This window comes from Corapipo altera, unplaced genomic scaffold, assembly GCF_003945725.1.
Source record: "Corapipo altera isolate COAL_440 unplaced genomic scaffold, ASM394572v1 113, whole genome shotgun sequence".
NCBI lineage: Eukaryota > Metazoa > Chordata > Aves > Passeriformes > Pipridae > Corapipo > Corapipo altera.
In genome coordinates, this window is record NW_020884895.1 from 1026458 (window position 1) to 1170636 (window position 144179).

A 144179-nucleotide genomic window follows, 5' to 3' on the forward strand; every position below is an offset into this window, starting at 1 on the left:
ATCCTTGAAGAAGAATTGAGATGGAGAGGGAAATGGCTTTGCTATGGGAGAGGGGGAGAGGATGCATAGAGTGATGCACAAAGCCTTTGGTGCAGTTAAATAAAGAGGTTAACCCCCCACCCAAGCTCCAAGGGAGATGATGGAGATGGCTGTGGAAGGCTATTTCCCAAGCACAGAGGTAAAACAGGGCAGCACTGACCCTACTTGCTTAAAGCACATGCTCTCTGCCCCCAGACAGGGCACACAGCAGTCACAGCTCCACTGACTTTGAGCAGGATGTGGAACACAGGGCACTACCTGGTGCACTGCTCAGAAACAGAATAAAGAAACTCGATGAAAGGGTAAAAAAGAGTCATGCAAAAGGCAGAACACAGTTCAGCAAGAGGCTTACAGGGCTGACCCGTTCCATCTGTGTGTGATGGCACCTTATAACACACCCTCGTGACATGGATGCTGTGGGGATGAGAAAACTGCACCCATGGGCAAATGTGACACTAAGCCTCAGCTGCTCAGAGGAGGACACAGCAGCAAACGCTCCTGCTCATTTCCAAAAAGGCGCACATGCAAAAAAAGAAGTTGTTTGGCAATTCAATGTCATTTTCAGTTTGGCTTTTATTTTCAGTTACTTCAACAACAAGGTGTTCCAAAACACATAATGATCTCGGTGCAGACAAGACTGTCATTGCTACAAGCATTGGCAGATTCTCAGCTCATAATGCTTCGAGGCATCAAAACAACAACAACAAAATCACAGCTCTACAGGGGAGGGTAAAAGCTACAGTAGTTCAAACTCACTTGTAGATTCCAGATATACCCAAGTGGGCTCCATATCCCATGGAAATAAGGTTTTCACAGCATATATTTTTATTGTTCATGATGCATCAGAAAAGCTCCATCTCACTGCTGAGTTGAAAAGTAGACACTGAAGTTCTTGTACCCAGACTCTGGGCACAGCACTAACTGCATTAACCTTTATAGTAAGAAGCTTCCTAGTTCCTACAAATTATTTGGGTCTTTAGCGTCAATATTAGTACAATACTGTAACAGCTTAGAAAGATGCAAAACCTTGGACGTGAGAAGGGCACAGCCTAATTCACCTCCAAGAATTTGTGAAGTATCCGCGCCAACACTTTCCCTGCACTATCACTGCCCCATTGAATTAATTATTGTATCAAGAGCAGAATGACTTTCTCCCTTTGTACCATATAGAAAAAAAATTAATAGACACAGTAAGTTCTCACACTGAGCATGTTAAATACTTTGAAATCTAGGACACTGCTCTTTGAAGTGTTACAAAATAAAATGATAAAACAGGCTTTCAGTACCTGCCCCCTCCCTCCTCAACTGCAAAGTAACAGGAATCTCAGTATGAAAAATACAAATATATTCTTCCAGTCACTAGTTATTTGTTACAAGGTATAGTGTAAGCGTTCTGCATAAAAATAATAATTAAAAAAAACCCCAGAAAAACAAACAACATTTTATTGTGGTTCTGTGTGACCCAGTAGCCCAAGAAGAAATAAAAATTCCCGTGTTCTGCTGTAGGAAAACAAAAATTACACATACAAAAAACATTTATATACACATTTTACAGTAACCATCTGGCATTACCATTTATAGCTAACCCAGCTTGCACAGTTACCAAAAGGCAGTTTTTGAACACAACGCAGACCCGGTACAGCAGACAGATGGAGGGTGCTAACCATACTGGACTTAAATGAAATACATGGCACACAGCAGGGCCCAGGAAACAGCCACTGCATTGAAACGAGATTGTTCAGCTGTAGCAAGGTAGGATGACAAGTCATTTAAGCTGCTTTTTTCATCTTTCCCCAGCCAAAAAAGGTCAGACTTACTGTTAAAAAGAGCAAGCCAACTTCAAAGCAGCTGTGCTGAGCCTTGCTCCTCAGCTTACGTATATTTTGTATTCACCTTGGCCTATAAAAATGTAAAAACACACTGCTCAGTTACTTGTCCACAGGACCACTGGCAGTCAGAGGAAATGCCTCAGAGCACCTATGAAGCACATCTGTTGTAGAGTACATAAAGAAAAAAACAGAGATAAATCAAGTTCTCATGTAAACATTACTTATTGTAGTAACAACACCCATATTACCAGGTCCTTGATTTAAGGCAGTTGGCAGTTATTTCTTTTTTTATTATCCACTTCTAGCTGCTTGTCACTTAGCCTATAGTTAATAGCAACAAAATACAACAGGCTATGGCCTATCAGAGATATATCTAAAGACAGTTCTACTTTACATGGGAGGAAACCAATCTAGCCTGGTCTAAATAAAAGATTGTCTGAGTTTAAGATGGCTGAAGCCCTACAGATCAGTGTGCAGCTCTTGGTCCTCCATTCAACTGGAGGTTAGGTGGGTAAATCCCTACGCTAAACTAGCCAGGCTGCATATTTGGCAAAGCCTAATTCTCTAGCTTAAATGTCAGTAGTCATACATCACGGTTAAAGGCTGGCTAGGGGCAGAATTCGAGTGATGTGGCTTTATTTACACTTATAGCCTGAAAGAAGCAAACCAGGACATACATATGAACGTAAATCCAAAACAAGAAGAGACAGCAGGTTTGGTTTTCCCCAGAAGGTGAGGGAAGAGGGAAAAGGGAGAAGTAGGATGCAGGTGCCGTAAGTGCTGGCCTGCCCAGCAAAGTGCATGTGCTGTCTCCGCTGGAGAATATCATACATGAACAGAGCACTCAGCTCCATGGGAAGAGGCTGTTTAAGAGCAACATTTAAGAGTAAGATGGTCAGTTCAGGGTTTGGTTGCTTTAGGTTTTTTGCATTTGCTGTTGGCGTGGGTTTGGTTGTTTGGTTTTGGTTTTAGGGTTTTTTTTGCCTTTAAAAAAATTTTATTTTAACCTTTCTGCTTTTCAAAGTGGGATCACTGGATGACAGAAACAAGTTTGCATGTCAGGACGCCCACAATGTGTGTGAGGATTCAAAAGTCAAGAAAAGAAGCCCTCTCCCCAAAGGAAAACATGAAACAAGAACACCACCTTCTCAAGAAGGTCAACGGTTTTCAAGGAAACACCACCCGCCTTCCCCCTTCGCTCAGCTCTTCCCCTTGCAAGAGCTGGGGTGGAGGTCACAGTCCAGGAGTATGACCTAGACAGCATCAAGGGCATAACCGGGCACGAGTGAGCAAGAAGGTTCCCTCTGCCCTTCGTCCAGGGGTGCAGTACCAAGCAGAAGGAAGACAAATGAAGGGCTGAGCAGTTTGTGGCCGAGGCGGGGTGGGGGGGCGTCCGGGGGTCTCACTCCCCTTCCTCCTTGATGCGTTGCTGTTTGTTGCGCCGGGCATCCATGTCGAAGTTGAAGTCGTTCCACTCGTCGCGGGGCGGGAAGGAGATGGTCTGCCGGAGCGTGAAGCGCACGGCGTCGATGACGCGCTCCCCCCGCGTCTCACTGGAGCCCACGCTGACGGTGGAGGCGCCGCTGGGGGTGCGCAGGAGGTGGGGAGGGGAGGAGAAGTCATGGAGCTGCCGGTGGTCCAGGATGCCCTTCCAGATGGCATGGCGGAACTGCTCCGGGATCTTGAGGCTCACCAGATCCTGCAAGGCAAGGCACAGGGCTTAGCAGGGCAATCAATCCCTGGGCAAGACAGGCTCCAGGAGCAAAAGCAGCCACTGGGCCACCCTGCAAATGCCTATGAAGCACCAAAGCTGCTAAAATCCAGGTGGCCACAATACACTGCAGAAGACAAACCACTGACCATGAAAGTGGTGGTTCATTTCTGAACAGGCATGTGGGGCCATAAAGCAGTAAATGGTCTGGTTTTAAGGCACGAGGTCTATTTTTAAGTTACACAAAACACATGTTCATGCAGAAGACATGGTGACCTAAAGCTACATGCTTAACTGGACTGCAAGGCCTCCAAGGCAACCTCAGGGATCTGCTGCTTGTCAGTGGTGGGGTATGCTGGGCTGCTGAAGGTCAATGGCTTTGAAAACTTCCATGTTTATTTCAAAGGCTGCAAAAGGATTTTAGAATCCAAGTCTAAGCTCCAGTATTCAAAGTTCTGGGTCTGACTCTATAGGAACTGTCTTATTTACTCGAACATAACTAAAACTTAATAACAGACACAATCTTTGAAAACTTGTACTTTGAGGCACCATCATTTCTGGTGCAAAACCTGAGGGTTGCATTACCTAAACTCTGGGATACAGGGTATCAGCTTCTGAAAAAATTAGCAACCAACTTTGGTTAATTTGGGTCAGCTTTTCTAATTAGAGCAGCAACAGAAGGAAGGCAGCCCACGCTAGGGAGCAAAAGCACCACAGCCTTCCAAAGTCTCGGAAAAAAAATGGGACAGCCAACTCAGAGGAGAGCAACGGCTCAGGAGAGGAAGCAGCAACCCTGCAGCAAATGCCATGCAAGAGAAAAAAAACCAAGAAACAGGGCTGAGATACCAGTGGCAAGGGAAGATGATTAAGGTAAGGCCAGAAAACAGAAGCAGGGAGGGAAAAATGCAGACCACTTCTGGACAGCCTACTTGTCTGCAGGCGAGCGAGGTGTAAACTGAAACCAAGCCTTGCAGAACTAACAGGCGTGTGGGCTGGGGCCACTTCGGGGGCTAAAACAGAGAGTGGTGGGAAAGGGGAGACACACTTTCTCTGTGCCAGGCAAGGCAGTTACAATGCTGGCCCTGAGTCCAGCCTCTCTTCACCTCACAACATGTCTTCTCTGTGTGCTACAGCCTTAAATCAAACTAATCATGTAAAAATAAAAGTATACTAAGTCTAGATTTCTGACCTCTTTCTAAAGCAGGGCCAAGAGTGCAAACAAAGGAAATGGTGAGGAGTTACTTACATCCATGGAGTAATGCTCAATCTGATAGATGGTGGTCAGCCCCTGGGTCGTGAAATAATCCACACAGGATGAGCAGCCCAACCTCGCTAAGAAGCTGCAGAGGAGGAAGGAAGGAAGGAGAGAGAAAATAGGATCACCCTGGCTGCAACAGCCCAAACCACAGAAAAACCAAACACTCAGCCAATCTGCAGCAATAGGAAACAAAGCTTTCACCCTTGGCTTGACCAAGACATCCCAGGTCAGCAAGCCACATCACTGCTACATCAAACGAGGGAGTCCTTCAGCTCAGCGCCTACCAGACAGCCCTCATGGCAGCACCTTGCCTTAGTCAAGAGCTCGTGCTGCACAGCCTGGGTCTTGGGGCAGGAAGGCTCACACAGACCCTCCTGCCAGGTCCTGTCACCTAGAAGGTGGTTGAGCCCATGGCAGCCTGCTGCATGCACAGAGGGCTTCAGCAAGGCATGGGGTCTGAGGCTCAGACACACCATGCTCTTCTAATCAGCATATTCCTCTCTAAGTTTAAGGGATTCCTCCTTTATGGGCAGCATCTTTCAACTTGTCTGACCTCTTGAAGGACAGAGGGGCTTCTGACCCCAGCCATAGTTTGTCAAGTGTCCAAAGGGGAAAAAAGAAAAATAAGAAATATTTGCAAGACTGCCTGGCACCCTCAAGCTCCACCAGTCCAACAGATGCTGCATCCCTCAGCTTTCCTGCAGTCCTAACATCCCTGTTTCTCTCAGCTGCTCAGAGGTGGGAATTTGAAGCTCGGTACCCAGAGGGTGCCAGCCACACAACTGCCAAGGGCCCAGGGGGATCCAGTGCTCCAGTAGAATGAGACATGTAACCCGGCAGGACCCTTCAGGCTCCTGACACAAGGCCTGTGCTCACTGTGGGTGGGAAACATGCGCCGGGCAGCCTGCTCCCGCTCACCTGACGATGCTGCAGTCTGAGGGGTATGGAGGAGGGGGGGTGCAGTGGGACGTTGAAGGCATGGAGAGGGGAGGAGGCAGCGCCTGCGTGGGGCTGAGGCCATTCATGTCACCGGTCATGGCCATGTGGGTGCCCATCATGGGAACTGGAGGAGAGAAGGAGGAGCACATTGTTACCCAGGCATCCCCAGACCCCTGCTTCGCCCCCAGCATGGCACAGAAGGACAGCACCCACAGCCCAAGCAGCCTTAATTCCCCTGCAATGCCCTGCACGGGGCGAGCTCACGAGAAGCTTCAGGCAGGGACAAGGACCAGATGACAGACAGTCCTTCAGGAGCCCTCTCCTCACAGGAGCAACTGTCAGCAGTGCCTCCGTCGTGTCACCTTCCCTCACAGATAGGCTTGATAGAAACCTAAGCAAGAAACCTCGTCTTGGCTTGCCCTGCCATGGGAGAGGAGCAGGACAGAGCCAGCAGAGTAACCCAATACAGAAGCCAAACAGCTTTGTTTTCCAAGACAGCAAGAACACCCAAAGGGGATCAGCAACAGGTGTGGGCAAGAGTCCAGTGCTTTCGAAATAAACAAATAAATAAATAAATGAAAAACAACCAAAAGAAAACCCAACAAAACTCAGCCCCCAGAACCATGTCTGTCATCCTGGATTTACAGGCCTGCTGGGCACTCTTCAGCAGCCAGGAGGAACAGAGTTGTGAGATGCAGATATTTCCTCTTAAATTAAGAAGTGTCTTAATTGAACTGAGGGAAAAAAGTCTTGCTAACATTTGCATCTCCTGTGCTGGGAAAAGATGAAGAAACAAATCTTGAAAGCCAGAGGACAGTGCAGCCAGCTAGATCTGCAGCAAGAAGCAGCTCTGTTCACCCCTGTGAGGCTCTGAGCAGGATGCTGAAGCCTTGCCCCATGGCACATCAGTGAGCAATATTTATTTGGCTCTGCAGGTTCACAGCAAATGACTCCAGGCTCTCCAGCTTAACACTAGCCACTTGGAGATGCCAAGTCTCCTTGCCCAGACTAGCAGGGAGCACGCAGGGAACAGGAGAAGAAAGAATAAGTGTTTCTTACTGTTGGTTCCCATGCTGTCGGGGATGGTGGTTGGGGTCAGGGCATTGCGCTGCTGGGGGTTGATGAGCTGGCTGACTGAGGGCAGCTTGTTCATGCTGTTCATTTTGCTGAGTGGTGGAGAGTTAGAGCCATAGGATGATTGCGACTGCATGGAGGTCCTGCAAACCAAGGAGAAGTTAGGACAGGAATCACAATGGTTGGTTGTTAAGAATGTGCATCCAAGGGGCTACATGACCTACTGTAGTGAAATCACTGATACCATGGGATCATCGCAGATAAAGATCACTGGGGAGTGAGTCAACAGGACAAGAAGTTTCCCAGGTATTCTTGTCACTTATTTAAAAAAAAAAAAAAAGTGAAATACCAAAAAGGGAAAGTTTTTACTTAAATAAAAAGTTCGGACTAAAAGTAGAGTGCCTATGGAAGTTTTTCAGTTGAAAAGAATATATGCAAAGCCAGCAACCAGCTACCAAAATTCAAAGTGTATTTTTAAGTTAAGTTCTCCTTGTGGTCAAAAACTTTTTTCATAAGAAAAAGAACTGAGGAAGCCATCTCAAACCATTCAAACTACCCCTGACACCTGACTGCAGAAGCAATTCTCAGATCAGGTGGCACTTATCACCTTGGTTTCTCCAAAATTCAGTTATTCATATGATTGGGTTGTTATCAGGTGCATATTTAACAGCCAGAAGCTCTTTGCTCAATACAGATTCCATACACTTTAGGGCCCACTGCCGAGATGGACAGAGCTGCCTGGGATGCCAACAAACAGCTTTTGCTGGTGTTAAGGAAAACTTGGTATCCAAACCCTGCAGGCTGCTTACAAAGAGTATCAGGTTCCTACTACCACTCAACAACAGCATTACCCTCCCTCAAGTCCATCCAGCCCCAAACTCCATCCAGCATACTCATGAACTGGGCCAGAGAGGCTTGCTGGCAAGCTCCCACTGCCCAGCCCTGAGGGTCCCAGCTGCAATCCTGCTGTGTAAGTGATCCAGACTGTGAAGACCAGACTGCTTCTGAACAGCAGCCCAGTTCCCAGATCGAGTTACGGCTGTGGCATCCCATTTCGAGTGGGGTCTTATGTGGGATATGCAGAAAATTATCATTAAAGCCGGTCCAACAGCAGAATTGGCAGAGCACTGCCATGCCACAAGGGAGCAGGTTTTTTTCTCTCTCACCAGGGGCATTTGCAGGACTGGGCAAAGGTTTGGGAAATGTTCCTGCTTCCCAAGCACAAGCACCCTCACAAGCTGTGGTGTTCCTGCAGAGCAGAGGTTGCCCAGCTCACCGCAGAGCCCGGCACTCATATCACAGTGACCCCATGGTGAATGGGGAAGGGCACATTCCCATCTTATTTCCCATTGGGAAACTTGTTCATCTGGGTATAACTGGTTACACCAATTCCTGGGAACTGGCTTTTCTTCTATGCAAATAGAATAGTTATTACTTCAAATAAGCAAAGTGTAAAAGGAAAGAAAAGGCTTATTCCTAGATAATTTATTAAAACCTTCAGCACTCAAGGTCAAGTTCCATACAATTACATTGTCTCCAGCTTCTGTACTTTCAAGACTTGCAGTGTTGGGTGGAGAAAACATCTATGCTAACAGGCTAGAGTATCTAAGGCCCTGAAGAAATGTTACCTAATTACACAATTACAGGAGGTACAGAAGGGTGTGAACTGTCCTTTGGCAGTGAAGATGCAGGACAAGATCCAGCAAACTTCATAGACTCAAGGAAGTGGAAAGCACAAGAAGCTTCACAAATTAATATTAACAATGGCAGCAACTCCCAAGGGGAAGTGAAACTGAGCCATGAAGTTCAGACCCAACTTTTCAGAGTGAAGGGAATGATTCAGATCTGAGGTTTCAATTCCCTAATTATGAAGTTGAGGCCAGCCATGAAATTCAAGTCAGGATGACACCACCCTTAGCCTAAAAGGCTTCTGGATTTAGGACCAGTGAGTATTTCCACTTTACAGGTTCAGGCACCCATCTTAACTGAGCTTCAGCTGACATTAATACACATCTGAAAAGTCTCTTACGGCAAAATCTGCATGATATGCAAGTGAGGAGGTCACCACGTACACAGTGAAATTCCAAAGCAAATCAACAAAGAATTTCACACAGAGATTGGGTTGCATTGTTTGAGGTCAGTAGTGGCCCTATATATCTGCCCTCTCCACCACCAACAGTAATCTCAGCAAAGCTAGTTAGGAGGCTACAAAATACTCTGGGGATAAAAGAAAAAAGAAAAGCAAGCCAACCCAAAGCTTTAGAAAACAAATGCATACTTCAACATATAGCTTAGGGACTCCATTCTTATCTCATTCATACCCATAAGAGTCAAGTTGAAGACAATCAAGCTCAAGTGAATAAAATACAGGAAACAAAAGCATTTTTCTTTGTACCCATACTAGTTTCAACTAAGCTATTCCATCACATAAGCAGATATTTAAAAGGCCTAGAGAAAGCCATCTAACCAAAGAAAAGTTGCAAGATAAACCAAGATGCAAAATTTTATTGAAAATTAATGTCACACATCAATATAGCAACAGCCTTAGAAACACAAGAAAATGTTTTTGGTATTAAGCACAAGGACTACATGGTGTTTGAGGATTCATTTAAAATATATTGCTTTTTTTCTCATTTTCTTTTTGAAACAGATATAAGAATGTCATGCACAGTGATTTTCATTAAAATTGTACTTACTATGTCTCAAGAAAGATTAGAAGTAGAAGCATTAACATTTCTTTGATATCAATGCCAACGAAATGCATTTTAATATCAAGGTATAAGGACTTCAATTAAGAGGCTATTATACTTCTTGGAACGGTCTGATACAAAAGGCACTGAGTCACATTCTGCAACTGATTTTTCTCTCTTCAAGAGGCTATGTAATTATTTAGCAAATAACATTTGTAGTTATGCAAGCTCATATGAGGGCAATTGTCTCTCATGCTTCAAGGCATATACTGATCATCTCAAAAGGTCAGGAAGGAACTTCCTTCTTCTCCCATATATGAACTAAGTTCAGTTCACAGGTTACCTTGTATAACTCTACACTTTCCCAACTCACTGGATACCAGCCCTTCACCAGAGGTAGTTAACTGTTTGGGTAGACCAATTACCTGACTGAGTAGGTGAGTCCCAGAGTCCTCACTGACTAGAGAAGCACACAGCCCTGTAAGCAGCCTTAATGCAAATAACATCAAAGGTTCATTAGCTACAAGAATAAGGCAGTTCAAGCTTAGAGTTTAAGATTTCACCCCATCCCCTATGCCTACAGTTTGCTGCCCCTGAAGACCCAGAGCCAGTCACAATGCAGAAGAACACAAGTAGAATCAAATCTGTCCAGGTCTGTGTCTGCCTTCCCTTACAGGAGCCACAGCAAGGTCACATCCCAAGTTCACATAAGGTCAACGTGCCCATTGGCAATGTTTTTTAAAAGCAAGTTTTCCCACTGGGCTGCATAACACGGGGGTGTCACTGATGTAGTCTAGTAACAGCACACAAGTGACACAGATGATGCTCAGATGCACTCATCTGCTTTGAAAGCCCATGAAGCAGGACACTAAAAAGTAGAGAGATGCCCTTGCTCCCCACATTCCAAAGAGCAAGGAACAGTGCATCTTTTTAACCACACCAGTGTTTTGTAGGCTTGGTAACTAACTGGAAGCATGGAAAGGAGGAGCTCCTGCAGGCAGACAGCACCTAAAGGGACAGGGGGTGGTGATAATAACTCCCCTTGGATTTCAGGTATGGGAATTTCCCAAGGCAGGCAGTGGATGCAATCTGCTCTCCAGGGAATGGAGCTGTAATACAGGGAGTGGATATACATCAACTAGTTGACACAGACCGATATGACCTGACTGACTGATAAGGCCCATTTAGTCCACTTAGTTATTCCTTGAAAGGAAAAAGCTTACTTTCCTGAAGCCCCAGAGATGGTAAAGAAGCAATGAAAAGACAACTGGGAAAAAGTTTTCATTTTATCTGCAGAGGACAGACTACAAAGCAACTAAAATTGCTTTCAGCTCCAGGTATTTCATTAAAAAAAAAAAAAATAGCACCTTCTAAGCACCTTGTAGCTGGAGAGCAAATCAAGTCACCATTAAGATTAGTTTCACAATCATCATCCTCTTATAGCTAAAGTAGGACAAACTGGAAAGCCTTTACAGAGAACAACAGGATCCAAATAATTTACATTCTTGTTTACTGGAAGTCCAAGATGCTGTATTGCCCATCATGGTACAAGAGATTTCCTAGAGGTCAGACCAAATGATGAACTGGAGCCCAAACTGGAATTTCCCAGGGTAGGCTGTGGATGCCTTGTATCTTCTGGTGGGTTGCCTCCTCAAACTTGCTGGTGGACAGGCCTTGGAGCAGAGCTCTAGATACAGATTAGTGTTTCCCTATCACAGTGTTTTCATATTGCCATCCACAAGCAGACAAGACCAAGATCCAGGAATAAACCTTCATTGGAAGGACAGACAACAGTGCCAAGCATGACTGTACAACTGGGCTGCATTTAGAGTTCAGATCCCATCTCTCATAGGGAAAGGAATCACTGCCCTTCTTCTCCCATATAAAAAGGCACAGAACAATAGTTACCTGCTTTGTGATCTTAAAGAATTTCCTGGAATTTACAGGCAAAGTAAAGAGGCACTTGATTTTGATTATCTTTACACAAGGAATGATGGTAGAGCTGCAATTATATCAAATAGTCACTGCTGGGGTTTAATTAGTTATTATTTATATATTAATTGCAATTTTGGGGGCTTTTTTCTGTCAGCCCTCCTCCACACTCCTATGGTAGAACAAGTCTTGCTAAGACAATGAAGGAGATATCCAGAGATGGGATATGGCTCTCAAAGGAGATGTTAGTACAAGTCATCACCTGCTCAGATCACAGCTCTGCTGCCTGGAAGCAGATGATATGATGTTCAGAGATAAGAGTCTTCTCCCAGTGTATCAGGCTTTCTTTCATTAGTGGGTGGGCCAGGAGGCCCGCTCTGCATTTGGGAGGCACCTTCTCTTCAGGCTGTGCTGACAAGTTTGTCAGTGCTGGGTATGCACCTGCCCCAAATAAATCCAGCACAGACAGCACTGCAGGGCACACAGGTCCCCACCAGTATTGATACAGCCTCCTGTGTTTCTCAGGAGCTGTTCATCACTGGCATTTGCAACTGAGCTCTGCTCCCCAGCCACTGCTGATCTGGTGAGACAGCACCCTCAGGAACTTCTTCACATTTCTGTTTCTTGCTGCTGTGAACACTGGAGGGTTCCTCAGAAGCAATGCCACTGCCTGAGAGTGTGGTTTGATGGACACTTTCTTACCAGCATTAGGGGCTGTTCTTCATGTAAAGATATCTGAGCACCTCTCAGAGGGAAGAGCCACAGCAGGCAAAATGCTCACTCTCAAATAGCTCCTCCCTCATTGCCAGTATTCACACCTGGTGCCATGCTCAGCATCGACAAGTTAATTCCATGACACATTACTTGCCTGTTGATTGTTCCTCTATTGTGATAATCTGGGCTTGATACTTAGAAATTTCCAAATGACTCAAAACCCTCCTTCTCAAGCCCTGTACAACTGGCTTTCAGAGATAAGAGTTTGACAGAAGCAGTGAGAATTTACAAGTCCTTGCTGAGAAACAGTCCTCTGTGCAGGAATTGCTAAACCCAGATGCACTTCAGGGACACAATTTGCAAAATCCTCTGGCTGTAGGATTAATGGACAAGGTGGGCATGGCCTGAGGCCACTTGGCTGAGTCAAACAGCAACATATGCTGGCACTGCTTTCCTTTGAACTATGAGATTTTGAGAGAAAGGGTAAAAGATAGCAGGGTTGATGAAAACACTATGGTGACATCTAATAACTGCTGAACATCTGTAAGGAAAGGGGCTAAACTCTGACCCCTTTTCAAAGGTAGGGCAATGAGCAGTTTTGGACACTGCCCTTTACACCCTCAGTTGCAAAGAGACAGGGACATTGACCATACATGGATGTCATTACACTTCAACCTCATTCAACTTGTGCAGCTCAGTCCACCACTTGGATCGAGCCCACAGACTCAGAAGTAAGTTCAGTAAAGCTGGATCAATGCCAGCAGGGCTGGTGCAAAGTCAAAGTCACCCAGTCCTCCTTACAATTTCGATGTATTTTAGATCAGACCCTTTTTAAGGTTGAAAATAAGGGGAAAAATTCATGATGCTAAATCAGTGGAAAAAAAAGTGATTTCTTAGCAGTGCTAATTCATATAATTATTACCTCTCCCTGTCCAGCAGTACAAATACGTCAGCTGCTTGCACCATTAGTGCATGACCAGCATTAAACAGGCCAAATTGACTATCACAGACCATTTAAACACACATCCCCCACTTCTGTCCCCCCAGTCCATGAACACGTTTTTTAACTTAAACAAGACAAAAGGCTTTTTAAAATTGAGACCTGCTCAGAGAAACCCTGCTGAGTTTCACAAATACAGAAGTAAGAAGAAAGAGTATCGACACATTACAAAAACAGGAAAAAAGTTACACCAAGACAGACAACATGGTTCCTGACCTCCCAATGCTATGGGCTACAGCTAAGAGGTCTGTAGAAGTGTCTGTTGTTTTTGCAAAGTTTGAGTCCCTTCAGAAGATTATTCTCACTATTCACTCTGCTGCTATCAGGCTGTGTATTTGCCCCCACTGTTCCTAGTCCCACCAGCTGGGCAAAGTGACTCTGCCAGCTTGGTTTATGGATATACTGATGGGTTTGGGGGGCTGGAATGTTTTAGGATGGCATCAGTCTGTTTGGGAGGGTCTCTCCTTGAGTCCGTGAGTTCATTCCTGAAGCAGGCCGAAAGGAGACTGTAAAGAAGGAATCAGAGAAAAGAAAAAGATGAATGTACAGGACCCTTCACCAGCCACCAAGAGAGAAACAGTCACTTTCCACCTTCATGATCACAGTATGGGCTTTGAAGGAGGGGAAAAGCACCTACAGTGAGGGTATGTGACAGGGAGATTTAGGAAGCTGGAAAGCCACAGGCACAAGTGAGGGCTTGGCAAGGAAGGGAAAACAACTAGTTGATATGGAAATCCGATTGTGTGTCCTAGTCTCATGGATACAAATAATGCCCTTATAATGTTCCCACTGACAAAAGAGGAACAAAAGCATTCAGCCAAAGGGGAAAAGGAGTAGCAGCTTCCATTGAGTCCACATTTAACTACAAATCACTTCAAAACCAGAGGCTGGTGCTAGGGAGAGAGGATGGTGCATATTGCCCATATGGATTACAGCTCGACTACCCCCCTGGGGCCATGAGCTGATGCAGAGGGCACTGTATCTTTGGAGTCCACAAAGCACTTTTACTTGGCTATTTTCATCTTGGCAATTCTCTAGTTAGAACACTATCCAAGTGCCTGGAGTTCACATGCAAGCACAGCACTACAAAATCAAAACAAAACATGCAAAAATCCATTATTAGGTTTCACTCCAAAAATGAGATTAACCAGGTGGAGGTATGAGAATACCTTCCTCACCAGCCCCCTCCCCAAGACATCAAGCACTGGGATCTTTGCAGCTCCCAGCTCAGGTGGAGCACTCCAGGCACTGGATAACGAAGCTCTGTCACACCTCACTTATGAGGTTAATTCCTTCTCATTTCCATAATGAGCTGTGCTGCTCACTAAGGCAGCCAGTGGGCTGGTAGCTGCAGCCCTGTTGATATGAAAGAAATGTTTGCTGGGATACAAGATCCCACTTGGACATAAGAGCCCTCTTCTCAGTAGCCATTGGAAGACTTTGTGAAAACTCTTCAATCACGGGAGTTGGACTCAGTGATCCTTATGGACCTTATGGGTCCCTTCCAACTTGAGACATTCTATGATTCTATACTGCAGTAAATGGAAATACAGACTGTTCTGAAAACAGTGCTCAGAGTGGAACCCAGCACAGGAAATTTTGCTGAATATGGAAAAGTGTTTTCCAGCGAAACCCTTAAAGACTGTGCAGGTAACTCCCTGGTAAATGTATTTCACATCAGGGTATCAAAGAAGCATTCTCTCTCCAACAAAGCACTCACCACCTCTGATATCTCTTGCAGTAGTGATTATCTGGCAAATCTGTGTTTTACACAAATGGTGGCAGACCATGAAAAGGACATCTTCTAAATAAGTATGTGTGCTGTGGTTCAAACATGGGCCCCAGGATTAGACAGTAAAAAAGGAAGAATAGAAACTGCAGGAAAAAAAGCCCAACAACTTCCCATCAATGATCATGAAGGTATTTGGCATAACAGTAAATAAGAGAAAACCATGCACAAAGGAGCAAGCAGAGAGAGGAGATGAGACAGAGAAACATTGTGGTCCAGCACAACGTGGAACATCGCAGTATTTTGGTCATCCTGTGGGACACGTGATTTCTGATTGTCACCAGATTTGTCCTTTTTATTCCAGAACATTCCAGTTACATCTGCTGGCCTGTCAAATACAATACTGGTCTGTATGTGTATGAGGGCAATTATACAGTTGTTTTCCAAAATGACAGATTTATAAATTTAAAACTACCTTTCACCATTATAACCTCACGCTTGCTTTTCCTACTTGTCAAAAAAGATGACGTTTTCTATGTTGTAGGAATGAAAGGGACAACTCTTCCCACACACCTCGATAGCTTCTCTATGTTAATCATTGCCCTGAAAAATAAACTGAAAAAAAAATCAAGCAATTCCTCCATCAAGGCTTGACTGTAGAGCAGTCAAGGCAACTTGCAAACATTCCAGTCCCACAGAGCCCTGCTGGGACCTAGAGCTTCCAACACACTCAAACTTGGTCATGGCATATGCACTTTCCTAGCTTCCACTTTTCACATAGGCATTGAACTAAGGTGAACCAAGCCTGAATTTTGGAAGTACATCCCTACTTACAAAATGAAAGGCCAGAACAGACTCACCAAGGAGTCTCTGTGCTGCTGAGTTTGGCCAGCCTGACAAAGAAGCAGTGGCAAGACATCTCCCAGAAACCTGCTCACTTGGTAGGCTGCTCTTATCCAAACCATTCCTTACAAAGTGTCTGCTCTGCCCATTTTCACATCAAGACCTGAAGCTCCTTTATGATTATTTTTTGGGGTGTAATTGCATCGAGTCTTTTCAGCCTAAAAATCCCTTTGCCCTGAACAAATTCCTTCAGATATTAAGCCATACCCTGGATCATTGAGGAAAAAGCATCAAAACCCAAGTGCACCTAAGAAACTATTGCCTGAATATGCATTTCAGCACAGAAGACTCTGCTTGATGGCAGGCTATTGGCAGAGACAACTGCAGCAGCTCTGGACAAGCAGTGAAAGTTATTTTTCTCCCCACTCCTGGCATCCTTAAAAGCTCTTAATCTTTCTCCCTTGTATCTGAGTACACTCAGTAACTGAGAAAAATGAGTTTATAATGGGACAAGTGCCAGGAGACACGCTGAAAGATATCTCATTAAATTAAATGACTGGACTTCTACATGCTGGTCTTAAAGGTAACACAAATACCAACCTCCATTGCCAGGAACCCATCCTCCTGATATAGGAAGAATGAAAACAGTAATTATGGCAAAGCCAACTGTCAGCACCAAGCAAAAGCTGTCATCTGCTGCTGTCCATTTCTGCTTACAAAACCATTTCTCAGATGAAATGGCTGTGGTTCAGGTGGAGCTTTGAAAACAAGCAGCAGAACACACGAAGGCCGCAATGCCTAGAAGCTAGTAAATACAAGTTACAGTATATACAAACAGTGTAGATGACTGATAAAAGTAAGTAATAATAATGAGATTTTTAAGTGCCCCCCCAAATCCCCTCCCCAAAAAAAAAAAGGAGTCCAGAGGCCCTGGATGCTCCAGCCATTTTGGCACAAGGCTTTTTTCACACCTCCGCAAGACTCCAGCTGACACTAAAAACACACAGGCCGAAATGCGAACACACGCGGAGATCTGGCTGAAAGCTGCGGTATTGCAGAAGTCCTGAGACAAGGCCAAGGCACCGAAATAAATCCCTACAGGCTCAAGTGGGACTTATGTGGTGCCTTGGCCTCGTGCTAACCTCTGCAGGGGAATGAGTTATACCCACAGCCTCTTGATGTGAGAGCTCTCCGGCAGGAACGCGTGAGTTCCGAAGCACTACCGCTGGCAGCCACCTACAGCCTGGGCAGCTATTTTGTGTCACCTGAGACAGCAGATGAAGCAATGCCCATGAACTACACTGCTGGGAAGTCTCGAAGTCATTCTCTGACCTGGCCTCTGTAACTGCAAAGCTCTGGGAACTGAGAGGAATATGGAAACCAGACACTTATTTGGCCCTTCTTCTCCCCGACCTCTTGGCACTTACACCACCCAAAGCAACGCCAGTGCAGCCCCGTCAGCTGAGTTCAGAAAGGGCCTACACCTGCCCAGATGGGAAATTTCTCATGAGCAACATGGAGAGTCAGTTGACAAAGTATAGTTTTTGACAACACTTTAAAAGTGCACATGTAGAGTCTTTCTCTGAAGTGCCTACAGGTCACAAAGGAAATCTTACATGTTTCAACCTCATTCTCGACTTTCAGCTTCCTGTTTTATAGCTGAGCAACCTAAAGTATTGCTGTCCCACTGAGACATCAGCCCTCCAACACACCAGAGATGCATAGCAGTGGGGTCCAAGCACTCAGCTGAGCCAGTGCTCACAGTCCCAGCTCTACACACTGTGGCAAGATGCTCAGTGGAGATGCTGGATTTGGATCAGTGGATGCTTCCCTGGAGAAGAAAGGGAGATGGCTCCATGTTTGTTGCCATTCCCCTGGAGCAGATGAGAGAGCAGTGCACCCAGTCTGTGCTCCCCAGCTGGGGCAGGCACATGCAGCAGGTTTCTCACCCCAGGCCGTCAATGGTTCTGCCTCTCTGTGCTGCCCCTCGGGCTCTGGCTGGAAGTCAGAAACAAGGAACTAAGTCTGTCCTCTTTCACCCTGTGAGGCCAAAAGGTGAAATGTGTGGGACAAGAGACTAAAGAGGGACCTTTCAAGCAGTCAGGGCATGTGCTTGGGGAAGGAGGACTGCTTTGCCCCATTGCTTGGCCCTCATTTGAGCACCATGTCCCTAAGAACAGCTGTGCAGAAGCCTTCTGTGTCTCTCTCCTCTCTCCCCCTCCTCACTGTCCCCACTGCACTGACCACTGCAAACACTCTCATACTCACTGCTTCTGGAGCAAGTGCTGGTGCTGCTGTTGCTGCTGCTGCCGGTAGGTCTCAATCGTGTGCTGGGGAAGGTACTGCATCAGCTCCAGGGACTCTTTGATCTTTAGCAGCATTTCATACGTCTCCCGTCCCCTCACCTGCATCATGGGAAAAGGAAAGGTGGTGGGGGAAGAAAAGCTTTAAAAGACTGCATCTGTACTCCTTAATGACAGCCCTTGGGATATTCTCATGTCTCACACAAGCCACTCTTAGTTATCAGTTAAAGGGATTTTTAATATTTTTTTATTTGTAATATGTACTTAAAATAGGTAGCTCTTGGGATTAAAAAAACCCAGAAACTCTTCTTCCACATCCCAGTCCCATCATCAGTTCTCTCTGAAGTCTAGCTGAGCCTCAAGTCACCAAGAAAGATATTAAACATAGGGTAAATGCAAAGACAGAGATAACTCACTGGCAAGTATAAGAGCTCATCATCTGGAGAACGTCTCTTTTTGATAGATGTCATCTGTATGCCATGAGTTCCTTGTCGAAACGCTGGAAGAGAAACCCCAAAATCATCCCATTAAGAAAAAAAAAAAAAAAAAGAGGAGAGGAAGGAGGGTATGACGAAGAAGGCAAAAAGAGACACAAAAGAGACATGGAGTGCATGGCCAGCTCAGATCTGTAGTGTTCTGAAAGGATCTCTGCCTGAGCCAGTCCAGAATTGTGCTTGCAAGCTCTCCTGGATCCATAAGGCAGATGTTGGCTGACCATACCATTTGAAGAAACACATCAGCCAGAGAGTGCTGGACATATGACAAAACCCCAGCAAGCCATGTTTAGAACTTTCCTGTAAAGGCTGTGAGTTTTGGTATTACAGTGCTCACGAGCTGTTGGTGAATCACTGATCCACAAAGGCAAGATAACAGACAGGGAACATTCAATATTCACTGAGAAAAGGAAACCATACTCCAATACGCCTTAAAATGTGCTGCCTTGCTGTTCAGCCCTGTGCCATCACTGAGTGTACATGGGAAACCAAAGCTGGATTTCCATGTCCTGCATGTCCGATGAGTACTTTGCACTCTTTAGAGCACAGAGAGAGGCTGCTCGCCCAAGCACCTCTGATGCACAGCAGGGTTTATGTGCAGCCTTAATCTAGATCCCTGTGGCTGGAAGGCATGCCACAGCACAAGCCTCTGGCTGGATGAAGCAGAGAATAACAGCACAGCCCCAAACAAGAAGTAAAGGTTCAAAAAGCTGTTTGAGTTCTAGGCATGAAATTGGAAGGCGGCAAATAAACAGCTTCGCAGCCACCACTGGCAGTGCTGTAAGAGAGCCCACAAACCCAGCTTGTCAAACATTGTATTGCAAACACCAGCTCCTTTTTTAGGCTGATTCACCCCAGGAGAACAGACATTTAATGTCCTCCTGCCCCCAAGCCCATGCACAGCACCACCCTGTCCCTGCAGCACAAGCACTGGGGACGCACAGCACCCAGTGACAGCACAATTTGCAATCTGCCCAGCTCTGCCAGCTACTTACGGCGCTTCGTACCATCACCATTCTTTGTGCTGTCAGAGACTTGCTGCTTGCGGATGCTGTCCTCGTCTGCTTTGCGGTCTCTGCCTGGGCAAGCGCAAATACGGGCTTCGAAACACCGGCGGCCCAAGACTTGCCCGCTGGGAAGAGAGGTGAGAAGAAACATCAGCTGGTATCTTGGATGCAGGCCAGCAGCACCCCTCAGCTTCATACCAGACTACGCAGATGGACCCAAACCTCCCATTTCCCAGTCAGGATTTCCAAGGAGTTGGGCAACTACCACCTGCAAAAATCTAAAAAAATATCCCCCAGCCCCTTGAATCAAACTGTTCCTAAGGATATGGAATGTTGCCCTGAGTGGAAGAGGAGCCAGAAGGCCACCTGTCCAGCAAAGGTTTACGCACAGGATACACTACTTACTCTCTTGTTTCCAGGGTCACAATGATAAGGATTGGGCGACGGTTCATCCCTCCAACGCAGCTACTGTTACACATGAAGTTGTACAAGACTGTGGTGAACTCAGTACCAACCTGGATGAGACAAAGGGGATGAGCACAAGAGATGGTGGATGGAAAGCTCTGCTTTTTCCAAGCTGTCCTCTTTTATTTCCCAAGTTGCAATCGGACTAGCACGAAAAAGGTCCCCACTACAAGGTTTCCTTAAAGGAAATGAAGAACTCCTGCCCTCAAGGGATAAAGAGGGTGTTTAATAGCTCATTTCTGACAAAGAGGAAGAAGGGATTCATTGTAATGAAGATGGGGAAAGCACAAGATCCCAACTCCTGTGACTAGAGTTACAATCCCCACCCCTTCGTGTGCCAGGACACCCCCACCCTGAGCTCACAACGTACCTGGGGCGGCTCGTAGGGGACGAGCACACTCTGCCTGCCGGTGATGGGGTCTTCTACATACTGGGCATGGCTGTTCCCTTCCACCCTGATCAGGTGGCTGGGAGGTGCAATCTGCCCTGCAAGGGTAAGGAGGAAAAAAAAAAAGAGACACTGTTCAGTGAAGCAAGGTCATGTGCAGGGAGTTCCCTAAAGGGAACTCCTGGCCCCAGAGGTCTATCAGAGCACGCACGCGCCTCCCAGTCCTTAAAGCATCCCTTCCCAAGATCCCTTATGCCAGACATCAGAGGCAACACAGACTTTCTCAAGCTTACTCTGGGCACCTGTGACTAAACTTGAACAAGTGCCTCCTAAGATCCCAGACTAAGCAAGCCCAAATGTCAACAGCAGCTCTTCCAGCACAGAATTTGTATGGATTTTCACATCAGCTGAAAGCCTTTCTCTTCCTCCCTCTAATGCATAACACAAAGCAAAATCCTTCAAGTTTCAATTTCTACTCTTTTCCCCATCAATTGCTAGCCCTCTTCTGCTCCCTCTCATCAGTCATGATCCTAAGGAGCTAAAAAGGATTCAAGCAGCAAGAGAAATATGCATTTAATTAACAGTCAGCTTGAAAAATCTTGCTTGCCTACAGCAGCAGAAGGCAACATGATCTTCTTGGTTCCTAGGCCGCTTTCCAGTAATTAAAAGTTTCCTTTCTAGAAGTTTTCTTCAGTGTTTCTACAACAGACAACTAAATTCTGAGGAAAGAAGCCCACTATGGGTTCATCTCAAGAATTTGTTTTGTGTATTAACTATTTGTTTCTTACTTAAAATACAGCCTATTTCTAGACAATAACTATTTCAGAATAAGAATTTATAGTTTTAATATTTTCTTTCTTAAAACTCCATTATTGAAAGGTATCAACACTCAAAAAATCCAGTTCTGTCAGAAAAGCACTTTCTAATATGAAAAACTGTCTTGAAGAACTGTCTCACTGATTTTACACTCACAAGTCCTTGTTTATTTTTGGGGTTTGTCTAGTTGGCTGCTCTGTAACCAGCAACGGGATCCAGGCTCCTAAGACATCCTGATAACTGACACCAACTGGGTTTTTTTACAGTAGGAGATAAATTATGCACGTAGAATAAAACAGATGCTCATCTGAACTTATGTGAACTTGAAGTGGTCAAGGCAAAATGGAACCCTGCCCATGAGTTTGCAGAAAACCCCAGGGCATTTTAAAAGCAGCTGTTACTTCACTAACATGAGGAGAAGCAACTAAAAGATTATAACATTAATACTGACCCAATAGTGGTGAGTGTACAGGAAGGTTACCTACAGTTGATGCTGGCACTTTGTGTTGTCCTGCTAGAGATAAACAGCCCCTCTGTCTTTGAGGCATGGATTAAGGACTAGAGATGATATTGCATCCTGTTACTAGATCCCTGTCCCAGCGACATGGAAACTCATTCCTGAGCACAAGAACAGCTGCTTCTCATTGCAGGGGCAAAAGCAGAGCAGGGAAAGGCTGCCAGAGGGACACTGCCTGCCATGGGGACAGACATCCATCCAACCTGGGCAGGCGTGGGGTTTATTTCAGTACTTTCTTCCCAAGGACATGCTTGCACAGGGACAGCTAAAGTATTGTATGACGCTTCCTGCTAAGCATGGGAAATAAAAAGCTGCACAAGAGGGACAGAGGTCTGCTTCCAGAAGGTTTGCTCTGAAGCTGCTGTCAAATCTCTGCCCTGGTCACTCATCAGCCAGCAAAGCACTGCCCTCCTTACCCTCGTTGAACTCCCGGCTCAGCTCGTGGTTTGGGCAGCGTTTGACCACTTCAGTGACATGTTCAGCTTTCTTGTAGACTGGCATAGCCCTGATGACAGCTCCCTGAGGTGGTGGGGTCATCACTTTGATCTGGATGGGACATGTCTTGGCAATCTGGCAGTACAGCTTTTTCAGTTCGGTGGAATACTGAAAGGTGAAAAGACCAAGAGAGTCAGGAAGGTCAGCTAGAGATGGAGGCACACCAGAAGGATGGAGATGGGTTTGCACATGTAACTGAAAGCACCAATGCATTGCATTGCATTTGTTTGCACAACAGTCACACTTCCAGACAAGTGACAAAACCCCTAGACCTCTACCTGTTTTAAAGCAGCAGAGCATAAATCTATATCCTGGTTTTCCCAAAGGCAAAAGCTTCAGATAAAGAGCACTTCCTTTACACAAACGCATACAGTCTTTATTTCTCTTGGGCACACCTCTTCTCTTCCAAGGGACATCCATTACCCACCTAACAAAACAGATGCTACTCTTTTTACAGCACCCTGTAATCTTGGAAACACTGGAAACCACACACAAAGTGTTTCATCCTGTTTTCTAAGAAACGCTCCTACTTTTGCAGAGAGATGAAATAAAAACATGAATCTTGGGACTGAAGAGTGCTTGAAAGCAAGACCGACCAATTTGAGAGTTGTATCAAATCTGACATTTCAGTTATCTTTTAAAAGCATTTCATACATCTACTGAGCACCTCTGTAGCAATCACCTCACTTCTAAATTCAAAGCACTATATTCACAAAAGAGGGTTGTTTTTTTTTTTTTCAAATATTCAAAGACCAGAAGAGTTGAACAACCCAGAAACCAGGTCAATGGTGAGACCTAGAGCAAAACTCTGCAGCTGGTTCCAAAAGGGAGGCTGTGTCCATGCAATGAACACCTGAAACATTGTTCACTGTGCTCTTTTGGAGCATATTAGGTTTCTCTTAAGATGTTCTCCAGTAAAACAGTAACACCAATGCAGCATTTTCCTGAAGTGTGTTCACATCTGGAAACCTTTACTCACCAACACATCAAGGCTGAGGTTGTTGGTTTCTTTTCAAAACCCCTCAATGAAATAAAGGCACATGCTTTACCAGGGAGGATTGCAAGGGAACTCTTAATTGGTTCAGTACTGCATAACCTGAACCCATTTTCCTGGATGTCTCCCATGAAGGAGACACTCTGGTCTTCCCTGCTGTACAAGGTTGTTCCAAAATATGGCATTTTTTTTCAGTACCCCACTCCAGAGGTATTCCATTTTCTCCTGGTGCTCAGACATTGACCAGTGCAGAGCTCTCCCAATAACTAACAACATAACTCACAGGAATTGCTGGCATTTCTCCATTTCCATGTCTTCAATTCTTGCAGAGAAAGAAAAGTGAAAGCCCCAGGGTGTTTTTGGGTTTTTCTCCACAAAAAAACGTGTCTAGTAGCCATGGGCCAATACAGCCCCTCTCCCAACTGTCCAAACAGAGCAGCAACAGGTTCATACTGGTCAAGAGCACGACTGGGCCATCCACCCCACTGGGATGGGAAGAGCCAGCATGTGCATGGGTGGGTGGCGGATGACGTGGCAGCAAAAGGATTAGTTAGCTATATTCAGGGATTATTTGCATTTCAAAGTGGTGTACACACGGCTAACACAGGAAAAACCAAACTTGGGAGAGACACTGGGTAGGAGAGGGGGATTAAATATAAGCCAGTCTCTTCCCTCCTCACTCAACACCATCCTGCCATGTGGCAGAGAAGATGCTACATGTATTTAAGCTACGAAAAAAGATTTCTTTAAAATGCAAAGGCCAAATTGTGCAATGTATTATATGTGCCTGCAGGCTAGAGATTAAACCCACAAAGGATTTACCCAGCCCGCGGAAACAGGGAACATGCCAAACAATTACAAAAAAAAGGTTGCGAAACAGATCTAGATGGTGATTTATATCATACATCTTTTAAACCTGAAATTCCTTATTGTTTTTTAATTAAAAAGCAATTCCTTACTGAAGGTAAGAGTGAGCTCACCATCTTGTCTTTTCATCTCAAGAGGTAGAAGACGAATCACTTATATGTGAAAGAGGAAGAAAATATGTAGAGAATTGTTTCCTTCAATACATCAGTTTGCTCATAGCATTGTGAAGGCTTCAAGGACAGAAAGCCTCAAAAATCTCAAAGGCAACTAATCACTTGGATGCCTTAACATCGTTGAAGTGTAAAGAAATTGGGCACCCAAAGGTGATGGGCTGAAATGAAAGCACAAATATGGAAAAGCAATCGTGCACAGAGGGCACAGCACACACCAGGAGCCAACGTGTCCAGTGTCTGCAGGCATCCAGAGAATTGAACAAATGGAAGGAGATACACACCCCTCGGCCACCAGGCAGGACTAGTGGTGTTGACTGTAATTTTATGTATAATATCTTCAAAGACAGAAAGCTGGGGTTACAAGAAAAGGGGGGGGGGGAGGAAATCACTGCTTTCAGAAGGACAGTGAGGTACCCCACACCAGCACAAATACTGAAGTTCCTGATCAAACAGCATGGCCCCTCTGCCAGTAGAGGCTCCTCATCTACCCCTTGGCACCCCTACTGTCAGGCCTCTTTGGCTACAACCACCAAGGGAGGCATTGGACCTGCAGTTTAATTTCACAGAAAGCAAACAGGCAAGAGCTAATGAACAAGCCTGTCGAACAAAGAAATATATATACATATATATATGTTCCCAAAACACAGGGTAAACTAAAGAGCTGCAGGTTCTGGCCAACACCTTGAATTTGGCATGTCAGAAAAGGAGGCTAAGCAGGAGCCTCACCTCTGCTTCAAGACATGGTCAGGCCATGGGGATGCAAGCAGCAGCGCCCAGCAGAGGCAAACAAGACAGTAGGAGGGTTGAGCCACGTTTTTCACCCGACTGCAGGGAGTTCAAGCCTCACAGGCACTGCACAGGGCTTGAAGACATGGCATAGAGCCATGATTTCACAACTATCCCAGGCACAGCCACCTGCAAGTGTGTAATCACTGAACGGACGGTCATTTAACACTGGTGTAAATCTGTCCACGGGGTACCTGCTGTCAGACAGTAAGGGGCTCGAGTTTCCCACCCTGCCAACTTTGCTGCAACCATGGGTAACCTGAGGCACAGCCACTTACTGGCACAAATAGATGCAAACAACTAGGTCATGATGACTTCGTACTGGATCAGTGATAATCGCTATATCCCCAGAGCAAGACAGGATATTGTAGATAGATTTCAAAGCAAATGCGCTTCAGAAAAAAATCCCAAGGCAGAAGCTGTCTGTGCATTCAGATAGTGCCTGCAAGCAAGGATCAGCCCCTCTTGCTGCTCCTCAGTGGTCCCAAACCACCCCACCTTGCAGGAGGTGTCCCCCTACCACTGTTTTGATGTGTGAACTGACAGGCACTGGCTGTATGAGGGTTAAGATCATGAGACAAGTAATTCCCAGAAATCCAAAGCATGATTATTAATGAACACACTTAAGTAGGAAAACTAAATTAATTCGGAGCGCAAATATAAAAAATAAGCTCGATCCAACAAACACGCCTATCAGTTAACAAGACAACAATAGTCATTATCTAGCAGCAGGAACAGAAGTTGTGCCAACAGCCTAAGGAGTGCAAACACCACTTCCACCAGACAGAGACCTGAAAGTCCTTTAAAACAAAAGAGTTGACTCTGGCAACGTGTCCTCTGTTCAAGAGGGAGAGGAAAGAGCTTTTAGCTCAGACTTTTCTTTGGGGTTCAAGTGCTGCCTGTTGTGAATTTAGCTTTTTGCTTAATAATATGTTTTAAAAGGAAAGATGAAAACATTCCAGCGCCTGCAGCTCTGCTCTCCCCACCTGCCTGTGCAGACATACTGTATTACCCACTTTTGGCACCCTGGCTGGTAATTCAGTATCACAATATACACAAGCCAGCTACCATCAGGCAACACCTGTCTGATTTCTCAGTAAGCCCCTTCTCCGGAAGGTGTGTCAACAGAGGGTTTAAAGGAGAAAACAAAACACTTTTCGACTCTCAAATGGAAAATATTTGCTAGAAAGGACTGAATGCTCAGTGCAATACAAGCAATGGTTTTTCACTGAGCATTCAATTCCCCTGCAAAACTCTGATGCAGTGAAATCCCCCAAACACTCATTTCAAAATCTACCTCTAATATCTGCTTTACCATCTGATCTAGCCGGGGGATTACGGTTCCTAAATCTTTAAAAGGAGCAGGGTTCAGTCAGCACTACAAATGCTGATGGATGTCAACTTGAAGGTGATCCCAGAGGTTGGCTTATGGCATTACAGCTCTCTGAGTCCCTTCTGCTCAGATCAACAGGTCTTTAAAATCTTTTTCAAACTTCTTTCAAGTAGTCATGTTTTAGTTCAACTCAGTTAACTAGATTTGTTTTACTTGATGTTTTCAAAGGTATATCAGTCAGTTATGCCTTCTCCCCTATCAAACTAACTCCAAGAAGGGAAAAATAAATGAAAAGAATAGACTGGAAGAATGGGAAAGCAACAGTTACCTCCACCAAAGTATTCACCGGTGAAAACAAGGAGAGTCACAAAAAATAGAAAATAATCTGCATATGTTTTAATTATTTAGGAGAAAAGAGGCAATGGAAAGAACGGAAGCTACACTTTTAAGAACCAACTTGTACCCAGAGGACACTCAGTGAAGAAGAGCTCTAACAGGAGCACTGCAGACATGGATGTCTCCTTCCAGATTTAACCTTCAGCTCAGCATAACCTTAACCCCACCACTTGCTAGTTGACTTGTAGCTTCAGTTTAAAGTCGTCTATCTCACTAGGCTTCAGAGAAAAGTGGACAGCTTGTTGCTACTGGACATAGTAGATATTCAAACCATGGGCACAGCTGACAGGTCCGGCAATCATCAGCCCCTCGGGTGCCTACTGATCCACCATGTGTGGCAACAACCCCCAGCCTCACAGTCCATTGTACCAGTGAGCATCCCCCATCTGCAAGGGAAGCCATCCTGCGATGACCGGGAGGATGGCAGCCGGAGAGGATGCTGATGCAGCCCCTCTAGTGCTTTGCAGACATTTACCAAATTTCTCCACCCCGGGGCAAAGGAAAAACCATGTCACACTGTCTTTCCTCTTGAGGAAGGGCAGTGAATCACCCAAGGGCGTCCGCCTTTGCAAAGACTTAAACTTCATTTCCCCCTCAGGCTCCTCTGCCCCCTCCCCGTCCCCGCCGCCTTTGCCAGGCGCGCACGAACGGTGCTGACGAGCTATTAAAATCCTTCCTCCGAGCGCTTTTCCTCGGGAGCCGCAGCCAAAGGCCGCCTGTTGCCACCTGTCAGTCGCGGGGATTAATTACCTGCGCCGGGCGGGGAGCGGCACATTCCTGCCGGCCTCGCCCGCCGGGATGTTGACATCAGGCAGGTGGGCCCCGCGTCCCCCCGGCCGCCCGCCCGCGCCCAGGGGGGACGCGACCCACGGGTGCGTGGGGACCGGCAGCGCCGCGGAAACCGCAAGAGGAGCGGGAGACGCGGGGAGGGAGGAGCGTGTCGGGGCTGCCCCGGGGCTGGCGGCACTCCCAGCGCCGGCAGCTGCTGCTGCGCCTTGGAAACCCTAGCGCAAAAAAATAAATATATATGTGCGTGTGTGTGTGTTGACCTGCTTAGGTAAACGGGGAAGGGGAGGGGTGGCAGGGAGGAGAGCGGAGAAACATAGCCTGCGGACAGGGATTCAGGGGCCGCTGCCCGCTGCGCCCCGCCCGCTCCCCCGGGGCTCCACTGTGCCACCGCAGGGTGCAAAAAGGGGGAGAAAAGCAGCTCTTCCCCTCCGACACAGGCACTACCACCCCCCTCGCCCTGGCAGACGGAGACAGCTCTGCGTTCCCCCTCCACGCACGATGCTCCCGCCCAGTCCCCTTCCACCGCACCGCAAACACCCCGACTCAGAAGGCAGGCTGAGATGCGGATATTCACAAATGGTCATGCTACCCCCTGAAATTACCCAAAATATCGAATTCAGAGCGTCTGCTAGCGTCTCCCATCTTCAGGATAATGAGATCACTCCTTCATATGACAATACTTAGTGTCTTGCTGGAGGCTTCCTAGGAGTTTTAATTCAAAACTACCTTGATCAGGATGTATCATCTGCTTTAGGAATATCTCTACAGAACATTGCCAGCAAAGCCACAATGATAGCAGAAATGACACTGATAATTTCCCATATTGCTTTTGCACTGTGAAACAGTTGTAAATTTGAAAACTTTACATTTCAGTTTCATATCTACAGACTTGCTTCATCAACAATTGAAGACCTCTTCAAGTTCAGCTTGAAAACACTTTAAGAATTAACAACAACAAAGAATAATTAACTGAAAAGTATCCTGTTTCAAGAGGAAAAAGCCTCCGATGGAAAACTTCAGAGGCAAGCTTTACACATATTTTTGATACAAACTGATGGGTGTAAAGGAAGGCTTTATGATTTTATTTTGTGAGTTTGCTAGTCTATCATTTGAAACCTTTTTGAAATTAATTTCTTTAAAAACCAAAATCATACGACTCTTGCAGTCAAATGGCCTTAGCTTGTGCAGCCAGCTCACATGCTGCTTGTGTATTGTGTCCAGTTTCTCTGCTATTTTCTAAACTGAAACTGCAGCAGTACCGAACAAGTTTCAGATGCTAACAATGTCTAGTAATTTGCATTTCTGATAGATTACTTTGACTAGAAATGTTGTGAGGTGAAGGTATGAAATGAGAATGAACCTGCTGAAAGGCAAAGCTGACCCAATGCTGAACAACATCTTCCCTGATATCTCGGTCTCCCAGCAGCTTCTGTATTACAAATGCACAATAAACAAGCAACCTGTTTGCCTGCCACAGGAGATATAACATTAAGAAATACATACTGTAGGAAGTCCACTCTCATGCTATCCAAACTCACCTAAAGGCTATGACGTGTTAAATTTCAGCAGAATAATGAGGAGTGATTAAAGTTAGGCTTAAAGTCACTTAAAATTGGATTTCAAAAACATCCACTTCAATAATTGAGCATTAATTAGTAAACCAGCAAAGTTCAAGGGCAAAACTTTTAACCATTAAAATGAATGCAGAAGCAGCTCTGTGAATAACTCCACCGAATTTCTTCTCTCCGTGATTCTCAATGACACATGGCTACTTCACATCTTCCTAGCAAGAGTGTAACCCACTGCAAACAAAGGGCTATACTGAAGCTACAAGTATTTGCATCTATATAAAAATACACACACCTGCTTGCAGGTAATGTGAGTGGACAGTACACATATGACTACATGTGTTTGCTTACATGAAACCAATTTGACTGTGCAACCTCAAGCATCAAACCAACTAGACACTGCGACAATGACATAACCAGCAACAGTCCTTCTGGGCAATTCTACTCATTACACCAAACTGTATACACCAAAGCTGCAGGTAGAAACCTCCAGGACTTGATTTAGCAAAAAAATCTTCAGCATTAAGCTTAACTTTTGGCAGCACTGTTAATCACACCTGCTTAAGTCAGTATGCCTCTGCAGAAGGGCTTTCGTGAAGCCAACCCTGAACTTAAGAAAGATCTGATTCAACTTGTATTTTAAAGGGAATCAGATTTTTGTTACAAAGGACTCCAGAAATGAACTAAAAAGAACACATTCAGGCTCCCATTAGTAAACCCTCCCCACCACATACTGCTGCTGACTCATGTGCCTTGGCCTCTGATACTGAGCACCAGAACCTGTTCCGCTCATGGACTGCTTTAAGTAAAGCCCAGGCTGGCCATTTCAAACCTCCTCCTAGATTAGCATGGGGGATTAAACTTTCTTACAGTCATCTGTCTCAGGTTCAGCCTAAGAGGAAAGCTGCTGTGTGTTTCCTATTAGCTTCCCTTATATCTCACTTGTTTCAAAGTCCACATGTTATGGCATGCTCCATCCTACCAGCCAAACTCCAAACACTCTAATCAGCTAGAGGAAACATTGTCTGGAATAATCACACACTAATTTTCAGTGCATCTCCCTGTCACTTTTGTCCCCTGCTGAAAGTCAAAGGGTGATGAACTCACCTGTAAGGAGGGAAGCAGCACAGTAGTACATGAAGGTTGCTCAACTAAGATAAACTAAACAGCGAAGCAAAAATCCTAAAGCTCTCCAAAATATGTCTGCTCCCACCAAATCTAACCTGGTTTCAAAAAAGTGAGTCAGCTGTAAAAGTCCCAGATAAGCAGGTCAAGATCTTGCAGCCCCCTCCCGGAGTAGATAGAGGCTTTGGGTCCTCAGAAACTTGGAATATAGCCATAGGTTCAGATAGCTCCACACCAGCTAACAATCAAGGGGAAGGAGCAGGGTACAAGAAAATGCCCAATTAAAGGCTCAAGTCCAAAATTCTTTTTAGTTCCCGCATCTGCAAATAAGGGGATTTCATTAATAACTCAGAGGAAAGTGAATGAGTCACTAGTACAGTATCTGTTACAGCAGAGGGAAGCCAAGCTGGATGATCGAACACATTCAAAAAAAAAAAACAAACCACAACAAGGTTGGTCTGGCAACATAGTCTTTTCCATCAGAAACATCCCAAGCCTGCAACTCAGGGGCAGAGTCAGACTCAGAGGTATCAGGCACTCTGCCACAGACTGGACAAGCCACTCAACACCCTGGAAAGAGGACACTTTGCTAGATGGTGACAGATTTCCACCCAAATTCTGGCTCATGCCAAAGGACTGTCCTACTTGGAAAATGCCACAGGGTCAGCACGTTGCAAGGGTAACAGTATGTGTGTCAAATACTGGCCCATCTTCCTAGCTGGGTCACTGACAGGAGATGCAAACCAGTTGTCTTTGCGTGCTCATTCAGACACAGAAGAGAAAATTAAAGTGATTCAAAACTAAACCCAGATTTAATGTCTTCTGACCTCTCATGCTAAATACCTTTGCCCAGATACATTTTCTATCCTGTTTGTTCTTTCTTGACTTAGGACTCTACAAAAAGGCCAAATAATCCCTGAAGAAGTTAACGTACAGATCATTTGTATTTTTTTCCTCGCCTTCCTACAGTGCTACATCTCTTATGCTGTCACCAAGTGCAGGACTGCTCCCTGACTGTTTCTGGAGTGGGGAACTGGTCAATGCACCCCATGGAGCAGGGCCAGCAGCTAACTGGGCCAGTGGGCTCAGCTGTGAACTGGAATGCTCCGATAAAACAAGGGGCCACCAGCCAAGTCAGTCAGTGAGCGCTACTTTGTATGGGCACTCTCGAGAAAGACCAAATGGCTCAAACGGAAAAAGGTGATCCCCTTTCTCTCCTACTCACTTTGCTTTCCCTCATTTATTCCCCCCGAAGGAAAGTACAGATACCTCTCCACTTCATCCTTCTAATAGAATATTAATCACACCTATGGGAGGTGATGGAAGGAAAGACAGAAAGCATTAAATCTGACAGTCTCTCAAAGTGGCAGTGCCAGTGAAATGCATCATTAAGGTGAGTAATTTTCCTGTTTACTTCATGAGCTCCAAGCCCCCCCCTTCCTCCCTGCCTAGATGTGGGCAGGACCCATCAAGGCAAAGCTTTGGAAGCAAGCAGCAGCGTCCCCAATTTCTACATAAATGCTGCAGGCCAAAGAGCAAAGGCAAGTTCCAACTGAGCCCTTGACAGTAATCAAGCACTGCGGCGCCTCTGGTCTTGTCTTGTGCATACCTTGCAAGTAGCATCATGTCTTCCCGGTGAGATTTCACTGGCAGCGCACACAAGCGCCTTGTTCCTTGGCTTCTGTCTCAGAAAAAGAAAGTCCTGAAAGCAGACACACACACACGCCCCTGCTTTTCTGCTCCAAGGGAGACCATTTCCCTCTAAATCTTAAGTGTACTGTTAGCAGTCCTTTCAGAACAGATTTATGAATTTGCCAGAAATCTCTTTTGTTCCTGTGCAGAAAGGTTAGCACCAGCCCCTTGCCAAAATGGCATTGAGTCTTCTCTGTTAACGGCCAGGAAACTATACTGAGTCAGATCTTATTACATTTGAAACAAGGTGCAGGTACCAGCAAGTCTCTTCCATGATAACAGCCAGGGCCTGTCCCATTTCCTGATCACATTACACTCAATTTCCAGAATTACATCTATGCAAATATTGTTCTCCTGCTTGCAGAGCATTTCATTGACAATTAAAGTGAAAAGCCAACAAAGCTTTTCTGGCCAGGATGGTGAGCGAGGCAACAAACTAACGTGCAGACACCAACCAGGGACAGATGTTCTTCCTCTGTATGAAGACCATCAGATAAGGGCTCTCTCCTCCTCCTCCTAGAAGATAGAGGATCCAAACTGAACCAAATCATTGCTGCAAACATCCCTGTTTTCTGCAATTACCGACCCAATGAGGCCATACTCTAGTTCTGAGTCACAGAGAAAACTTAAGGATTAGTAAGGCAAGACAAAAATGATACCTAACTAAGCAAGTCATAGTTTTACTGAGAACATAAAGATGCAGTAACTCAGATCTAAGATAGATCAATAAAGCATGACAGCAGCTCCAGCATACTTAGGATGAATGGTGACTAAGTCAAACCTTTAAACCTTTTATTCATACAATTAAGCTTTGGGGATGAATGTCAAGAAAGTCAAACGAGAACACAGTCACTAGGTATTACCAGCATTTGCAGGGTTCTGAGATCTGTATTTTATCCAGATCCTCCCCTTTCTCAGCCCTCTCCTTCCATCCTCAATGACCTAGCTAAGCACAGTCCTCAAGTCAACTCATGTGGTTTCTCTTGAGCCTACTTTAAAAGTCAAGACATGATTCAGCAAGGTGTTTAAGCAGATGCCTACCTTCAAGGTTGGGAGCAGCCTTGCTGACTCCAACAGAACCCAATAGATTTCACTGGGAATATTCACGTGCTAGAGGTTATGCACTCACTCAAGTGCCTTACTGAACTGAGACCTTGATTTTCCTACATACCGTGGGAAACAATTCATACAGTTCCATGCTGAGGAGTGTAGCAGTGTGGCTGCTGCAGCCATCAGGCTATGGAGACATCCCCTCCAAAACACAGCATCTCACCCCCAGGCAGCTAGTGAGGTCAATGCTGTGGCATCTTCTTGGCTAGGAAGAGCAAAAAGCCTATCCCAGGCTTGGGGTCTTCTCCCTTTTTGTCATGCTCTCCAGCAGCCCTGAAGCTATGCAACTGCAGCAGCTAAGGGAAGAAAGCTGTTCTGTAGAGCAGCATTGAGAAAGGGATTGTAATGAGTTTGTTATTTCTGTGAGGGATAGAAAGGACTGCTGCTAACATTTTCCAATCTTCAGCTTTGCATTTCCTGCCCTCTAAGACTAAAAGAAAAACCACATCCCAGTGGACATGCAAGCCAAAGGAAATTGTGCAGTAAAATATCCCATAAGAAATGGAAGGCTTGAATGCAGCACAGTCCATATCTCTGATTTTTAGTTTGCTTTGAAACTTCAGCAAGAAACACAAGTGTATAAAGCAAGCTTGCATGGACCTGGATGCACTTTACAGGCCTGCTAGGTAAACTCATCAGGAATGATTACCAAAATACTTCATGACATACTAACAGATCTATAAATTATTGCAAATAGATTACATCAAGACTCTCAATACTTAGTAATAGATTTATTTGACTCGGTAACAAAGATAATTATGTCCTCTGGATGATCTAACTGGAAACATAACAGGAATGAATGTGGATTTAGATGCAAATCCTTGCAACCACAACCTGAAGATGGCTTTCCAAGGAAAACACCAAATAGCTCTTTGTCCCTGCAGACTTTACTACCTCTACACTGCTTCATTTGCAAACTGCAAGCTCTGAAGACCCCAAGCAACAGATGCTTTGTGAGAAGACCTAGCCCATTCAAAGTAAGACTGCTTTCCCAAACAAAAAGCAGTCTTTGTTACTGGATAACAATGAGAACAGGAATAGTTCCCTGGGAAACATAATTTTAAAGTCAGATTTCCCAACTAACCACACCCAATTAGTAAGTAATGCCATATTTTTGAGTGATTATGGAATCCCAGCAGATTTTTCACCAGTTTCAATTTTGTGATTTTCTCCATCTTCCCAACAAAAAAAAAAAGAAACAAAACTCCCTCGTGATCTTATATGGGTGGCAGGTAACGAAAGGTAAGCCCCTTCCTCCCTAAAAAAAAAATAAAAATAAAACAAAGTGGAACAAAACAAGACAGTTGCAACATCAGAAGTTATTGGTTCACACTGTCTGGCACTCCCATTTTCCTTACAGCTCATACGTGATGCATTAGAGAAAGGTGCAAAGTCTCCATGGACAGAACATGCTGTTGCCTTGCATGATGCTGTACAGATGCCCTTGCAGAAAGCGAGGTTTGTTCTGAGATAGCTACCATGAAGCTCATGAGACTCACCACTGCAAGTGCTATCAAGGGTAACACTTAAAAACATCCCCTTAGCAGCTCTGAATTTAACGCTATCCAACTGAAAAGGCAGGAGAAGGGCTGGGACTAACACTGGCAAGCCATTGGCAAGTATAGATCACTGAAGACAATCAATTGACATCAAAGAAAGCAAGGACTTTGAACCTACAGAAGCCAACTACATCTCCAGACTTTTAATCAGCCACCACTAAGAGGAAGACACCAGTAAACAACTAACATAACCCAAAAGGCTCTTTCCATCCACCAGCTTCAAAACTGAACAACAGAAAAGAGTCCAAGAGAAATATTTAGCTCTCCAGTTGCAGATAACAAAGCACCAGGATGCAGAAAAACCCTAAATAGGATCAGAGATATTACAAAAACCACCACAAGGATGTGACCATGCTACTACTGTGATGGGCAGCAGATCATTATTGCGCAAGGTAGAATAGAAGGCACCTCTGCACAAAGCACTGGGTTAGGAAAAAAAAAAAAAAAAAGCCCATTTTACAAAGCATGGAGTCAACAGATTGAAACAATCCAAGGGGAGACACCTGGGAAGAAGGAAGCTGGTAAGGGAAAAGAAGCTCCAGCCACAGCACACCAGCTACCTGACCCTGGAGGACAGCAAACAACAGAGGCCCAGCTAGACTGTAACTGTTGCCACATATTTCTTATTTAAATGCAATTTGTTTAATCTCAAGTCGGATTCAACCATCAAAGGCTCTCTTCTGTAGCACTCTGACAGTTCGCTCTAAATCTCTGCACCTTTAATCCTTTAATTAGCCAAGAAAAATGTGATCTCAACTCTTCCACCAACCTAAGCTAATTTTCTGCATGGAGCTTCCAACTCCTGTAGGTTACAGGTTTTAGCTCCTTGTGTAGCCAAGGGGAAATAAACAAAACAAAACACACACCCCCACCACCCCATTCCCACACAGGCTGATGTGTGCTTCTCCATGTGCTGACTTTCCAAAGAGCAAGCTCCTTGAAAAGTCCTTGCAAAAGCAAGAGGAACCCATTTTCACATAGCAGTAGTGGGCTGGGAGGCATAATTATATAACCCAACTCAGAGAAAGAGCAAAGAGAGGTTTTGGGGGACAGGACAATGTTTGCACAGATGAGGGATAAAACTGGAGCATTAAGCCAATGCTTGAGTAAGAAGGTATCATTAGTGGCTTCAGCCACCTTCCTCAGTGATTTTGGGATGGAAGCTCCTAAGCAAGGAAACAAAACCCCAGTCAGTCAACCATTTTGGAAACTCTCCCCAAAAGAAAAGTTCTCCAGAGATGAGCTCTGCTATTTCTCAGAAGTGTCATGGCAACCCAGATCTGAAGGAAGAAGACTGCATGAGACACCAGTGCATCAGGACAGAGACCCATTTTGGCAGCTTGAAATACACATCAGGCTCTTCATGCAGTCCAGCAAAACAAACTTAAGGAAGGACAAGAGAGCCATCTAAATTCCTTGTCTGAAGCCCTAAGAATGGGGAAGTGAGGTATAATCTGCATCTGAACACAGCCCTGACTGCCTCTCCAGGTCAGGATACTTCTTGCAGAGCAAGGCAAAAGCAAACAGTGCTCCTGCTCAAGGCATGGCCATAGTGCAGCTACAGGGAGTGCTGGCTGGCCACGTGCTAACCCAGTGTCTGACAGGCAGGAAAAAGGAGTTCAGGCATGGCCAAGCCATTTCTCCACAGCTCCAAAACCATCACATTCCAGCCGCAATATGCCAGAGACAATGAGCCCTGCCCATTGCTGCAGCACCACACAGACACAGCAGATCTCTTTCTAGGCACAGGCTGCGAGTCCACACAACATTGCACAGAGCCTAAGGCCATCCCTAGCATGTGTGTCTACCTGCCAAGTGTGGACAAGCCGTAGGAGGCCTTCCTGGTAGCCAGCCAGGGAACACAGGTGAACAGCAGCACCAGGAGTCACCAGGGACTTGACAAAGACGTGAAGACACAGCAGTAAGAAGAACATCCCTCTGATGAGCAAATGTAGAGTGGAAGAGCCCTGTCTACATCAAAGGCAGAGGACAGGCATTTGTGCATCTTGCAGTTCTTTAATTTGCTTCCCTGTTGAGGACTTGATGAAGATCAGCACATGACCAGGACTGCCTCGCTTGCAAAAGCACTTTTGGCAAAGTCACAGCAGGATTTGGTTTGAGAAAAGGGGAGGAACAAAAAAAGCAGTCTGCTGGTTTTAAGCACTACCCAGGTAGTATTACTACCCCATCTCTACACAGGACAGAGCATTTGGAATACATGCCCCTTTCCTCTGGCAGGATTTTAGAGCTACTGTGTTCACACTGTCCACCTTACTCAACCCAAATCAGTTCCCCTCAGCTCCCCAGGAAGGAATCCAGCCCACAAGACAATGAAAAAGATCCAAGTAACAGTTGCTACACTCCAATGACAACAGATCCCAGTCATAAACAGTCTGCACCTTCAAAATTCACATTAGTTACACATGCAAACCAATAATACAGCTGCATGTGCATCTCAGGGGTCGTCTTACAAAAAAACTAAAGCCACAGAGGTCAGTATAAGAAACATCAGTGGGATAATATGAGAACCTCAGCAGGATAACCTCTACTGCCAGCCTCACCACTTCAGCTGCTCCTGAGTCATGTAACTGTTCTGTGCTGCCACAGGCCTTGAGAAAGAGGCATTTCAAGTGTGCAATTAAAGGCAGGCGAAGGAGCTCTGCAAGCTGCAGTTGCAAGATGTTCATGCTACCTTCAGTTCCTGCAGAAAAACGAGGATGGGAGTAGCTGGCAAGGGGCATTTGACTGGGAAGCTGCATTCTGGGGTCCAGGTAGCCAGCCTGGTAACTGAGTCTCTGCACTGTCTTTGATCAATGAATTACAGAACATCCTTCCACCGGCAGTCCTCAGGGAGGGTACAAAGAAGTAGCAAACAGCAGATTTGCTCCAGGCCAGAAAGCAAGCTCATCTCACAGCACCAAGATGAGTAGAGTTTTTTCTGTTTTAAGAAAGAAAAAGAAATGTAATAAAAAAACCCTACAGTTCTCTGAAAGCAGCTAATCAAATTATTAAAGTGCTTAAAAGTTTAATGAAGAAATCAAAGCTATTAAGCAAACATTCAGCTTGATGTCTCTTTCCCTTCTTACCCACCCTTCCTCAATGCATTCAAAACCTCTTTTTTGCTGTGCTATAACATGTTTGAACAGGTACTGAGATACAAACAAGTCTTGGCCCCATCTCATACAGAATGGATTGGTTGCAGATGTTCTCCTGCAAGCTACATCTTGCCTCCTGCAAGAGCATTCATCTCCAAAACACATCATTTCACCTACTTTGCCTGAAGCCAAAACTCAAAGGTTATTTAATTTTTAATATTTTTTCTTTATTAACTCTAACATACCTACAGCTGTGCAAGCAAAACCCCGTCTGGTTTTTCAAGGCATAAAGAGGGAAGCGACTAAGTTTAGATAAAAGTAACCAAGCTAGGGCAGTCATCTTTCTGTTCACCTCTGCAGGAGCCAACAGCAATGTCAGGGATGCAATAAAACTAAAAACTGCTATATTTCAGAGAAGCCTGACATATTTCACTATCTTCCTAGGACAAGTCAGACATGAGCTCATACAGTGGCAGGTGAGTCAGTGACGAGTCAGACAAGAGTTCCTTAATTAAGCTTTAGGGGCAGATGATCCCTCGAAGGTGTAATCAGATTGGTATGGCCAGTGGAAAAAGGAAAAAAACCCAAACAACAAAATAACAAGCCAACATTAAAAAAAGCCAAGTGAACTGCTACACTCTTGCTCGGCCACGACAGGCAGGCTGGAGGCAGCAAGCTGCCCAGAGCCAGAGGGCTCTGAGCAGCACACAGAAATGCCTGGCCATCCTGCACCACCCCACTCTGGCAGTCAGCACCTGCCTGCATGCTCAGCTCTGCTCCTCCCAGGAGCGGAGAAATGCTGACTTCCCCAGCGAGCAGGTTACACTGGGGTCACACTGCAGACACAGTGTGACCTGGGGGGTCCAGAGTAAGGTGCACCCCAGGAGATGGACTTTCAGAGGCAAGGGGGTGGTTGGCAACAGCTCAGACCTGTGTGGTGAAGAGGGAAGCGGTCGCAAGTGAGTCATTCCCAACCACTAACCAACAGAGTCAATCCTGGACAGGTGATTTATCAACACTTAAAATGCTACCAAGCCATCTCACTTCAGAGGAAGACCTCATAAGTTTATGTTTTGGAAGCTTCCCTGAAATAAGCTGCAAAACACGCATCAGAATATCAGTGCATTGAAACAAAACAGCCTCATTAAACAGACTGGGATCAGCAGAGTGACTAACAGCATCAGAGAGGTTTTGTGCTCTCGACATCAAGACGTGCAGCATGGAAATGGTTTTCTTCCAGCACGTGTCCCTGCAAAATCATCCTGGAACTCATCTTGCCCATGTAGCTGTTCCTCCTGTTGGCCAGGGACCATGTTGCAGTGCTCCTTCTGAATGCCAGCAGCACCAGAGCAACCCAGTTCTCCCCATCTTTATCTTGCACAGATCAGTCTGCTGAAAAACAAGCCCAGAAAGACAGACTCCAACCTCTGCAGCCCTTTTGAGAGGCATGGCAAAGGAAATGGGCAAAAATGACTCATCAGAGAAGTCAACACACAAAGGGAATGCCAAATAAAGGTCAAATTTATGAATTCCTTACAGAAGCTGATTGCAAAGCAATCAGTCCACATGCTTTGTCTTTGTCAAACCTTACAGAACTAATGGTAACTCTTCTGAAGATGTTCCTAGGGGCCTCATCACTTCCTTTTAAGTGCCAATACTGTAAGAGGTTTTAGTACAATATCTAGAAATGCACAGGCTCTTTTCTGTTAAAGTCCACTTTGCTCATACATCTACAAGAACTCACCAAGGATGGGTCAAAAAAAAAAAAATGACTAAGAATGAGTTGTACGAGAGGTTTGCAGAAGAGATGGGAGACAAGGAAATCATTGCAAAACCAGCCACCACCCTGCTGATTAATGAAGAGGGATCATTCAGTGCTCAGACACTGGACAAACATCTCATGGGAAGACTTTTTCTCTCCCACCCATGGCAATGCTGATGCTCAAATGCAGACAGAGCGGGTGCTCTGCCTGCCCCGCTGCCGGCTCTGCAAACACCCTTCAAGGCTGGGCACCAAGCCCAGTGGCACTGTTCCCATCCCTTCCTCATGGGAATCTCTTCTAGCCCTGCATTTTAAGGGGGGGGGTCCAAGGAGCTCTGGGTGCAGGTTTAATAGCAAGCCTGGGCTCACTCTGCTCCCATTGCAAGGTCAGGAGCCAGTCAGGTCCCTGCCACAGATCACACACTTGAGCTAATAAGACCCGACAAGTGGCAGGGTGAGTTCGTCAAGGCTTGGCACCACAGCTAATACAGCAGCTGGTACAGCACTGTGCTCTGCCTATGTAACAGGAAGAGGCTTTCCTTATTCCCACAGCCCCCAGACGGCTGCTGGGTCAGTAATTTTCACACCTGGTAGGACCAACGCTAGTAAAGCTCGAGATCTCAAACAGGGGAAGCAATAACCCAGGAGGCACTTGGGCTTCAAGTTTTAGCCTAGAGATACATTTTGGTTGCCTCAAAAGTTAGTTTGTAGAAAGACTCTAATGTCCTGTAACTAATTCAAAATAAGAGGCCTGAAAGCCAAGGCTACTGATAGGGTACACACAGCAAGCACCAGTGTCCAGACGTCCCCCCCAGGCATTTCACATCAGGGGTCCAAGCATTTTACAACACAGGATCATCGTGACACAGTCCCAGATTTGAGGGTAAGTATGTAGAAAGGGGGAAAAGAGGGAGCAGAGGCAGAGGGAATAACTTGCACAATGTTACTCAGATTACATCTAAATCACAGTGCAGCAGCAGCTCTGAGGCTGGGCTGGGAGCCAAATCTGCTGCTCCTGAGCAGGGCATCTCCTGGCAGGGTGGCTTCTCTTCCCAGGAGGAGAGTGTGGTGCACCCCAGGGCACAAAACATGCAGGGAGGAAAGCCTCAAGGCAGCATAGCCATCATGGCTAATGGGGAAAACAAGAGAGCCACAAAATTTAGACCCAAGTCCTGTCTCATGCGTTTAGGAAAGCCAGGTCAGCCTTTGAGTGCTGTTTTCCTGTGTTTCCTGTAGCACATTTTTCAACTTTCCATAAAGCTGAATTTAGATGAATTTCAGCAGCTTACGTGTATCAGCAGATCATAAAACACTCCTTCTTATCAAACAAGTAATATTTTGCTCTCCTCAAAAAAACCCCACTCTCATAGAATACATCTAAAAAAACTCCCCCAAAATGAGGAAGAAGTAGTACTCTCCTTCTGTGGCTCCACCAACTTTTGTTCCAATGTTTAAGTGTTATCTTTAACAACTGGAAACGGTAAAGTTTGTATCAATACTCAGGTCTATTTGCAAGAGGATCTAAGCTCTTACTAGGGTAGCTATCCTGCTGTGTTTACAATAACAAATCTGACACACCTGCACACAGCAAAACCTCATGAAGAGACTTCCATTGCATAATAAAGTTCATGCTCTTTCTATACAGAAGGCATCCCTACCCAGGACACTTTTTTTTAAAACAAAGTAGGAATTTCTTCACAGTACATGGTCTGCCAAGCACTGGAGCTAAGCCCTCAGCACACGGAGCACCACCAATGCAACACACAGAATTATGCTGCCTCAGCACACTGCCAAAGCACTGTGTGCTCTGTATCGAGTTGGCAGGGACATAATATCTATGACAAATGTGATATTTCAGCTGACCTAAAGAAAGGAACGATCATCTCCAAGGGCAGTCTTTGTCTACAAAGTGAGCAATAGTTCTTGCACCAGCCCACCTGAAATAATTTATCCAAAAATAACATATTAAAACAGCCACTCAAATAGTTTTAGCACGACCTTTTTTTGTTGTAGGGTTGAAATAGCTTGTAACAGTGCTCAGTTGATGCATTTTAACTTAAACAGATCAATGCTACGGGGGAAATCGCAGCTATTAGGAAACCCTTCTTGCCCTGGAGCCGCTGCCTCCCTTCTGGGATAGTGTGCCGTGACCTTTGGAAAGGTAAGGAGGCAACTCTGCTGGTGCCTCTTTGAGCTCTGAGGATTGCTTTACATGCTTTAGCACTTGTGAAATCCAGGAGAGCTCAGCAGCTTTTACAAGCCAGCCCAGAGGCAGTCCCCATGCTGAATGCTACAAAAAAACTGAAGCATCAAAAAAAAAAAAAAAAAAAAAAAAAAAAAAAATAAGGGGGGGAAAAATCCACTCCAAAAAACTACTGTTTCAGAAACTTTGGCACTTCGGGCGCTTTGGTTTCCCTTCTCCAAAATGGCGACTCCACTCCTGATTTGCCTACCAAGCAAAGGTGTTTGCTGATTAGGGAAGTAATGTTTGTGCAGCACTTTGAAGATTTAAAGTACTACATTAATCCTACATGCTGTTCTTAGTAGAAGCCAATTTTTAGCTAAGAGGAGGGAAAAAAAAAAAAAAGCTGATTTAAATAGTGACCCTCCCCTACTTAAAGATGTTCACTCATCTCCCAACATCAGCTATTCTTATCTGTAAATGTTTTTTTAACCCTTCCTTCTCATAGTTCTCAGAAACCACAAGTCTCATTCAACTTTTATTTGAAAAATGGCTTCTTTCCAGGCTGTGGCTGTTTCTTGTAAAGTTAATTCCTTTGGTAATACTGCTGGAGGCACATTGGTATGTTTGGTGTGTGTATGTACACATATATATTTTCCCCCTTTTCACACGGTGTTGTTTTTATATATGTGTAGTGAAAGATACCTAATCCAGGATTATGATTCTCTTTATTCCTTTCTCATGAAAGTAGGTGGGGCTTTTTTTGTGCAAGTTGCATTGATGAAAATTATGTTTAATTAACACTTTTTCCTCTCCATATAGGCAAGAACAAAAAAAAGTTTCTTGCACTTACTTTTTTCCCTCTGAATTTTCCTTTAAAACCAGCTAAAACCTTATAATAAATTTTCTGGAAAAAAATTTGTGATGCCAATACACCTAGAAACTGCTTGTACAAATCAGCAGAGGGATTTTCTGCCCGTGGGGGACACAAACCCCTCCCCATCGTTTCTCCATCCTCCTATGTTCTAATGTCTCATGGTTTTTCACTTTCAGATCCAGGGACTCTTGTAATGAGCTCTAACTCATCTCCTGTTACAGTGGGAGAGAATCAGCCACAAACATTACAACTAAGAGGCTAAATCCTAGCTGAGAGAAAAGGACATTCATGACATCTGATGCCTCCTTTCTCTCAGCAGGTCAGGCACGCTGGGTGCCCCACACTGACTGTGCTGTTTGAGAGAACATACTCAAAGTAGGAAACCCAAATTTTCAGTTCCCAGTGCTGCTAGATACCAATTCATAGAGTAATAAAATAACTTCCCTTCTCATCCTTCCTGGGCATCACCAGATGTGTGGGGTACAGACTGTCCCTCACAGAGCAGTCTTGCACCACAGTGCAGCTCTGTCATCACGGAGGGCACTGGTCTATTAGAGAGCATATTACAAAACTCCAGTTCATACAGGCAGGCAATACTGCCTTGGTAGGACTTACAAAACAATCAGGGCCACAAAAACGAAAAAAAAGAAAAGCAAGACAGCTCACATCACAAGACATTTTCCAGAAACTACTACACAGATCTGTACAGCTGCTTGTAAGGAGTAACAGAAGAAGGTAACTAGTAATAACACCAAAATATACATGACAAAGATATTACGGGGAAAAAGCACAATTACATTCTAAAGGGAACCTAATGCACTCAGATCTCATTTCACTCAAGCATAAAAACCCAAACAGAAGCCAGCAGGCCCCTCCTGGCTGGTTCTCACAGCTGAACTGGTTCTTCTCAGCTTTGTGAGCTTGAAAACACCTCCCTGCCGTGAGAAAGGCACCTCCTTCAAAGACAACAAGCCCGGCTCCTCTCTTTCCAGGTAGATGACCTAGGACAAGTTACATATGCCTCAACAGCCTTGCTGTAAGGCCCTGTAATGTCACACTGAGGGAAACGCACCTCAGAAGCTCTTCAAGCAGGAAAACAGGATCACCACCTCTTCCTGCACAAGAGCGACGGTGGCAATTGAGACCTGCCCTGCGCCAAGAGCCCACACACACTGGAAACAGCCTCTTCAGACAGGCACAGCTGCTGAGAGCTAAAGGAAGCCAAATCTGAACCACTTCTCACCCGAGACAAATGCCCAAATACGGCAGCGCTCCTGCTCCTGATTTGCCGGGATGGGTGAGGAGCCAAGCCCTCAGCTCACACCATTGCATCAGCTCTCACAGCCTGCAGTGCCTGCGTCCAAAGGCTGCAACCCCATCTCCTCCTCCACTGCCTTCTCCTTGAAGATTGCCTCTCTCCCTTTGGATTACAGCATCTTTTCCCTTTCTCACTCCTGCTGTAACAAGTGGGGGGTTATCACCAGTGAAATTAACTTCGCTGGACAACCAGCTGGGCTGAAGAGAAAGCCTACATTTCTTATCAGAGTGGCCAGCAGGTGACCAATTTGAGTGCTCATGGAGGTCTGTAAACCCACTGTACAAATGAGCTTCTTACAAAGACCCTTCTCACCTGGCCTGTACAAACAGCCAAATCCTATATTTTTGCTGACTAAGAGCCCCTGAGGACAAGAAAATCCAAAAGCCTATAACAAGGCCACTTCCACTCCCTTTTCTCCTGACAGCTTTAAATGCAATGTTAAAGGGTGAAACTGAAAAGCTCAAATTGCACTGACCAACACAGCACAAAGGTTAAGATTTCGCAGGAACACTTGGCACAGCCCCACTTCTGTGTTCATCAGGAGAGTCACCAGCCTTCAGAAAAAGTCTTCATGTGAGATACTGAGAGATTATCAGTAGTCAGGACATATTGGACATTACCAGTGTTACTGAAATGATGCACTATTTGAACTGATTATTTAAGAGAACACTCAACACATAATTAGGAACTGCTGAGTCAAGGCAATGTACACATCTAATTGCCCCTTCACCGCTTCACTGTGCTTGTGCACAGTCCTCTAATTCATTTTATAGAGACTGGCAAAAAATTTCCCAATTTTACTAGGTGGATAAGGATACACAATGTATTTAAAATAAAAATGGAATGAGCCAACCTGAAATAAAAATACTGAGATAGACCAGCCAAGGAATCTGTTCTCTCAACCACAGAAACCTGTTATTGCTCGTGTGGACTAATTTAAGTGCATTCCTTTCAGCTTCCTTAAAATGCAGCTTTTCCAAATCCACCAAGCCCAATTGGCACAATCCATTTACTTGCTTTCATGCATGCTGTAGAGATTATTATCCAGCTTTGCTAGTAAAGAAAAGTCTGGAATCTGAGCATTTTCTGATGGTTGTAGGTACAGCTGAGTTCACAGAGAACAGGAAAACCAGTGAGCCTGCCTGGAACAGGGATTGCAGCTTTGGAGAGCTCCGTGTTTCATAATAAACCCTGCAAGGACCAATCCAGCTCAGCTCCAACCTACTGCAGGCCATGAGAATAAACTGCTAAACTCAGGTATTGCCAACACCTGAATTATGCAAGTCTTGCAGGTTTGGGTGTCTTTCTTCAGCTGAATAAAAAATTTGCAAATAAATTTCAGTTTTCATTTAAAAACTTAAAGCAATTTCTGCCTTCTCGTGACTACCAAGAAAAGTTTTAAAATATTTAGTAGATGCACCCTAAAGGCTCGGAAACCTTGGGAAGAGTTAGAAGAACCTGTTTGTCTTTTAAAAAGAGTCTCATGACTTATAAGGTGGTATCTTGCTTTTGGGGATGGGCGGATCAGATTAATTTTTTGATAGCTTGCATTTGGCAGTAATGTTAACTTTTACTTACCCTGACATACAATTTTAATTTTTACTTTCCTACTGCAATCATGTTTTTCCCCATGTAGCAGGTTCTGCTAGTGACAGGTGATTGCCAAATATTTTTTTAGAGGGAAAAGGGAGTGCAGTTGTTTATTTATTTATTTGTGCTCAGAGTGGGTGGGGAAGGTCTGCACACGACTTCCACAAACAAGAAAATGGGAGATGGCAAACTTTTGAAACACCTTGTTTTCTTCTGCTGCAGAAACAGGAGGAGACCCTGCAATGCATGGGCATATGGGAATTCTCCCACAATAAATGACATACTATTCTGCTTAAGTTCTTACTTAACCCAGTTCAGAGGGCTTCTCACTCAACCTCAACAACCTGCTCTTCATCTCAGCATTACAAACAATAACTGCTTTTTCCTTTGCAGCATGGTTTTCAAAAAGGTTTTACTGTATGAGTATGCACAAGAGAAACTCTGTCCTATTTAGACTATAAAGGCTTTTGTTTTTAAACACTTCAGTAGAGTTCCAATTGTTAAAGATTTTCCTTCTGAAAAGACTGATTAACTTGCTTATATTCTTACATGCATTCTGAGGTCATTAATTAAAAAAAATAATCAAGGATGCTTATAAAGTCCTCTGCAATCCAATCTCAATTTGTCATCATTAATTAGATCAACATTGCATACAAATGAAGAGCTAACCTGATTAGACAGCACGTTTTACTGGAATTCCTACTTAAGGTCATGAAGGGCTTCAGAGAAAAAAATTGTAATATTTTCAAAGTGAACTGCTTGTACATACGGAATCACCTTCTCACCTAGCATCAGCCAGTGCTTCTCTTTGTAATTTTGGTCTCTTTTTTTCCCCCCTTTAATTAGGCACCCATCACAAACCTGAGCAGAGAAGCTGTTACACTCATCTCCCTTCCAGCCTACACTGTACAAATACTGCTGATTTTGTAACAGGTGTCCAATGTCTATGGACAATAAACCTCCCTCACAGAAAGAGTTCGCAGAATTTAGAAGGGAAAAACAAAACAAACAAGTCTTAGGAGAAAAAGTTATTCCAGGCCAGGAATATTTTCAGACACATGGCATTTAGGTACGCAGCAAGTACTCTCTCTCCTTTCCCCCACCTCCAAGAAAAGTAACCTTGGGATCCACACGTGATTCCAGATTATTGCCTCCAAAACACACAGACTGGGATCTAAATGCACCAAGTGGCTTAGAAATCTGAAGCATCTTCACAAGTCTCTAATCATTCCATGAAAGCAGCTCTTGCTTTTTGGAGAACTAACCCATTCCTCTTACCAAAAGGCCACAACTTTCATTCCCATGACCTGATCTGACATGACTCAGCCCAGAAGCTCAGAGGAGCCCTGGTGAAGTGAGCTGTCACACAGGACAGCAGATCCCCTGCCAGTTACACTGAGCCTTCCCAGCAGGGCAAGGTGGGTCAGTCCGGCTCATCCACTCCCAAACAGGGGAAAGTGTGGTACAGTGGATTTCCTTACAATACTGTTACCCTGGGGAACTGCAAGAGGGGAGTAAAAAAAAAAAACCAGAACTCAGAAACGAGGCTTTCAAGTTTTGGACTCTTAGTAAGGGTGGGGCCATCAAGTAATTAAACTTTTAATAGGTCACTTCAGTGGAAGAAACTCTTCCAGTTGGGTAAGTTCCTAATCCATCATTAAAAAAAAGATGACAGGCATTAATCAAAGTGTATGAAGTCACATGGAGGGGGGGATGAGCAACTCCAAGAACTTGCTCCTGTTGGGAGGATGGGGCAATCACTCCTCCTTTCATCAACATTTCATGCGTGTTTCCACACTTCTCAGGACGACAGTGGGAAGGAGAGCCTTCACGTCCTTCCCCACCCACCCCACTGATAAAGCTGTCGAACACATATTACCAACTGCTCAAGAGCTCATGTGAAACGAGTTGGTGGATTAATTAGCAGAAGGGCAGAGCTCTGAAGATGGAAAGATGCTCTGCTGTGAAAGGCATATTGATTGAAGGTCCCCAGCCACCACCAAAGGACTGTCATAATTCACTGCCAACATACAGCACAGTGCCAGCTCCTGCACAAGCAGCTAAATCTGGGTCACTTGGCTCAGAGCAGGGACACCTGGACCACACTCACTCCCTCCTGATCAGAGAGCTGTTCAGGAGCCCATTCCTTTAGTAAAATACATAGATTTATACCCAGACAGACTGCAACATATATAGGAAACACACCTTCATCTGTTGGCAGTGTGGTCCACATCAAGGCAAAGGTAAAGGAGGAGAGGCTAAACGTGCCCTGCCTCAGGCTGCACACATTTGATGACTGTAGTCACCAAATACTAATTTTATTTATTTTTAAAGTCAGCATGTAATCTGATCTTTGACCACTACCCACATCCACACTAAAACTCAGCCTTCACTTCTATCCCAGAAATCCACTACTACTAAGGTGAAATATCTCAAGCACTTAACTCTAAGCTTGCTAGTAGCTCTCTCTCCTTCATCTCTGCTGGAACAGCCTACTACATACGTTCAAGTCTCATTTCAAAAGACTGCTTTTCGTAGTTGAAAGGGCAGCATCAAACACTCTGGTTCCTTGTAGCTGCATTAGATAATTCTTTGTACCATATGTATCAAAAGAGAATGTCTTTTCATAGCTCCTTCAAAGGACCCTCTCCAGAGCAGCTTGCAAAAATCCAAGCCAGCACTTTTTTGCCCTGAGAAATGCAAAACAGAACTGACCCACAGTTTCCTCACCTAAAGGGAAGTGAAAATAAATATTGTGTATAGTGCCATAGGAGAAACATGGATGCAGTAGGGCATCACTCCTCATGCAGATGAGTAAAAAATACAATTTCAACCTCAACCTTAAAAATACCTCACCATTTATACATAAACAAATGAAAAATTCAGTTGTGACTAGACCTATCATATTTTAACCTAATTTAACACAATTTTCTGAACTAAGTTCTTAATATCAGTTCTAGACAAATTTTACCAGAAAAGGCTTTTAAAACATATAGGATGCAAACTTACAGTGATCTATTGTTATGTGGCATCTTTTTCCAGAGTGGAGTGCAAGGGCTCTGCTGCATTGTTGGCAGCAGTGGCTGGGGGTTTCTTTTTTAGTTGCATTTGCAGCTAGACTGTATTTAAATCTAAGATGAAAGTAGTTCCTCCAATTAAAAGGAAAATAGAAAAAAAAAAAGCACATGCTATTTTAATGCTCTTAGCTTTTGGTAAAAAGTTGATCTTTTTGCTTAAAAAAAATAAAATCAAGTCCTTGCTTTTATTTGGGTAGCATGGGGTAGGACATTATTTGCTGCACCTACTCCAAGTGCCTGCAGGAGACGAAGGCAAATATTGAACATCTTGAAGGCAGCAATACTCTCCACTGTAAACATCTCTGCTCTTAGAGCCCTAAACCACAACAGCTGGACTTACAGCTCCTGCAGTGCTGTGTCCTGGGCTACGAAGTCTCTACAGCTTGAACAATCAAGCCAGCACCCCCAAAAATCAAGAGCTGGGCTTCAGATTTCAAGCTTCCACATTTTTTTTATAAGAAAGGTAATATTCTGACAGCAAGATCAAAGTGTTGAATAAAACAAACCAAAACAACAAACCAACAACAAAAACCCCACAATAAAACAACCCCTCCCTCTTAAAAGAAACCCGACATAGGGCTAACCCAAGCTGGTGACAGTGGGGTTCCCACACCAGCTGCAAGAGGAAGACACAGAAAAAGAGAAAGCCTCACACTGCATGGGTCTGAGCAAGGAGCACCACTTCCATCCTGCTGGCATGGCCCCAAATGCTGAACCTCACACAAACCCATGGATGCTGAAGAAAGCCAAGGGAAGTACTGAAGCAATGCTAATGCCCATCCCAGGTTTTACTCCAGCATACCTGCTAGACCCAAAAGGTCTTTAGGTAACCAAGTTTTTTGCAAGGCATTTTATTCACCTGGGATCTAATGATATTATTGAGGGTTAAATTCCCACCACGCCCTCCCAGAGCAACCAAGATAAATCTCTCCCTTCTGTGTGACACATCATACTCTGTAGAGGACTTGGGTCACTTTGTTCTTGCATAAGCCTTGATATGTATCGTATGAATAGTGTCACTAAGGGCATGGGGACTGAAGCCAGTGAGGAGCAAAGTGCTGCTGTGTCCTTACCGTCCATGTTGCTGACTTTGCTGTGCTGGACTGTTGAAATGATACATCAAAGCTGTGAGGTCCTGGGTAGTCTGTGTTGGAAGGGATGGCTGGGGAGGGCGAGAGAGCGTCAAAAGTCGAGCTGGGCTGGGCATAAGGCGAGGGGGCCGTGACGCTGTTCTGTGCATGCTCCGTGTTGTAAGGGCTGGTGGAGGAAGAGCCATTCTGGATCTGCTGGTCCATGCTGTTCAGGAGCCCCAGGTTCGTGTACTGCGGCTGGAGGCAAAGAGAGGCACAGGAGTGTTAGAGAAGCAGCATTAGGACAGGCTGGCTAGACAAGGCATTGCCTTCACAAGACAGGGTACACAGCATAATCTCAGCACCACCATACATGTGTCACACTAGGACAAAGACTTGCAAGGGATATCCCCCTCTTTACATCGGTGACTGAAACAGAAAGAAGTAAAGCTGCTCACAGTCACACAGTGGATCAACAGCAGAGCTGGGAAAAGAGCCTGCACACAACCAGAAGGTGACTCGCACGGCAGCCATCACGCAAGCCATCACAAGGAGACAGGCTTACTACGTCTAGCAACACCTAGACAGATCTTTTCCGAGGTACTGCTACAACCTGATAAAAATCAGCAGCTTCATTACAGTGGAACTGGCTCTAACTTGTACAAGGCTACATCGTCCCCAACAGTCTCGTGTTCTACATAAACACTATTCCTCCTCCTGTGGATCTGATTCCGCTACACAGTGACAATGGGGAGAAAGGTGGAACTCAGTATGACAGAAGGGGATAAATTCCTAGGCGACGTGGAAAAAAGCAAATGCAAAATTTTCATGTTCATTTAGTAGAGGAGTTGAGAAACATGCAAACATCTGGAGCAAAACTTTGGTTTAAACACACAGAGAGCGATTCTTCACAAAGTCCACAAATAAACATGGAATTTTTTGCCACAAAATGTTGCAATACTAAAAGACTACCGGTGTTCAAAAAAGCAGGAGACAAGTTCTGCTGGAGAAAAATCCATCAATACAAGTGTATCTACACTACAGAATTCTAAAATTCTGAACTACAAACAGTTGGAAGCTGGAAAAGTATCACAGAGAAAGTTACACAACTACCACGCATTTTTAATCCTCCAGAGGACATGGCATTGGCCACAGTGAAAGGGCAGCAGGTAAGCAGTACATGGGGTTCAGTCAGGTACACAGTCTCATCTTTGTTGTGTCCCAAGGGCACTAACTGCACCCAGCTTAGGGCAAGCAGCATCCAAAAGGTTTGTGGTACTCATTCCCAACAGCTCTGGGCTCAACCAGGAACACGCAGCAATAAAGGCACCTGGTTCTGTTAGCTGCTGACACAGCAGAAGGGACCCAGGCTCCTCTGCTTGTCCAAGGGTCCAAACAGCTCATGTCCCTCAACATCTTATAGCTTCAATCCCACCCAGAACCATCAAGCTCACCTATTTTCGAGTATTTCAGCCAGTCTGCTCATGACTTCCCTATCTTTCCAACAGTTGCTCCTTTTCCAGACAACTTCTTATCAGCCAAAAAGCAAAGGCTCACTGAATCAGCACCAATCACAAGGCCCATAACAAAAAGCTTTCCCAATACTAGGAATCCCAGCAGCCCTACTGAAGCTTTGAGCAGCACACCACTCCTCTAAGGACCTGAAGGGGAATGGCACAAGCTGTATGCTGAGCTCTCCTAGGACTTTAGACAAGTCATTTAACATCCAGCTTTACCAGTCATTTCAGCCACAGAGGAAAACAGGGTGGTCCCTTTGCAGGGATGAAGGGTCCTCCCTACACCTAAAGACTCTACACTCTCAGCTGTTCTTCCAGAAGGGGAGGAATTACAGAAATTTAAACCTCCCATTGTAGCTCTTCCTTAGGTTTCTGTTTCACTGGAAGAGGCTGGTATTTTCTGGGGTTTTCATTAAACACTGAAGGTGAGGCTGATTGTCTGGGATCTTCAGTGAGGCACTTCAGACCTTCCAGAGATGGATCAGTTTGCAACTAAGAGCTGGGCTGTGAAGGGGAAGGTCTGGTGGGGAACAGCACGGGGGACTTTATTTTGGAAGTTGGGATGGGCTGCAGAGAGAAGGGAGGGCTGGCTCCCTCCCTTGCTCTGTCAGCAACACACTGTGTCCTTGGGCAAGGCACCTCACCTCCCCCTCCACCCTCAGCCTACTGCAGGCAGCAAGGTCTGCAGGGCAAGGATTGCTCCTCACCATGTAAAAGCACTGCACTTAATGGGCCTCTGCTTTGTCTGAGGCCTGTAGGCAGCAGAGTAATAAAAGCAATTACACATTGAGTCCTAATCCTGGGTGAACCAGTGACTCTCTGTGTTGCCTCAGGTTACTCATTTGCCCTCCCTGCCTCAGTTTCTCACTCTGTGTCAGTGTGGATGTTATAGAGGCACAGCACCCCTGTCAGATGGGAAAGCTAATATCTGCGATTGGACTCATTGCATGCTAGAGAGTTGACAAGGGAATGAGTGATCCAGACTTGTTCTCCTTCTCCAAAAGGAGATTGCAGCTTTGGCAACACAGATGACAGTTATGTCTCATCTCCTGCAGGCTATTCAGTCAACCAAGACCTATTTAACGGACTTTTGGTACATGTTTTCCCTTGAGGTTGTACAGAAAGAGCCAAAATGCTGATGTACTGTACCAGGAACAGTTTTTTACCTGCTCAGTAATTCTGCATTAAATCAAAAACCAACCCTCTCTGCCCTCCTACCCCAGAATACCTCAGTAAGACCTGAAGACTTCTCAAAAATGCAGAAGCATCACTCAGTTGTTTCATTTCTCATGGAGATTACCATCAGACACACTCCCTAACCAGCAAATGATGAAAAGACAGCTGTGATGAAAACAGTCTCCTAAACCAGCTCAGACATACAGACAGCAAAACAATAGTGTTTCAGCTTTCACTTAAAAACTATTCCCTCTAATCCGGGCAACTTAAGTTGATGGAGAAAGATGACCAAACAGGCAGTCAGCATTGACAAGACAGCACAGTCTGGAAATGCTGAAGGTGCTGCCTGGACATCAATTAAACAAAAATAATAAAATAAGTGCTTCATTAAAATGTAAGATATCCTTACGAGAATCAAAGATCCTTTTCATTCCTTTCAGTCCAGAGACCATCTGTCTAAATGTTATCAGCAGAGCAGCCATTCCACTGCATTTATACACTGACATGCCACAGCCGAATGCCGTGTCCCCATTTGCTCTTTAAATAACTATTAATCTCCTTGCACTTATCCTCACGCTGACACAAGCAGCTGTTGGACTCCCCTTCTCTTGCTTTGTGTCCTACCAGCCTTTCACCTTCTCTAGCCCCTTGTTCCCCTCCCCAGGCAGGTGCTCCATCCCGGTGACAAAGCCAGCCGCTGGTCTGCACACACACAGCACTAAACCCTGTCTGGCAGCTATGCCCCAAGGCAGGTGGGAGAGTTGTTTGTGCTCAAGGGGTCAACATCTCAACTGCTTGCAAGGTTTTGGAGGAATCAGATAAGACTTTGGGAGGCACACGCCTTCTGACAACAGGACAATTAGAGGGGCAAAAGGCCCGGGAAAGGCACACGAAGGAATTCACCCACCAACACAATGAGGCCCCTTGGCCCCAGCAATGCTGGGGATGGCAAGAACAAAAAGAGGCTGCAGATTCAGTCTGAAAGGTATTGCCCCCCTAAGAGGGGTCTGCAGGGCGTGTGTTTGCACACACATAGCTTCCTTTCACCATTTACAAAAAGAAACACAACAGCATTTAATCCAGAAATTAATTCATGGCAATTTTGTAGCCCAGAATTTAACACAAGCTCATGTTTTGCTGTGGGGTTGTTTTAAACAACTGCAGAATGTAGCCCCATCACCAAATTCTGATAGAAAGAGAAAGCTATTTGGTGGAAAGAAGAGAATTGCATGCAAAGATGAAAGAACAGTTTATCTAATTTTCAGTGCCTTTTTCACTATTTTGTTCCCTCCATTCAAGTTTCTGAAACTATTAATACCACTAAAGCATTACAAAAACCTTCAGGCAAGTTTAACTGCAAATAATTAGACCATGCATTTCTGAACATCATTTCAATAATGTATCTTGAACTATCAGTTTCACTTCCTATATCCCATCAGCTTCACTTTTAGGTTTTTGTGCTAACTCATGGTTCTAGATTAGGAGAAATGCGGTTGCACTGGAGAGGCTGCTGAATGAAAACCCAGACTGAAAACTGCAGAGCTGTTTAAGCACAGTTCTGCTGCTGGGAGGCTGGGTCTCCCCAGGGAACACAGTGGTCAAGGTAGAGCAGAGCCTCTCCTCTGACCCCAGCAGCTCCGGGGCGCTTGCCACCAGAGGGCAATGCAAATGCTCCATCACACGGCAGAGCTGGTGTGTGCGAGGGAAGATGCCCCAACCCACCCAAACTGGGGCCCTTCTCATACTGCCTTGCAGCAAGAACCCACCCTCGGTTCTCTGGCCACAGCCTGCTTTAAGCCTATTGTGTTAATTAATAAGGTTATGAGATAGATGTGCAAAGAGACCTCCGTATGAAGGCATGAGGGAAGCAACAAATGCAAGTTAAGAAAAGTTCTCAAGGGGACTTCCACAGCAAAAATCCCCTAAAATATACAGCATCAGCTATTAACTACCCAGTTACCAACATTTCAGAGAGAGTTCTGAAAGTTTCTCCGCTTGACAAAAGAAAGGAAAAGTTCTCATCTTCAGGTGTAGAACACCTGGACGCCTCCACCCCATCAAAACCCTTCTCCCTAACACCAAAAGAACAAGCATCTATATTGTGCACACCTACCAATTGCATTTTAAATTTTCACCACTGGATCTGTGCAGCTCAAGAACAGTGCCCAGCTACTCAGAAAGCCTTGCAAAACACGCTTATTCTCCAAAGATATGAGATGATGAAACTAATAAACTACCACGGTTATTAGCAACAAAAAGATTTGCACAGGACTTTGCAAATTTGGTGCTCTGTCCTTAACTGCACCACAGTGATGCACTAGGGCTAACAACTGCAGGACTCAGTAGGAAGCAACTTACAGCAACATTTCAGTGCTGGACCAGGGAAATATTCAGAATCCTGTTGGAGAACAGTTATCTTAAAAGTGGCAGAATAAATGTTTTCCAGAGTGCTTAATGCCTATCCAAATCAGATGACACACACCTCAAATATACCCAGAAAGAGAAATCCACCTAGGTTTTCAAACCTTCCTGGCAAAGGATTTTAGTAGGTGGAAATAAGTCACTTAAGCTAAACCGAAGCGTGATAGAAGTGCTTCTATCACAGTTATTAACCAACGTACTGCTGACTCTCAGTTGCTCAGAAGGCAGCTGATACAATACCCAATGTAGGTGCTCTGCTTGTGCCACTATAGAGCAGTGCCAAGAAATAAAGGGCTCCACCCATGGCCCTCAGCTAAGATCAGGGCTGAAGCCAAGACAGCTCACTCATCACAATGAAAGCTGTGATTTCATTTTCCTTGCTTACCCTGTTTTCTCATTAAAAAAAAAAAAAAAAAAAAAAAAAAAAAGAGAGAGAGAGAGAAGGACTAAAATATTTCTTTATGAGGAACAATCTCAGTTTGGACGCTGCTCTGGTCCCCTGCAAGCCACGAGGGGAAGATGTGTACAGTCATTTCAATACCAGCTTGGCGGCACTCCCTCCAGCTCCACTTCTAAAATGAACACAAATCCTGTGGGTCTATTTTGAAGAGGTTTTTCCCCAGAGCTACTGTTCATCTGAATACACCAAGGACTCGGAAACCCTCAGATAAAATGATAATGTGCACCATATACTGAATGTGAAGAGTGAGGGAGCAGATAACTTTGGTTGAATTGAAGATATCAACAGTTACCAAGACAGGTTCCCAGGCACTATAACAGAACAAAATCTGATTTGAATAATCCTACTGTTGGGACATTACATTTTCCAGGAAGAGAGGAGGCTATTTCCCATCCTAGTGGTGTAACAGGTTCCCAGTGTTATGGAGCGCATGGAAGGCCCTGGAGTCAGTCACTCCCATCATGGTTATGAGACCTGCTGCAGCATAACCAAACAGCATCTCCTCAGCTCAGTCCCATCCTGAAGCAGGGAGAACAAATATTTCTGCATACCACCTCCTGTATTATTTAGAAGGGAATCTATTTGAAATCTACAGGGCCGTGCAATATGTACAACCACAGTAATTTTAAGAAACTCAATTCGAGACTAATAAAGAAAAAAACATACTTCTTCCAAGAGGAATAAAAACCAAAACCCCATGAGTGACACACACAATTTTCCTGCATAGGTATTTCATGTTAAGTAGTAAGATAACCTCAGCAGTTGCCTGGACAGCTTCCAACATCACCCAAACACATAAGGAAAGCCTAAGAAAAACAGTCCTTCATTTCAACCATCTGGGGAGGAGAAAAAAACCAAAACAAAACCAACCCCAACAACTACCCTCTCCCCACCAAAAAGCCCTCAACATTAAGTGACCAACTGAAATCACACCACTATGTTTAAAGTTCAGATGCACAGGCTTAAAAACTTCACTGCTCTACCCACTTAAAGAGCACCTTTTCCCTCGCAGCAGTCACCAAACAGCCCTATGGCCAACACACTACATACATCAAACAGGAGAGATCAGTGCACATCAGTAATTTGCAAACACGTGCCATCACACTTGAAAAACAGTATGGCTTGTATACTAGGGGGAGGAAGAAAAGCCTGTGTGCTTTCCACTGGGATGAGCCATTCCAGTATGCACGTCACGCCACATCTACACCCTTTAGGTTTACAAAAGCAGCAGAGTTTTAAGAGTCATACCCACTAAGACACAGTTCTGCTGAACTCAGCTAAACTTCATGTTCAACTTTAATCCTACAAATACCTACCTGCATACGTGGAGTTTGAGAATGAGACAAATTAATGAAAAGCAGTGCAAGGGCAAGTTTCTGTCCACCCATAAGGGCGGTAAGCTTTGGAGTCATCTTGTTCCCCCCATCTGTAATTGTTTTCCTTTTTAGCTAAACTCTGAGTTTTGCCCCTTGGTTAATTCATTTAACTCAGTAAGAAGTATTTTTCAGCCAGAAGCAGAGTGCCTTTTAAAACAAGCACAGCCCAAAGCAGGAATGCCTGTAATTCCTGACTTCTACCACCTGCCACAGGTTCAAGTAAAAGACCTTGTCTAATTCAAGGATTATCAGAATGACAGTGCATCCCACTTTACACAAATATTAAGGCTGGACATCCTTATTGTGTACATACTTCTAAATATTTTCTAATATATATCTGAAAATAATATCACTGACTTCCCTAGAGCAGCATTTTCAAGCTCTTAAAAAAAAAAAACCAAACAACACATTCTGAATTAGGCTTTAAAAAAAAGTTCTACTTGCATAGAAAACAACTTGGTTTCTGAAAGTCGGATCATTTTACGGTATTTAGACCATAAGGTCTTCCTAAAACATAAAAAACCCCTCTTTTACGAACATAAACCACTTTCATTAGAGTATCTAGGCTATGCTTACTTATTTTGAAAATTCAGACAGTTTAGAACAGGAAAAGTCCAAGATCCACCCCCCCTGCAACGCAGTCATTTCTTGATCCTGAGCTTGTGCTCAGCAATTTAATAGGAAAACACAAACAAGAAAGAGAGGAGGAAAGAAAACCAAGAAAATCATATTATATAATCTCTATGAAATGCATGAAATCATGAGACATTAGAACTCCATGATCTTAAAGCAAATTGATAACCCAAACAACTGAGCTTCCTAAAAAAGTGAAAGAGAGGCCAAGAGTTTCCTACATTCTCCTATGACCAGCTGGGCAACACAATGCCAACAAAGATCTGAAGAGCTATAAACTACAGATGAACTGCAAAAGCACCCCATCATGCTCCCAAGAGATGTAAACATAATGAAGACAAAGACCAGCATCAGAAAAACTAGAAAAAGACTGCAAGATCTCAGCAAGGTTTTTTCTGCCTGATTTCAGTGGCAGAGAACAACTGTAGGGACACAGCTCGGCCAGGTACCCAGAAATCCTGAGTTCTGAGTTTGTACAACAATGTTGAAAAGTTGGATAAAAAAAATAAAACTTTAAACATTAGAGGAACCAATTAAAATACAAATGGGGAAGTGGGGAGGAGAAGCAGGGGCTGGAGAGGAAAACTCCAGTAGTTGATTAAAGCTGCCTTGTTTCTTGAACTCTTTACTGGATGGTAACCATTGATGTTATCAGTCATTTCAGACATGCAGCATTTTATTGTGTTGAGAGGGCAGTGTTAGGCTGGACAGGATATCTATGTGTCATCCACAGTGAAAGGCTGCAGACACAGTAACCACCAAAGTATGGCCAAAGGGCACAAGGACAATGAATAACCAGGGTCAGAATAACACCAGGAGTTGAAGTTAGCTCCCAAATTCATCACTATGCTCAATAAAATCAGAATGTATGATCTTTCAGACACCAAGCTAAAATACTCCAGCTAGGTAGCATTTTAGTCAGAACAAGAAATTAAGATCATCTGCAATTTAAATAAGTCAAGCAGTTAAACACATACCAAAAAGAAAAAAAAAAAAGAAAAGAAGAAGCCACACACATAAACCCCCCACGCCCACTCTTTGAAGCATGGTGCAACTACGGAATATAAGAATTCATAAGAAGAGTTACAGGAGGGCAAAGGGCAAATTAAAACATGTTAGAGCAAGTAAAGGAAAAGGGTTACACAGCACCATCAGTCCTTATAGACTAAAAGAAAGATCTACTGGATTTTCTATTGTATTTGGCCATTTCGACTGTCCAAATCAGGCAAGAAAACTTCTGGATGATACTCTCAAAAGCCTGCAACACTAAACAGCAGACTGAAAAGCTTTCAAGATTGAGTGGGGGAGTCAAGAGGACTGGATGCCAAATTCTGATTATATCCCAATTGCAGAGAACAAAAGGAGGCAAGGCTTTGCCTTCCAACACTACTTTTTATATTAAAGCAGCTCCTGACCCGCACCAAGCTGGCATTGCCTGCACCCAAGGGATCTGCTGGGGTTCAGTACAGCAGCACACACACACAGGCAGGAGACTCCTCTAACCACCCAGCCTCTGTGGTATATGTCAGAAACAGCTTCATATCACTGCTGCAACCCACTCAGAGGTGAGCAGGAGTTTTATATAGTATTTTCCAAAGATGCCAGGCTGTGCATACAAGAAACCCAAAAAGCTGGTCTTTGAGAGGAGGTGTGTGTGAGAGTATACAGACACAACGTGCATGCAAAGGCTGGGCTTCTTTCACAGCAACTTTACTGCATCAGCTTTACAAACTTCAAGAATATTTTCCCCAATTTAAATATTGAGGAATATTTAATATTTATTTTTACATTTTTATTTAAATATAAATGAAATATTTTTTATTTTAATATTTAATATCCAATATTTTCAACATTTAAATCACTTCGCCACATATTCTGCACACACAGGATTTCCAATAGGCTCTCTGGTATGAGACCTAACGTCTTAACAGTGCAACTAAACCCAGTTTTCAGTACTTCCCTCCTGTCCTGTACTACTGATTTCAGCAAACACCGGGACACATGGTGCTATGGTCACTTATACAAGGCACAGCTTCAGAGATTAACATCTGAGGTACTCCGCTGGACAGACCTTTCCCTATGCAAAGTGAGAAGTTGACAGGTTCATTGTTCATTATGGAATCACTCACATTGACAGAAAGACAGAAACATACTCTGCTAAAACAGACCTGCCATAATTTTATCGGTTGCTTCTTGCAATAAGCAAGTTAGCTAAGCTAACTGCAAGGAATTTCTCATTATTCCTCTCCCCCAGTTACCCTGATTCATGTGATTTCAATGGCCAAAAGACAGAAAGGGGTTCTTCCAGATTTTTTGAGTAGCAACATACCTACTAATTTCCATTCAATACCACATTAAACTCCCTACCCCTCCAACTTGAACATTCATGGTTCCTTTCAGACACACAACACAGCAGACTGACCAAGAGTCCTCTCAACAGCTTTCCCACCCTACTATTCAAGTAGTAGTTTCCTGTTTGCAAAGTATGAGATCACACCTAGCCAATGTATGTTCTCGTTTCCTTTTTAAGAACTTCTTGCACACTTTTCTGCTGCTAAAAGAGGGTGGAGAGAAATTCACTCATCTATTTCCTTACAGTCACCACCAGTGCTCCTCATGTAACCAATTCCTAGGATATGGATGAAATGCACAGTAAAACTGCAGCAATGAGAAATCACAGTAGAGGCTTGCAGAGGTTACTGAGTCTCCAAGACAAACCTGCAGAATCCAAGTTTTACAGAGCAATCAGTCAGAATTTTATTATGTTCTTTGAGCAATTACACCCCAAAAAGAGACTTTTGTGACGCCCAAAGACATCATGACATTACCTAAAAAACCCAAAACAACTAAGCAAAATGATTAAACACTCTGAAGCCATTTCCCATACAGCAGAGATCCACTCGCTGACTCAACACTTTTTTTTGGCATCCACCTATTCCTATTGTTCTGTTCACCTCTGCTCCTGAGGCACTGTGCTCCAGCTCTGTGCATCATCCCCTTATGCAGCTGGACTGCAGCTCTGCAGCACAGGGATTTCTGCCTCAGCAGTACAGCTGAAAAGCCCAGCACTGCACCTCCTCCCTCTCCCCATTCCCAGAAGTCAGCAAGATTCTTTGTATTTACTTCCTAGATGTGGATTAAAACTGAAAGATTCATATCTGCCGAGACACAATCCATCTCTTTCATTCCCAGACACTACCCCACCATAAAATATTTCCCCTTCCCTCCCTAAACTGGGCGTTTCCTCCCACTCTCTTGCCCTTGGTAAAAACACTCATCTTCTTGCCATCTTGAGGAAGTTGGACTCATCTCAAATTTCACCAGGTCCCCTTGTATACCACTTCCCAAAGTCCTTGGGGGGAAGTTTAATCCGGATCCAAACTCTGGAATCGATCCCAAGAGGCTGCTGGGCTCCAATCAATGCATTAATTTTCAAACATGCTCAGCCTTGCCACTTGGGTCCACTTCCAAACAGAGCGGACAACTGAGCACAAGCCCAGAAATATATCTATCACACCTCGAGCCATCTATTCTAGATACTGACATGCACATCCTGGCTAAAACACTACTCCTTTAGCTGTACCATTAAGACTCCAGGTGAAACAGCAGTGACAGGGGATTTGCAGAAATACAAGATATCATTACGCGTTCTTGGATCAACTCCACAATCGCTCAAACCTAGTACAAATCAAAAAATAAAATCCAAAAGGAACAACAACAAAAAAGAAACCACCAAACCCCCCCCATCTCCCACATTCTGCTGATAACAATGGTCAGTAATGTTAAATACAATCAAGTTTAGATTAAAGTTCCCAAAGAGGATACAAGTTTACTTTGCCAAGGCCAAGGAACTGACGCTTTCATGTGTCTTATCCACAACTTCCTGAAAAGTAATTTCTCACTGAGTTTGCTCCTTATATTAGAAGCCTTACAGAAGTAAAAGCTCAATCACCTTAAATGTCATCCTGCTTTATCTGCTCCTTGCTCAAGGTAGCTGCAAGCAGCTAAGCTAACCCTGGAAAGCCTCTAATAGGGCTCTTCTTCAGAAGAGAGCTGGGATTCGCCCCTAGGAGCCAGTGTGTTTATAAGAAATAGCGCAGAGAAATGTAGGGGTGAGCCTTTCTTCTCAGCAGCTCACAGCTAAATCATCACTTGCAAAGTCTTGTTCTGGGCTGCTCTACCGAGGCTTTATGCCATGGTCTGCTCCTACTGGGAAGCGGCTCTTAAATCCATCTGAAAGTTACAGGTTCTCCTCCCAGCACAGCAAAGCTCTGATGGGAAGCTCTGTTTGGGAGACTAAAGACTGGAATATTTTCTTCAGAAATCACTTACTACTATAAGTGAAGAAATCAAAACAAAACAGGAAGTTTTTGAAGAACAGCAAGTTTATTCACCTGGAGAGACCCACCCACATGCCTAACCATGGCTGGGCTCACGTAACACTCTAAAGATCAGGGCCTTGGACAGTTGACAAGGGACTGCAAGGCGATCATGGCACTGAGATACAAAGAATCTAGAAAACACATCCAGGGGAAAAAAAGTTGAACCTTAACACCCTTGGAAAGAAATTATTTTCCTCTTAATTCCACTTGATACCAAAAGTGACTTAACACTAATCCCGGCCAAGTGGCACAAGGAGCTTGAGCTCACTTCCCTGCTGGAAAGGATGGAGTGAGTGTTGCTGTTAGTGTACAAGAAGCTCCTTTCCTTTCTGTTGATTTATGCAACCTTGCTTTAAAAGAGTTGCATTCATTTTATTGCCTACTCTGCACATTCTCAAGACGCGTTGGAGGCAGTGCCAGAAAAATAACAGGGTTTAACAATGTCTAGCACAAATCCATCAGTGCAAGAGCTCCTTTCTGAAGCGTTTCCAGATTTTTTTTTTTCAGTGGGAACATTTTGTAAATAGAATTTAAAATTTGCCTTGAGCCAGGCAACACCCACTTTTATTCAGCCCTTCACGATAATGAAATAAGTAGTTTCTCCACTAGTTATAACCGTCTTCCAGAGGAAAGAAAGTGCAAAGCAAATGGTTTACACCCTCTCACAGCCCACATCCACAGCTTTCCTGTTGCAGAAGCCATGTCTTCTTCATAGAACTAGTGATGCTTCTGTCTCACGGTAAAGAGAGCCACAACTGGGAATAAACTCTTCCACTAAGCATAACTGGACAAGCACAAGTCAAAAGGTTGCCACCAGATGGGCTGAAACACACAAGGGAGAAAAAGTTCCTTTCTGTTGTTTCTCTGCGCCCGGGGGGGGGAAGGCAAAATTTCACTCCACTTAAGTCCATTAGTTAATTATCAAAAAAGACATGGAAAAAGAAAAGAAAAACAGCTCCTGAGAAGGTAGGCAATAACATAACTGGGCTCATGTTGGAAGAAATCAGAAATTTAGTGTTGGCGACATTGTCAAAGACTCAAACCATCAGACTGATAAAAATAATCGGTCAAAACAACAGCTCTATTCCCCAAGGAAAAATCATGAACAAAATATGGAGATATATATATGGATACTTTCATCCTGTATCAACCAAGGCCAACTTACAGAAAACAAGTTGGATCATCAGTTGCAACCAGTTCAAGATGTAAAATGTCCTGACCGCACTGCAATGGCAGCTCTTTTTCATCTCTCACACTGAATAACTTTTCATTCTAGAAAATACCTAGTATTAGTTTCTTACCAAATGAAGCAAGAAACTGAGATCAGCTGTCCCTAATTTCATGCTGCTTACTAATGCTTCTTTTGAGCATGGAAAATTGTAAAATGGAGATGCAATTTCCAATCTGATGTCTAGCGTAATTGCACGACTGTGCAAACCCCAAAGCATGACTGTTACTGAGCAGTATCAACACTTGACACACAGTCAAACTATCCTGATTTCTGCACAGGTACTGCATGTCATACACAGTTAAAGCTGTGCAGATGGTCGAATGTCATCAGGTTTCATTTTTGTGTAATAAAGCACACATTTCATTCTTTCCACCCACATGCAGGTTACAGTCACTTACTTCTGGGCAATATCCACAGCCTTAGACTGCTAAGGTCCCATCCCTCCACCTTAGAAGCAAGGAGAGGATTTCTCCAGGTAAAATCCTCAATTCACTGCTCAATATGGGGGTCACATTACCTCTACTATCACAAAAATTTTTTGGTACCCTGTGATAGAACAAAAAGTCATCTATTGCATGACAAACCAGTGAGGAGTTGGACCTTTATTGGAAACATACTCAACTCTTACTCTTCCCTGTGCTTCTCCCCCAGTGTGATCCCCTCGTTCCAGCTGAGAGGGAGATGGGAGCACATGGCAAGAGGCAGGTCTTGGTTTCCTATTACCCATCTCTCTAGACTACTTCACCTTCTTCATTGGCAAATGCAGCATTAGCATCCACTTAGTCTCTCCAAACAAAAGATACATGCATATCTGACCTTAGCCTTTTCTACCTCAGGTCAAACCTTTGCAACGGAATGAAGTTTTAAAACCTCTCACAGGAAAAGGAACCTGGTTATACAGGGCCTGTACATCCTTGCAGAAGACCTTTGCAGCCCAAGGATAAGACACATGCCTCACGAGCCTGCACAGATGCCATCACATGACAAAAACTTGAATCCTGTAAGTGTAATTACAGCAAAACCAAAGGATGAACACAAAAGAAGTGTAGTTGGAATTCCAGTTGGACACCATCAGGGAACACCATCTCCAATACATCTCCCTATTCCTTGCTCCTAATGAAAGACTGCGCCCAAATATGTGGGGTATTGATAATATTTAAATAAAGAGAGGCCACTGGAAGTCATGGCACTCGTACCTGAATCCTGCACAGCTCAGGGAGAGGTTTTCTCTCACAGGAACTCGGAGTTGTCTGCCTGCTTAGAGCCAGCAGAACTCAGAGACATCACCACAAATAGGAGGTGGAAGGACCAGGAGAGAAGGTCAGGTTTAGCCAAGACCTTCTTCCTTGAGAAACACATTAGGCTTTATATAGCATCTATCCAAGTGCTTTCACCAAGATGTGGGGTACAGAGGGTACTGCACAGATAAGCCTTTCTTTCTGGTACCTCCAGACTGCAGGAAGGGAGCAGGTGGGTTGCTCTCCTGGGTAGTGACCAGGCAACATCTCTCAGAGATTGCTTCCTTTACCCAGGTCTGGCCAAGGGCCACAGAGAAGGGGCAGCAGGAGGGAAGAGTCTTTGCCAAATGCAGTTGGGGTGACTACTGCCACGTGGCAAAAACAGCCAAGGAAAGCCATAGCTTTATCCTTTGGCAGTTCTCAGCCAATCCAGGCTGACAGCAAGGATAAGACCCAGTCATACTTCTACTGCGCACCAATGAAGCTGATGCTCAAAAACCCCCCTACATCTCAATCCGCAGATTCTTTAACCTTAAGCTAATGTTTGCTACACTAATATCCCAGGACAGGTGCAAGAAACATTTTTCTCACTGAGGAGGTCCAACTCCCATAGGACATCCTTCCAGGCTACCATCTAGCCCCACATGCCTGCTTCCGCTAAAAGAAAGGACTCAAATCCAGGGCACTACAGCCCAAACACAGGCATCTGAATTAGTATTTTAAAAGCTAAGATGGAAAGGAAGAACAAAATCAAAAATGCGCCCTTCTGAACAGGCCATCCTAACCTTCAAACTTATTTGCAGCCATCTGTATTTAGTTTTTCTTAATTTCCAGTGTGAAGCAATGCTGCCAAAAAGCCATAAAGCAGTGCACAAGTTCTCTTAGTATAAAAGTAGTTTCCCCCCTCCTCTCCCAAAACTACGATAAAAATCTTAACGGAAAGAGATTCTTTAATTTGTCTCCCACAAAGAGCAAGAAGATCTTCGGGAAAGATGACGGATATAATCAAAAGTCATGGCACATATTTCTTATCAGTGTTTGAACAAGATGTGTTTATTCTTTTGGCAGTGATTTAATTTGATTTTAGCAAACACTCCAAACTCTGCGTCATCATCTCAGCCAAACTGCAGAAGAATCCAGAATTCCTAAAGAGAATCTCTGTTGCTCTCATCCTCCCCTCCCAGCACCCAGGAAACCTGGACAAGACCGGACAAACTTGCAGATACTTTCCTTCACACCCAATTCTGTGCATGCTTCCCCACAAATGTTCGTATACAACACAAAATTCCAGATGTGGAGATGAGACAGGAAGACACAATGAGATTCAAAGGGTTCCTGTTCATCAGCACCTCATCACCCTATTATAAACACCCCAGTGTCTCTCTTCTTTTCACATAAACACGCAAGAAGAGATCTCCAGGGTCATCAAGTCCAGTGCACTGCCAGCAAAGAGCTTCAGTGTTCTTATAGTTGACCCAGATCAAATGCTGAGTTAGATTAAGCTGGAAAAGTGGTTGAGGCAGGTTCCACCTCCTGCCTCTCAGGGCTGTGATTCACTTCAACACCCTTGTTCCCTCTCTCAGCTTTTCTCAGGGAGATTTTACCCATTTGGGAGGAACACCTCATCTCACCGTGGCATTCAGCACCACGCTTGCGGGCACGGGCGCCGAAGGGCTGTGGGCGATGGTGTGAGCTCACCATCCTGACCACGCAGCCCGAGCCAGGGCTTGTGCAAGGGCCGGTTCCCAGGCTGCAAGGCGGAATGCACCGCACAGCCCGTAGGTGAGGAGGGCACAGCTCAGCATCTGCAAGCAAGCAGCAAGCAACCTGGGGCGGCTGGGCAGAGCACCCTAAAAAAAGGGGCTTCAGGTGAGAGGAGACTCCCTGCTCTCCATTGTAAAACTTAGTTTTAGCAGGGGGGAAAAAAAGAAAAAAATTTAGATAAGTTTTTGTCCATTTTTAAACCCAAAATATAGTCTATACTAAGTTTTTCATGAGTTGGTATGGCTGCCTTGTGACCGACCCAGCAACAGCTCTAAAATCTGAACTACAGCAAGCACCAATGACAAAGTGCTGCTTCTATTTGCACAGTGAGAGCTTTTTATTTTTACTTTTTTAAGGAAACCATGCCAAAGCCTACTTCTTGTTTGCAAGCTTAGGATGGGCGAGGTTCATCATCACCAATATATTTTTTAATTGAGCATTAACAAGTCTCCCTCTCTTTTGAGACGAGTCATTAGCAAGGCTGCTCTTCTTCAGAAATGAAGCCAAGTCAATGCTAATCGAGTTTTCCCTCCCCAGCGTACAACGCTTCGCTGGATGAACAAAGTCGGTGCACCTTGCTCAAATACAAGGAGGGAAAAGCGAGGGTGGGAGGAAAAAAAAGAAAAAAAAATCCAGAGCTAAAGCCTTTTAAAAACTTCCCCTGACAGCAACAGTGATGAGCGGCATTTAAGCGGAGCGAGAACGCTCCTGAGCGCATCGCTTCTGACAGATGAGCCCAGCAAGTCAACCATAGGGACTCCACAGCCCCACCGCTGCTATTCAGCGAAAGTTGATCAGATAGCAGCAGACAAATAACACCAAGCAAACACTCCAAGAAGTGCTCTCTCCACATTCAAGAGTTTATAATTAACCTAGGAAGAGAGAAAAAAAGAGTCGCCCCGTTTGGGTCTCCTGCAAGCGGCAGCAGCAGCACCCACGCGCACTCCCTGCGGAAGGGGACAGGGAGAGTACACTGGTCTCAGTTTGCCCCTTGCTCTCCCCGAGTCACAAACCCGCCATCCCAGGCGTGCAAGCCCCAAGTGTGTACTTCTAACACGCTTTCCCTCGCTAGCTGTCGCATCTCCTAGCCATGCTCTCGGCCTTTCAATTTCTATTTTGTTTCCTCTTCCAAGAGGCTGAGCTCCTGTCTGCTTCGGGGCTTGTACCCCATGCCCTGCACTTGAAGCCTTTTCACCAGGAATACGCGGGCGCACACTCGCACACACACAGAGGAGCTGTGGCTGCTTTGCCATTCTGGCAAGTGTCAACACAGCTGCTGTCTCCGCTGGAATGTAAACCAATATTGTCGTTAGATCTCCCTCAACCCCTGGTAACTTCCTGAAAGATTTGCACAGCGTGTGGCAATTCTCCCCACTGCCACCTTACAAAGCATCGACCCAGCTGGTTAAAAGCCACTAAATAAATAATTAAAAAAAATTAAATCAAAGCTGCATCTGAAGTTTGCGTTCCACTCACACCCATGAGGTGGAAAGGGCTGTAGAAAGCAAAATGCACCCACTGTACACACGTTCATCCTCATATAATATGCTTATACAAACACCCTGTAGAAAATACCTTGCTGCTGCAAGTTACAAGGCAAGGTATTAATAGCACTGAGTAAAAGAGTTACTGGTGTGGACGCTAACGCAGCATTTGCAGCACAAAACCTTTCTCTGCATATTATTTTACTTAAAAAAGTAATCTAAGAAGGGATTTATAACACATTTTTGTATTTCCTAGATACCATCCACTTTTAACCACAAGCAGCAATTTTGGCAATAAAAGACTCGTAAAAGAGTTATAATGCAGTCAACACACATAGTGTTCAGACTGCTACAGGAATCCAATCTGTGTGCATTGCCCACCATAAACGACTGCCTTGCCTTGCTTCTCCAATGAAAGAAAATTATGTCTGGCTGATCAAGGTTCCCAAAACAAATTTGCTGTCCCAAATATAAAGGCTGGAAGTTCACTCTCATTCAGATATTTAGCCCAAACTCTTCCCATTGTAAAATGCAAAAGTTTCAAAAGACAAGTGTATATTCTACACCTAACTTCAGGGGTGAAGAAATTGCACACATTCACTAAAAATAAAAATAATTAGCGACATCATAGCTCAAACCTAGAATCCTTACCTCGCTATACTGGGACTGGGCATTGTTTTCCAGGTACAACATGTTAGCAGTCAAATTGATCAATGCTGCTGTTCTTTCTTCTGGCTCCAGGATTTTGACAAACACCTCCCACCCCCTAGAAGACCCTAAAAATATGTGATGCTACTTGGAAGATAACAGGACTCAGAGTGTGCCTCTCTGCATAATTGAAGTTTCCCTTATATACCTAACCATAGGCAAGGAGGAGGAGGTGGGGCTCTCCTGCCTTACCTGTCCAATCTGTCAAAGTGCCACCTGGAGTCCTCCACTCCAATGGAGAGAGGCCTCTCCCAGCTCATTAAGTAGTTAGAATTCCTTATCACCAATCTCTAAAAAGCAAAGGGAAGGGAAGGGGGGGAAATGGACAAAAAAAAAGAGAAAAAGAAAAAAAAGATAAAGACAGACAAGGAAAAGAAAGGAAACAATAACTTTCCCCTGTCACTTTTCTACAAGTTTGGGAACTCAAAAAATAGCCATGAAGTTGCTCCAAAGGAGCCCCTCTGAGAAACTTCCCCTATTTATTTATTTTCTGAGAAGACTCCAGGATTGTTTTTTTCAGGTGCAGGCTTTGCTGCTACCAAAGCCCAAAACGTTAGGGAAGGGATTGGGATGCAATGCTCGACACCGGCGGTGCAGTAACACAGCCAAGTACCTGGCTGCTGCAGTGTGCAGGTTTGGGATAAAAATCCCAAGGAGCTGAGAATCAATCACTGGCTTCATGCACCATAATCCAGCTACATTCTCCATCATCTGTGTGTTCTCATACATGCTTACAGCCAACAGGTACTGTGTTCACAGGGCATCACTCCAGCTACGTTTTTTCCCCTCCTTTGCAGTTGCTTCTAACTCTCGCCAAGGAAATGTTACAAAAAAGTAAAAAAAGCAATTCATCCAAAGGGACTCACGATTTTGAATTAATATATGGGAAAAGTTTTTAGGTACTGCTCAGTAAAAACCAGCTGGATACTATGCCCACAGCAAACTTTTGAAAAGTAAGAGCACTTAGCTGAGACTCAATCTGTGCGAGAGCAGAGCGCGCAGACGGGCAGATCGCAACGGCCCCATTGTGATTTTACTCTGAACAAGCAGACAAAATCCCCCATCCTGTCCTAGTGTCCCAAGCGGAGGCATCCGGAGCGTGCCGGCGGTGCGAGGTCCGCGCTGTGATGCCGGCAGCTCCGGCCGCCCGCCCGGAGCGGGGCTGGATCACCCCGATCCACTCCAGAACACCCCCGTGCGAGGGTTCGCCGAGCGAGCGGGATGCACGGCGAGAACAAAAGGCAGCTACTCTCAAAGAGCAGGGCAAGCAAGGAGAAACAAAACACCTTTTTAAAGAGGTGGGGAGGGGGGGGAAGAGAGGAAACCAAACATCCAGATCAGAGCGCGGCCGCCTGCCCGCCCAGCCTAATGACAGCGCTCCCTGGTTTTATTTGAGGACCTGTCGTCAAGCAGACCCGTGCCGGACTGCCGAGCACGGACTGCGAGCGCTCGCAGAAAACACCAAACCTCCCACCGCGAGTGCTGAGCGACCGACCCACAGGTGCTTTGCAGGGAGGGAGAGGGGACCCTGGCAGGGCTGAAACACACACACGGCCTCAACACCTCCCTGAAGCTCAGCTTCTGCCCAGGAGCTGCTGCTGCTCCCTGCCACGCCTCGCCTCTGGGCATCACTTAACCCCAGCTCTCTGAGCACACAGGGAGGGGACTCGGGCTCACAGGGAGATGGAAGCAGGCGGGCTGTGCTTCTCACAGGGCCAACAGCTTTCTGGGCTGCCTTCTTCACCACACGGCAGCCTCTGTGAATTAAAGGACACTGCAAGCTCACACGAGCCTCTCTCCAGGCTAGAGACAGGCAGCACATTCGTAAGACTGCCACTAATAAAATGGAGCAAAAGCATCTTCAGGCAGAAAGCAAAACAAGAACAAACACAGAGCAGAAGATCGCAGTGCCTTCATTCCTCCATAGCAGCTTCATGCCACAAGAAGCAGGACAGGGGTCTGATTTAGCTCCCACCCTGTGAGCACAGTTCAACAGGGGGTTGCTGGGCACAAGAGCAAAAGGTTTCAAGTGTTTCCAGTGCACTTTACCAATTCCTCCTCACCAAGCACAATGCAAGGAGGCACTTCCAAGAACAGGCTGCAGAGAGGAGCACTGAGCCCTCTCCAGAGAAGGCAGAGCCCTGCCTATCACCACCAGCAACATCCCAGCTCAGGTTGGGGCCATGCACACCTTCAGTGCTCCTGAGCTACCAGGTAGCAAGAGCCTGCTGAGCACACAGATTTCCTACATCACAGGAAGAACTCAACGAGCACTGCCATAGCCCCTTTCCCTCCTCTCCACCTTGCCCAGCACCATTTAACACCAGGGGCTACGCTTGATGTACTTACCTGACCTCATCCAAGATGGGCACAAGCCAAAAAGCCACACAAGTGCTAATCTGGAGATATAGGCAAGGTTTCCAGGGAGCAGCCACAGCACCCTTACCAACTAGATCTTTGTAGCAGCACTGCAAAGCTTATGCAGAGCTGGACATCAAAACAGAAGTCACCTCCGGATTTCTGTTGTCCAATAGTGAGGAAAAGCTATGCTGTGCTCAGAGGACTAGGATCCCTAAATACTGTCAAGTTTTTGATATTGCCCCACGAGTTCAAAATCTATGGACAGGACGGAGAGAGGATGAGAAGATACACAGATAAATCTCCCACCCTCAGCAAGTCATTGCAAAAACCTCTTTCATAGCTATGCTATCAGAAGATCCTCCTTTTCCATGTCATTAATGCAGCATTGTTGTGCTATGTATCTGCCATCTTCTGTCCCACAGGTGGCTGGAGGTGGCTGTGGGTGAAGCAACACCCAGATAGAGAGAGATATGTGGAAGTTTATCCAAAGAGATCTGCATGTCAAACACGAGGAGAAGTGTATATAGCATGAATAAATTGACATGTCAGCACAAATCCCTTCCCTCTGTACACACTGCCCTGACCTGGCTCAGTATTTCAGAGGCATTAGCCTGTGTGGTCACCTTGAAGTGGATGCTGGACAAGTGGCTTTTTGCAAATCAGTCATCCACAAGGGACACCAGGAAGGCCACCACCACTCCAACAGGGGTGGCAGGAGGTAACAGAGCATACGCCAGACACTGAACCCACCAGCGCTGCTGCAGCCCAGGCACAAGCATACCCCTCTCATCAGTCCAGGGATCCAAACTTTGTTTCACTGGCTCCAGACCTAAAGATGTTCATAAGATGCTTTCCCCTGTCCCATGGGCTGGTGTCATGCCTTGAATATTTGTACCGGCACTAATGGACAAGGGAAAAGCAAAGGCTTGAGCTTTTCTACCTTACCACCAGAAAGAAAAGCTCTCGGGCTCTCATTCTCTCCTTTTGTAGATGCAAAAAATTTCACATAGATGAGCCTCCAACAACCTAACAGCAGCCAGGCAGCCTATCTTAGACGTTCTCGGAGGAAAACTTGACTCCCTGAAATACCGTATGTTTAAGTGGCTGAGTCATAAAAGCAGAATGACATCCCCCACCTCCTCAGACTGCACACTCACTTTTCAGCCATGGGACAGTGATAGTTACAATTTGTTTGAGCCTTCTGGACAGGTCTCCAAGGGAAACACCAACTGTAATGGTCTGAAGTCATGGCAAGACAATCCTTGTAAATAGGTATGTATGCCTCATCACACCAATCAGAAAAAGCAAACAGATTCAGGCAAAGGCCCTCCTTTCACATGTTAAAAAGAATTACTTCATATCGAGGCCAGATGAACAGGGTTTAACTCTATTCTTCTAGTCCAATAAACTCTCTTCCACACTGAACATAAAAAGAACAAAGTAGAAAACAAAGAAATCAAGCCAAAGCAGCAAGAGAAAAGCCTGGCACTTCATGCTTTGGATATTTAGCTGGATTGAATTTTTTTTAAAAAAAAGTAGTTTAGCCTCAGGAAAGGAAGTCTCCTTAAAGCAATTTACCTCCAATACTGTAGGAAACTAAAAATAATAATTGCTAGTTAGATTTGAAAGTTTCAGCTGCAACTCTCCCAGGTCTGACTCAGATATTCTAGAAAGCTTCTGGCAATGCTTTGTGGCTCCTGCTGGTATGTTGAAGAACAAAGTAATACGCAAACAAGACCCCTAAGTTTCCAAAATGAGCTGTCGGCCAAGCCAAACTGCTGATTCAGGCTCTTTGTTTGAATGGTCTTTCTCTGTGCTGTTATATGGTTCATCCCAGTCTCTCGCACCAGTACCATGTGCAAGTTCTCAACCTTCCTGGTCGCAAGGTAAGTGCGCAAAATCATGACGATTAAAAATGTCATTACCACAATTGCAGTGTTAATTGGAGATCGCGTAATTTCTCGTGGGGGGGGTGTGTGTGCACGCACACCTGCCTGTATGTTAGGCGGTTCACGCAGAATTTTCTGCAGATCAAAGAAAAAAAAAAGTCTGCTCAGACCTCTCTGCTCCTACAAAAATAGCATCTGGATCAACCGCGTCACCACAGACTGTGACATTCACTTAACTCAGAAATGTTTACAAATTAGGACTGAGATAACAGAAGGAGGAGGGGAAAAATAGAACAGTTTTTTGGTGCTGTTTTGTTGTGGGGTTTTTTTGTTACATCTGAATAACTGCTGAATGCTCAAAAAGTAAGCCTCCACCAACTGGCTTTGAGAGTCTTTCCAGTGAAGACTTCACAGGGACAGACATGATACTCCGCAACAGCAGACAGCCAAGTCAAAGAGCTAAAGGAAAATACTTTCAAGAAAATGTAAAAGTCAACCTGCCCTCTTGAAAACTCATGCAGAGAACTTCACTGCTAAAACCACAGAGAAGGGAGGGAAAAACATCCCAGTTCCTGAAACAGGGACTTTCCTTTTTTTGTGTGTGTTTTTAATCCAACCATCTATGGCAAGATAGAACAAATAAAAAAAGAGAATGCATAAAAGATGCATAAAAGGCATCATCCTGCCTGCTGCTGACTGGCTACAGCCCTGTGTGCATCCTGGGCAGGCTGCTCTGGAGCACTGCATGGAGCTGCAGCTCGTCCCTGTGCAAAAGAGAGACAAGGTAGCCCCTGCTCTCAGAGCTAACCTCCCTGCTGCACCCGGGAGTGCAAATTCGATTCCCTCCTGGCTTCCTTACCACTGACCCAGGGACAGGTCAGAAGCCCAGAAATTCCTTTGGAATGTGCTCAAATGTATGAGTCTTCAAGCTACAAACATGTCCTGTCTGCAAGTGTTTAGTAGTGAGTATCAATCCTTTCTTCCAAGGACTCCAACTTGCATTTTTTCCCCCCATTTTGAAAGTGCAGGGTAAATAGGTAGAGTTGCCAAAGACAGGAGTAGAGCCCAGCTCCAGCTTTGCCCCCGGTGCAGGTCCCTTTCTCCTTCCCCAAGGAACAGGCCCTCCCCAAGGCAATCGCCTGTCACAACAGCCCTGCCCTCCGACCCTGGGTAAACATCTGCACACGCTGCTTATTTGAGCTCCTACAGTCTCGTTATCTCCTCCAGAACACCCCTAGGGCTAATTAGAGAGTTAATGGCATCATGTCAGGAGATAACACTACATGGAGGGGAGCAGGGAGAGGGAAGGTGGAAAGGAATTGTGAAACAAAACCAGTTCCCTTCACAACCACTGTGCAATATTGGTTTAGGAAGGGCTCACACAGCCCTCGGGCACTCTGCCCTCCGGCTGCTGAGCTCCATTTAATGAGAAAGCAAAACACTCCTCCAGAGAGATTCAGCTCTCCAGCCAAGGTGATGCAAGGCCCCCACACCTGCCCTATGTCTGCACAACCGAAAACCCTCCAATACCATCAAGGGTCATTCCCATCGAAGTGCCAGCAAGGACTCACAGTTGGTATATGACATAGGTTGGTCACAAAGCATACAGATGATTTATTTAAAAAGTGTTTCTGCTTATTCCTAGTGCTCCTTTTATCTAATTTTCTAACTTTTTCTGTACCCTACTGATTCTCTTTAAAGAACAGTTGCTTTCACTAAAAAAGCCGAGAGATAACACTGTATGAACACAGAGCTCTTGGCAAGGCAACACATAAGCCCGCAAAACCACTGGCCAGCAGACACTTGAGCAGGCACTTTTGCACTGATGAACACAAAACGCGGGTCAGCAGACACTCGTGCATGGAAATATGACCAGGGGATTTCAGGGGTTCAAGCCTCTGCAGCTCTTTTGTTGGAGTAACAAGCCTCAACACTCAAACAGCATTTTTGCCTCATGAGGATCTTTGGATGCTCAAAACAGCATGATTGACCCTCTCCTTCCCTGCCCCCTCCCATATCTGTGAAATATTTTTTGAAAGTTAATAGAGGGTTACACAAGAAAATTCATGAAAATTGCTCCTGATTGGCATAAACAGTCCCATCCCTCCAGTTGGAAGTGGGACAGGCTCATGGCACAAACCTGCGTCCCAGAGACCAAGCACTCTGACCAGGGAGAGGGAAAAGGAGATAGCGACAGATTACAGAGCCTTTGTTTTCAGTTAGAGAGAGGAGCAACTGTTGATAGACCAGGGCTGCTCTTGCACAAGCAGCAGAGGGGAAAGTGTTGTTCTTCCCTTATCTTGTATAAACTACAGATTGCTCTCATGAAATGCACAACTGTTTATAAACGCACAATCATAGCAGCTCTTTCCAACCAGACTCTGTTACACTGCCAACTCCCTCCCACCCAAACCCTTTTAAAATAATCCAGTATTGAAGAGAAAGTTACCACTTTGCAGTAATTCGAGAATAGTCTTCCAAACCTCTGGTTAAACCCTGACCCTTCAACCAATGGCCATTCCCGCTTCTCACGTTAATACATCACTGTTATCCCACATTGTGCCAGAGTGCTGGGGTACCACACACCTGCTGAGGCAGCCAGGAGGCTGGGTTATGCCTTGTTTCCTATGCAGAAATGTTGTACTTTGCAGTGCTGATCTGTGGGTGACCCTTGCCTGTTCTCACATGCCATGTCCAACACCAGTATGGCAATGGCCATGGGGTTCAGTTGTCAGGTTAGAGATCTTCCCCAGAAGACTGATCACTTTTGTTTCAGACTTGTTTAATTTTAATCCAGTCTGGACATCCCCATGAAGTCCACCATACCCACCCATGCTCTCAAAGGAAATAAGAGTACTTCAGGGTACCTTTTTCTTCTGTTTAAGCAAGGTGGAGATAAAAATCCATTCTTTTAGAGTGGCAGTTATATTCATTACTGAAAATTCTTTGATCTTTTATTAATCTCTGCAAATTCAGATGCTGATTAGTGAAGAGTTCAGTTATCAGTGAGCAAACGAACTCAGGCTACAAACCACTCCTTAATCTATGCTTCACAGAGACTGATTTAATTTTTGACTGCCTGACAATTCACTCCCTCATTAATTTTAATGCTATCAAATAAATGACAGTGAGGTGGAAAGCAGATGGTACAGACATTCAGAAGAAAATATTACCTAGTCCAAAAGTCTCCTCATGAAATATTGGAGGAAAAAATAATAGTCATTAACAGGACTGTGGGCAGGATGTGCAGAACCACAAAGTAACATATATAGTGAGACTTTGGATGCATAAGACTCTCTTCAAAGCAGGAATCCCAATTAATGCAAGAAATGACTTTTAAAACAAAAGCTACACCCCACAGCTCTCTACAGCACAGACACTTTGGCTGTGCTGGACCAGGAAGGCGAGCAGGACACTCCCAGGGCTGTGCTCCAGGTCTGTCTTAGCCTGAAAGGAGCAACCTCTCCCTGGCATGGTCAGCTCTGCAGCTTGCAACAGCACTCAGAGGTGCTCTCCATCCTCCATCCATCTCAGCCTACAAAGCTCCACAAAGTTTTCACTTGGCTGGATATAGACAGTTCAATTCATCACCCTACTTCCACCCTACAAGAGAAAAGGATCTTATATTCCTTCTTCCAGCGGTTTGGTTTAAAAACAACCAAAAATAACAATGCAAAACAAACACAAAAAGTCCAAAGGACGGCAAACTCTGGGGATGGCCACTCCACTTCTACTGGTGTTCATGCTGCACTTCATGGCTTGTTGAAACACTTGTTGAAGGAAAGAGGATCCTATCAACCAGGTAGAAACAGAGCAAAGTTCCCATCAAGACAGCATAAACCTTAAAACTTGCTCCAGAGGCAAAAGTTCCTACAATCTATTGCTTCAAGATCAAGATTAATTCAGTGTTTGTGCAGACCTTTTAAAGATGTAAAATAAGCACTAATGCATTATTGCTCCATACTTGCTCAAGGAGCACGTGCAGCACCATGGAAACCTTTGGAGGCAGGCCTAGCTGCTTGGGGAAGATGTTTTCTGAAGTGACTGCTTTGCTTGTTCTGAGGTATTTGTATGTGGGCAGACGACAGGACTCCAATTGCTACACTCTTCCACTTCAGGTGCTCATAGCAATATGAATCGTGGAGTTAAAGCCACCCCTCCAGAGGAGAACAAACACCTTATCTCACATGTGACTACCTTCCAGTAGTTTTGTGTTTTTCAGCTTAAAATTAGTTTATTCCTTCCCAAGATGGGTGCAAAGCAAGATGCTCAAAGGGAAGAAATATTTAAAGGAATCTTAAATATGCTTCCAAAATTATCTATAGCACAGCAGACATATCACCCATTAGTTTTCTTCAATACCTTTGAGAATCCTGGGAATTTACATCAAAATAAAACACTCGGTGTAAGGATATTCATCAACAGGCTGCATTCCTACAGGAAGAAATTAAGCCAGCCCTGGTCTGCAGCCAGAACCAGGGCCAAGCAGCACAGGAAAGGGAGCTAGGGAAAAAATATTTTAAAGAAACATAAACATGTCTTTAGACCCCTGAAACACACAAGATGAGAGAAGTCTTCAGGCTTTGGTCAAACTGAATGTACAAATGCATTCTTTACATTCATTCTTATCTGAAAGAATTGACAATTTCTAGATTTGGATCTGCAGCTCTAAATGTGATGATTAGATCATTTGGAGGGACCTACGCTGCAGAAGATTAAACATTGAGCAAGATTACATAGCCAAGCCTAAATTAGGCGAGCTTCTGAGTTTAACTGCAAACAAGAGAGGTGCTGGAGGGAAGCTTCCAACAGAATAATGCATCTGCTCATTATGGAAATGCCTTTGCATAATCTCAACTTTCTTTGCACAGCTATGGAACGAATAAATACCCACAAAGAAGAGAAACTTGGCAAGCCTCAAACTCTCTCAAGCACAAACCAGACAGTAATAAAAGCTTTGATCACATCCCTGCGCTGTACAAAGTCCTTCCTTCCTTTCTATGGTCAATCCAGGAATACTTAGGCGTGGAAACAAATGGCCACACAACCCACTTTGCTGCATCTATTTATCAAATCAGCCTTATCCTCCAGGTGCAAAACCATTTCCTAACAAAATGCAGGGCTGCAACACCTGCTAGAGCCCGTGGAAACACACACCATGTGTTAGTCAGTCCCTGTACCGGCACTCTCCCTGCCCTGCTGTGGATACACAGGGATGTCCAGCCTGTCCCACAGTCTCGCCGCCCCTTAACCAGCATTCATCTGCTTCTTCAGCCATTACCTTGCAGCAAGTGGAGTCCTCCTGAAGCACACAAACACTTTTAAGGAAGCAATTAAAAGTTAACACAGTTTAGAGCCTGTGCTTTAATATTACAGTCTTGGATAGGACACCACAGACATCCTTCTGGACAGTAAGTTGGATTTTTTTGTGTCTGCCCGTCGTAGTGTTGCACATCTGATCCTGACCACAGGTCCCAGGTGATGGGGACCCAGGAACTCAGTGCATAGCTGCCAAATATGAATTACTGAACTGATTTACATGGTACCAAGGCTGAGAGCACGCAGAAGAGAGCCAGCAGCTACCTTGGGCCACAGTAGCTCCTCTACAGCCCACTGGGCTGCAGCAGGGGAGGGTATCTTCTACAAAGTGGCTTGGGTGGCTCCTTCATGTGCCTACAGCAAGCTAAATATGGGAAAGGCTTCTTGTTTCCATTGGGAATCATCAAACACCAGCTCTGAGATGTGTCATTGGTAAGAGGGCTGAGAGCCTCGACACCTCCATATCTTCCATGGGATGCATCCTGCCTATCCTACAGCCAACAGTTATCTTCACCTCTATGTATAGAGGAGAACAGCAGAGTCACAGAGCTTCAGCTTTCACTTATAAAGCTATGAAATGCATGTTGCACCTCGAAAATTTCTGTAGCTACCAGGTTTGGGACACCCACAGCCCATGAAGCTGAGTACCCAAACCCAAAAGGACAACATCCTGTACTACACCACCATCCGCAAGGCAAAAACCCACCCCACAGGGAGCTCAGCGGTGCCTAATCAAGCCACACACAGCAAATCCCCACAATTATTTACAGAAGACGAGGAAGAACAAATAAATATCGAAAAGTAAAAAAAAAAAAAGGACAAGGAATTCTCTCTGCCTTTTACGGGGAGGGATGGATCCAGGTTAAGAAAACTCTGACCACGGCGACTGTCTGGGCAAAAGGCATTCCACTGAACTGGTTAGGCAAGGGGCTGCGGGAGGACGGCTCGCTCAGGGGCATGAAAGGAAGGTATGTACAGGGGGAGGGGGACAAGCTGCTCCATCACTGGGGACAGCACTGCAGCTCCTGCCAGCAAGCTCCCTGGAACCCTGGACATACTGCTGGGATGGTGGTGGCAGACGACTTAGAGACTCTGCAAACCCCTCAAATAACACTTTTATCAGGATGCTGCTGGCTGAAGTCCTTAGCCCAAAGCAGCTTTGTTTGGGTCCAGACTAGCATCTCTAAGCATTGCTGAACAGTTTACAGGACTTCTGAGGGAATACCAATTCTGCACCTGGTAGGTCAGACTGACAGCACTAAGAGGGCTCCAGGGCAATGCAGGGTTATTGCACTGCCACACACTCATTCCTGGAGAGAGGTCTCCAGACCTCTCCTCCCTGCTGCTCCAGGGCATTTAGTCAGTCAGACAAAAATATAAAATTGCTATAACATTGCCTAATTTCTAGCACTGCAGGTTATAGGTTTTGCAACCAGTGTTCCTCCTGAACACAGGGAGCTAGACACCACCCCACCACAGACCCTATGGTTGCTGGCTACATCCTTGATCAGAGTAGAGGCTGGGGACCCTTTCTTTGTTGGGCTTAATGAATGGCAGGAGGCCCACAAGGACACACATTCAACTTACCTCCCTGAACATCCACAGCTCCTTCCCACTCTAGGGCCATGGCAGAAGCTACACGTTCTCCACACCCACAGGGACCACAAGCCTTTCACTCCAGTCACGCAAAAAGGCAGATCTTTGCTGGGATTTTCCAGTCTGCCTGTGGTTCACACCAGAGGAAAGGAAGGGGCACAGCCGAGAGCCTCACAGAGGGGCCACCCAGGACATTGTGAAAGAGCTGGTCACAAGGCACAGAGACAGGGAAGGCTGCTGACTGTCTGGTGTTACAGTCAGACCCACAAACCCTCTTCCTGGCCCCTCCAGCTCTTTTCATCCCAAGACAGTGCAGATCACCAGTTTCTCCTACTCCTTTCTTATATGGACACAGGAAGAATGTTTCTTCCTTAAAAAGAAGTGTGTGAGAACTGCAAGGGCTCAGATGAGAGGGATTTCTTTGTCACTCAGCCCTCTTCCCCAGCTCTTTCTCCAAACAGTGGCATTTTCAAGGCAATGAACTCAACTAATAGGTGTTCAGGAAGGCAGAACTTATGCTCAGTTTCCAGCCCACTGGTAGGACAGTTTCTTCAGGCACTGTTCTGAACACTATAGCTCCTTCCCCACTGCCAACTCTATTGTGAACAAACAGCTGTACCCCTGAAAGTTAAATAATAAAAAATAAAAAAAAAAAATCACAGGTCTTACCAACACAACTGTTGGGATCAAAGGTGAACATCTTTTAAGACTGAAAGTTTCACTTTTCAGAAGCAAATTGAAAGAAGGTGCAGAACTTATTTTAAAGGCTGATTGGGATTGCCTCAAAGTCTACACAAGGACAACTGCTTCAAAACCATCAGTCTTAATTGCTTTACACCCATTTAAATCTCACATGGTGATACATTTTGGAGAAAAGCTGGTCTTGCTCTTTTCTTAAGACAAATGTGATACTATAAAGCCCTCTGCCTTGATCTCAGTGCTCATCTCCCAGGGCCCCTCTGTTTCTGCTGCATTCCTTTGTGTTTATCTGCCCTCTTCAACCCTTTGCTGCAATCAGCTGCGTGCAGCACCTCGTGTCTAGAAGTGACATGGCTGAGGTTACAGGAGAGACAGGTGCAAGGAAAGCTCGTGCCCTGAAGCTATCCAAAGGAAAAGAGAAGCTGGAGGGGAAGAGGGTTGTAAGGTATTTCAGATTAAAGCAAACACCTTGCCTCGGGCTACACATTCTCTGCTAACGCAAGCTGCAGCCGCTTTGAGCCCCAGAAACAGCAAAGCAAACACAGACTTCTCTGCAAGGGGAGTTGTCACCTGTCAGGGATGTTTGCAAATTTATAGGGAGGTGGTGGTGGTGGTGGTAAGGGGAGTAAAAAGAGCTTTCCTCATTTTAAAAGACAGGCTGTTTGCACAGGTTTGCAATGCATATTTTGCTTTGTGAAGGCTTTTGTCCAGCATTCAACTGAGCAAAGGTGCTGTCTTCCACTGGAGACAAACTGGAACATTTGTTAATGTACATACATTAATGTACTCTAAGCTGGTGCCTTACAGTAAGGGTGAGGATAGGATGGAATTTCCCTGCTCCCCCTTCAGCTTGTCACGTCAGTGAAAAACACTTCTTAAAAAGAAGTCACCGTAAAGCTTGGCCACTCCAGAAATGCCTCCTACAAGGCTGGGATCAAGCCCATCATAAGCAAGAGGTTATTGCATAAGGCTGCTTGTGCCCTTCCCTAGCACCAGTGCTCATTTCAGCAAGGCTCAGAGAGGACAGGGGAAAGGGTCTTTCCATTGCTGTTTCTCTGCTCCACAGACGGGAGAGGGAGACTCTGAACAGACCTTCAGTGAGCCCGTCAGCCACCACTGTGCTCGGCAGACAGCTCAGAGGAGCTGGAGATGGGGAGGCTTTACTAGTGCTCAATGCCATAAGTCCAGATTTGAGCGTGGAAGGAGCAAAGTTTCTGCTGATGACCTTTAAACTGGTGGAGATTGTTTTTTAAGAGGACATAGTTCAAGCAGACTATTACTATGCACTCTGAATATCAGAAGTCCCTGTAAACGTGGAAAATCTTTTGGCCCATTGAAGAGATAACATTTCACTGGAGCTTTGCTATAGTGGTGGAAAAAGCTGAGATCCAGATGCTGATGGAAGGTTTGCACCCCACCCCTCTGTGCCTCCAAAAATGCAGAATCAAAAGATAACCACACTTAATGTCAGTCACCTCTCCTTGTGCACTTGGATTAGCTTCACCACATTAGCTGAGCACATACCCAACCTCAAATTGTCCTTTTAACCCTTTGCAACCTCCATGGAAAAGAAGAGCACTGCAGTCTCCCCAGCAGTCACACCAAAGTAGCACTAACAGATCGAACTGTCTGTCATTGGGGACTGCAATCAGCATGACCCAGGAGTTCTTTGCTTGCAGACACAATCCACCAGGTTACAAACACTGCCAGGATTCAAATTGCCAACATACCATTTTTGGGCACATTAAAAATTGTGGTTGATTAGTCAGGAAATCAAATGGCAACACTTTCTCAGGATGGAAACTGTGGAACAAGAAAACTTACAAACACCAAAACAAATTTCAAACGACACATTATTTTTATCTCAAAGTATACAAAACCCAGGAAGAACAGAAACAGGACATGAACAACTCAAACTTCCAAAATAGCTCCTGCTCCAGCCTGCAAGAACAGCACCTGGCTTCTTCAGTACAGCTACTGCTAAGAAAGAGCCAGTCTGTTTGTGCCAAAGGCAATGAACCAACAAACACCAGTGCCTCATCTGCATTCCAGTCTTGAGCCATGCTGATGAGACACTCATGGTCAAGACTCAATATAAACACTCTCTAGTCTGGAGAAACAGGAGGAAAAAAAAACCCAACCATGGTCTGAAAAAAAGTTTCCACTCCTGAATGAGTGAAACCTCAAGACCCTCAAGAGAACAAAAATCAGTGAAGAACTTCTGGCCTTGGTCAGCAAAATTGCAACTGTGCCCAGAACCCAAACTAGGCCACCTAAAACTACCTCTAAGCAGGGAGAGTGCAGGGATGGTTGAGTAGTGTGTGAAAGAGACTCCACAGCTCTCCTGCCAAGTTTAGCTGCCTCATCCCTCTCTCCTGCCATTGCTGTGGCAGGAGAAGAAGAGCAGGTCAGGAGTCAGCCAAGGGAGGAAGATGGACTTGGGGCAACACAGCTGGAATAGCTCCTGAAAAAACTCTCCATGTTTCCCCAAAGGTCAAGGAAGCTCTCACTACTCACCCACATTGGGTCATTGAGCTCCGTGTCCTGCACCCGGACGCAGTCCATGCTAATCTCAATTTTGTTTGTAGAGCCATTTTCAGATGGGCCATCGATGAAGTTTAAATCAATTGGCTGAACTGAGCATATTGGCCTGAAAAGAACACAGGACTAAAGTTAAAACTGGCCAAATTCCATTTTCCACCACCCCACCTTCCCTTCCCATGCCTCCTGCTAGGGTGTCATCCAGTACTTCGGCATAACCACGAACCAGTCTCATGACAAAGTAAGTTATTACTAACGAACAACTATCTCCTCAGTCACTGTACTACAGCAGCCCCAAACCAGGACAGGGCCTGGAGGGACATTTCACTTCCCTGACCAGAAAGATGAGATAAGAGTTCAAGAGTTAAATCACTGAAAGACAGAACTCATGGAGGATTTATAGCAGTAACTGTTTTAGCATTAGTCATGGCAAGACAGGAATGGGAACAGAGTCAGTTTATTTCCGTCATTGGACCTGACAGGGTGAACTCTGCACCATCTTCACCTCCTCTCCTTCCTTGGCATCAGCAAAAGAGGAAAACATGCAGCCTGGACATAGAGTAACGACTCCATTTCCTTAGGGGAAAATGCCAACCACGTGCCTTAGGTGATCACTTCCTAGAAAGCAGTCAGCTCAGCCAGAGGTCTTGAAGAGTCAGTGTCACTGTTGATCACTGCATTTGGTCCCCATAGCCTGGATGTGGAACCTCTTGAGAGCTCAAGAGCTGTAAGTCACCACAGACTGACACATCTAATCATCACATCCATATCTAATCAACAGGTACAAAAGGCTCCAAAACCCCCAGCATCAATCTCTGGAGCATCCTGTCCTAAAACACCTTCCACAAATTCCACATAAGGGCTACTTACTGTTCCAGGAAGTCCCAGAGATGCTGGATTACCTCTGGGCTGAGGAATTCCCTCGGCTGTGAGCCCTGGGACATGGCTGATCGGTAGTAACTCTCCTTCCAGGAGAAGGGGCTCGGAGTTTCTACAAACCTTAAAAAACAAAAGCAAAAAAAAAAAAAAAGGGAAAGAAGAAAAAAAGAAAAACACACACACAAAGACATGTTGAATGCATGAGTACAACTTGACGAAAACCCATAAATAGAAGCTATTGTGTGAAAAAGGAGACATGCTGAATGCCTGGAACATTCACAGCTGTACAACACACATTCCACACTGCTGCAGATGCTGTATTTAGATGGGAGAGAATTTGGCCAACCTTCCCAATAAGTTAAATATCCCTCAGAATCCACTGGGATACTGCATCATAAGAATCCCAGAGAGAAAAAAAAAATCCACCCTCTATTGTATCCCAAAATAATCAACTTCCCATATAAAGCAGGTAGTCTTTGCAGCAGGTGAAGCAGCTAAGCAGTGTGTGATTTCACTGTCCCTAGCTGGTTGCCTCTCTAAATGGCCTTGGATGATTAGGCAACTTCTCCTTCACCCAGCCACTGCAGCTGAGGTCTCAAACCAAGTATTTTTTTTTTAAATTTAAATAATAATAAATAATATTTTTGTTCTATTTTCTATGGAAATAAGATCCATCACATAAAAATTTTTCTACTTGTCTACTACCTTCTCCCCTCCAACAATTTCAAAGCCTGACCCACTGATTTCCACCAGATCTGCTAATTACCTTGGCCATTTTTATCCCCTTAACCTCCCACAAGCCTCACAGAAATAGGTGGACCCAAGAGAAGCAGTGACAGAGCTGGAGCACTCATGCCTTCCACAGCTGCACATTCTCATCCCACTGGCCAATTTCTAAATTCAAACACAGCAGCTTTTACACCCATGTCAAAATACTTGACGGCTGCAGGAATATAAGGGGAGCGGGAGGAATTTCTCAAGTATGTTTGCAGTTGACAAAAACTGCAACTTTAATTAGAGTATAAGGCAGGTGACCACCTTTCCTGCTACAGGGTTGGGGGCATCCTGCAAAATTTTCATATTAAAGAGTTATTTCAGCACAATGCAAGCAAATGGCCATGTTCCTTGCCAGGGAAACAGCAGTGGCAAGAGCCATGGTTATAACTGGATTCCAAAGAGAACTGGACTGATATTTCATTTGGCACATATTCGTCCTGTTTAACACAATGGTCTAAATAAATTGCCTGGAAGACCCTAATTTATTAAACTGCCAAAACTAAGAAAGTTCTTTTCCTGAAGTATCTACTTCTGGCTACTGTTAGAGAGAGGGATCTAGCTCTCTTTACTTAATTTGTGTGACCTCTTCTGTTTTGAGGATGACTCTGGTCTGCAAAAAGTGGGACTTTCCTCACCTCTGCTGTCCACAGAGCTTCCTGCTCTTAGAAAAGAGCAGACCATTGTTCTAAGCTAATGGAAATCAAAGTGTCTTAAGCTCCCAGAGCCAAAGCTGGGCATGCCTCGAAATAGGTGAAAGTACCATTTCAGTTGCTTATCCTTTTTGTAATTAAAAAAAGGAAAACAAACAAAACCAACATCATTTAAAATCTCATGAACAGCTAGAGACAAATAAAATGCAGAAGTGTCACAGCTAATAGCTCTGCCTCACAGATGTGAGCACATATCCACACTACATGTGAATAATCACGAATCCTCTGAGAACAGCAGTTATCCCACAAAGTACCAGAAATTACTCCTTTCAGGCTTTCAGTCTGGTAAGACACTTTCAAGAATGCCACATTGAAACCCAGAAGAACACATCTAGCCTAAAACCTTCCACATAAGCTGCAACTCAATGCCACCACAAGCTTTGAAGGATCACAGTGGGGGAGCATGTGCTCTGCAACCTGCTCTGCCGCTAAACCCACAGACCTCAGACATTGCTCAATACCCTGCACTCAGTCCTGACCTCGTAGGAATGGGCATAGAAACCCCACAGTACGTTCTCCCAAGCCACCAAAGTGGTCACTTCTAACAATTATTTGCCACTTATCATAACTGCTCATGACTTGTATACTTCTTGTTACTGCATAAACAGGAACTAACTTCAACAGATAAAGAGTTATAACAAAACAGACCTTCCTTAGAGACCTTTCCTTTGAAAAGTCTCAGTGCAACTAGATTCCTGCATGCCATGGCATGTCCCAGCTTTGGTTCGCTCTGGACAAAGTTCTTGGTCTCAAAAAGGCAAAGCAACCCAGTTCACCCTGCCTGCTCTGGCCCTGGTGGTCCCATTCAGCAGCAATGCCATAAACCTCCCCCAAAACAAGCAGTGCCCACAGCCTGCAGTGCAGGAGAGGCAGGAAATATTAGCTGCACGCACTGATCACACCAGTTAAGGACACAGCTGGTACTTCCCTCTACCAAACACAACTCCAGATTTCTCCAGAGAAATATTTTCCAGCTGTTTCACTTATATCCCTGCACCCAGCCAAGCTCCTAGCTTACTGTTTCTAAGAAAAGCATTATCAGATTCTACCTGATGGCCAAAAAGGCATGTTTCCCTATACCATGCACAAGAAGTCTCCTGGTTAATGCTTTCACAGAAGCAAAATTTGAGAGACTCCTTCAACACTCTCTGCAACCTTTACTACCTGTACAGGTCTATTTCCAAAGGAGGCAGCAGGATTAGGCAGCCAGCTTTGGCAAGGCAGCTGTGATAATACTGTGGGCATTAGACAGGTAGTGAGCATTGCTTTTTACTCAGTTTGGAGCACCCTGCTCTCAGGTGGGAAAGGGCTGTCAAGCTGCATGAAAACGAACTTCAGCACAAAGCTGCATGCAAGATAAACTGTCTTCTTTCCTGTGATTTTAATAAAACCTAAACCTAGTGCCAATTTCCTTCTATCAGCCTTCAACACAAAGGAGCAGCCTCTGTCTACTAAACATATAAATTTCCTGAATTTCCACAGGAAAATAACAGCTAAAGCCTAAGCAAAATCTATCTGTAAATGTCACTACTCTAGTTAATTGTCCTTTCCCACATCAGCAAGTGCTCTACTTACAGTAAAATAATCAGTGTGCCTAAAGATTTCAAGCATTTGCATTGCTCAGATTGGTTCTACCAACCAGCTACTTTTTTATCAACAGACATTTAAGCAACATCCCTTTTAGCCACATCCACTTGTCCCAAAGGGCATCACAGGAAATGGCACTAGTGAACACAGGCTCTCATACCAAACTGCTGATTACAATAGAACAATGCATAGTAGTAAGTCTTGTCTAGTGTGTCTCTGTTTAAGGTAAGGCCCTACATCAACTGCTGAACCAGCTAGCAGGCTGCTTTTCACAAGCAGAGAGCACTGGCTACACCAGACTGGAACTACAGGGGGATTTACAGCCCCCATCAAACTGCAAGCTGAATAGGACATTGCATCCACAAGTCCCTCCTTCAAAAACCACCAGGGAATTATTAATAGCAAGTTAAATCTTTTCCGAGAAGCAGGACCTCACCAAGAGCACAGTGTTTCCTCATGCAGTGCTCCTGAGCCACTGAATCCCAGGTTTAAGGCAGCAATGCACTCCCCCTAAGATCTAGCTCAGCTCCATCCTATTTATTGTGATGGAGCAAGAGCAGCCCAGACTCCAGGTGAAAGCACTTTTTCAGATTAACTAGGTGGGCTGAAGCCTCAGACACGCTGATTATTCTGCTGCCTCCTGACCACTCCCCCAGAAGAGCTGTGTTACAGCCCCCTCAGTGGGGATGTGTCTCAGCTGATCCCCTTTGCCATCTCACTGATGAGCAAGATCTCTGCAAAATACAGCAATGAGAGACACATGGCCCTGTAGCCGTGTCCACACAGCACTCACTTTCAGTCTTCCAGAAGGCTGGGAATATTAAACTGAACAAAAAAAAAAAAATCCAAACCAACAAAAACAAAATCAACTAGACAAAAAAAAATCAACCCACCCTCCCAAAAACCAACAGCCAAACCAAATAATCCTGGCAAGCACAGCATTTGCCTCTCATGAGCTGTAACCTATCTGCACTACAATTGACTTTCTCTGGAAGTGAAGGTCCCAACACCGGAGGAAATGAAGCCTCGACTGCTTGGCCCAGCATGACCACAAACTGGCGGCAAACTAGAGAGAAAACAAGACATTTCTGCTCCCACTACTCAGTCTAAGCACATGCTTCCAGTCTTCACCACATTTACCCCCTTTCCACCTTCACATCAAAGACGTTAAAGGAACAGAACAAAACAAAAAAACCCCAAACCACTTTCCACAGCAGGAAAACAATGACAGAAAACTATTAAACTCAACTATTGCAATACAGCAACACTTCTCACCCAAAATGCCACCTTTTAGTGCAAACAATCTTTCTTAGATAGGACTAAAGCCAAAACACACAGGTTTGACTTACCACTGGGGAAAAAAACGGGAGCTCCTGAGGAAAACAAGACCTAGGTTTGATACTGAGCATGCACAGCCCCTCCTCTATAGCTTTAACCTTAAAGGCAGATGCCACCTGCTTTCGCTGATAGAGGGTCAAATCTGACACAGGGTGCAGCTCAAGCACCACTGGGGCGCATGTGTGAGTCCAGCAGCCTCCTTCCAAAAATAAAGACTGTCGCAACCAAGAGATAGCTGGTTTCCTTTGTTTTTTCATCCAAAATGGGCTTGGTGCTTCAACGCTCTGAGCTACTCCTGGGTTAATAGTACAGTTTATGAGGAAACCAGAAACAAATATGGTATCTCAGTGAAGCTGCTGTGTTGGGTTTCAAGAGATCCAAGCACTTTCTGTTCTCCTTAGCTTCCCTTGAAAGCTGGAGCTCTGGGGTGGTTTGCGTTCCTCCTGCATTGGGCAAATTCTCAGAAATTATCATATAGTTTGAAGATGCAGAACTTCATGGCTTGATATTGGTGTGTAGCCACAGTGTAAAATTTTGTGACATGAAAACTTTCACAATAGGGAAGAGCAAAATGATCTGGAGATATTTTTTTTCTTCTTCTTCTTGCCAAAATTACAGGATGTTGTTTTCTGCTTCTCCCCACGAGATGTCTTATCAATGGTGTACAGTTTTCTATCACTGAGTCTGTAGTTCTCAGCCAGTGGACATGCAGATGGGACCAGAGAAGTCTTTCTCTGTAAGCTACAGATTTTACTCTTTTTTCACGAGATATATTCCCCTAAAGGACCTGCTAGTGGAGTACTCAGGAAACCCTGATTCAAAGAGAAGAACATCTGGTCTTATGAAGAAAGCACTTCCACATTATGCAAATGTACCAAAAAATAATTAATAAATGTCTAAATAATGATGTCTAATATGGCTAATTTTATTCATAATTCTCAAAGTGCTCTACAAAGGAAGACAGGGTAATTACTCCCATTTTACCTGTGCAAAAACTAAGACACTGGGAGGTCATAGGATTACTCATCATTACTCAGCAAGCCAGAAATACAACCTTGGTCACCCGAGTCCCAGTCTGGTGCTTGCTTTAAAAGGAACTAATGATTTTGGGTGTTTAGATAGAGAAATTAAAAAAGACCTTAATTTCTTCAGGTGGAGTATGCACTGTACCTCCTATGAAAAGAAACCCCCAAATTTCATTTATCTGTCTTCAGGCACCAAAATACCAATTCCCGGGAATGAAAATCAAAGCTGCAGAAATACTGTGACTAGATTTAAACCATACTCACATTTCAGGGTGGAAGTGTAATTCCAACCTATACGCCCAGACTAAACCCTAATCTTTCTTCCTGAATGCTTACAGCAGTTAACCCCTTAAAAACCCTTAATTCATGCACGAATTAATGGATTAGTGCTCAACCATCACAGGGTGTGAGCTGGGTAGAGAATTAAGTCACAGAGAAATCGGCAATCAGCAATCCCAATCCACATGCTCATCCCTGTCTTCTGCAGTTACACCTTGAAGTGTATCAAAAGCAATGGTAAACAAACAATTTAAAGTTCACAAGCATTACGCCTAAATGCCTAAATCTTGGTGTCAGTTGTATTTTTAGGTTTTGAGTGGGGAGGGGGCTCCTTTTCAGATCACACCATTAAAACTCGAGGAACTTGGCAGCCCTCGTCCTGCTGGAATTCCCCCTGCTCTGCGTTGTAACACTGCAGTGATTTGTAGACCTCGGTACCTAATGAGGTTCACAGCTGTGCAAGAGGAGAAGGATGCGGGGTCTGGCAGCACAGGACAAGCGTGTGCCTGGCAGGCAGTGTCATCTGGAATTCCCCGAAGTGCAGAGTGCTCTTGTGCTCTTGTCCCCCATGACCGCAGTGGCCACCCTCGACCAGCAGAGCATACCCTGGAAGCACCCCTTAGAGACCTTTGGAAGTCAGACCGGCTCATTGCTGCAAACAGTGGTGCCAAAATGAAAGCCAAATGGTAGACAGGCAGGCTCTCAACCGCCTCGGAGAAGATTGCAGCTGAATTTCATTGAACTCTAGTGCACTTTTTCTGTGTCTACTTCATCAACAAGCAACCTCCCTTCCCAGCATGAATTGCACTGTAAAATGCATTTTCTACTTTTTTTTTTCTCTGCTTGATCCATATTCCAAGGTCTTGGCTCACATGATCCCAAAAGAGACTGACTCCCATCCTGGCAGAGGCAGGTCCTGCTGAACTGTGCTCACAGGTATTTATTCTCCTTTCAATTTTGAGCCCAGCTTTCAGATTTAGCATTTTAAAATCTAGACTTCCAACAACTTCTTTAAACCGCTCAGATTTTCTTTCCATGTAACACTGCTTCTACATGTCAGTCCAAAAGAAAACTGATGATTGCATAGATTAGAAAGGACAAATGTAAGGAATAATAAACACCAACTCAGGATTACTTTGAGACAGAATAGAACTTTCACATATGGGTCAATTGCCCATTCTTTTTTCCCAGTTCCCACGTTTTTCAGATGTTTCCCAGATCTGATATCTCACTAAAAAATCATGTGGACAGCAGCATGGGTTATGGGGAGGGGCAGCTGAGAGAAAAGTGGTCAAGTGGCACAGAGATGTGCCTTAGAAAATGTGAAAGAACCTGACTACCAAAAGGGTGAACCCTGATCTCAGAAGTAGCCAAAAGGCAAGGAGATACAGGGAACACAAGAAGGAACTGGGAGTGACAGCGGCGAAGGGCTCCGTGACACTGACAGTGTCCTACAGCATCCAAGGACAGACTAGGGAGGGAAGGCTGAATGAGTCAGCAGTGCCCTGGCTGCCAGGAGGGCCAACCATGTCCTGGGAGGCATCAGGCAAAGCATCGCCAGCCGAGGGAGGTGATTTTCCCACTGTGCTCTGCACTGATATGGCCTCATCTGTAATACTGGGGCAGTTTTAGACTCTGCAATATAAGAAAGACACTAGGCTATTATAAAGTGTCCTAACGAGGGCTGTGAAGATGGTGAGGGGCCTTGAGGGGAAGCCATATGAGGAGAGCCTGAGGTCACTTGGTCTGTTCAGCAAGGAGAAGAGAAAACTGAGGGGAGACTTCATTGCAGTTACAACTTCCTTGTGAAGAGGAGGGGCAGACGCTGATCTCCTCTCTGTGGTGACCAGTGACAGGACCCAAGGGAATGGCCTGAAGTTGTGTCAGGGGAGGTTTAGGTGGGATATTAGAAAAAGGTTCTTCACCCACAGGGTGGTTAGGCACTGAAACAGGCTCCCTAGGGAATCGGTCACAGCACCAAGGCTGCCAGAGCTCAAGGAGCGTTTGGATGCTACTCTCAGGCACATGGTGTGACTCAGCCTGTGCAAGACTAAGAGTTGGATTCAATGATCCTTGTGGGTCCCTTCCAACTCAGCATTTTCTGTGATTCTGTGACTGTTACCTTTCACAGTCACTAGGCAAATGGCACTTGTATTGCACACAACCTGTTTCAACTGTGAACTGTACATTTAGAGGAACTAAAGCAATTCTGTCTCAGAGGAATGCTCAGTGTTCTGCTAGGGTCTACTGTAACAGTGCATCCTGATCTCCCTGGGACTTAGATTTGTCTTTTGGAAGCATATGTATGTGAGCTGAATGGAAAGGGGTAGGAAGGGATTGTTCTGCTTCCTAATTGCTCTTTGCTTCAGTCTTCAGTGTGCAGGAAAGACTGACCTATATCAGAGAAAGTGAAACTGGCTGCACAGAGTGATCCTCCTAATTCACCATGCTGCAAAACACAAGGGGGATTTTTTTCCATTCATCATCTCCTTTCATTTAGAGTCATCTTGAGTAAGACTGCCTGCAGTGAATGCTACATTTGCAGCTTTGTGGCCGCCACTCAAAGCACATTATATCACTGCAGCCATGTGCCCCATGCCAGCACCCTGCTCCAGCACAGACTGTAGAGCTCCTCTGGGAGAAAAAGACTCCCTCTGCATTCCCATTACTACCATGGTGAGGGTTTCTGCATGAGCACTGCACGGCCTGCTCCCTGCAAACTGCTGGGAATGGCTTCTTGAAGCAGAATGATTTCAGTGTGCTATCAGTAACCCCTGCAGCCCAGGAACCCACTGCATCTCCTATCAATGTCTCATCACATCAGCTATCTACATGTCATCATTATCAGCCTGACAACAATCACCACTTCTATATAATAGAGGTATTTCTTTGTCCTCAGGGCTTCAGGCAGCCCATCACTCCACCAGCACTACTGTCCCCTAATTGTTAGAGAAAGTCACCCCTAATTTTTTTTTCCTTCAAGGTTTCCTTCAGCATCTTGTGAACTTTCTGAGACCTCTTGTATCTCCCACTCAACTTTGGACACCCCCTTCTCACCCATCCTTGGAAACTCAGCCATGGACATCCCCTCCCCTTCTGCTCAGCCCTGACACCCACTCCCTTTCTCAGCAGGGCCTGAGAGGTGGAGCTCTGGCCAAGGTGAAGCACTGCCACAGCAATTCCACTGCAATTGGTGCATTTTAGTCCAGAGTACAGAGTCCTCATAATGTCCAGAACACCACCTAGGAACCTGAGCAATCTCTGTGGAGAAGCCCAGAATTAGAGAGCAAGCCTGGAGCTCGGGACACCCAGCCCAACCCCCAGCCCATGGGTGTCCTGTCCATCTTTGTCCTTCCATTCCTGAGGTATAGGAGTATCCCCAGGTTTGTAAAGCACATAGTGACCTGTTGACAATCAGTACCTCTGCAGCGTAAGGTGGTCCCAAGACTTTCCAATTTAAATAATAAAAGGAAATGTAAATAATCAAGTTTAAGGAAGCACTGAACCCAAAACCAATTAAAAAGCAGTTGCATTATTTTGTAACTCATTTTTCCAGTCAATCCCTTCCCCAAACCTATTGCAGTGGTCGTTAAAAGCAGTGCCCACCTGCAGAGGGAAGAGTCAGAGCGGCTGGGCAGAGGTGAAAGCTTTTACACAGTGAGATAGTCTTCTTAAAGCAGCACAAGCAGAAAAATCCAGGTCCAGCCCTCAAAATTCTGAGGTATTTTTGAGCCAAGTCCAAAAATAAGTGCTAGAGAAACGTTTCAGGCAAACTGTTCAGAAGCCACAAAACATTTTCAAGTCCATAAAAAAAAAAATCCCTTTGGTCTAAGTAAAAGACATCATTTGCTGAATTTCAGATACCCAGCTGAGAACACATATTTGGGTTTACCTTTCGGAGTTTGCTCAACACGATTTGCAGCCAGCCAGCCCTGATGGTTTTACAGCAGGACAAAGAGAGTGATGCTTTCTCTGCTCGGTGAAGGAGAGGACAAGCACAGGTTTCTGCTGAGGTCTCCTGCTGGGTCAGTGCCGCCTCCAGCCCTGCTGTCACATGCCAACCTCTGCTGCCCAGCTGCAGCTACAATTAAAGACAACAGAGACCATCTTTTGTCTCTCTGGGGGCAATGCCTAACCCAAAATCACTCCATGGTTCCCTCATCCACCATCAGTAGTGGTTTGCAGCCTGGGAGCATCTAGGGAAGTAGGAGACTCAGACACCTCTGCTGTTGCATTCTGCTGCACAGTATGGGGAGACCCCTCATCTTTTCTGGAGGAGGAGTGGGAGAAAGGCAGTTGTTAAATGCCCAAAGCAGCCTAAAACAGTTAGCCACATCCTTTCCAGTTACCCAGGTCTCCACAGCATCAAGGAATATTAAAAGAAAAGAAAGCAACAGCTCCAGAAATTAAATTGGGCAAGGTTATTTTCAAGAGATGGCAGTCATGAGAAAAATACAGATATTACAGGCCTTCATCACTACTCTTCTGTAGTGATTTTAGGTATTTAATAAGGAAAATTGAAGTTCTGGAGAGGCAATGGCCAGAAATCTGACCTTCCTGAGGCTTGCCCAATCAATTTCCCCTCTTTTGAGATTTGGCCATCAGTATTTTTCCTGCATTTACCCAAAACCAGTACGTACCTCAATTTGTTGCTGTCTCTTTTTTACAAGGAGCTTGCTTTCAGTATTTCCCACAGGGAATGTGACTCTTAACTATTGTCTGTTGAATTTTTGCACTGTTGAGTGCAACCAACATCTCTCAAATTTCACTAGTCTATCTTCATCACACCAATACAGAGACCACAACACAGAATGAAAAATTTATTTATTACAGATAGTAAAATAATTCATCCAAGCACATCAGAGCTTCAGAAAGGCAATCAGGGTGTGAGGAACTGGTTATTATTAGACACTGCAAGGCTCTGAAAGAAGCCAGAGCCAAGGGAAAAAAATACACAAACTAACAGAAAAGTTTAACTTGAAGCCAGGGTAGAGCAACAGGGAAAGGCCTCAGCTACATCCACACTGCTGGTCTGGCCGGAGTTCAAGGTCTGATTTGTGTATTATTCCTTACCTGCATGCAAGCACGTTTTTGAGACACGGCCCTGACCTGAGCGCAGGGCTGTCTGGAAAGGAAATGACCGTGAGCACTGTTGAGCCCAACCTCTCATTTTATATAGCAAGGAAAAGTTAGGTCTGGTCTCAGATGAGCTTTCTCCAGGCCAGTGTACCACTGAATGTCCTGAGCTCATCCCTTCCCAAGGACTGTTCACTATCAGAGCAGGTGCCAGCTGCAGGCAGTGTATCACCAAGAGAACCTGAGAGAAACCCCCAGATCAAGGGTTCGCCATGGGGGCCATCCCCCAAACCAGGGACCTGCACTGTGCTGGGTAGCTGCCAGGAAGATCTCTTTGGGTTCCTGACTGATTTTCTTGTTAACACAATAAATGGAGATTATGTGGTGCAAAGAGTAACAGCTCAGGGACTACAACTAGGGCAGTGATTCTCTCGATGTGCAACAGGGTTAAACCAGAAAAACAAACAAACAAACCCACATCAATTTGTGTATCTTAAAAGATACAGTCAGGACCCAACAACATTTCACATGTAATGCTCCTGCCTGCAGAGATGAAATCATGCTCAGTGCTTCTCCCAGGGAGTGCAAGGATGAAACATCATCCAAGGAACTCTCACACTGCTCATTTACATGCTCTGGACCAAAGTATACAGATAGCACCCAGGTGAGCAGATAATAACTCATTTCAAGCACAGGATGCTCCATTTAGTGGCAGATAAACACAGAAGTATGGTGTATGGGAACTGATGGAGTGACTGCTATTAGATATGGTGCATTTATGCCGAGTCCTTCCAAGGCAACTCCCCAGAAGCTGTGAACACTCAGTGCTGCATGAAGCAGCTCTTCACCATGACATGTGTGTGCCTCATCCAGCCTGTTACAGTGAGGAAAAGAGTGGAAAAGAGGAGATTTCTTCAGCATATGCCTATGAACTTTGGAAAAACAAGTAAAACCAGCTCAAATCTTCATGTGGCTGACTGTCCTCCGTGTCCCTGGGTTAATGATGATGAGTGTATATTTGTGGGTCAGGTCCGAGGTGTTAGAGGGCTGTGCTCTGGGATCTGGTCTTAGCAGTGAGCTAAACTGAGCACCTGTCCTCACACTCCTGCATGGAACACCATTTCTAGGTGTTTCCAGCCAGCAGGAGAGAGAGTAAGGGGCTTCTTCTGCTCTTCTCCCTGGTAAGGAAGTTTCAGTTCCCTCCAAACCTTTCATGAGTGCTGGTGCCATCTGAACCCTTTAGAAAAACAAAATGAGAAATGCAGTATTCAGCTCCCTCCCACCTCTACCAAACTGCATGCATGGAACTGAATGCTCTTTTCTGGACCAAACCTAAGGGGTATTCCATACCCAGACTCCACAGGACACTAAAACGCTTTGCCAAGAATGGAGCTTCTTTTAAACTTGCTGAGATTTGAACTCTTTAACGTCTTAAGGAGCCAGATTCTCTCTCTGCCAGGATTGCCCAAAACAGCTCCAAGGATTTGTTTGCCCAGGTGCTTGGTGTGCTGCAGCTACAACCTCAAGGAAGGCACCAGGCATCCCTGCCCACCCAACAGCAGGTGTGGAACTGCTGTTGTCTCAGTCCGTATAGGACAGGTCTTCTTCAAATTTGGCCACTGTGAGGAGGTGGCAGTGAGAGGCTGGTGAGAAGACATCTCACACAGGCCTGAACATGGCCCCCCACCAAGAAGAAGCAAAGCAAGAGAAATCATGCAGCCTATGCTGATTTTCAGCCTTGTAAAACTATGCATAGCAGGACATTTAGTCATATAAATATAGTCAGAGAGCAGAGGGACAGCTATGCCAGACAGGGAACATGAAATACATGATTCTTTTTTAGAACAGGAGGGTTCTGAGACTGTATACTGCAGAAGACTCATGACATTTTGTGTTGAGCCAGGTAAGACACTTGGCTCCCTAAATTATCTACTGTTACAAAAGCCGCTTCTGTCTTTAATTACACAAACTCTTTACTCTGTGAACTGCTCAGGGGACTTACAAAGTCCCTCTCTCAAACTTTCTCTCAAAGGCCGAATTTTACAAAAATATAAAATAAATCATCACGATAACACAGAAAGTCCCTAGAACTCTTTAGAAGCAGGAAACTGTAAACAGCAACATCCTGTGTTTCAGTAAATAATTAAAATGCAAAACAGAAACACCAGCAAAGCAGATGTTAGGTGCAGATTCTTGTAATATGAATTCGGTTGAAGCTCTCACTTTTTACCCCCACAGCCAACTTGTGAAATCTGATGTGTTTTGGATATTAAACAATAACTCCCATTCCTCACCCCTGCCACCAGTGATACTCTTCTGCTAAATACCATGCAAGCTGCATTTTTCAGCACATAGCAACTCTGTGGCAGGACAGCTATTGCTAAGCCCAAGGGCAGAGAATCCTTCTGTCAAAAATTAGAGCACTTGTAGAAACCTTTCTCTGTGTCACAAAATAGCTCCAAGACAGGGCAGATGAAGGACAAAGAATTAAGAGCAGATTATAGTCCTGGAAGACAAGAACAAATGAACTGTTTATCTGGAACACTGCTGGTGTGTAAGGGAACGCTACCTGGAGCACTCACAGGATCTTTGCTTTTGTAACTATGATGGGTGCTAAGAAATTACAGGGTTGGCTCCCTATAATTTTATCAATACATTGCTACACCTAATGTGATTTATGATTTTTGCTTGTGATTATCTTAAAGCTGTAGCTCCTGGAGTGCTATGAAGACAGAGTCTCCCTTTCCATCAAAACCAGTAATGACGTTTCCAATCTGTATATTTTAAGAGGAAAATTCACAAATATGAACAACAAAACTTGGAAGACAGTGTAAAGAAATTTTGTTGTCTAATATTGAGATTTTTAATCCTGTTATATTTGATCATCTAATGCCCACGTTAACTCTCAGAGCCAACTGAACTTCTATTTCATACCTGTCACAGCCACCTCACAGACCCTGCTGACAGCAAGCACAGCAATCCCACTGTTGTGCCTCACCAGCTCCTGCTCCCAGGTGTAGAGGCAGACACTGCTGGTGATACACAGCTGAGCCACTGCTGTTTGCAGCATCCAGCTCGCCAGCACACTTCAAGCTTCTTTCCATGCATTTGTTCAGCATACAGTGACTTTGGTGCATATCAAAATCACTAAACCAGACAGGTATTGAACCTCCAAGGGCAAGGTTTTGTAAGCAGACTTATTTTTATGTTGCAAAGAACCTACTGAACCCCTGATCACTTACTGCAGGGTTTCCCCCTTCTCACTCTTGGAGGTGGCTGTTCTCTTTATAGCTCCGTGCACTAACCGAATTCCCCTGGCTTATGTGCGTCGGTATTTGTCACATCAGGCCACCTGTGGCATTCAAACACCTGACTGGAAATGACTCAGCAGCAAAATCCTGTGGGGAGATGATCTGCTCCACAGTAGTAAGTGATTATAAACAAGCACCAAAAACTCCCAAGTAAGCCTTATGAACAGATACAGATTTTTCCATGAAGCTATCTAAGCAGATGTTATCTATTATCAGCAGAGCTAGTCAAACAAACCCCAGAAATCTACTATAGCAAAACATTTTCCTTCTGGTTATTTCAGTGTTGATCATGGGCTAAAAAATTTTGAGGTAAACAGAAGTCAAAATTTGTATGGCATTGTAAGCATTGGCTCCCACCACAATGTCCATGTTTCATGAAGGTTTTCACCTAAGTGTAAAACTAACACAGAGCCAGGCACCAAATTGAAAGCTAAGTTTCCTTGATTTCTTCCTCATCCAAGACCCTCCTTCCTCCCCCATACCTTATGATCCCTATTGACATTTTTTTATAAAGGTTCAATACTCATTTGGACACTTGAATATCAGAAGGTTTTATTTTTCCCAAAATCAAAGCTGAACCCTTTTGCTTTTTATCAGGCCAGAAATCCTTGTGTTTGTTGATGGGAGCTACTGCGAATTAGTTTGTAGCAAAAGGTGCAATGTAAATCAGCATGGAATTATAACTTATAACATGTACCACGAACACCCTAAACACCTCTGAACAGATGAACTATTAAGAACTTGCTTCTTTAATTCCTTCAGAATTTTTGGAAGTTGAGCAAGGCACTATGAATTAGGTGTTCTCTCGTTGCAGTAAAAAGGACCACATGAAAGACTTCACATATTCTCCTTACAGTCCTTTGAGATCTGAGAAAACACAGAAAATGGTTGATTTGGTTCCACTTTAATCCTTTAAGCAGCTTTAAAAGTACCTCAAGCAGATATCTTTTTTTTTGAGAAGCCTATACTGTTTTGAAGAGGAAAAAGTGCTGTCCTTGACACTGACTGTGGAGGGGTTGCAACATCCTCGGTTCAATGAAGTCTCTGTGACATAGAGCAGGGACAGACTGGAGGAGGGCAGCAGGGATCAGCAGACTGCAGGGGCTCTGCCAGGAAGAACGAACTGAAGAAGGTTTAATCTGCATCTCTTGAGCACTGTTTTACAAAGGTTCTGTCTTCTAGACCAATCTTCTGATGAGATTGCAGTGCAGGAACAGGACAGTGACCAAAGAACAAATCTCAAGGAAGAGATAAATACCCTCCCCTCCTCACCACCAACAGTGCACCTCCCTGACAAGGTGCTGAAGGCAGCTATGCCCATGTTGGCAGCATGTCCACTGCAGAGGAGTCTGCAAAGCTCTCCTGCCAAGGAGGCCACCCTGTGAGAGTTGTTTTGGCACACGACATGCTGTCCCCTCATGTGCATCTGGCTCCAGCTGGTGTCCTTCCCCCATGGAATTTCTACCAGGGGTGGCAGCACAGCCATGAAGGTGACCACCACCTCACAGGAGAGCTCACCAAGGCCGATAGCAAAAGGACCTCCCCAGCTCCCCTCCACCTTTCCTTCCTGCACGGAGTCAATTCTGCTCCTCCAGAAGGCACCAGCTGCTCTGAGCACACCACAAGCTGCTCAGAAAAATTTCTGGCCCCTCTCTGAGTCTTTGGAAAGTACCTGCTCTATCACTGGCTGTTTCTGAAATAGATCTATACCAAGTCATGTGTCTTTTCTTACTTCAAGTCCTTCTGCCAGCACAGCAAATTTGGGCTCCCATCTCAAAGGTGAAGGCAGCAGAGATTTGTCCACCCTGTCAGAGCAGCAGTTCAGTTATCCCTCAGCAAAGCATAGCCCAAGGAAAGAGAAGAAGCATGCAAACTGCCCAAGTGCAAGGATTCTGCAGAGCCTACAGGTGGGATGAGATGCTCCTGTAGAATATGACCCTATGACAACTTAAGCAAATCTTTGTCACAATACCAACACCCAAGAGAAAGGAGAGCTGCTGGATTCACAACCATGAAGGGACACAGCACACTGCTGCCTGTAGCCAGGAGGGGTAGCCAGCCCCAAAGAGGAGAAGCCTGATGTTTCATTAGTGCTTATTAGCAAAGATGAGCATTGAGTACAGTGAGCTTTCACCTTTGTGCTGCATTGCAAGCATTAACCTTGGAGAGACTCCTATCTGATAAAGGCAGTCCGTTTACCAGCCCTGTTTGATACATGTGGGAACCAATGAAGGAAGGTGAAGTGACACATGCAATGCTCCTGATGAAAGATCTCTTTGAACCCAGGAACTCTGGCTGGCTGGAACTAGACCCTGCTCACCTAATAGATGATGCTTCCATGGCTCATCTCCTCCCCTCCTTTCCATGTCTCAACTAATTTCTGACAGTTCCCCTCATTCTCTTCTAAAAATAGATTTTTTTCTACAAGAAAAAATAGATTTTTTTTCTACAAGACGTTGTGTGATTTTTTTGGTTTTGGCAACCCACCAGAAACTCAGGACCATGTCTGAAAAGTCAGCTTTTGAGTACAGATGCTGCAGAGACCGGAGGATTTCAGAGTTGTTCCTCTGTTATTAGTGAGAATTGGGAGGCTGGACCATATCACGTTGTGCTGAGAAAACAAAGCCAGAAATGAAAGAAGAAGGAGCAGCTTGTGTGAGAGGCCTTTCATCCAAAAGGGAGGAGTGAGCCACAGTGAACACCTTCAACACACCAAGGATGCCAAATCCCGAGGCCACCAATTAGCCTGGTCATAGGGAGAGGGGGAAGCAGAGCAGGCAGGACCATAGTCCAGTGCACCAGCAGGTGCATTCCCAACAGCCCCAAAAGAAGAGACCTCCTGGTTTAAACACAGCCTAATGACCACTATTTCCAAGAACACAAGTAACTTATCTGTAAACATCACTCCCCCAACTAGGTATTAGCTGGAAGAAAAAGAGCTTTGGAGAGAGATACTAATTACATAGCTCTCAACAGCTGGACTTTGATCATAATTACAGTGCCTTCTTCATCTTACATTAGTGGCTTTCAGCTGCAGCTAGGTGGGCACTTCTTGGAAGGTGGAAATCCCGCCTGTTTCGGATAGTCAGCTCTTTTTATGACTCAGAGCTGACCTGGGTTTTCTGCAGCACAGGATGAGCTCCCACAGTACCATCCAAACAAGTAACTTAGGGGGGTCAGTGACTTGGCACTTCAATGCAGGTGCTTCTTTCATTATAGCAGCACTTTCCAAGTCCCAGGAGCCAGAGCACTGAGTGGGCTATATTCCTGATTTCAAGCATTTCCTTTTATAAGGGAAGCAGACAGAGAAAGATTTTGAGGTTTTTGCTGAATTTTAACATCTCTTAGCTCATTCTGTTTAAGAAGAAAGATGAGCACACTCAGTATATACCTTTCCAACTCTTACCTCACTTCAGACAGTCACATGCTACATTTGCATCCTTCACTTCTGGCCCAGGATGTACATCGCCATCAGCACCCAGTGTCCCTCTGCCTCTTTCTCAGCTGGACTGCAGCTCCAGCACTGCACTTCAGCACCCACAACAAGAGTGGGGTTGTGAAGGAGGAGGCTTCTGCTCTGTGGCCCAGCTGAGTTCTCTATGCTTTTCTTGTGATGTTTTGCTTTGATACCCACATTTACAAAGAAATTAATAGCCTAAGTGAGGGAGCTGGGCTGCTGAGACAGAAGCTGGAGTGGCCTAAACAATCACAGACAGCACAGATTCGAGCCACCCAGCTATTTTTCCTCATCTGTGGCACTGAATTATTGTGTTGTTTGGATATACCATTTCTCAGTGGCCTGTGAAATGATAGGCATTAAGCATATGAGCATCATAATGGCACATTAGCTAATGCTGCTCGGTGTGATCTGCATTCACCTCTTGAGAGAGGAAATCTTTTATCTGTGTCCCACATTGCCTGCTTGCCAGACAACCCCAAACTGAAGAGATTAATAGATGAAGCAACAGCTAAGGGTAAATTCGAAGCCAGAAATCTTTGAGCTAACTGGGATTTATAACTGCTTCCCCCTCCACACCAAACTACAGGGAAATATGTGTGACACTGTCCCCACAATTTGACAGGTTCCACACACTTTTCAGTATTGGGTTTTTTTGCCAACATGCCTCAGCTCAACGTTATCTGCTTGCTGGTTAGATAATTACTAGATGTAATTTTGAAGTTGCAGAGAAGCACACTGGTATTAGCTAAATAAAGTACTTTGACCACATCAAAGCAGAAGTGTTTCAAACTCTGTAAAATAAATGCAATTATGAAACTATTGAATTTTGTTAAAGCAGTCAGAGAAATGTCACCAAGCACATCATGAATAAGCAAGCAATGGAGCTTAAAGCTGAAGACTGTTTATGTCTTCAAACTGAGAAAAGTATCTCTGGGACCAGCTTTCAGCTGATTTTGACCTGTGGCAGAGCACAGTCACTTATAATTGGACAAATGCCACTCTTGGCTCATGTAAACAGACATGCATAACAGCTGAGACATGTTGTTACTCTAAGCTACATCTTGAACAGGTTTTATGACTGAGGGGTGTCACAAACTCTGTCTGTCCCGCGGCTTCCCACACTGCAGTGTTCACTTAAAAACTCATCATGCTGCTAAGGCGTGTGGCGAGGAGCAGTATTTCTACTGAAAGGCCTGACTTGCTGAACCAGGCAGATTTGAAGGGGTGAAAGGCCCATTAAAAAAATTCTACAGAATACAGCCAAGGGATTCTTTCCCCCCCCCCCTTTAATTCCTGTTCCACCGGAATGTTTTTGCCTGAGCTGCAGCAGCAATTTTCTGAACCTGTTACTTGACATGAGATCGGATGTGACTGTCAGGAGGGGCTGGTACTTTGCATTGCATCTTCATGCTTTCTAATTTAATTTTTTCCCCTTTTTTTCTTTTTCTTCATTTTCTGTTTTGGAATTTGCCCGGCTGTGGTTTCCAGCCGAGGAAACTTACTAATCTGCTAAAGACTCCACTGCTGCCAGCCTGAATCCACCTTCCCGGATGGGCACCGCCTTTTGTACTGCTCTTCTCCTGGCCGCAGGCACATCCCCATCGGGATCAGCAGGGCTGAGTGGATTTGCAGGAGATCAGAGCGTGGCTGCATGTGCCTGGCCAGCCCTGGGGCTCATGTTGTGGAAGGTCTCGCCAGGGAATCCAATACCCCGCCGGCTTCGTTCCATCTTCCTCTGCCACGGCAGCGCGGCCAAGGACCGTGCACTATTTCCCAGCTCCGCTCCTTCCCCTCTGCTGGCCCCCAAACGCGGCCCCTCCTCGCTGCCAGGTCTCCACACTCCTCCCCGGGACCTTCGCACAGCGGTGGCACCAGGCACCCAGCGGATTAAGCAGGGGATAAAAGCCCCCCCCAAACTTTGTAACAAGTCACAATAGCGGGGGAAAAAAATAGAGATCACAAAGCTGCCTGCAATGCCAAGGGCTGGGTGATGGTGGCCAAGCCCTTTCTTCAACAGAGAGCTATGCATCCTGAGTAGCCTTCCCCAGCACCCTGCAGAGGATGCAGAGTTAATAGTTAACTCTTCCAGGGATTTAATGTCTTCGTGAGACACCAGCCAGGGTTTTTACAAAACACAGACAGAAACTAGTCTTAAAACAGCTCAACAAGTGACTGCGCTCAGAGGATTTCACCTCTCCGAACTTTATGACTGGAAAAATACCATCTACATGTCATTTACATGCTTAAATATAGTATCTTCTGCTGGGGGAAACAAACAAACCGACAATGTGATACTGTGACACCTCGTGTGGACATGCTCTTTTATCTGCTGGAAAGTTATAAAACTCCGCGTAACAACAAAGCTAAAATAAGAGTGGTTGGCAGGCTCTGAGGCTGGCTGTTAGACAGAAGGAAAAAATATTCCTGGAAAATTACTTGCTCTTAGAAGGCAGTTTTTTATTTCTCTGAATATTTTAAATTTTTTATTTATCCTTTAAATACCAAAATCTCAGGGCTTGATAGTTAAGCTCATATTATCTCCAGGAGCTTTTTCATTTAAAGAAACAAATAAACACACTATAGAAAGTTAAAGCAATTCCTGTACTACCCAGAGCACAGAGTAACCTTCTGCTCCAAAACACAAGGGAAGATACTATCAGCCTTCATGTTATTTATCATATTTTTTTCCCCTCTAATGCCAAAGAGGAAAAGGGGATATCTTAAACGGATGCCTATAATTAAACAGTAACCTGTTAGAAAGCCAAAAATAATAATAAGCTCCATTGAGCATGAAGAGAGCGGCACATTTTTTCCGCATGCAGCCCAGCTGCCACCGGACGATAGCAGAAAAGTTAACAATTACACAAGACACTCAGATCAAACCTGCGATAGGAGAGAGTTACGTCACGCTCAGAGACTCACCGCTGGATGCAGGGATCAGGGTAGTACTGCAAGGTGGTGAAAGGTGCTGGTTCAAAATTCATTTCCTTTTGAGCCCCTCTTTGGGGACAAACCAAAATAAAATAAATAAATAGTTATAAAGCCAGCAGGCTAAAAGCAATAAGGTCAAGTGGTACACGAGGTACAACTTTAGAGATTTATTTTACACTTGCGAATGGGTGGGATCTCCTGGGGCCTTGGCCAATGGGATTCATCAAGTGACATGAGCATCACCACCACTCCCTCCTCGCCAGCTGGGCATCTTCTGCATGGATATTTTCCCCTCCTCTCAACATCCTTAATAAACTTTGGTGTGCGCTGGCCACACTTGTTGTTGGGAGCTCATCTGGGGCTTCTCTGAACTTCTGATCTCACCGGTCATTGGTTGCCTTCCCGCCTGACTTCACAGTTTAATTTTGGCAGCCCTTGCAATTTTTCAAACTGCTGTGGCCCCTGGTCATCCTTGTCTCCAGATGGCCGGAGTTTCCTCTGCTGGGTGCAGCGCCCGTGCTGAATTTCATCGTGTTTTAAAAGCTCTCCTTGTCAACTCTGTGGCTAGTACCTGCATATAGTTGCCTGGGGAATTTTTCAGACTCTCTCACACCACAATTCAAACAGCCTGTTGTGGTCACAGTTTCAAAAGCTGAATGACAAAATATGGGGAAATTCCTCAATTAAAATTAACTCTGAACTTTTGCTCTTCTCCCTCCCCTTCCTGCTCTCCTCCCTGCAAGAAAACTATCAGACATAATTGTTAATGTTTCCCTCTATAGATTTTTACCATTTTTTCCTGAAAAATCTTTCATTGCTCTGGTGTTCTGTAAATAATATATACATTTTCATAATTAAAAAAACCCAATATTTTCTTGAGGAGAAAATAAAAGAAAGTAGAAATCACATCTTTTTCAGCCACTAAAGCCTAAAGAAATGAGAGCAAAGTGAAGTCCACCAAAACAAAATACCAAAGAGGAAAAGCAGATCTGATTTTCCTGAAGGAACATGAAAGCAAGAAGGGATAGCTTTAATTCTCTCCCCACCACCTCCTTTTTTTTTTTTTCCTCTGTCTATTGAGTAATACAGAAAATCATTCAGAAAAGCAACCTGTTTTGTCCCCCTGTTTTTTGCCCTACCATGATTTATCCAAATAGTACAGGCTGTAAACCTATCCTGGTTTTGTGGGTTTGGAGAATGAATGAAATATGAATCAGGAGCTAAATTAAAATGGATTCCAGTAGGAAAAAAATAGCATCCACATATCTGTGCACCAGTGGGATTGCATCTTCAAGCAGACCTATACGTTTGTGTGCATGAAGAGAAGTGTAAGGGGCTGCCCTATAACTCACCTATATTTTGTGCCAATGTCAGCACAAATGCCAGCCTCTCAAGCAAAAACCAGGAACCCTCCGAGACAGCAGCGATGCCTCTTATTTTTTTTCCCCTCTGTGTTTTCCTTGTAGGAAATTTTTGTTCGAAGAATGTCACGTGGAAACATTTTCTTTGCTGCCTGTGCCAGGGTGGCAGGGGAGCTATTTCAGTCTTGACATTCTCCACCCACACTCAGCCTGATAGTTCCTAACATCTGTGAATTGTGAATCCTGTAAACTTGCAGGGCTGATCCTCGGCCAAGCCTAAGCAGCTTTCGCTAAGTGGCATTTGCCAAGGAAGAGAGGCTGGAAGTGAAGGATCTGTTTATTAACTGAAGTTAATAAACCCTCACTGCTGGACACTGATTCCTCTGCCTTGCCTGTGGAACATCAGTAATATGAAACACCTTCCCTCTCTTAGGTTGAACCCCAGAATAAACACCAAACCTTGTAACCTGCGTCACTGGGGAAGAAGTGTGGGAATCTCCAAAACAGAACCTACAAGGAAGGGGAGAGGAGGAATCATACCAGGGCTTGCACAAACACAAACTAGCCCAGGGAGCATGGCTGCAGAGGGCTGCATCCCCTTCCACTGCTGAAATCAGTGCTGTGCTGACCCCTGAGCAGCTGCCTCTCCTGATGCAGCAAATACTCCAGGCAATGGGCAAGGAGGGCCAGACAAACTCATGGTCCACATCCCTAGCCTGGCTCTGGTCTAGGCTTTGAGCATGCACCCTTAACCAAAGACATGGCAGGCAAATCATGCACAAACTATTTGATCAAGAGCTTGCGTTCATGTTCTCTTGCTTCAGGACTTGGTTTCAATAGGCACCTGTGGATATGGATAACCAACCTGCTGGGGAGGAGCATCAATCAGCAGGCTGGGCTCTGGATACACTGCTGAGACCCCATGCTTGCTCCTGGAGAAACACCAGAACCTTGTTGGATTTCTTCTACCATGCCTGTAGTGGGATTAGCTGTTACATCTCCAAGCTTGGCTTCATGGAAAGGTGGTCATGCATTGTGTGCTCTTCCAACAGCCTGGAAAAGTTTGTCTTTCCTGACAGATTTCAGCCTAAAAGACAAAAGAAGTGCTATGAGATAGATGCTGTTCTTGTGAAATCCTGCTCTACCTACTTCTCCATGGGAGCTGGAGAAGAGTCTTCCCCAGCGTGGCCTCAGTGCCAGGGCCAACACACTGGGAGCAGGGAAAGGCTCGACCATTCCCACCTGGAGACAGACCCGCTTCTGGTTTTGGCCAGTCTTCTCACCTGGCACATGCCCAGATCACACATACCAAGGGCTTTGTGAAGTACGACTGGCAGCTCCTGAAATTGATGCTGCTGGGCTGACCTCTGTCTCTAAGGGTGAAGTTGGCCTCTGGTTTTACACTACCTTAGCTCTGCACAGCAGAGTACCCCTTGGTACCCCAGACAGTAAATACAGGTCTGTTACAGCCCAAACCATCAATCCTGTGATTCTTGGTTTTAATGCTGAACACATCTAGCAGCACCGCAGTCAAAAAGAGGTAGGTAGTCTCCATCTAGCAATTCACACCAAAAGGATAACTTTTCCCAAAAAAAAAAACCCACTTAATTTTAAAAAGCAGCAGCACATAATTTTGATGAGAAATAGTTGCTTGGAGCAGGGCTCTCTTCTAACTCACAAGGTACTGACGAGAGGGGTTTACAGCAAGGACATTTCCATAAAAACTTCTAAAGGGGCCACCAACTGTCCAAGATCTGTACCAGTCCTCGTGCCTGGGACTGGGCATGTGCAAATTCCTCATGGATTGGTTTGTTTTGGCAGTGCACACAGCACCTGGCTGCTTTTCCCAGAGAACTGGACATTTTCAGCCTCCCACAGAGATCTGGATGTGTTCTGAGGTAGCTTGGAAGGTCTATCTTTGGCTTTTTCCAACTGGAAAATGGAACCATGGAAACCCACTGGCAGCAGTGCACAAAAGCCCCCTGCGAAAGCCAGCAAGTCTTCCGATTTCTCTTTTCCAATCCAAACTTCCTTCCTCCCTCCTGCTCACAGCCAACATTTAGCTGTGGGTTGATCGACCATGAATTTAGGCAGATATTCACCCTTGTAGTTAGGTTGCACCCAGCTCCTCTCAGCTGCAAGGCGCTCCTTTGCATAGCACAGTCCACAGTGGGAACACAAGCCAGAGGGTGTGTGTGTGTTTGTGTGTGAGCTGACAATACCCTATGCATAGCTGGAAGGCTCTCAGGGCTCAGTGGTATTTGGCCAACTTCATTTGCATTGCCTTAAAGAAAATCTACAGGAAGATGGAGGCCAAAATGTTCAAGAGCTGGAGATTTCAAAGGGGGTCTGAGTGGGTAAATGAGGACTAGAAAACTTCTTAATTTAGGAAGAAATTCTTTAAGAAGAAATTCTTTAAGAAGAAATTCTTTACTGGGGGGGGGTGGTGAGGCACTGGAACAGGTTGCCCAGAGAAGCTGTGGACACCCCAATCCTGGAAGTGTTCAAGGCCAGGCTGGATGGAGCTCTGAGCAACCTGGTCTAGTGGAAGGTACCCCTACCCACAGCAGAGTGGTTGGAACTAGATGATCTTTAAGGTCACTTCCAACCCAAACCTTTCTATGATCAAAGCAGCCTGGGAGTGCAGGCAAGGGGGAGCTTCTTGCAGTAGCAGACCTCAAAGGTAGTCAGCTGGCAAGGGGGCTGCTTGTGATATCCTCAGTGTTCACTGCCCTTCCATGGAGGCTTCTGTGCTGGTAGTGAGTGTGATGCTGATCTCACAGCTACAGGCACGTGTCCTGCAGAAGCAGGGCGGAAGCCAGGGTGTCAGGGATCTGTCTGGACAGCGGATTTACAGCCAAGCCCCTAGTGCTTGTGGTGAGCAGGCAGCACGGGGCTATGCGGAGGAAGCATGTGTGTAGGTGGGCAGGAATGTGGGGCATCGCTCCGCCACTGCTGCTTCCACGTCTGGGAGAGAAAAACAGCCAGGGAAACAGCTGTGGACTACTCTCCCATTACTCCTCCATGCACTCTCTCTCTGGCTTCGATTTGAGCTGTCACTGAAATTACCACGAGATTATCTTTTAGCTGAGGCAAACATTTATATCCTTGGGAGGAGACTGCTGGGGATTTATAATGGTCTCCCCATCACCACGCAGGTCAGTGCCAGGATGCCTTTGTGCAGCTCCTCTCCTGAAAAGGGTGAAAGGGAGGGGCACAGTTTCTTGACATCTCTGTGGCTCCAGTACTGTCTATGGGTCCAAGGACCTTTGAACAACTTGGAGCCAAGGAAGACAGAGAGATGCCAGCTTTCCTCTGAGCACCTTTTCAACTGCTGGTTTCAGGATTTGCCTTAAATCAGCCCCACCCTTTACATCAGGGGATGAAACATTTCATTCACAGCTCGGAGTTTCCAGGGGAGTGGTTGTGGTTGTTTTAATTTTTTTTTTAAGTTAAAATGAATTTCTTTTAAGAGCAAGAAGTCTGTGGGATATTTGGGGATTTTTTGTTAGAAAAAGTTGAAGAGAAGGAAATAATTCCCTCCTACCAGCAATAAAATGTTTTTAGCTTGGCTGTCCAAGGGAACAGAAACACACGTCAGTGTACCTTTTGAGCACACTTTCCAGTTTCAACTAAGTATTATGGATGCTTAAAGGTCTCAGAGGAATTAAGGTTTTAGGAGTTTCATAAACAGAAGCAAGCAGAGGAAAGACAATTCTTCAGTAACTCCAGTGAAGGGAAGGAGGTAACAGGAGTGTGACACTCACAGGCTTTGGAGAATCTACACGAATGCTCAATGGTGGGAAAAGCTTCCTTAAGAATTCAGATTTTGCCTCCAGCCAATCTCTGATCCTACTGCTCCAGAAGTGTCAGATTTCTGGCTTTTTGCTCATACAAACCTTCCCCCTCACCTTCCATACTGAGAGACAAGGGACAGGGAGAACAGCAAACTTAAAAAATAAATTAATAAATAAAAATACCACAATTTTACACACAATCCTGCCCATCCACCCAGTATCTTTTGTCCCTAGTGCAAAAAAAAGCAGTAAAAAAGGGCGCTCATTCCCCAGACCCTCCATGCTGGCAGTGACCTGCCTGTGGAGCACAGACCTGCTGGTGGGGGCCTGAGGGGCTGAGCCCAGGCAGCAGCTCCAGGACAACACTGTCCAACATCTGTGATCTAGGTCATGCTTGGTCACTGATGACCAAGTCTGGGCCCAGGACTGGTGACAAGTCAGTGAACAAGCAGTCCAGCAAAACCCTATAGGCACATCTAAAGAGAAGATGACAAAGGTGTGTTAATGTACTGCTGTCCATATCCTTCTCCTCAAGCTAATTCTGAACATCTCAGTGCTAACAACTGTGGACTTTAAAATACACACCGGCTTCAAACTGCCATCTGCATGTGAGTACCACACACCTGGGGCTCTGCACAACCCTCATGCTGGCCATCAACTTTTTATGTGGACTTAGGAAGAAACAAAGGAGGTGGCACTGTTCCAGCCCTGCCCAACAGCACAAGGTAAACTGCTTTCAGAGCTGTCTGGTTGCCTTTGGTGTCTCCTCTGTCACATCTGTAGTGTCAGAGCATAATCCACTCACAGTAAAGGACAGTATAGTTTGGGGATTTCCTTTGCAGTGATAAGGAATGGTTTCATGAGACACAAACCACTTATTGAGTATTTGTCCCCAGGACCTTGCCTCAACAGGAACTCAGATGACAGGGACTGTAGGACTGACTACCTCACAACAGACAAGCTGAAGTCTTCCATGTATTCACCCCTCACCATCACCTACTTTGTTGTCTTGGTCAGGACATGCTGTAGTTCTGTGCTTGAGAAACCCTGAAACTATTAATACTTTCAAGTCACCCAGAACAGTTAAAACAGGAGTCTCCCACTGCTTCCCTTTCTACTCCAACCTCACGGCTTACAGCAAAACACTTTTTACTCTTCTCCAGTTCTCCCACATGTTTATGGAGACTTCCAGCTCCCACAGGACACTTAGTGGCATCCCTTGTTTTCTCCAGGCTTTCCTGTCTTCCAGGTCCCAGGGCAGAGACTGGTGCTAAGAGGAAGCCCAGAGCACCTCTCAGCAGGTTAATTGGGTTGTGCTCTGGGCTTCCCACTAGTGCCAACTCTGTGTGTTTCTGTGGGATCACTCCAAGCCAAAAAGCCTGCCTGAGGTTGCCTTCCCTTCTAATTCCTCAGCCTCTTTATCTCACTGACCCCCCACCAAGATCCTCAAAGTTATAGTTTTCTACATCACAGTCTGATGGTAAAGCCTCAGTACAGCTATGGATGTCCCCTCTTCTGGAGACATTCCCACCACTGAGGGCCACACTGGGTCTTTTTTCTCCAGAAATGGGGAGCAGTGGGAGGTTTTGCCCCTTGTTTTCACATAGCGGGAAGGAGATGATAAAAGAGCAGACTTGAAGCTGAACATGCATTTTAGAAGCTGCAGTCTCCATTTTCTCATGATTGAGAAGTCATCAAAAAAATTAACTGTAAGGGTAATACCATCATCCAAGAGCAGATATGAACACTGGAGAGGTTTCTTTTCACTGTTACTAAAAAACAGGGCTCTTCTGTGCATGAAGAGGGAGCAAAAGGAACCAGGTCTGAGAGGCCAAAACTGGAATTTTGCTCCATCTCCCTAGACAAGCCTGATGGTTATTCATGCACACGTGAAGAAGGTAAAACACAGAGAGCAGCGATTATAGTAATAAACCAGAAACAAGGCCAAAAGGAGGCTCTCTCCCAGCAATGCCCTGACCCCAAGAGGGCCTGCCCTGTCCTCAAGAGCTGGCAGGACACTGTGCAACTCCCACAGGAAACTCCCACCACCTGAGGTGGGGAGGGAGTGACAGACCTGTGGAGCAGGGGGAAATTCCCTCCCTGATGCCAGTGCAGCTGCATCACCGTCTCCAGGCGTTCCCGAGACATAGCGGGGCCACAGCCTGGGCTAAAGTGGGGCTGGAAGCCTGAGCACTCCAGGACAGGTGGCAACACCCTGCTGTGGGGTCAGGATTGCATATCAAAGGGTTGTCAGGAGCTGTGTAGGTGGAAGGCTTGGCCTCCTCGTACAGCTGCCACATAACATGTCTGGCATTCTGGTGAGAACCTCATCACAAAAACATACAGTATCATCACGCCTGGTGGGGTCAAGCCCAGGTTGGGGACAGAAACCTCAGTGACCACATCCCTGTGGGTGAAAGCCTGCCCCAGCTCTGCTGTGCAGTGTGATGGTGGCAGAGAAGGGCAGGACCAGGAGCTCTCTGCAATTTCTCTTCAGTTTTTAGCACAGGCTCTCGCTCATCATCTCACCACAGTCCCATCCCAGAGTTTTCCCACGCTCTGCTCTTATCTCCCAGGTGTTCACATCAGAAGCCATAGAGATTGGTGCATGGACTTCAAGGATATCAGTTTCTGAAGTGCTAGTGACAGGCAGCAGCACCAGCCCAGCAGCAAATAAAAGAAGAGGTTTGCTCTACGTGAAGCAAGGCAAAAGCTTTTCTGAATCAAGTTGTCTGTAGAGAGATTCAAAGTTCCTTGCAAGGATGGCATATCCTGTCAGCCTCAATGGAAGACGCAGAAAACGCAGTAGACTGAGATTATTGCTGTGTCACTCATCTTTCACTCCCTCTAACTTTTCCTTGTGAGTCAGAGCTGAGTTGCATGTCATGTTGCTGCTATCAACCCTGCTGTTCCTGCTGTTTCCCATCTGCGTACTCCACACAAGCAGAAACCTCTCTGTCCTTTTGGCAGCTTCAGAAAATAAATCATCAATGCAAAAGCATCGGTCTCAAAAGAATTTATTCTTTCCAAACAGGATACAACAAAAACTCACTGCTTGGCTGGCAGAGCTCTAGTTCCCAGCATTAAGGCTATGTCTCTCCTGCAATCCAAGGTGCAAGCACAGCTCCTGCAGGCACACCTGAACTAATGGGATTAAAGCCAGTTCAAGAACAGTAGCAATTAAAACAAAAATCCCTAAAGCATTAACCACTAGCAATGGAAGCCCTGGTTGCAAACCTGCACATCCTCTGCTAAAGCCTGCACTTCCACACCTCCCCAGCCAGCAGTACCCAGCTCACCATTAACATGGGTGTGTTCACATAGCTAATAATTTCCCTCCTGACTATGCTGGCGATACAGTCCAAGAATGCCTGCATTTAGGGGCACAGAGGTTCTTATCCCACCTTCCAGCTTGAAAAACAGTAAGGACAGGACATGCTCAGCTCTGCTAGTCAGTCCATCCTCCTCAGGATGGAGCACAGAATCCACTTAATCAGTGACCTTACAGTACATGGGCATGAAATAAGGGTTTGGTGTCACTTAAGTTAATAAAAGCTCTTCTCCCCTCAGAGCAAAGCTCAGGAAAGCTGAAGAGTCAGTGTTTCATGTCTTTGTGGAGAAGATAATGACTTAAGAAGAGTCTCCTGCATTACCCCCATCCTTGTGCTTTGATGTTAATAGCTCATGTATGTATCCTTGAAAAAAAACAAAGCTTCACATCTGATACGATCAAATCTTTGCACCTCACTTTTTCCAAAGTGAAACAATTTCTGCTGTGACTCAGGCTAAGCACGTCATACATTGCACCCTTGAAGTAGGCAAAAGATTAACCCTCTGTCCCAGGCTCTCAGCTCAGACTTCAGCTTTTCAAACGAGGGTAATTTTCCCACTGCCACGGGGTGGCAGAAGCCAGTATTACTCTTTGTTAGGAAGTGAAGCTGCCAGAAGTGACACGCCATCGGGGTAACACCAGCTAAACGAGAGGTACCCAGCACATAGGTGATCCTACATTTTTAGAAGCCTAGACCCTCCTTCTGCGGAGATCAAACCTCTCCCGGGCAGCAACAAAAGAGGGACAGCATACAGGGGGCAGACTGAGAGCCAAAGGCTGATTTTCAAGAATCAGCCTCTTAAAAACCTCAGCAACACAACACGTTCTGAGGCAGCGCACATCTGCCGTGCAGGAAAGGGAGTTACTGCGAGTGCGCGTAACAGTGCCATCTGGTGATCCCTGCCATCTGGTGATCCCTGCCACCGGGGATCCCGGCCATGGCATTATTGGCGGCCGGGCAGTGGCGGCAGCCACCCAAAACTCCCAGTACTTGTGGGACTGGCTCCAAGGTGCTCCACAGACCCTTGCCGAGCACTGCTGCTGTTGTCTCATGGGGTGACAGGTCAGAAACACTCAATTTCGGAGTAGGGATAAGGGTGAAGGAGGATGCTTTTTATTCTCTCTGCATATTGACTTCCCTGAAGGTATGAGTTTTAGTGAAGCTGAGCTGCCCTCCATTCCCCATTCTATTTTCATCCATCAATCCTGCCTTTCGTGGGTGGCCACTGACTTTCCATACATTTTCCCAGGGGCTTTTCCAGATTCACTTAGAGGCTAGGGTCTGTGAGGGTGTGAAAACAGAGGTCAGCTCTATCTTGCAGGGGTGCACTAGCCTTGAAGAGCGAGGGTATTTTAGCCCTTAGGCCCACATTTGAGACAAATTTAGAGATGAGAAGCATTCCTACCTTTTTTGTTGGTGGTTTTGTTTGAGGTTTTTTTCCAAGTCACCCTTCTTAAGGGCAGGGCTCCAAAGCATGGTGCAAGTTGCTCAAACAGCATCACTTCGGAACCCTTAACACTACCTGCCTCCTGCTCAAGGATTCCCAGGCAGCATCCACAGTCTGCATTAGCTCTGGTAAATGTAGTAGCTTTTCAAGTCCTGTGGAGCCCACATAGCATACATACAACTGCACCCAAATCCACTGCAGCTTAAGACAGCACTAGAGGGACAACCAAAATGTATGGGATGCTGATTGGGCACCGAGCAGTTATGGTCTGTCTGCATGCCTATAATCCACAATAAACACCAGGTAACTGGCTTTCCCTTCATGCTTACTATGAAAGAGGTGCCCCCCAAGTCCTCCAGGGACAGGTCCAGGAAGAGCAGTGGTCATTCAAGGCTGATCACAGCTTTGAGAAAAACCTGTCACTTAACAGCTCCTTCCAACCTGCTGAAAGGGGAGGAGGGGACACCTTTAAAACCTCTCAGGCAGCTGTAGCCCCAGCAAGTGCATCACTAGTGTACCAATGATTGTCCCAATATCCCAGGTAGATACAGGTAAATCTTTTCAATAAGTCATCTGAGAAGATGAGGAAGGGGAACGCTCATAATAACATTTCCTCTGGTGTTTTCTCAGTCTCCAGAAATGGTCCAGAACTGTTCATGTTCTCCTTTTGGGAGAGCTGGCATTACATACATTTGGCAGGATGTATTACCTACCTCCCTCTGCTTTAAGTAAGAGTATGGGAAAAAAAACCAACCTCAAACATAAAAACCATTTTCACAGTCTGCAAAGTTCACAGTAACACCTCTTCATGTTTCTTTGCCTGATGCTAACTCCTTATCTGGTCTCCTGCCTCCCAGGAAATGAGAAGCTTATTCAATTGCTTCCAGTTCTCATGGCATGAAGTCTCTAACGATCCATACTTGAAAGTGGTGTTAAATGTGCATTAAATGATGTTTCTGAAAGCTCCATTTAAAACAGATTTATAACTAAAATGTGTTCCTAAGAGCACCTAGTTAATGCCTCTTTCCAAATACCTTATCCTGAAGCATTAGCAATCAATTACTAGGCAGACAGGTTTTAAGAAAGTCTCTTCTAAAACGGATTGCAACATGCAGATTCCGTGTTGTTAAAACAATTCACATGCCTTTTTCACACATGATTTCAAGCTACTAAGGTAAGCAAGACCACACAATATAACTTAATACATAGCAATCAAAAATTTCCACACAATCCTTTAATATAGAGCCATGTCCCTATGTAATAAGTGATGCAACAGATTTTCCCTGAAGTCCCAATTCCTGCAATTGAAGCTTAAGCCCAGCAAAGAAGGAATTAAAATTCTTTGGTTGCTGCTGAATCACTGGCTGCATTGGGTTATTTTACCGTGCATTAGACTTTAATTATAACTAAGCTTTAGCCATCTGTTCTACTCCCTAATTATAGATGCAACAAATATTTCACAATTCCAACTGTTAAAGAGATCTGAGAGAGCTCTGTCTACAGTGTGCAAAGTTGGCTTCACTAGGACCCTCTGCACTCCTGTTTAAAGCAGTGGGGAAGAGGGAAGAATCCTCTGCATACAAAGCCCTATCCTGTTATTAATCTCAGGAGGCCTTTGCTGTGTCAGCTTTCATATCTTTTGGAAGGACTGCAGACTTCCCTCTGACAGGGCACAGAGGGCCACACCACTGTTACCTGCTGATGGTCTCTAACCCAGGTATTCCTGGTGCCATAAGAATTTGAGGGAAGGAGAAGCAATTCAGAACACTAAATGCATTAGCACTTACAGCATTTAGAAAGGACTCTTAGAGATTAATTCTGGGCTTTTTTCATGGGGAGGCTAAAGATGTTTCCACCCCTCCTGTCCACCTGGCAGTGGTTGTCACCACACCACACACATCCTACTAGGACGAGTCCCTGCAAGTGCTTCAAATGTATCACTTCATGGACCAGTGTCTCATCCACCTGAAGAAAGGTGAGACTCTTTAGGCATCATATTGTGGTCAGCAGCATCTGCAAACAAAGCCTCCATTGTGTTCCATTTGTGCCTGATGCAACAATTATCGTCTTGGCATGATGGCCAGGCACAGAGAAGCGTTGCATGAAGACATGGTAGTGCCCCAACCAGCCAGAGCAGCACATCTGGCTTAGTTGTGAGCACTGTTAGCAAATCTCCCTGCACTAGCCATAGAGTAGTGGATAGCCTAGGAGGAGAAACTTGCTACCCACTTTGGAGCCTCTTAGTCACCTTCCCAACAGCTCTGCTCACTGTCATGAGACACAGCTACAGTTGCCTGAGCTGCCACCACCACACTCCCCTGTCCTCAACGCTGCCCAGTCCAGAGCCTCAAATGCACTCGTAGCTACAGGGTGTGCTTGTGCCTCCACCAACCACCTGGACAACTGCCCAGTGTTTTGTAATTGCACATGCTGCCACTGACCTCAGCAATCCCTTGACCAGTAATAGTCAGATGCCTGGTGAGCTCCAGAGCTGTTATTCATCACAAAAAGATTTTATTTCACAGCAGCTGTCTGCAACTGCGTTCATACCCAGGTGTGGAGAGGAGGGCATATCATTTTCAGGTACATGCCATGGGCTACTTTTTGTCTGTGTGTGTGGGGGGGGAAAGCATGGACAAAGGGGGCAGGAGAAGAAAATGTTAAATTTACAGAGCTGAAGTTTGAATATTTTTATTTGTTAGTCTATCAGGAAAAATAGAGCTTTTGAGACAAAATAGAAAGCTAAGAAAGGGTAGAGTAACCCAGAAGCACATACAGTTTTCATGGTGGGATTTCACAAAGTTATATTTGAATTATGTAATGTCCTGCATCCACACTAAGTTTTCAAATTATATCAGTGGTTTCTCACCACAATCATATGTAAGACCCTCTTTACATTTCTAATATTTAGGTATATGCCCAGACTTTCACTCTGAATGTAAAAATGAATTTTAAAAAAGTAATCAACCAACGCTCTTCTGCTGTGCTTTGACAAGGACCCAAAACCACCACGTTTCTTGTGGTTTTCTTCTAAAATCATTATGACAGGGTTGAGTGGAATCACGAGGCAGGTTTGCTGAGTGGTTTGGTTCTGAGAATATTTATAATAGAGTCCAGAGTCAAAGCATTTATCTCTGGCATCAGAGCAAGGGATCACAGTGTTTCTGTGGGTATTCACAACCATGTGCTTGCATGTCCTAGCCTCTGGGTGATTATATATCACACAAGGTGATAACATGCACACTGAGAATAACCCTGCAGGAGACACCATGCATGAAAAGAAACGACTCTCTGTGATTTGCTTGAAGTTAGTCCCAGACCTCAAGCCAGAAAATCCTGCCCTGTCATTCTAGTTCAACTGTAAGCCATAAGGAAAGCAACAACAGAATAAAATCAGTTACCTGAACCTCAAGGAAAAAGCAGACCCAAGTCCAGCATTTTCAAAAGACCTCCTATAGATAATGATGTTGCTTTCAGTAACCATCTGAGAAGTGACCAGAGCCAAGAGCAGCCCATGAATGAGAGTGCAGCATGAAGTTCAAAACCCAAATATAAGCAGCAGAGGTTTAAATGGCCCAAAAGCCACATAAACAGGACTCGTGGATCCAGATCTGGGCTGAAACTGTCCTTATTCAAGTCACAAATAATTCTCACTGACTTCAGTAAGTTTTTTTGCCACCGGGATCTTGTCTTCAGTTTAATTAACAGGCTACAGCTGTATCTTTGCCTTTTTGGTATTTTCCCATTTTTCATGCCCTGGGGAGTGCTCAGCAAGCAAGCAGCTTGGGGAACAGGTATGCAGAAATCCCTCTTAGCACAGAAGTCAGAATGGGGAGCAACTTTCCCTGTGCTAAGAGGCTGACATAGATACTGTGAGCAAATGCCTGTGAGGAAGCTAGATTAGGGGATCTGTTTAAGGAGATTAAATAATTCACAGTGGCATTTTCCAAGAGCTAAGTTAAAAGGGAAACGATGTCTTCATTTGAATGATCCCCCCTTCCCCTTACATAAAAGGATAAAAACTTGCTTTTCTTCTCACAAATCGATTTTATTTAATACAGTTTCTGTTCTTCATCTCCCTTCTTGCCACCCAGAACCAGCCAAAGAAAGGAGAAAAGCAGCACAGTGAAAGACTGCAGCCCAAACGAAGCTGTTTGCTTTGAGTCAGATGTGTGTTTTTACTCACAGATATAGCACAAATTCTTAATCAAACCCCAGGATTTTCCCCACCCATCACTCTATATTCACTAGACATCACCAAGCAATAAATTCAACACATTGCGCTGTGAGATTAGGTTATGCTCCCTGCATAGCAAGGACAGCTGCACTGCACTGAGGATACACTAACAATGCAGAATTTTGTTGATTTTGGCTGATCTCAACACTGTTGGCCTCAAGAGGTGTGACTCTAGATGAAGATTAATGGTGACGAATCTGGAAGGGATTGACTATTCATTTCTGTAGACACATTTGGCACATCTGTGGGCTAAGCATGTTGAGTTGTTCTGATGGGCTCTTCTGAGCAGACCCATAGCGAGCTCTGCCCTAACCAATAAAGATTCAGCTCAGGACCCAAAGCTATGCAGTTATGTGAGCCTGGCTGAGAGCCCAGACCAGTATACCCAGCACCAACATAACCACAGCCACATGCCTCAATCCAGAGCTGGCTTTTGTCCAGACTGGACAGGAGCTCACATCTGTCTGCAAACACTGCATTGCCATTCTCTCCTTCCAGCAAGGTCTGATCCTGCAATGCTCTGTGCTCAGAGAATGCCTCATCCCTCATCATCCAGCATCATCTCAGGTCAGGCCACCTGTAACCTGTAGGAGAACCTCTTGCATTTCACAATGGTCAAGAACTGTGCAAACCAGGCTGGGGAAGCCATTCAGCAGATTCAGGCTGTCCTTAGATGATGCAGCTGACCAAAAGCAAGTTATTTGCGGGTGACTGGATAGCAGAAAACAAGTCATCCTGCCTGCAGTGGCAGAAAGCATCAGAAATATGCAACTTACAGTAACTTTCCAGAAAAAAAGAGGGAGGAATAGGTGGAGACCTGCTCCAAGATGATTAACTGGGTAGAGTCATATGCCCTAACCACAGTGCACCTGCTCTCAGGCTCTCTTGCTCCAGCCCTCAGCACCCTCACCTCTCCTTCCCCACGCTGCCACATCAATGCAAGCATGACACACCTCTCGTGCCCGAGGCAGGTCGAGAGTTCCCAGCAGTGCAGGAACATGAGCAGGGAGAGGGACAGAGCTGGAACTGGGAGCTGGGAAGGGTAAGAGAAAGGGCAAAGAGCCTTGTGCTCGCTACTTCTGTTTGCCACGTGGAAAGGACCAAAGGGAACTGCAGCCTCTTTCTGGAAACATGCCCTGCCCAGCAAGGGCCATATGGGTCAAGGCTTCTCACGGCAGGCACACAAGTGGTGCAGCCACCAACATGGCTTTCTTGGGCTCCAGTCTCAATGAAATGGAGAACAGACTTTGCCAGGACTCTCTTGCCATTTTGGCAACCAGCTAACATAGCACACGGCCTGTGGTTAGAGAGTGCCCTATAGGCGAGAGAGAGCACCAGATACCTCTTGCTAGGAGTTCTGAAGGAAATACAAGGGGTTTAGAGCATCTAAAAGTGTAGAAAGAGGTGCATAAGAGTATGAAAAAATTAATGATTCTGTCAGGGAATAGGAAAGCAGTCCTTAAGCAATGAAAGATAGGAAAGCATGATTATAGCAGGTTGCATTCAGCACAGACAGACCCCAGGAGAGAGAATAAGCTGGAGTTCCACAGTTAAGATGTAGGGATTCTCTGAAGACATGTTTCAGCACTGGTCTCCTCCAAAGTTGAAAAGGTAGGTGTAAAAGCTGGGATTGGCAGAAATGCATTTCCTTTTTGGGCAACAGGTCTGAAATATGCACCATTCTGTAGCAGTCCTCTGAAAGAGGTTTTGCTATTCTCCTAGAGAGACACTGAAACATGAGAATGGATTTCCAAAGACATGGATGGGAGGAAAAAATGAGAAATCAATCTAGGGATGTGGCAGGGAAGTATCCTGACAGGGACACATTATCATTGCCCTATTTTCTATTTATTGTCAGTATAAACTATTCCTTTTCTTTCCAATAAGGTTGGGTCATCAAGAAGTTACAAATTTCATTCTTTTGGATCAATGGGCCAAGCTGAGGTAGAGAAAGTGCTGTTGTGTCAGAAGTACATATGCTATTTCAATGGCTTTAAACTGGTCATGATCTTGTACCAACCCACAGCCTTCAAAGAATGGGCTTTTGCAACAGAAACCATGTGCACATGGATGAAAGTCTTGTGAATGTCACCTGGTTTCCTTGCAGACTCATACAGATGCACCCCCAGGTATATGTGATGTACATAAGTGTGCAGTGAGGTAGCAAAGAGAGCCCACAAAACAGTCAAGACAGGGATGGTGTTCAGACAAATCAAAGCTGTTCTCAGCTGTGTGCTAACTCAGCTGCCAGAAACCATGAAGCTCTCCTTATTAAGGAGCACAGATGAAAAAGATTCATCAAGACCATCCTAAGAAATGCTGGGCTCAAACACCAAGTTTGCTTTCTAATGGAAATGACCTGCTAGATATTGAACATTGTGGGTTAATTGCTGTTGCCAATGGGGAACGAGTCACAGAAGACTACTCTATAGACATTGGAAATCAAAATATTAATCCTCGGCTTGCAAATGAATGTCACTTCAATTAGTGAGATGCTGCCTTCTGTTTCCAAACATTGGAGCCCCTGCAACTTTTATGGGAGTGAGGAACAAGACAGCCAAGCTGTTCTGATCCAGTGCAGTGGTACACACAGGGCCGCTACAAATGAAAAAAAAAGGATCAAAAAAAAATCTCCTTCTGCTGAAGCCAGGCAGCTTAGCATTGTGGTGACACCATACTGCTCTGGCAGAACCAGGGGAGGATAAGCCACATGAAAGACAACTTGTCTACACTGGAAAGACAACTGGAGCTGGGATTATGAAGTGCTGTCACCTGCCACTCTGCGGTGGCTCCCACTTGGACAGTCTGTTCCTGAGCAGTAGTTTTAGCTCAGAGCAGTTCAAAGACAACTCATCATCCTGGGCAGCTTGTCATCTGTTCTGTAGCCATGACCATGGCAGAGCAATTCTGGTCTGGTCAGTGTCCCCTGGTAGACAAAGCCCTGGTACTCGCACAAAGTCTGCCATTCTAAAGCAAGATAATTATACCCAACATCATCAGCAACAAAACAATTAATTCCTAATTCCAAAGTCCTTATACAAATAAGATGAAGATAAGAAAGAGAACAAATCCTTTGCAAATGCAGCAGAGCATAGACTGTCTGCGTATGCCTCACTTAATTACTTATTCAAAAGGAACAAAGCGTCTTTCGTACTGTGACTCCAAAAATTAATTAGTCTCAGTTCTCATTAAATAAAGATCCAGTTCAGCTCTAATTAAATTAGGCTGCCTTTGACAATCAGCTGCAGTCTAGCTATTGGAGGTAGCGAGCTCCTTTTCTCTGCATCTCTCCTAGGTGTCTGCAGAGGCAGGGGTGCTGGCAGCTTCCTGCTGCCCTGACCCTGCCACCAAGCATGGAACATGACCAGGATACCCTCAGGCCTTGGGAGTAGCTGGCACCCAGGAAACCTCTTGGATGTCAGGTCTTCTGTTGCAAGAATTAATGCCTGAGGGAGAACCAACCTCCCTGCAGCAAGATGACATGCATTCAGCGTTGTGTTTCAGCATGTTCTGCTTTTTGTCACTGCTGTGTTCAGCCCCAGGTGTTCCACATACCCCTGCAAACCCCCTTTCTCTGACTGCCAGAGGAGACCCCAGCCTAGCTCAGCCTTTGTTCTCTTCAAGGTTTCCCAAGGACAAACACAAGCTCATGCTCTGGGCTTCAGCTAGAGGATGAAGAACAAGGAGGTTCTACCCAGTGAGACAGAGTTTCTTAAAAAAAACAAAGGGGGAATGAAGTTTATGACATCACACTATCACCATTAATGCTGGCCCAGAAAATCTGCCCTGTGAGGGCTCAACCCAGCTTTCAACACAGTCTCTCTTCTGCATGGCCACTTGAGGATAGTGGGATCTCAATCACAGCAATCTTTCTTGCTGAGCTGGTGCCTTACAAGTCTCATTATCCTGTAGCTGAAACAGGACAATTCACCTCTCCCATTTTCTGCTGCTCTGACTCTGAAGAGAAGCTTAAGGGAGAGGGACCAAGCACACCCTTGGGTTAAGGGGATGGGTTACAGAATACCAGACTCACCAGGTCTCCATGACCAGGTCTCACCAGACTCACCTGCAGCACTTCATCAGGCTTCAATGTTTTCCACCTTTGGGAGACCCCAAGCCAGAGATTGGGGTTTAGTAAGCCAATCACATATCCTTCATTAGTTACCAGTTTAAACTGAAAGAAGCTTTTTGTACCCACAGCTTCCTCTGGTATCAAAGTGCTCTGTGTAACAGTTCAGTGTGACAAGAAGAGCAATTCCCCTGGGGTAGAATAAGAATATGAACGTCTGCAAGTTTCAGTAACTCTCCTTTGGGTTGTTCTACACTTGGCAACCACCAGTCTAGTTCTGTGCTTCAGCTCCTGGGAGTAAGTGAGCATAAAGCATCTAGATAACCTCTTCATGCCACTCACTAATTAGTTGACTTCTAACATGATCCCCCTCTGCCTCACTTTTTTTGCTTAGCTGTCTCTTTTATGGAAACTGCTTTATGTCTTTGCTTATAAATTGATTCTTTTGAAGTTTGACCAAAATACCAGAGACCTAAATGTTTCCCCCAAAAAACACTGGGAAATATAATAAGCAAGGAACTCAGGGTGAGGAACTACCACACCAAAAGAGCTTTTACTTCTGTAACATTTTATCCCAAGAGAAGGAAAAGATATAGGGACAGGGAGATTATAACTGTGAATAGATCAACAGTGTCAAACCACAGATAAGCATTTCTGAGAATTTGCATAATAATCTGCGTGTCAATGTGCTGCCAATAAAACATGACTGAGTAGTAACCTTGTAAAATGGAGTCCAACTGTTCAGCAAATAACTACATCGACTTTCACAGACAGCATCACTATCCACTTCAAGCTACAATGTCACCTCTGCAAATGAGCACATGCAGATTTCCTTGCACCTTAGTTACTCCAAGGTGGATATTAGGTGCCAACCTGTGTTCTTATTCATTCAGTAAATGTCTGCTCTAACAGAAAGGCAAATGGACCTGCTGACTCCTCCACCACTCATTTCCCAGGCAAGTACTGCAGTTCCTAACCCAACCAAACCTCCATGCTCAGATCTGTGGAAACTTGTAGTGTTCCAACAAGTTAAAATTACCCTGAACTCCCTGCAATCCGAGAGCTCCCAAAGTGCCCCCACATTAAGGAGATTACACAAAAATGTGAAATGCTCAAGTCATTTGAAATCGCCATGTGATCAGCACAGAGTAGAGGGACATTACTAGACTGCTTTGGATGGTTCTGTAAAGCCTTGTAGCCTGGGATTCAAGCAGCACTAGGAGATGTACACACACCCCTTAAGAGGTATCAGAGAGAGACGAAAAGGGGCAAAGAACAGCTGTAGGAGGGGGAGACGCCTTGGCTCAGGTAAGGTCTGTATGCCAATCACATCCAGATGCTGCAACTGTTTTTACTTGATAAGAGTCAGTTTGGGAATCAGTGAATGAAAAGCATTCTGTGTAGGAGAGATACGTGGTAGTGCTGGGGAACAGGACAGGAAATGTAGGCCACTAAAGAGAGACAGACCTGCAGTTACTGAGCCATTTTCTCAAACATAAGTAAAAAGAAGTATGTGTTCCCACTTGCATCCCTATAGCACATGTACAGAAACCTCCAGAGAGCTCTTAAGATGTCTTTCTTCAGGGTCTGGTGTACTGTAACAGCCTCTGAATGCTTTGTTTCCATTTCTTCTTACAAAGGTTTCAGCAGAAGGTAGTACTGTCTTTGCAAGAAAGTTTTTAAGAGGACTGCAATAGCATGCTTTTCCTCCTCTCCCTCTACAACATTCCTATTTTCATTTTGGAGCTAACCAGTTCCCACCACTGCTAACAGATGCTCAGGAAAATATTTAGTTCTTTAATTCAGACAGAATTTTATGCTGTCTGGTGACCAGGTAGATAGAAACCACAGTTGTCCTGTGCTCTCTGAAGGGAAGGATGCAAGACGTGGTCCAGCCTTTACCAGATTAAAAGAATCTTAATGAGACCATTTATAAAACTAGGATCTAGGAGAAGTACCCACGGGGGAGATTATTTTATTAAACAGCAGAGAATCCCTTTGTCCATCATGGGATCTCTCTGCTGTGCATATATAATGCTTATTATTACATTGCAGTCTTAATATGATGCAGTAGGGGAAAGAAAGTTCTGGGGAAAAAAAAACCAAACAAACCCAATCAACCCAGCAAACCAGCCCTTCATTAACCACCAGACAAAGCCCTAGGAAATCTGACTTCATTGTCTGCCAATCACAGAACCCACTTGCCTGTTGTTAAAATTGAAACAGTTCATGGTCTGTCTCAGCAGGGAAGGCAGAGAGCCTGGAAATGCACCGTTTTACAAGCTTTGCTTTCCCACTTGTATTAGAGGGAACTGATGCTGGTGGGTTTGCTGCTGAACAAAGCAACTCTGGGCTCATGTCCCTGGGCCCTTGCTGCAGGAACAGAACTGGTGACACACAAAGCAGATGGAGGAAAGGAAAGCCTTCCAAAATCCAAGTGACACGAGGTGGATTTTAGCTGGTCTGCAGCTCTGATTGTGCATCACTATGATGAAACTACCTACCAGAGCTGGACTTTTGGAGGGACACACATCTGAATAGGAGCCAGACATGGCACTGTGCCCCAGGGAATGGCCACAAAGATGTACACACAGACACCCACCCTGCCACTGAGAAAAGTCATCAGTGGGCATAGGATTAGTTGCTTTGGAGATGTAAATTTGGACAAGCTACAGTATGGGTGTGTTACTTTGGATGCCAAATATCCTTTAAAGTTGATATAATTTTTAGTGTTGCATTAAGGGAAGAGGAAGCAGGGGAAGGAGGAGACCAAGTTCCCTGGCTGAAGCAAAAATACATCTTCTCAAGCTGCAAAATGACAGAGTGTGCAAGCAGATCTGCAAGCAGATCCCAAATTCAGAGTGGGCTGGGGGGAGCATTGCTCCACACTGAATGCTCCTATTTGAGTGGGGTGGGAGATGCACAATGTATTTCTGTCTTGGAGCATGAGAGAAAGACCATGTTGCCAAGTAAACTGGCACACAGCAGAAGCCTTTTTCCCCAAGAGCAGCTCTTGGATCCAAAGCGTTTTCAAAGCCAGTGAAAGAGGTACCAAGAGCTCACATTTACACAGCGATGACAAGTTACAAGAGAAGGATTCCACTTCTTGCACTGTACATAGGAGGATTTCAAGGGCTTTTGACTTTGTCTAATCAAAACTCATTTTCACTACAACACTCAAAGACGTTGAACGAAATCAAGATAGTTCCCTTGCCAAATTTTCTCTGAGTAAACTATTGCTCCTCACGTGCCAAGTTGAATAAAAAGGAAGAGTAACAAGTTTTAACATTTTTCTCTGCTATTAGTCAGAGAGGAGAGTTAAACCACTGAGCCTTAAGCTTTCCACCAAAAAAAAAAATCACTCTAATGAAACAGAAAAAAATGCATAGGAAATTTTACCAAGACTCCTGAAACCAGGAACATATGATAGAAAAGCTAAGACAACTGAAGCCAAATCAGGGTCCTCTCATCTCCTAGAATAAGTTATGTCTCCACAACTGAGGTCTGAATTTTGCAGTTCAGTCTGAGCTGCAGACTTCACAGAGTTCCCACAAAGTAGAAACAAAAGCAAGAATCTCTCACGCTTCTTGTGAACATTTCTGCAAGGCAAGGCCTCACCCAGTTCTTAACAGGAAGCTTCCCATTAACAATAAGAGAAGAATGACGAATGAATGCTTACACACTCTCCAAACCCATTCGCTTCTAATTGTTTTATGATATAAACCATGCTAGTCACACAAGTGTTGCAGGGAACTTGTATTCTCTGTGTTCAAAATGAACCAAAATGGTTCTGTGGCACATCTCGTCATGCTGCACAAACTTATTTGCAGGCAATCTTGAGAGGACACTCTGGCTCCCTATTGCAAACAACCTACACATGCACTGGAAAACTCAAGGGCAGATCTGCATCCCGTAGCCCCCCTTTTCACATACTTTGTGTCGAGTATTGATAGAAAGGGGAGGGGGGATGTAATCAGTCTTCTGTTTTGTAGAGATGTGTGCTAAGTCAGATCTGATACACTGTGACTACCCCCCTCAAGAGCAGCCCTACACAGAGAAGCTTGTAGGAATTTCCCACTGACCACCTGCTCTTGAAACTGCAAGGGGAAATCCCACATGCTCTGGGATGAAGGGAGTTCAGTTAAAAACAGCCCTCAACAATTACAGCTGCAGGTTATTTTTAATTGAATTCAGGTGATGAATGTGAAATAGACGATTTCAAGTGAGATAAGCAGGGAGATACTTGCTTTTGTCAAGAAGGTAAGGAGCAAACAGTTTCCCCAATCAGCCTAGAGAGGAACTTTTTAATCACTGAATGAGAAATTATGGGGCCAAACTATCAAGATTTGTTTTAATTCAAATTAGGGATTTGATTTAAACTGGCTCAAAATCCAGTTCTATTGGATTATTTTGCAACTGCAGGTGAATCTGTAAATTTAAGGATTTCAGTGCTCAAAATAGCCATAGGGTGAGCCAGGAGGTGCAGGTTCATGTGTCTGTGCAGACCTAGAGGGCCCTGAGAAGCTTCACTCTTCGAGGGATGAGGACAGAACTGATGCACAGCTCTCCCTGTCGCATCACCACCATGTCTGTCCCAGCCATGGAGAGAGGCGAGGTGTGACTTTCTCATATTTATTCCACTGCAGTTCAGAGCTTCCTACAGACTCCTTGCACCACCTCAGATGCTTTGCTGAAATTGGCCGGGCAATAGTTTCTCCACCAGAAAAACAGGAACAATATTTCCTTTCTCCCGTTCTTTGTCTTGTCCATCTATATGATAAGTCCTTTTACATGTGAAAGATGCTGTGAAACAGCAAGGCAGCCAGAATTTTTCATAATGTACAGGTACCTGTAACTAAACTATGGCTTTGGTCTTGCACTACTGCCAGCTGCTTTTCATGTGACACTGTGCATTTGGATGGGTAATTGGATGCTGAAATGGAAACTTTGTAGGCACAACGGATGCCTCCCCAGCACTGACAGTGAAAGTTTGATAAGTTTGGGATATTTTCCACAGAAGCTGACAAAAACATTCAGTAAAACTAGAGACACTGTTTGGCAGACTGAATATCAACAGACCAATGTTGGACATGTGCACAAACTGCTGAGATGGACATCTACCACCACCACATCTTTTATTTAGATTCTGAGCTCATTTTATCCATACAGATGGTAGAACTGTAAATAAAGACAGAAAGTCTTTTCTAGGCTATTGTTACATGGAAATACAAGTAAATTCACTCCAGTGGAACTTGATCAACACTCATTTCTAAAGTAATGAAAAGAGCACACAGGCAGCTCCTCTCTTTCCCTCAACCTCAGACCTTTGTGGGACATTATTTCCATTAGAAAAAATGAACTGTAAAAACTGTAAACGCATGTGTGCAAAAGAAAGGGATGAGCAGAGCTGGGGAAAAAAAAATCATGCCTGAAAGCATACACAGTGTTTCACAAGATAATTGCAGAACAAATAGAAAGCAGAGCAGAGCCAGATAAACACAGCCAGCCTGCACTACGTTCTCATGGCCACCTCAATAGCATTTTAAGACAACGGGAAATGGAATAGAAGCCATTTCCTGGTATCTCAAAGATGACTAAAAATAAAAATTAGAGTAGAAGCACTGCTGAGTAGGCACAGGTCTTACATGTTCAGTGTCAGTGCCTGTACACTTGGAGGAAGGTATAGCTCAGCACAAGATGGAACCAACTTATTTCTAAAATGTGCTCCACAGCTGTCACATGGCAAAAAGTACCCTGTTATGACCCAGGTAGGTGGGATTTGGGCTGGCAAGCTCCATGCAAACTTTTCACCAACCTTTACTACAGCCTGCCCTTCCATTCTCTCTGTGAAAGATCCAGGCTAGATGGATAAATTTTATAAAATTGCACTAGGAGGAGGAAAGAAAATCCAGCATTTACCTACCACAATTTAAATGCAAAGTAAATTTCTGGAAGCTACCATCCAAAGAACTGGAGGAAGAGACATCCTGAAACAGCGCATCCCATGGAGCACCATACCTGCCCCACCCAGGTTATTTCTTGGCCAGGTGAACCACCTCCCAAAGGGAACATCATCACACTCCACCCTGGCTTAGCCCTGGGCTCCAAGCAACTGATCACTCTTTAGCTTCCCAGGGCTCTTGCAGAAGTGGCAGGAACTTACCTTCTACCTGGAGTGTGGGCTGATTTGTTAACTAGCTATTGAAATTAGTAATCCTCAGTTGAGTCAACAGTTAGGCAGTTGCTCATATCACCTTACAAGGGAAAAAATATTGACACTCTTATACTGTCAACAGATCAGAAGTAGGCAAATACAGACAGAGATAGAGTATTCAGATAACCTGCCAACCTCTGCCAACTGCAAGCAAAAATATAAACAGAAGGCTCTCTGCTTTATGAAGATTCGCAACAGGGAAGCAGCTACACAAGGAGCCCAGGAAGCATTTCTGATCTGAATCTCAGGCCAGAGGAGCATTATTTTGCTAACTCAAGGACTTTTTTTCTGCTCAGAAGAGCTGCTGGTGTTATAGGCTTGAGGAACTGGAAATCTGTCCCTCTATCCCCTTTGGCAGAGGCATCAAGACTTACAGATTCAGCTGCAGTTGCAAAATAATACAATAGAACTGGAGCAGTCTGGATCTTGAGCCACTTTAAACCAAAATCCCTAATTTAATCTAAAACAAATCTTGGTGTTGTCCTGCTCCTTATGGCTTACTGACAAAATGGGCACAGGCATCCTCAGCCTAGAGCCCATCCCAAATTTCAGGGTTACAGTACATATCCCTGCTATTCATCACTCACCGTTTTCACCCAAGGCTGATAAATGTCAGAAGGTGCTGAGCCAGCAAATGCCTCTGAGTACCCTGTCGGAAGCTTCTTCCCTTTTCTGTGGCTTCTTCCATTGCTCTGTCTCCTATAGCCCTTTCTTCCATCTTTGTTGTGCAAGATCTACTCTTTATGGAGGTATAATCACCAAGATTGCCTTAAGGGCAAAAAGAAACCTCTCCATTTCTACTCTCAGCCCCTTGCTCTGTGTTTTCTTAGTCACTCAGAGGAAGACTATTCAATCCCTTTCCTCCCAAAACCCACACAGACTCTTCAACAATGACAAGTGGCTTCTTAGGCTAACCACATGCATCCCCACAGCCCCTGCTTTCTAACACACTCTTGGCAAAGCCAAAGGGACACATTGGTTTGTGGTCCTGTGGGGAGTAAATCTCTACTAAGGGCCTGAAGCCCACACCAGTCTGGGATTAGCATATATGGAGTAAACGCTGGTTGATGTTCAAATAATTAACCTCAAGGTAGGGCAGAGGGGCAGACATGCAGGAGAAAAATTTTAAAATACCAGCCATACTTTTCTCGATGTCTATGAAGGTTCAGCTCTGAGGACAGACATGCTCCAAGTTTAGGTTTCTGAGTTGGAGGAAGACAAAATTTAGGTTCAGTCCATCAAGAAATGGGCAAAGGTTCAGTCTGAGATGCAATTTCTTCTACCTGAACCAGTTTGCCCAACCCTGGAGATGCTACTCAAGATATTAGCTTTGCTGAGGTTCCCACCTGACATCTTTCAAGGAGGGCAGAAGGGCTCAGAGAACTCCAACTCCACCTTGGCTTATAAACTTGACAAACATGTTTCCTGGCAAGGTAGAAGAGTCATTTCCCCAAAGGCATGGTGGTTTTGCTTTGTCTTTTACCAGGTTCTAGCCCTGTGGTGCTAGCAGTTGTCATTGGGTGACAATCATAAACCAAGAAAGCAAAGCAGGAAAAAAGTAAATAAATAAAAAACAGCAAAAAAAAAATCAAGACCACAACTACACACAGAAATGACACATTGTTGAGCAGACAAAAGCCAAGATGGATGAAGAAAAATGACTCATTTCTTTTCATAAGTTTTTTGCTTGCTCCAAAGTGAAAACAAATGGTGGAATAAGTAATTTCCATTGTGTTTAGCTACTCTCTGTGGTTTCTACCAGTAGCCACAATTGTCTACTTTGACTAGAGTATTATTTATAAGGTACAAGCTGTGGAAAAGTCAACCAGGGATTTGACAAACTGCAACAAAGAGCTTGGAAGTTTTCCTGGTCTTCACTGTGCCTGGCACTCACCAGCAGTGGCCTCTTTCTGTCTCTTTCCCTTTTCTGCCCTTGATAAGAGAGTTTTGCCATTTCATCCTCTTATGTATTACAGGCTGAGAATACCTCAACATCTGCAGTGACATACACTCTTTCAGCAACAAAAAGGAAAATGTTGGCATCTCATTTGAGAAAACATTGGAAATGCAGAAGAAGATTCATTGATTCTCTAGGAGGAGATCCACAACCATCCAGGCTGCAATGAGACTATCACCCCTCCAAAAACAAAATAGATACAGATGTGCCAGTGCAATAGGTACAGAGATGCCCAGGCAGGCTCTATACCTGACATCCTTGGACTGACAGAATCAATGAAGGCAGTGCACACAAATAACTTTAGTCTGGAAACAACCTGGTCACATTTCCAGGAATGTAAAAACCCAGTCGCTTTGTTTCTGGACAGGAGTGACATGCTGAAATGGCACTTTTCTAGCCTGCATATTCTGTCTCATGTGTCCAGTTGACCATTTTATGCTCTACCATGGCAAAGCCACCTGGTCCCCATCTCCTCTCTCTTTCTCTTGCCTGTCTTGGCTCAAGTGTAATTTGAGTTGAAATTTCTAAGCAAGAAATAACTTGCATTTTAAACCAAGTTTTGAGAACTGCTCAATGTTGAATCCTCAATACTTGCAGATCAAAAAAAAAAAGTTTCATTTAAATCAAATATATTACAGAAGTCTTGTTCCATATATCCAAATCAATGTACTGTGTTTAGTTGCAAGAAATCCCTTCTTTATTTCCTGAAAGTCTGGACACTATTTCTTTCTCTTAGGATGAATGCAAACACATCTTGGGGTTTCCCATGAGACAAAAAGCTCCTTTTCTCTCCAGTTCTGCTCAGTTAGCCACCTGAATATGTTGGCTTCATATTGGGACCTGAAGTTGACTACTGGAAGAGTAGACACCTTTGTGAAAAGGTGCTTCTCATTTAAAATAGAAACAAGGCAGTCTGGGATGAGAACAGAAAAATCCAGTCAATGCACTATATTATCAAATCCTCTGAACCTGTCTATTACATTTCAGGCTTGCAGAGTTTATGAGAACCTTTTCTGGTTCTCATCAGCACAAGGCGCCCCATCTGCTTCTCTTGACTCACCTCCTAACCTATCGATTTTAGTCTCAAATTGGGGCAGAAGTCAAATTACAGGCAGCATGATTCACGTGCCTCTCACTTAAATCCAACCTCTTCTTCTTGGAAAATGAATTACTATTTACTTTGAAGTAATATTTCTCTTAACTTTTATAGGATTTACAGCCTGCTTTCTGATTTGGTTTGGCATCATATGTTCTATTTATTTTGGTGATCTCACTGCAGAATGCAGCAGGGTTGTGACAAGAAGAGCTTTCCTGCAGCAGGGTCATGTGACTCTTGTGCATTTGTCCTAGATTTGTTTTATACACACCACAGCAACTCTACTGAAACATCACAGAATCAGGTCACAATTAGGTTGGAAAAAACCTCTGAGATTGAATCCAACCTATGACCAGACACCAGCATGACAACTAGACCATGGCACTAAGTGCCATGTCCAGGCTTTCCTTAAACACCTCCAGGGATGGTGATTCCACCACCTCCCTGGGCAGTCCATTCCAATGTATAATCACCCTTTCTGTGAAGGAATTCTACCTTATGTCCAACCTGAACCTCCCCTGGCACAGCTTAAGACTATGTCCTCTCGTCCTTTCACTAGTTGCCTGAGATAAGAGCCTGACCCCCACCTGGCTACAACCTTCTCTCAGAGAGTCCTAGAGAGCAGTAAGGTCACCTCTGAGCCTCCTGTTCTCCAGGATAAACACCACCAGCTGTCTCAACTGCTCCTCATAGGATCTGTGCTCCAGACCCTTCACCAGCTTTGTTGCCCTTCTCTGGATTTGCTTCAGCACCTCAATTTCCTTCCTAAATTAAGGGGTCCAGAACCAGAATGGGACCCCAAACTGTGGTGAGCTTTTGACCTATACAGCCTTGTCTCCTACAGAAAGATTGACTCTGCATGTATTAAGACAAGACTAAAGGCTCTGCAAACTTGAATAACCTCAGATGATCCTTACTGCATATAAAACCTATGGTTAATCTTGTCTATTGTCGATTAAAACAAATAAGAGAAAAAGAGGTCCAAGTCCAAAGCCAAGGAAATCTGGAGAAGTTAAACAAGCAACTTAATTTTCTTTGAATCTTTCTTTTTCCATACTGATCCTCTCCACAGTTGTCTTGACAAGACTTCTCCAAGTATGTCCTTCATTATTCTCTCTTTCTAAAGGAAGATACCCTGCCCCAGGCCACCAGCCTCTTTGATTTGCACTGGTCCCTCATCAGAATGTAGTGAACTGTCATCAAATTCCCTGGCTTTCTCAAGCCAGCCCTTGGTAATATAGATCTTGGACTTTTTGAAATTGCATTTAAAATCTTCATTGGCTCAGCCATTCTTAAGCCATGATTAATAATCAAAATAATAAAATGGTTAAAGAAAAGTTAATTACACCCATGCTGGTAACTAAAGTGAATAGATCTCTTGCATACAAAACAAATCCCTGTACATTGACTTCCTCTGAGTCACGCCCCAATACACCCACGCCTCGCCTCACTAAGGTATTTCTCATGTCATCGTAGCCTAAAGCAAACACCTACACTCTCTCAGAGCCTGCAGAAGAGAGAACCCAACCTTGCAGCACTGGGATCAAAGGTGTAAACGCCACCATCTTCCCCAGGATGTCCTGCAATTAGCAGGAGATAACCTGGAGATGGTGGCTTGGCCTGAGGTCATTTTTCTCAAGGGAGAGGGTGTGTGATGGCTTCTGATGCAGCAATAAGCTCCAGACTTTGGGCCAGGTGCAACAAAGGAACAGCCAGGGCCTCTGGCCTCATTCAGTGTGGCCCTGCTGAGGACCATAGTGTGGATGGAGTGAAATGAGGCTCTTACAATCCAGTTTCAGACTGGGGCTTGCAGAGATGCTTGGACAAATGGGCACAACTCTGCACTCAAAAAGCAGAGAGAGAGAGGGATTGAGAAATGGGAGAGGAGAGATGCAGTGATAAGTGAGGAGCAACAGGGGGGAAAATTAACAAAACCCATGAAGACTGAAGTGTTGCAAATGCTTTCAAGAACACACAGATTCTTACTCCTCTCTCGTTTCTTTTCTTAGGTTTGCATCTGTGAACACAGCCCCACATGACAGCTCCAGTTTCTGCTACAGAGTAACCCTGGGCTAACAGTTTTGCAGGGCCCCAATGCATGGGGAGGGGGTTTTATGGAAGAATACTCTTTGTATACCCTTCCACAAAGCATCCTTGCATCAGCTCTAGCTCCTGAAAAGTGGTGTTTCCCACCAGGCATAGAAAATTTGATAAGTGTTCATGCTCTTTGAGTTAATAAGAAGGGCAGGTCACGTTACGGTCATGCAGTGCCCTTAGCTTGCTGTGAACCAGCCTAGTTTGAAAGCCTCAGTAAATAGCTGCCACAGAGTGACCTCAGGTGCCTCTGGGCTGCAGGTGGTTCTCCTCACTGCTGTGTCATGCAGTCTCAGCTCTCTGGTGAACCTTCTGCCTGCCCTGGTTGTCTTCCTGGCAATGCTGCAACATGGCTGGGCATCAGTTCCTAAAGCCGACAGCAGGAGACGTTCTGGCCTGCCACCACTGCTCTGCTGTCCCCCAGCACACCCCGTGCTTCCCCATGCTGGCTGCAGCTTCACCAAAAAGGTCTATACATCCCAATAACAAGTTCCCATGCTGGTCATATGTTCCAAATACCTGCTGGAGACAGAGCAGAGCTGTGACTGTACTCTCCCTGGGGCCACCAGGCTTGTTGAGGAGGGATTTACTGGGTCAAGTATGCAGCACCACCTTTGAGCAGCTGCAAACCCCTAAGCTGAGGCTGGAGCTGACCCTCAGTTCTGACTTATACATCAGCTGTGGGTTGACTGGTGCTTGTCCTGGGCTATTTTGGGCAGCTCAACCATTACTTACATATGGCAAAACTCTTGAAACGTCCAAGCCTGAGTTTTCCCACCAGCAGGGTTAGCAGTATAATCAACTCCAAAACAGGGGTATTAGCTACAGAAAGGACACTGAATGATCAGTCTTCATGGTCAGTGTATTGTCTACAAGGCTTTTCAGCCTTAGAAGTTAGAAGCAGAAGTTTAAACTGAGGTCAACAAAGTGGGTGAAGCAGCACTTTCTTGTCATGCACTGCCTCCATACAGATGTGACCATCAAAACAAAGGCTGTGGCCTGTGAACTGGCTTTTCAGAATTGTGCCCTTGAGACAGAGTAGGCCTTGGGAGGACCCTTACCTCCCTCCTAGCTCACACAGACATCTACTGCATCCCTGAATTTACAACAGCTGAAAATCCCAGGGGACTGAGAGAGGTGATGTGGGGAGCAATTACACCCATGTCAGTAACTGTGGACTAAAGTACTTTCCATGCCAGCCATACCCCTACCTTTCCTAATAGTATAGAAAAAGAACATAGTTAGCAGCATGCAGCACACTGATGTGTTTCAAAATCTTTGCTGGAATACCAACACCCAGGCAAGCAAACAGAGCAGAGCATGCTGCAACGAATATCTGCCCCATCTACAAACAAGAGCTCTCCCGATTTCAGTAACCTGCAGTGAAGAATTCAGCCTATGGATCTGCCAGGTCTATGCCAGGCAGACACACATCAAGGCTTCTCTACAGCAACCAAACAGACAGAGACCCATGAAAAGGTGATAGTGATGGCACAGTTGGATAGTCCCGAAATACCAGTTTCCCCATAAATAGGCAAATCAATTAAAGGTTACGAAATGCAGTAATTTTCTGTGGGTGTAGCTACATGCTTCTGAGTTTAATGAGCAAGTAAATGAAGCTGGGAGAGAGAAAGCAAAAACATACTTTGTGCTTCTACTGTTTTGTTCCTCAAAACCTACAAAACATCACAAGCCTTAGATCGCATCTGGTGACCCTTACAAGACCTTCCAGTTCATGCCATCCTGCAAGCAGTCAGTCCTGCCTGCCATCCCCTTGGGCCTGATGATTCTTGGGAGAAGGGGGAAGCAGAATTGCCTGTTGGGCAGAGGAAGTCAGGCACATAGATGGGATATAGTGCAACCAATTTTACAGATGGTGTGGGGAAAAGAAAAGGGCTAAAAAAAAAAGTCAAAGAAGCAAAGACCTGCAGGGAGTATTAGGACTGGAAATGGACTAAGTTCAATATTGTCCCATTTTCTGTCCTTTGAAAAAAATTTTTATCACCTTTCCTCTTCCAAAGCCAGATAAGGACCTCAAGCATCCAGAGAGGTTTTATATCTCCTTCAGGAGGATGACCCTTTCCCTACAAAGGACAGACACCTGTGTATGATCCTCTCTCTCAAAAAGCAGAAGAGTTTTCCAGATGAACTTCAGAAGAACCCTTCATAATGCCCCAACTTTGCCTCAGCTTATGATGTGATCTCCCTGGTATCCTTCCTTTAAAACTAAATAATTTTCTGTCACTTTAGGGGCAAGTGTTCACATATACCTATGAGCCTTTAGGCCTGTGCGCCTTGCTTCCCTTACACAGTGAAAATTTCTGTTAATTCAGAGCCATGATGAGACCTTTGCCCTAATTTCATTCTCTGCTGTACTTTTTTGGGGTTCATCCCTTGCAGCAGCCTAATTTTTATGAAGAGGTGATATGGTGAATCATTACCTGACTTCCCAAGACTGAGGGAACAATTGGGGACTAGCCCATGCACAGGCAGTAATAGGCTTTCTGAATCATTCTGCAACAATTTCTTGGCATTGCACTTCGGGGATGAGATACACCTCCAGATTTCTCCACTCCCCAAAATAGAAGATACTGCCACTTGGGCACATTTAGTAGTAGAAAAAGTAGGAATAGAGTTGCTGGCTATCAGAGCTGGCCATAGAATTTCCTTATCTTAGTTTTTGGTGCACAGACCCATTTTTGATTGCAATTTGCTGCTTGAAAAGTCACGTCTGGGACCACCTCTCTTGTGCTACGTGCCCTAGTCCTAAAAATGCTGCAGCCATGGTCAAGGGCTTGGTCCCAGATTTAAGAACTGATACTCCTAGGTGTGACAAGAGATCTGGCATTCCTTCCGGGAGAGGGCAGCAGCCCAAGGCCCAGAACTAGTAAAATCAGTGCTTTCCTGTCACAGGCAGTTTCGATAGTCCAAATGAGAGAATTCTGCTATCCTGGGGTGCAGATAGAAGCACGCTGCTTTTATTTCACAGTAGGTGTGGAAAGCGAGGACTTTGCTTCTGATTAAAATATTTTGGTTAACCAGAAGATATTGCTTAAAAGAATGCAAAAGCTCAAACTCCACAAGGTAAACTAAAGTGAGAAGAAAATTGTTAGATGAAAAGTTCTTCTAACCAACCCCACCAACTACAGCCTCCTTTTTTATATCTACTGTGACCTTGTTAAATTTACAGAATTAAAAGTAAACAAACAAAATAATTCAGTAGGATTGAATATCACAAACCAAAGAGTTTATAATTTTCTATTAAAAAACAGGGATAAGCATTTTTCCTGGCTTCACAACCATTAAAAAAAAAAACTGATTTCCAACACTATAATATTTGAACAGGGCATTTAACTAACACATGCATCAGTAGGATCAATATGACAGTATTTATGTCCTTGAATAATTTCAGTTTCACTTCAGTTACTGAAAGGAGATTGTGAGTGTAACTGTCAACCTGTCCTCACTAAGACTGCTCTCCTAAACCACATCTCAACTTTATACATTGGACTCCTCATGAGGTCCACTTACTGCTGCACAACCATTCCATTGTAATGGGACAAGAGGAATTCATTTTACTTGTAATAAAGAACCACTCCACAGCCCTTATTTTAAATTTGCATTACATAGAAGCCTTTAAAAAGAAGGTGTCGTTAGGCCAGAGGAGCTGGCTCTGCAACATGCTTCTTTGGTAATAATATCTTTCACATTCTGTAACTTCTGAAATATAGGTATGACATAAACCCTATGGGGGCTCATATCACCAAGATACTGCTAACCCAAGTCCTGCAGCCCTTCTCATTGGGCACAGAGGGAAGACACTGCAGCCAACCACCCTCCCTTACTAAGCAAAGATGCTTGGATACTGTGCTCTGGAGTAATATCCTGCCTGCCGTGGTAACCCTAGAAAGACTATCTTTTCAGTTCGGTCATTAGATAATTTACAAAAATATCCCATGCTGTGATCCCAGCACAAAGGGCACACAAGAGCACAGGTGGAGATCTGCCTCGCCTCAGGAGGATGCTAAATGGAAACCAAAGTGCCGGTTGGTGATGCCAAGGGCAGTACAACAATATTTGTCTTTCTGAATTGGGGTCCTGGTGTTTGGAGAACATTTATTATCTCTCTGGGAGACCTGAGTTCAGCTCCCTGCTTTGGGACATGCTTTTTTTCAAACCAGGGCTGTGTACTTTGGTTTTGGGCTAGAGTGAAGTTTTGAGGAAAAATACCTTCAAGATAGATTTTCAGCTACTGTGATGACACAACCACTCAAGGATGTCAGGAAATTTGATGGTCTACTTCCTGTCCTCCTCCCACACTGGTCAGGATGTGAGGCTCTGGTGTGTGATGAAGTTGCTATTGCCTAATGAGCTCTTGCACACCACCTGACACAGTGCAAGGAGTTATGTCCTGGGCTATGCCTGCAGCAAATGAAGCTTGGCTCTCTTTCCTCACGTTAAATGTAATTTGCTGCAAAGTAGGTGCCCGTGTGTGTGCTGTTATCGTGTGACAATGGATATTGTTGAGCTCCTGTAATACGAACAGTGCCTTTGTCCTTCCTGGCACAAAGAAAGGCAGGCTTGACTTCACAGAGCATGTAAGCCCAGCACTGGCTGACATGTAAGCTGGCCCAATGAAGTCAATAAAACTGCTTTTGTGGCCACATGCTTAGCTGAAGCTGGGTCTCTGTGTCAAGAGCTTGAACATGAAAGGTGCTGGCACCTGAATCTCAGGTAAGGTTTATGAGAAATACCACCTGGTGATCAAGTCACTGTGAGGCACAAGCCTTATGTACTGTGTAGATGGTAAATAACTTCCAATTCTGGAGGCAGCATAGCTTATTCCTATGTTTCTCTTTTCTTTCTCTTCTCTTCCTATTTATGTTAGGTAAAGAGGTGAATTCAATGAACAATATTTCATGTTTTCCTAAGGAGCTGCATTTGACACAGTAAGCAAGAACTCAATCTCCTGAATGAAAATTCCATAAAATGGTGTGGCTTGTAAAACAGGATAAATTTGGGCTAAAAAAAATAGGGAAGGAAAGGTGCTGAAAATTTTAACAGCAACCAGACAGGGATCTCCTGACAACTGCTTGTGTATTGAGAATCTTTTTAAGTGAAGCACCTCCATGTCTCTGCAACTCAGTCAGGGAGTGTGTGCCTAGCTGTGTGTCTAAAACTCAGCAATGGGAGGCAGGCTCATGGGTCCCTCTTAATCTCAGCTGAGCCAATCTTTCATGATTTTGATCAAAGAAATGCAATCCTGCAAAGCACAGGCAAGAAACCCAGATGCATAAAGCAGAACAGAGGTTGAACTGCAATTCCCCAGAGGCATTAAACTCCCAAATTATTAGCTTTTTGTTTGTAAGATACTCTAGCTACAGAGAACAATATGTCTCAGACTTGGGCTGTCTTCCAGACTCCCTGTCACCTCTCCTGAGAGTGTCTGAAAAAAAACCTGGTACTGCAGAACCAGAAATGTTTGAAGCTTGGCACCTCTGGGTGCTCCTATGTAGCCTTAGGTGCTTAAATACCTGCATCTGTGATCTTGAATAAATACTAGATTTCATGGAAAAATCTTGCTTCAAGTGCATTGACTTGTTGTACAATTGAGAACATTTTTCCTTTAAAAAAAAAAAAAGAAAAAAAGGAGGATCTTTTCCTTGGAGAAAGACGAGGTTCGCAAACGTTCTTTCTTGGGGCACATTCACCCTGGAAGTGTTTGTGTGGGAATCATTGAAAATGCTGTGGGCTTCAGCTCACTGGGGAGCGAGAGCTGTACTCCTGAGGCAGGTGACCGATGAGACACCCCTGGCAGCAGCTGATGACTAGTGCACAGTCAGAACAATCACAGCAGAGAAGAACATCTGAATAACCAGCAGGGTGGATACACAGCCAACAAACTCGGGGTGAATAATTTCGTGCAAACAAATTTGTAAAACTGTCTGTTTGCACAACATGAGCTCATACTTCAGGACAAAATTTTTGCAATGAATTTTTTCTGTTGAGGTGAGAAGTGATGGTTCTGCTGGATTTTGGAGACAAAAGGAGACGTTTTGTAAGAGTCAGCTTTCTATTTGAGGGCCCCTTTTTCCTCTGCCGGGTCCTGTGACCTGACATACCTCAACCTCAGCGATGTTCTGACAGCTGTTGGGATGGGAAAGGCCATGGTCTGCCAGGTAAGAACCATATTCCAGGGTCACACTGACTGCAGCAGATCCTGAGGTGCAGCTACTGTGGGGGACTACCTGAGTGTCACAGCACGCAAAGCACACTTTAAATAGCCCTAGGAGTACATCTCATCTCCAGAAGAGCAGGTAGGTAGCAGCAGCTTTGAATTCTGTTCTTGGGGCATCTGATCTCCAGTGATGCCTATTCTCCATCTGTGTGACTGGGGAACCACATAGGAACGTACCATTTTTTCCCTCCTTGTTGCTTACTTTGTGAACTCCTGAGAGGAAGATGTTACCTCTTTCTTGTGTTAGGATAAAAATTGCAGATTTTTAAAAAACTGACTGCCAAGAAGATTTTATCTTGATTTCTTCCCCAGTATCAAAAGAATCCAACACCACCTTGAAAAAAAAGTCAACATTCTTCTTTTCCAAAATAAAGAAAAAATAGTCTTTGAGAAAAAAAAGAAAAAAGTAAATGTACAGAAATACAAGAAAGCTCATTAAAAACTTCTCCTCTGGTGCATGTCAAAGGAGATACAAACATAGGTTGTCACTTGCTCAAAAGTGCAAGCAACAAGGAGGGAAAGCACATTGTATCTCTAGCATGAGGATGTGAATGCATTTCCATTTGTCAACCATAGCATCAGGTTGCCTTCCAGAAAAACTGGCTACTACATGAGAGGAAAGGAGATCCACAGACTCTCTAACTGCAAAGGTGGTGGGATGCATCAGGGACATCATGGCTCTGTGTCACAGTAAAGGCTCCAACATTACAAACCATCACGCTTTTGATGAGGTAACCTGGAAGCCTTGCAGAGGAGCTCTCCTTGTGGCTTCACAGAAGCACAGATGATGACAAGTTGCAAATTCATATGAAGGGAAAGCTTGCTAATCCTACCGCCCACCCACAGGAAAACATTGCCACCGAAGGGCAGCTGGGAGAACATTGCAGCAGGGCACAGGAGCACAGTGCACAAGCAGCTTTGTACCAGCCACATCAGTGCACTTTCCTGCTGATCCATTTCCCAGACCCTTCCTTTACTGAGCTTGTAAAATAACCCAAACCCAGAAACAAGGAGGAGTTGATAGGGTGACAGGCTTCTGAGGGCCAGTGAGCCTGTTAACACCCTGACAGACAGTAAGTACCTTCATTAGCTTTTTATGACAAGGCTGCTTCTGCCAAGGGTCATCCAGAGAGCAGAGGGAAATACAGCATGGTGTGAAAGATGAGAGGGAAGGAAAGGAGGGTAAATGGAGGTGTCTGGGCAACACTGCCATCCATCAGTCAAGGCAAGCAGCTGCTGGACCCCCAAATGTAAAGGGGAAGGGACTAGGGTTGCCTATTTGTTTTGCTTGTGCAACATTCCCTGCACAGGCCATCACGGTCCCGTATTGCCATGTCCCCTCATCCACAATGAGCTTATCCAGCACCCACTCCTGCAGGACACAGCCATGTCCCTCTGTGCTCTTGATTGATGATTTAAGGCACAGATGATGACTGATTTAAGGCACTTAATGTGGCAATACAGCTACAGTAAAGAGCCTCTAAGCCTGAGTGGCAGGGCCTGAGGGCACAGGAGTTGGCATGGTCAGGAGGAGAAAATCGTTTCACCCTCCAGAGGCCCTGACCTGTGCTAAAAGCTGACCCATTCCGATAAAACTCCAAGGCTCCCAATTCACCCTCAAAACATGGGTTCGGTCCTGATGCCTCAGACATCTAGGAGAGTTCAGTGCAGAAAACAGCACATATCTGTGCCTTACACCCAAACCTGTCAGGGTGAGGCTCACAGCCAGCCTGGACAGGTTCACTAAACACTTATTCGTCCTGAAAGCTCACACAGCTTTGCAATCCACCATCACATATTACGACCTCCTCCTCTGTTACACAGACACATATATAAACCCTTAACATACATAGCAGCCTGATTTTACCCCATCTTATTCACATAAAAGCACTGGCTTCCCCATTTTCATGCTTTAAGTGGGTCCATAGCATTGGGCATGGCTCTATTCACCCATCTCTGGCTTCTGCCATGAAACAGCAACCAGAAACTCAGCGGGGCACTGGGGTACCTTGCTGGGGACAGAACACAACAGGATTTTTCTGTAAGATTTTCTGTTTTTCGGAATATTAGTGTTCTTCACCAAATGTAACACACAATTAAAATCCAGCTTTTTACAAAGCTTTCCTTGGATTTGGCAAATTTCTAACATCCAGAGTAGGATTTCTGATAACTAAGGGAGGCAGAACATTAAGGAAAAAACAAGCAAGATTCTGCCAACACAACGACAGCGTGATGTACAGCATTAGAAACTGAGGACCGGAGCCAGCTCAAGGAAAGAGAAGCTAGGTCGCTAAAAGCTTATATGAGTGGAAAAGGTGACCAAACACGTTCATGGAATTTGTGGCTATTAAGTATCAAGAAAGTATCAGGATGATCTGGGAAAGCACCTGGTTGCAAGCACAACTACGTGTCCTGTTTTCAGACTTATTCCAAGCCATAAATGGGTACAGAGACAACACTTGGGTTACTCAAATGCTTAGCCTTTAGTGGCCCTGTGGGCTCATGGAGTTCTCTTCTTGGAGCTAATTCACTTCCATATAAATGTTTAAATGTCTATTATATTAAAGTATATATGTTAGATGTTATAGTTCACTGGTCAGGGCTGGCAGATGGTATGGAAAGCTTAAACACAAGTTCCCTAATTCTCTCATGAGTTTCAGCATGGGAAACTTTCAGCTGTCATTGCAGTGAGAGACAAATCACACAATCTTGAGATTCTGCAAAATTTGATTCCCCCCCCCCCCAGCAGCTACAAATCTATGAAAAGCTGAATTAGCAAAAGGTGCTACAATATTATAAGCCCCTGATATCACCCAAGACACTGGCAAATAGCTCAAAGGTCCCAAGCCCTATTTGCTGGTAACCATGGCACTGCAAATTCTGTTTGCTAAATACTGGCCCTGAAGGGAAGGCAAAGGTGAGAAGCTTGCAGGAACCAGGCTATGGTGCATGTTGCTAAGCCACTGAGCAATAACATGTTGTGTGTTTCATGGGTGTGATGGCATCAGTCAGAACAGGCATGTGACTCAGCCCTACCAACATTTAATCAAACCTCCTAAAGTGCAAGGCTAGATTCTCTTCGCATCTGTAGGAGATACCAGAAGAAGAAAATAAAACTCCATCAAGAACACCCTTTCAATTTAATTTTGTTCATAGAAACATCAAAGACGAAGCTGCCAAGCAGGTTAATTTTTCAAATGCTGGTTACTTCCCTGATGCAGGATGGTCAGGCCTTTTTAAGTTCATCCATCAATACTCAGTAAGTAGGAGAACAATTATGTTCCAAGTCACCAGGAATAAGCCCTCTCAACCATCCCAAACTTTAGAGATGATGCTGGTGTCAGACAGGAGAGCAAGTAGTGAGCTGATCCCTGAACTCCTGGGGCCTTAGGAGCCCAACTTCCATTAATCTCCCACTGAGAAGCAAAGAGCTTTGGTGCTATTTAATAAACTTCAGCAGAGATCTTTGTGTTCATGAAATAACCAATGGGAAGTGGCCTGGCCATGCTCTGACAGCACTGCAGCTGGAGCCCAACAGTGTTGTAACTGGTTCAGCCTCCCTAAAACTCTACACTGCTTCATGAGGAGTGTCCTTTGGCCAAAAAAAACCCCTTATGTCCTATTATGACTTTGAAAATGTTATCTGTCTACTCTACAGCCTAAACACCATCCAGGGATAGAGAAGAAGGAAAGCAAACAGCCACCGAGTGTTGTAGAGTAGATGCTGTCAGCAGCCACTCTACTGAGTCATTCCCGTTCTCTCCAGCACACTTGGGTTTTAGGGCAGGATAAGGCTCCCTCCATTCACCTTTCCTGGTCACTCTATGCAGGTGTTTCTTGCAAATATGAGTGTTGAAGGGCCTCAAGTTCTTCTACAAGACACTAAACTGCATGTTGTTATTCAAAACCATAATTTACCAATACCAGCTGGCTCTTGGGATGAGCAGAAACATGCTGGGGTCAAGATGTGTAAATTAACCCTATTAAATTATTCTTCACTGGCTGCCTGTGCTGGTGAATGGAGTTTGCACATAAGTCATGAAGGGAGCTGCGGCAAGAGCAAGTGAAGGAGAGGATGAAGCTCCTGCTTCCCATGATTGCAGTGTGGTTAGTCTAGGAGGCACCAGGGCAAGACCTTTGTTGGGGAGCAGCTCCCACACTGATGCTCAGAGTGGAGGAGCAAACTCACTCCAGGAGTTTCACTTCTGCCTTACAGCTGACAGCTGTTCAAAAGAGATGAGATCAAGGTTCGGTGAGTGGATTAGGATGCAATCAAAGCAACTCTTTTCAATCCCTTCCTCCAGCCCCCTGCAGCACATGAAACTGTGCTGTCTAAATTCACACTCTCTAAATCTCTTGATTCCTACATGCATCAGCTCTGTCCTTCTCCAGCACTGTAGCATAACCTCCAGAGACCTAGCTGGGTTTTTGTTTGGGTTTTTTGTTTGTTGGTTTTTTGGTTGGTTTTTTTTTTTTCAGAAACTTTGCTCTCATAGCATTTTCAACTCAATTTAGGGCACCAACAAAACCGGCTCCTCTTCTTGCACCAAAACTATTAACAGC

At 44.9% G+C, this 144179-nt stretch overlaps 1 protein-coding gene and 1 long non-coding RNA gene across 3 annotated transcripts; one reads left to right on the forward strand and one right to left on the reverse strand.

Moving 5' to 3' along the window:
• Positions 1 to 610: 610 nt before the first annotated feature.
• Positions 611 to 103915, reverse strand: TP63 (tumor protein p63). 2 transcript variants are annotated; one of them, XM_027647561.1, is made up of 14 exons: positions 103766 to 103915; positions 83272 to 83400; positions 82378 to 82510; positions 49610 to 49864; positions 22165 to 22351; positions 20398 to 20513; positions 19968 to 20077; positions 19551 to 19687; positions 18478 to 18560; positions 18027 to 18163; positions 6836 to 6993; positions 5756 to 5900; positions 4826 to 4919; positions 611 to 3567 (listed from the first exon to the last, which is right to left on the reverse strand). In XM_027647561.1, the coding sequence occupies exons 1-14, from the start codon at positions 103825 to 103827 to the stop codon at positions 3271 to 3273; spliced, it is 2043 nt and encodes a 680-aa protein (XP_027503362.1). In that variant the 5' UTR covers positions 103828 to 103915; the 3' UTR covers positions 611 to 3270. The 2 variants fall into 2 exon arrangements, with proteins under 2 accessions (XP_027503362.1, XP_027503363.1); XM_027647562.1 differs by lacking the exons at positions 611 to 3567; positions 4826 to 4919; positions 5756 to 5900; positions 6836 to 6993 and adding an exon at positions 12802 to 13692 and having other exon boundaries at positions 103766 to 103866.
• Positions 103916 to 107929: 4014 nt separating this feature from the next.
• On the forward strand, positions 107930 to 111916 carry LOC113949292. Its single transcript, XR_003528400.1, has 4 exons — positions 107930 to 108012; positions 108791 to 108880; positions 109468 to 109657; positions 111509 to 111916. It is a non-coding gene; the product is annotated as an uncharacterized LOC113949292 (long non-coding RNA).
• Positions 111917 to 144179: the final 32263 nt, after the last annotated feature.

Coding starts and splice junctions, on each gene's coding strand:
- TP63 (XM_027647561.1), bottom strand. CDS start 103,827: ATGAATTTTGAACCAGCACCTTTCACCACCTTGCAGTACTACCCTGAT. Junction 6,994..18,026: donor CAGCACTTGCTCCAGAAGCA/GTGAGTATGAGA, acceptor CTTGGTTTGCAG/GACCTCCATGCAGTCGCAAT. Junction 5,901..6,835: donor CGACAGCATGGGAACCAACA/GTAAGAAACACT, acceptor TCTCTCCTCCAG/TTCCCATGATGGGCACCCAC.